Consider the following 143,888-nt stretch of genomic DNA (forward strand, 5'->3'; position numbering starts at 1 on the left):
CGTAAACCCTCTAAGGCTACAGTATGGGTGAGCGGTGGCCCTGGATTGAGAAAGTGAGAATATCCAATTCATTCTGCCCGTAGCTCTCAGTCCCTTTCAGATAAGTAACCGGGCAGCACTCCTGTCCTTCGCCCTTTCCACAGCTAGAAGGGAAAGGGGGTCACGCTCCCTTGGCCCCCGGGACCCCGCCCAGCTCGCTCCCACGGCGCGGGGGAGGCCGCCCAGCCCCTCGGCGTCTGCTGCTCCGCCCCTGCGCGAACTTGGCCGCACCCACTTCCCCCCGGGAGGCGCCCCTGCCGCGGCCAGGCTGACGTCACAAGGCACCCAGCGCCGGCGCCCCGCGGTGCGCGACCCGTGCGGGGACCCGCCGCCCTCTCGGCGCCGACACCCAGGCGCGCCCGCGCGCGTGCCCGTCCCCGCCTGGAAACGCCGCTGAAGATGGCGAGTCCGGCGCCCCTGGAGCACGCCGAGGAAGGATGCCCGGCTCTGGCTGCCGGGGAGCAGGAGCCGCCGCCGCCGCGGGCTCCCGGGGAGGAGCAGGGGGAGGAAGCGCCGGAGGAAGAGGAGGCGGCTGTGGCTGCGGAGCGGCAGGTGGAGGAGGCCGCCGCGGTGACCTGGCTGCTGGGGGAGCCCGTGCTGTGGCTGGGCTGCCGCGCCCACGAGCTCCTGAGCTGGAAAAGGCCGCTGCACACCTTGCTCGGCTTCGTCGGGGCTAATCTGCTGTTCTGGTGAGATCTCGGGGCCAGGGCGGGTGTGTGTGTGGTGGTGGGGGGGGCGCCTCGGAGGACAGGTGACCTTGGGGCGTCCAGGGAGGGGAGAGTGTGCGCTGGACACTGAGAAGTAAGAAGTGTCAGCCCTGCCCTACTTTCTTGGTCACCTTTCTGAACAGGTAGACACCCATTTCAACTTTCCTCCAGATGCACTTTCCTGTAAGCAGTTGTCATCCTCCTTTCGTGTGTTCAGCAGGTGAGGTGGTCGGCTCACCAGCCTGCACCTGGACCTACAGATGTGCCCAGCGTGCTCAGAAACTTGGGCTTTTGCTTTCTAAAACTTGCAGGCTTTGACCTGCTCCCCCAAAGCATGCCCGAGCAATCGTGTTTGAACTCGTACTCGTTCTTGCACCCCCCCAGCAGGCATATCTGGACCAGCTTGGGTACAAGCTCAAGACTGCGCCGCCCTCATCAGCTACCTGAGATGGGCACTGAATGATTTGTTTTTCCCTTCCCTGGAGGGTTGGGTTTACTGTCTTTACTCCCTGATGAGAAAACAGGAGGCAACCAGGTGGACTATGTACCTCATCCCCGCCCAGGTGTGCACAGTGAGGAAAACAGTCATATTTTTAGGTGAAGCACAGAGAGAACACATAGGAATGACTATGACAAGCCTCCAATCAACAGGTTTATCTCTCCTTATAGAGCCCTTCACCATTAAGGACAGGGGAAGTGTCCTGCTGCTTCCTTGAAGGACAGCCCTGTCACCTGCTACCAGTCTGAGGGAGGGCTGAGAAAAGTCTTCTTGGTTTGCAACCCTGTCCTGGTAGCAAGCACGACCCACACGGTGCAGAGGGAGAAGGGCTTTGGCAACAGAGATCTTTTTGTAGGACACAGATTTCTTAACCTTAAAGTTAGGAAATAAATGCAGGAGACGTACACAGCCTGCCATTGTGTAGGTTAATTGAGCAACTCAAAGAGGGTTTGGTTTGTTCCCCCTCCCCCACCCCCGACCTGTGCTAGTCCTGGTTTTCTCTAAAAACTGGCTGTATCTAACCCGGGCCCCTGAATGTGGATTATTTTTACTTTGGGTCTCTTGGCTGTCTGCGTCTCTAGAGCTTCTTCCAGATTTCTCATGCCTATTATGAAATTATGTGAACACTCAAATTAGGAGGCTATGTTGTATTGTGCTAGATGGGGCAACAGTTCAGTCATTCAGGGCTGAGACTCACTCATTTTACCAATATGGGGCATATTTTAAAATTATCTTTATTTTTATTTTTATTTATTAAAAATAGCTAATAGGCCTACAGTTGAAAAGTTTAAAGGTGCAAAAGGGTAACGTTTTGAAAATCGCTTTCCCATGTCTGTGTCTGGCTACCCAGTTTCCTTCCAGAGGCAGCCAACGCTACCAGTTCCTTGTCTCTTTCCAGTTCAGGAAATGCCCAATATATCACCCAAACTGTAGAACGGTGCCTGTGCGCTTCCTCCTCTTAGTGCATCTCGGCGATCACTTCCCTGTTCTTTTTCAGCTGTACAGAATTCCATGGAAAGGATGTCACAAATTACTTTACCTGTGACTAACTGATGGACGAAGGTTGTTTCCAAACTTGCTATCTCAGTGTTCTAGCTGATGGCTTTGTGCATACAAGCGCATCTGTAGGAGGAAATCCTGGAAATGGACTTGTCTGGTCAGGGGGGAGGGTGTGCACTTGTACTTTTGATGGCTATCACATGCCTTCCTTGGGGTTCTACCAATTTAAACTCCAGCAGGCAATGTGTGTGACTGCTTGTTTCTCTCTGCCCTTGCCAGTGGCATTTTATCAGACTTTTTGATCTTGCAAATCAGATAGGTGAAAAGAGTATCTCATTATGGTATTAATCTGTATTTCCCTGAGGTTGAGCATGTTTCCTATGTTCACTCAAGGACCATTAAAATGATCTTTTCTTTCCATTATCTGTTTATTAATAATTTTATCCATATTTCTAGTTGAGCCATTGGGCTTTTTTTCCCCCTGTCAATTTGTAGGAACTTTTTTTATATTAAGAACCTTAGCCTAATTTCTGTAATATGAGTTGCAAACACTTATTCTATGATGTACTCTTAATAGTGTATATTGAAAAAAATGACTTTGACATAAAATAATTGAAGGCATATTTGGTATTATTCAAGAGAGATGCCTTCTATTTTTTTAATGTATTCTATGGCGAGGCAAACGATGACCAGGCCGTTAGTCCATTTATATTTTTCTGTTTATCTGTTTTTCTTTCTTCTCCTATTTGCAGTGTCTATATTCCATGCATGTATTTTCTTTGACAGAAAAATAATAGTACTGCATTTTAAATTCTGAAATATTTGTCAAATGGAATTCTTGACTCACTCATTAATTTTATTAACATTTTGGACTTTTCCCCCTTTGTTGTTTTGGGGTTAAACACTTTTTGAGGACATCATTTTCTTTGTATAGTGTACTTCTTATTAAACGATCTTAATGATGATGTTTTCTCATTGTGTCCCAGTAACTCTAAAGCTCTGTATTTTTTATGAGAAAAACAAGATCAGTGTTAGAAATCTAAGGAACCCAAATCACGTCTTAAGCAATAGTGATGATATTTTCACTTTAATTGGTGTTATTTCCTGTGCGTGGAAATTCACTTTTCAAACATATATTTTTGAATGATTTAGTGCCTCATACCAGCTGTAGCTCTCAGGATTTTGGGATTGAGTTTAAAAGCTCTGACATGTATTACTGGCCCATTATTTGCAATATTTTAGTGCTGCGCAGGACAAGAACCAAGAGATAATAGATGTAGCTGTGACAGACGGTTGTAACTCAAGGCTTCCTGAAGCAGGTGTGGCGGGAGAGTCAGAAAAGGGTAGTTCATTCTCATGCAGTTTCCGGGGAGTGCTTGGCATTGCGGATGGAAGAGACTGTGGGGCTTCATAAGGAGATCATGCTCAGACCAGACCATGATGGACAGGCGTGTTTTGGGAAGATCTAGTCCATGGTCAACAGCCTTCCAGCCCTAAGGAATTGTACCTGATACCTCCATCGGCACGCTGAACTGATGCCCTGGCACATGGATTGGTAGAGAGAAGTGGAGAAGATGAGACCAGCGAGGTGTTTTGGAGGCACATGGGACAGTGGGTGCCTCGAATGTCATATTATGAGTATGAACTTGTTTTTTTCTTTAGGCAATGGGAACAAAAAAAGGCCTCTTTAATGTGCCCATAATATTTTAATGGATAAGTACATTGTGCTCCATTCATTCCTACCATAAGATACTATATAACACTGAAAATAAACCACAGTGATGGGCAATGGCATGGATGAGTTTTACAAATGTAATTTCGGACAGGAAAAGCACACAGTAAAATGTGCAAAATGATTCTGTGTTTTTTTAAAGGTTCAAAATGTGCAAAGTCAACAGTACTGATTCTGCATATACACATAGGAGATAAAGTAAAACATTCTTGTCCCTGAAATGGAGACAGTGGTTGTCCCTGGAAGGAGGGAAAGGTATGATTCCAGGGGGACCCCTGGGGTGCAGGCAGCATCGTATTTTCCGACTTGGGAGCAGGTACATGGTGTTCATGTTAGAATTATTTGAAAACTGTATGTATGCATTCTTCTATTACCTATATATCTTATGGAAAATGCTAAAATACTAAATAATGCTAAAACATAGTATTCACTCAGAGCGCAAAGTAAAATACAGACCGTGTACAGTGTTTGGGTCAAGAACAGGGTTCCCGCCACCTGAACTAGACTGGGTTATACTCGGTGGCCTTTGGGCTGTGTCTCCCTTATTTTACCAGGGAGGGACATGCTTTAAAAATTCTTTCTCTTGATTTTAAATGTCATTTATTTTTAAAAACTAAGTAATACGGCCTCGCAGTTCAAAAGTTTAAAAGTACAAAAGAGTGAACAGTTTTAAGGATCTCTTTCCCACGTCTGTCCCTGGGCACCCAGTTTCATTCCAGAGGCAACCAGTGGCACCCACTGGCACCCACTGGCAAGCACCACACAGAACAGAATGATGCTGCCCCGACTGGTGCGGCTCAGTTGTTTGGGCATCATCCTGCAAACCGGAAGGTCCCTGGTTCAATTCCTGGTCAGGGCACGGGCCTGGGTGGTAGGTTCGGTCTCTGGTGAGGGTGCGTACAAGAGGTAACTAACTGATCAACGCTTCTCTCCCTCTCTTTCTTCCTCCCTTCCCCTCTCTCTAAAAATGAATAAATAGAATCTTAAAAAAATATAGAATGAACCCAGCAAAACAAAATGCCCGTTTGGTTTTGTTTTTCAAGCATTCACTTTTTGCCGTGTACTGTCAATAAAGTGCGCACATTCTAGAATGTCCAGTCAGATGTCACACCTACGTAACCAAAAAGGCCATCAGGAGCTGGGCCACGCATTTCGTCACTCCAGCAGCTTTCTCTGAAACCTTCTCTGTCGGCACTCGCCCCTGGGGCCTCATCTGCTTCCCATCACTACAGATGCTATTTATCTCCCCTAAAATTTCGTGTACATGGCACCACATACCGTGATGTCTTCTGTGTCTGGCTTAGTTTACTCAACGTAAAGTTTGGAGGCTCACCCCGTTGTTTATACTAGTTATTCATTCCTTCTTACTGTTGACCAGCTTGACGCTTTAGGGATGTGCCGCAATTTGTCGATGCATTTGCTAGCTGATGTTCATTTGAGTTGTTTTGGGGGTTGGCTGTTATGAATAAAGTTATTAAAAAACTTTAGGCGGAAATCCTTGGGCAGAACGTTTGTTTTTGGTGAGAGGAGTGGCAGGCTCTGACTCATGTTTTGTGTGGCCACGTGACGGCTGCATTGGACAGGCAAGGGATGGAGCAAAATGCCCCTATTCTCTGTCTCCTGGCTGGTCACAGCACTGAAACTGGGTGCCTTCCAGTGCAGCCTCCCTCGTGGGGCTCGCTGTCTCTGCAGCCTAGAAAGTGCCCCGATGGGAGGCAGCGTGGGACCCACAGTTGGAGGCTGTGGCATATAGAAAAGTCCATGCCTTGGGCTTTTCCTTGGAGCGCCTGGCATCGCATGACATTACCCTCCACTGGTGTGACAGTGCAGCTGCAACCCAGTGCTGTGCTGGCGGTGACCGCACAAGGGCAGGAGACCTTGGGTACTGTGACAGGTTCTGTCACAGGCTGGGCACCCGTGTGGTCCAGAAGGCACAGGACCCCTTGGGAGTCCTTGGGGTGCTGTTCTCTGGAGTTGGTTTGGAAGGTTGCAGGGTCCAAGTCTCACTCGGCATCAAGAACCCCTCTAGACCATCGCCGATGGCTCCTGTGTTCAGGCTTGTGTTAGGGCAGCGACCTCAGAGAGTGCTCTCTCACTGGCAGCTCCTGGGCATTGCCTGGGCACCTGTTAGAGATGCAGATGCTGGGCTCCATCTATGGGACCAGAATCCCTGGACATGGGGATTTTCTCCAACTCCCCAGGTGACCCAATACTCCCACTTGAAAAGGACTGACTGTGTTTAAACACCTGCTGGGGTTCTCAGCTGTCTTCTCCATGAGGCAGCATTTCCACTGTCGGACAGCGCTAGGTAGCAGATCGTTTCCTTACACTGAGTTAAGCCCATCTCTTGATGATCTTGGCAGCAGCCCCTGGTCCAGGCCCCCTTCCCAGCAAGTCCTTTGTCTGTTTCAAGGTTCATTCTGTTTGTTCCTGCTGAGTCTTCTCCCCCAGATGAAAGATCCTGGGCTCCTTCTACTCAATCTTTTCCAGGCTCTTCTGGACATGCTTACGTTTATCTGTATTCCTCCTTGAAGACAGCGTTCCTGAGATGGTCTGACCCGTGTGTGGTCCCTCACCTCCTCCTGGACAGCATCCTTCTAGTCATGCAGCCTGATGTAGAATTTCTTTATTCCAGTTGCTAGTAACTCCACTCCCTCTGACAGCTGCCATTATTGACGGATGTTAGACTCGCATCAGACTAGACTTGTGTATATAACTGCGTAGCTATGTGTACACAGACCTAGGTTGTCAAACTCCAGTTACTAAGGATGTTCACATTTAGCATCTCAAATCTAACAGCAGCCTGATGAGGCAGGTACTGTTCCCTTAGTAGGTAAGAAAATGAGGCCAATGGAAGTTAATTCCGTTATCCCAGATGACTTCGACCTATTCTGTTCAGTCACAAATTTGCAGTGATATAAATATTTTTGTATTTGTACTGCCCAGTACATGGCTATTACTCCCTTTCCAGACCTCCACTCAAAAATTCAACAATTACTTATTGTCTACGACATGCTGACTCTGTTCTAATGCTAGCGATGTAAATAATACTAAGATCCGCTTTCTCTTGGGGAGTATATTCTAGTGGTGGAAATTGTGGAAAAAGACAATGCTAGGAGAATTTGGATGCCATGGAGATAACTAAAGCAGGGGCGGGCCAGGAGGAACAAGGAGGTACTATTTTGCTGGTGTTTGGTGCTGGACTCTCAGTGTTGGCTTTCTGTTGGCCCCTGGGTGAATTAGGGGAGTGAGACCCCTGGGGCTGGAGACCAGTAAGGGGAGGCAGTGGGGATGGGGAAGGGCAAGTGGACTCAGGAGGGGCTCTGGAAGGAAAATCAGGAGGATTTGTGGGTGGGAGAAGGGAGATAGGAAGGAGAATGAGGACTGACTGGAATGAACTGAGAAGAGGCTGCAGCATGTTGGGGTGGTAGGGGAGGAGGGTGACAAGCCCAGTTTTAGGGGTGTGGATTTGATGTGCCCATGGCCATCAAGCGAAGTTATCTAACAAGTCCCCACAGGGCCAGCACGTGGGTGGATGCTCGGGGGCAGGCTGGGTGGGAGTACAGATTTGGGTCTGTTGGGGGTGCAGGCTTGGACAGGTTGTGAAATTTCCTAGGGAGCACCTGTTGGGTAATAGGAGAGAGAGCCTGAGAGAGGGTGTTGAGGAAAATGACATTACCATGACAGGTGACCCCAAAAAGCACCTTTCTCAGGAAACTTAGAGCATGGTGAATCCCAGAGAGCGCAGCCTGGTGAGGTGGCAACTGAAGCCACCAGTTAGCACTGGGCTGGCGAGTGCCCCCTCCTGGCCTTCGTGAGGGCAGTGTGGGCGGGGCATGGCCTTCCCAATCGTACCGGATGCTCCATTCCCTGGAGGACAGGACTCTCTCTCTATCCTGCAGCCTCCTCCCACCCAAGGCCCTCTGGGTTTGATCTTCAGGCCAGCTCCTGACTTGGCAAATGTGAGTTCAAGCAGTTTAGGAAATCTGCTTTCTCTAAGGCCTGGTTTTCGGGCCTGTGGAGATACCCTGTTTTGAATGTCAGAAGCAGCATTGTACCTGTGTTTCTGTTGCACTCCCGTAGAGTCTCACTACCCTCTACCCATGCCCCCTCTACCCTGGTGGTGCTCTGAAGGACACTGGGACTTGTGGGGGTGGAGGTAATGCTATAGACGAGGCAGGACAGAGAGGGCTAGGCTTGGAAGGGCACTTCTTTCTCTAATACCTCACGACCCAGACATGACAGCACAGAGGGATCCCACATCCCCCTCCTGAAGCCCCACCCCACTCCACCTGTAGTGGGTGTGGCCAGGAGTCATGGACCAATGGTGACCCATTTCTCTTTGAAGGAGGAGGTTGTTCTGAGATTGAAGAGGTTGAGAGAGGAGGAGGCTGGCTGTGTCTTTCAAGGGGAAGGATAGCAGGAAATCACAAATAATTGCAGGGGAATACCAAGTGGCATTGTTTTCCTGGCTTTATTTACTTCACTATGGCCATTTCTACAGTGAATACAATTTTATCAGGCCTATATTTTCTTCTTTGTCCTCATAGATCATTTTTTTCCAAAATGAATCTTTTTTCATGGAATAGTGCTAAATTTAGTGTTGTGGTCACCCATATGCTGTATTACATTAGCAGTAAATATTGCACAAGAAATTTCCCGTTTGCTGAAGAAACAAGCTAAAAAATATCAATGGTGTCCACATCTCTTTACAACATGCTTTTAGAAGAATACAACTCTTAAGTGTTTTCAGAGATTTTTCAGAAAGATTTTCTACAGTGCTTTGTTCTCTGCTCACTTCAGTTTATTTGGGAAGGAAATCTTTTTCTCTCAGGGTTGAAGGTACCACTACTCAAGTGACAACACGTTGGGCAAGGTGTGGCCACGTGCATGCTCCAGATGGAGCCACAGACCTGGGAGACGGGGCCGGAGCCACCACGGGCCGGCTGGCTTCCCATCTCTGCCCAGACACTGCGTGAGCCTTTCATTGGAAAGATAAACTCAGAGGATGCCAAGCGCTCACTCAGGCTGTGGCTGCACAGGCCCCCCTGGGTTTCAGGATAAACTGAATTGGCTGCTGTTATAACAAGCTGGTGTTCTTTTGACAAATTTTGGGACACACTTTCGGCGACCTTTCATGATTTCACTTGGTGATACTTGCAGTGATCATTGACTTTAACGATGCCCATTGATTGGGGTCTTGCTTTGGGTCTCTTGGCCTAGTTTTATCTTATTTAATTCTCATACCACCCAGCAGGGGTCATTGCCCATTTTGTAGAGGGGGATGTTGAGGCTCAGAGCATTTAAGTCACGTACCCCAAGATGATAGTATGTGACAGAGCTCAGATTCCAACAAGGCTTCTGTACATCCTTCTCCCATCTACTAGACCCACCTGCAAAGGGGGAGGTTATGGCATAAAATGAATGTGATGTTATATGGGTTATCCCCTCTGTCTCCTCCAGGACAGAGTGAATTTACTTCTCAATCAAAACATGTGCTGCCTCCCATATAGCTGGTTGTCTCTGACCTGCTTTCGGGAAAGAAATCTATGTTTCCAAGTAAAATTTTGTCACCAACCACAGCTCCCCTCCACCACCTCTGTTGTCCATTTCCCAGTGTTAATTACCAAAACCCAAGATGCACCTCTCTCAGCTGTCACGTGGTCCAGCTTTGCCGTATTTCAGTTCCCTTTTGTGCCTGTGCTTTTGGCTGGAGGACGGCTCTTTCTCCTCAGGTGAAAGGTCGTGTGGACTCCTGCATCTCTCAGGGGGCTGCCCCGCATGGTAGTGTAGAGTAGTCCCTACAATATGTGTACTTTGGGGTGTGAGCCCAGGTGCATTTAGTGTTGGGGAGGACAGCTGGTCTTTAAGGAGCGTTTCTGCCTGCCCTGGGGGAGGGGAGCAGGCTGCTGCACTGGCCTTGGTGTTGGCTTTGATGGTGGGTTGAGGGTCGGGAGGATGTCAGGAGAGCTCAGACCATCCTGCTCCTCTTCTGGCTCATCTGCAAAGACTCCCTGCTGTGTGTGCACCTGTCCGGGCCCTGGCCTGCTCCTTCCGCCTCTGAGGCTCTGCCTGTCCCCACCACCTCTTCCACCGCCCCTCTGCTGTCATCGGTCTCCTAGTCACGTCAGTGGGACATCCCTGCCACCCTCTCTGGGTCTTGCCTGTTAATTGCAGTTTTTTAGATCTGCTTGTATCTTTCGTGGCATCTGGTACATTTTGAAGGTGTTTTATTTTTCTGTTGGTTTTTGTTTCTAACTTTGAGGAACTTAGTAAAAGTCTGTTGACTACCGCTTAAGAAAAAAAATCAAAGCTACAATTACAGAATATGTGATAAATGATGTGGAAAGTGCCACATATGAAAGTCAGTCACTCTTTCTCTACACATCCATGCTCTCTCCTCTTTCTCTCTTTCTCAGATTAATTAATCCCACCGGACTTTTAATAAAAACACAGCAAACTCTTGTCCCACCGCTTTCTACTCCCTGGTGCTATTTCTCAGAGCAATTATTGTAAATTTTCTGCTTTTAGCTGTATGTAGGCTTTTCTAAATAATGTCCTTAAAATGCCATTTTTTTTGTTTTACGTTTCTAATTTCTTTAAACATTTTTGAGGTGTAATTAACATATAACATCATATTAGGTATACAGCATAATGCTTTGATATTTATGTACGTACATTGCAAAGCAGTCACCACTGTAAGTCTAGTCAAATGTGTCACTGTATGTAGCTGCATTTTTTTAAATGCCATTTCTTGATTAAGCAGTCTGAGACATTTTTTTCCCTCCCACACCAGTTCACATACACACCCTGCTCCTCCTCCATCTGCTCTAATGAGGTCACAATTTGGGGGTTAATCGTCATGACCATGTAGGCATTGTTTATGCATGAACTAAGGAGAATGCCCCCTTTATAGTACCTTGCTCGTACAGCTTTATTTTGCTGTTGCTGTTAGCATTTTTTTCTATTTGATCTTTTTAACTCTACTATTTCTGGAAAACAACTTGCGATAAAAGTCAGACCTATCCAGCTGACACTTGCGTTTTTCTTTTTTACCCTAATCCTTGGAGCCTTTCCTCTAGGGGTCTTCACCCTCCTGTCCTGGTCCAGTGTGATGCCCCCTCGGCCTGCCGTTCTTTCCCACACCGCGTCCTCGGCCGTCCCGCCCCTCCTGGCCTGTGTGAGAGCCAGCGTTCCGGGGCCTCGCCGGAGCAGGCTCAGGGCGAAGTCTGCAGCCTCCAGGGGGCGGCCCCCTTTCCTTCTCCTTTAGAGTATTTATGACAGTTTACGGGGTTTTTTAATGTTTGTTCTGAGTGTCTCATTTCTGTTTGTTTTTTTACTGGACTCTTGAAAGACTTTCTTTTTGGACTCTCTTCCTGGACGCCTCCTGGGCGAGCCCCTCTGGCAGAGCACGTGCTCCAGCTCTGAGAGCACAGAGGAAATGCATGTTCGGAGAATCCGTGTGCAGAAAATATCTTTATCCCACCCTTCCGGCTGATCGCTAGTGCGGTTGGGTTTAGAATTCTGGGTTGGAAATCATTTTCCCCTAAAATTCTGAGGCGCTGCCCTGCCTGTCTCCTCTCTCGCCCACGGTTGCCTTTGAGCAGTGGGACACCTTTCTGAGGCCTTGCCGATCTCTTGCAGGTGATCGGTAGCTGGTCCAGCTATTGGTTTCTGATTGTTGGTACTTCGGTAAGCTGAGAATTGGCCAGACTGCTGTGTTAGTTACTGCTGCTGCTTCAGCACTTCAGGGCAAGCCGAAAGCGTCTCTCTGTGGCTTTTATACTTCCAGGACTCAGTGTTTGCCATATAAATGCTGCATGTAACTTTTGGTCCTACTGCATATGGTCCATCGTAGGACTGTGGACTTGAACCTGCGGACTTGAATACAGGGCTTCTGTGTGCATCCAAGGGGTACTCACACAGAACACATTCTGAGTGGAGCCCCCTGGAGTTGTGCAGGGAGGCTGCCCTGCCAAGTCATGCTCTGGGGGGTGGGTGTCAGGCCTGGCGCTGTAGGAACACGTGTTGTCCTAGAATAGCCTGCACCTAAATGCTAGATGAACCGAAAGATGGGGTGAATTTGTGCCTTAACCTTGTTTGCATGTGCTCATGACACATATCCTACCTTGTCATAGAGCAGGATGTGACCAAGATGTATGGAGTTGAAAGAGTGTGTCTGTTACTTAAGTTTTAGGTTTGGTTGGGAGCTTACGGCCACATAGGTGCCACTCTCTGCTGGTCAGCTTCCGAAAGCACCCTGGCCCTTCAGCTTGTGTTTTGCTGGTCTGTGTGACACTGAGGGAAATGTGCATCCACAGTAGCAGATTTCAGAAAGAGAATCGTAGAATGAACATACTGAAATCATCTAGGACCCCGAGCTCCGCAGTAGCTTGAAGGTATCGCACTAACCTGTTTTTCCGTATTTCCAGCAGCTGATGGAAGATACTTATTTCTGTGATCAAGTTACACCAGCCCTGACCTAGTAAACCAGGTTATTTGTTTGGTTAACAGCAGAACCCTTTCAAAAGGCAGCCTCTGTGTGATGAAACAGAATGTAGGGACTCTGCTCCAGCTTCCTCATCAGTTTTTAGATGAAGAAACTGAGGCCCAAGTCCTTACAGTGAGCTGGTGACTACGTGACCCATCTCAGAGCCTCCTGACCCCTTTTGTAAAACTGTACGCTTCTGAGTGTTGAGACGAGCATGATGAAACTTAGGTTGGGAAATAAAATAATCGTGTTCCCGGGTGCCAGGCGCCTGGGTCTGATTTGCAGGTCATCGTGGACACTGGACCCTGTTAATCCAACTGTGTCTGGTGGTCTTGAGTCTGGAGCAGGTGTATTGGCAGATCCCCCCATGAGTTGCTGGGACCCCCCCCAAGCTTCCACCTATGAGCTCTCACCTCACCCTCCCTCCACACCCCGTCAACAGAGCTGACATTTGTTTGAAGTCATTTTCGACAAAAGGAGACAGCTGAGAACTTTCTCTTGTTCTCAGTGGCCATGGCTTGGCTTGACCATGTCCACTTGAAACAAGATGTCTAGCATCCAGCTAGTGGTAATACAAACCTTTTTCTCACACGATAAGAGTAACTCCCTCTTGGAAACCTTTCATAGGGTGCAATTCTTGTCACTCGAACATTCACTTACTGTTCAGAGGAAGCATTTTTATACGTTCCTGAAATACAGATTGATACTTGTGTTTCCTAAAACAACTCCAGGACCCCTTAAAAAATGGACACAGCCACTTCAGTAGTTACATTGGGTACCAAATAAAACTTCGGGGCTCTGTTGTTGTTAATAAAGCCGCTCTGAAATAGCTGTTGACCTCTCCCTGCTCCCCTGTAGCTGGTACGCATACTACAGGATGTTTGCAAACAAAAACCAGGCATGCACTCAGTGTTTCAAAAAAGTCAAGGTTTGATGGGGAATAAAATGTGAAAGTCAGGACTAGAGTTGCCCATTAAAACAGCACAGTTTAGGAACCACAGTGCACGAGTCTGCACGTCAGCCACCAGATCCCGGGGAGGGGGTTTCACCACGGTCTGAAGGCGGCCTCGTGGCCTCTGGCCTGGGGCTCAGTTGCTCATGAGTTCCGTGCAGCCCTGGTCCATCTTTGGGTGGGGAAGAAAGCACATAGGAAGGGGAGGAGGGACAGTGTGTGAACCCACCATTTCCTACTGTTTGTTGTTTTCCTGCCCACCGAGTGGGTACATGTTGGGGTATTGACTCTGGAATGGAAACCTCTCTTTCTGTCCATTCACCTTTTTAGGAGTAAGTATATATTTTCGTAGTTTACCTTTTAAATTTAACTTCCAAAGACCTCCTGGGTAAATTCAAAACAACTTGCATTGTTATGTATGTTGTGTGCAATATTAGAAAGTTTTAGACTTTAACCAGTTTATTATCTTAGTTTATGCAAAATGGTACATTAAACTCTTAACCATTTCAAGATAAAAGATATCTAAAATTTAAGGATACTTAACACAATTTTACTTTTGGCTCAAGTTTTAAGTTCATTAGAGTACATTTAAAAATGCTTATCCCCCAAGGACATTTTTTTTTCATTGCTTTTAGAGAGACAGGAATGGAGGGAGGGAGGAAGTGAGGGACGGGGAGAGAGAGAAACCTTGATGTGAGAGAGACATTGAGTGGCTGCTGTCTCGTGTGTGCCCTGACTGGGGATCGAACGGCAGCCTGGATATGCGTCCTGAATGGAAAACCTGCAACCTTTGGGTCTGTAGGACGATGCCCCAACTGAGACAGGGACAAGAATACATTTTTTAAATATAACCCCATGGAAATAGAAAATATGATTTATAAATTGTTTTTCTGCCTTTTAAAAAATTCACTAGTATTAGTGAACAATAACTTTCATTCGTCAAGATGGAAATAGGTACTTTTATTAAAATTTGTACTTTTCATAATGTTATTAAATATAGCTGAACATTCAGCATGTTTAAATATCAGTGCCATGTATGACTAAGACTTTGCATTATGTACGTGCCAATTTTTAGCTCTAATGTTGCCCGTGGGATTTCTGCTATGTATGGAGTTTGCTTGGTGCAAACAGGTGCATGTCTTAAGGCTGAGGAGCCTGTGATTGCCATGGCAATGTGCCATTGCCATGTGGCGTTCAAGAGCTCGGCTGTTAGTAAAAGGACCAGTCTTGGGCTACAGTCACCAGAATGTCAGTGATGATCTTTGGCTTCTAGTTAGAGGGATTCCCGATGTCTAGAAAGAAGACCAGACACGTACTGTGTGTTGGTGTGGCTTTCGCTGTAAGTGTGGCTTCTTAGACTTGACGGGAGGTGTGTCTGCTGCCCCGCCTCCAGAGGTGAGGATGCGTGAGATGGCCTGGGTGCCGTCCTCCTTGACCTGACCAGCCACATCATTGCAACAGGGCTATAGCCCGGTGGCAGGTAAGAGAGCCAGACTAACTCCCGGTGGCCAATGAGAAGCCAGGTCTTCCTTTAAAGAGAAAAATTAATCGAAGCCAAGGTTCAGTGGCCACCCTTGTTCTCAGTTGCTTCCTAGAAGGTCTTCAGAAATTGTACAGAAATTTTTATGCTCCCTCATACCTTTCTCTTCCATTTTGGCAAAATGTTACTGTTATTATAGTGTGCTTTAGGGACTTCATGATGAATGATTATGTTGATTATATGCGTGATTATTTAATTACACTAACTGACTCAGTCATTCAACAAATACTGAATGACCAACAGTACAAAACGTGCCTATTGAACACCTGCTGTTGTCCAGGAGGTGACTTAGTGCTGGGGTGACCCCAGTGAAAAGGTAAGAGTGGGCCCTTCCCTCCTGCACTTTGTGGTGTGGTGTTAATGATAAACAGTGAACAGACAAGTAAATGAGCAAGTAGAAACCAAGATGAGTACTATGAAAGGAAAAAGTGTTACTCTGGGAAAGCAGTGGGTGGTCTAATTCGATCGCAGGCTGCCAGGGAGTCCGGTCTTTAGCCTTTGTCGCCACTGAGTGTGACAGCTGTATGGGATGGTATCTGGACTCACTGTGGTGCCTCTGCCAGGCTTTTGAAAACCAACACCTTTTGCCAAAGAACCCACCTTCTCCTTGATCAGAAAAGTCAGTTCGTTTTGGGGATAGGGGATTTGAAGTTACAATATAGCCAACTGCTTAGTTGGGTTATTTGTGAACGGCTGTTAACAACAGAAGGCATTTCTGTGTCATTTGCGAGCAGAATTTTATCTCTCATTGGCTTCCCTCATCTGATTGCAATGCAAACTTGTGATTGAAATGTGGATCCTACTCAGGCTCATGGTCTTTACTGATTCTGTTTGTGGTTCAACCGAGTGAAGCATTTTCTTTTATTGTTTGTGCTTGATGGCAAATGCTGTAAACACAGAAGCTAAGTCGCTCATTTGAAGAACTTAATGAGAAACTGTAATCTTTCCTTGTTAGGTCTTCTTTTCCTCTTCTCCCCCACATTGTTTTTCACGGGCGTTGTCCATCTTGTTTGGAGAGTTAACATGGGCCTGGAAATATCAGGTGCAATTATCAGCAGAGACATGCGTTTTCCGTTGGAGCTTGGGCAGGGCCGTGCTGAGGGACGGCTGTCTCCCTTGGTTAATTAGACAAAGTCGTTAGGGGTGTTTCCACCCCTGCACACTGCCGGTGTGTGCACACAGAGGGGACGACGGACAGGCCTGCTGGGTAAAGGCTGCATCTCTAGCCCCTGAGGGAGTCTTAGACCCTGTGGGCTAGGGGAGGTGGCTTTGTTCATCCTGGAACACTGCCAGTCGCTGCTTCTTGTCTTCCTGTTTCATAGCTCCTGTTTGGAAAACAATGAAAAGACCGAAAAGCAAACAAACAACCCCATGGAAGTCACTTTCAGCAGGTCAGGGTGGTGTTGTCGGAGATCATTATTGTGGCTGTGGGGCTCTTGGAGGGAGCCTGGGGTGGCCGCGTGGGACATTAGCTTTGTGGCTCGTTTCCCTTTGCTCTGTTCTAGGGATAGTACTTTCCATGTTGAGAAGGTGTGGAAGCGATTTCTGTGTTAGTTCATCTTCTCCTATTGGGGCAAAAAAGGGGATTCCTCATGATGAAGCATCGAATTCTCAGGCCGAAGAGGACGTCTCAGAACCAAAGTTGTGGCTTCTCACATCTCTACCAACGTCTTGAGTTCTTGTGGGTTAACCTCAGAATTGAGCAATCTTTTCTGTTTTGATTTGTTCTCCCTTTGCCAGTTTTTCTTATCTGTTGGTACTTATTCTGTGGGATTGTAGGTATTTAAGCTCTTTCCATGGCTTTTTGGACTGAAGTAGAACGGAAATAAATGCTCACGAAAGTGAGCAAGTGTATGCATGTGTGCATGTGCGTGTGTGTGTGTGTGTGTGTGTGTGTGTGTTGCTGGGAGCAGGGGCTCTGGAGTGAGGTGAGCTAGTGTCCAGCAGGGTGAATGTACAACTGGAAATTGTTACCAGCCAGACCTGATAAGCAGAGACAAGGACTGAGTCTTTATGGGCACCTTATTCCGAGGGCCGGTGGTCTGAGAAGATGGTGGGTTTGTTCCCTGACCGTCTTCCCTTTCAAGCCTTCCCTTTCTTATAAGGGGGCAAAAGTGTAGGTAAAGGGTCTGGAAATCAAGAGAAAAAACTGTAGGTAAGGGATTTGGGACTCAGGAAAGAGGTTAATCAGATAAAAGCAGCAGCCCAGAAATTTTCCTAATGTCCTTGCATCCGCTGACCAGTCATTTTCTTTATCTGTGTCCTGGGCTGTGGACTGCTGTCCCTGGAACACAATGGCTCGGACACCACCCTGACTGCTTAGGGTCTCTCCTGGAGCACAGAGGTCATCCGCTTGTGGCCTCTGGGAGTCTGGGTGGGTGTACCTGCAGTTCCTGAAACGATAGCTTTTTACATGCAGTAACTACTAGGCTTATTAACTATATTACCTGGAGCTAAAATTTTCCCACTCCTGACTCCCCCATCAGACCCAGTTAAGTGACGTAATCTTCCCGAGCTTCAGTTCCCTCATCTGTAAACAGTGGGTGCCTCAGAGAATAACCAGTAAGGATCAGGGAGAAAGCCCCCCTCCAGTCAGCAGCGTGCAGGCTGTGAGTTCACGCAGGCCAGTGCCTTGCCCTGTGGTTCTTTTCCAGAATCACAGTTTCCCACTTAAAAATGTTCCATTAGCTCTGGTGGGTGTGCTTCAGTGGATTGAGTGCTGGCCTGTGAACCAAAAGGTTGCTGGTTGTCGCGGTTTGATTCCCAGTCAGGGCTCATGCCTGGGTTGGGGGCCAGGTCCCCAGTTGGGGGCCTGTGAGAGGCAACTGATCGATGTCTTTTCCTCCTTCACTTCCCCTCTCTCTAGAAATAAATAAAATCTTTAAAAAAGGTCCCATGAAGTTTTGCATTGATATGTGCTTATGCTAGTGACCAAAACATTTTAAAAACCACCAACTATAGAAGAAGACACGAAAATATTCTTTTAAATAAAAATAACCTTATAGCTGGAGGGAGCCTGGTTTGTAAGTCCACTCGCCCTCCAGGGTCCTGAGCAGGTGTGACATGGGAGGACTCTGGGTTGTGGCAGCTCCATGCCCTCGGCTGCCCATGTGCTCTCCCCCTCAGTGTGGACAGGGTCACCACTGGGAGGAGCCGGGACTCTGCGAGAGGCCCCGAGGTCCCACGGTATCAGGGGCTGAAGTTGGGGGACCCCGAAGAATTGACAGCCATCAAGAGAGATCGTTCTCATCCCAGGTTCACTGTCAGTTTGGAATGTTCTAGGGACAGGGTGCAGGGCCTTCTGAAGACTGAGGTCCGTGAGGCAGCCAGCCCTCTCCGGCAAGCACACCGGTCCCCAGGCGCTCCCTGACTCTCCAGCTCCGCCTCCGTCTGCCTCTCCATTTATCTCTTTCTCTGTCTTCTTTTCCGATCAGACCTGTGGGAAAGGACCAGGAAGAGCTTTTCTACCCAGGATGACATGACACAGTGGGCTCCAGGTTGCCGTGTCCATCGAAACCCAGCTGGACAGTGTCTGTTGGTCGTGAGCCCAGAGTGGACATTCCTGGTAGATACGTTGGTGCCCAGACATTTGCAGCCACTTTCTCCTGAGCCTCAGGTCCGTCCACAGAGTGGCAGGGAGTCACAGTTCCCCGAGCACCGGAGTAGCAGCCATGGGTCTGTCCTTCTGTGCCAGCGACTAGAAGGCCATCCCTTGGACTCGCCGCAAACTCCTTTAAAAAAAAAAACCCAAGTTTTTAAAACATTTCCCACCCTGGTTAGCCAGGGCAGTTGCACCAAGTAGGATTGTAACCCCTTGCTTTGAATTCCCTACCCTTCTCTTGCCTTTCATGGGGACAGATGCCCAAGAGTGTCGTCACTGTCCTGTCACTTAAATGTATCTACAGAAACTCTTGTGACAAAAGTCCACACCTAGCTCTGAGTATCATGTGGTTTTTTGAACATATCATCATTGAGTAAGAGATAAACATGGGTGACGTGTTCCTGGGACGGCGACGGGATGTTCCCGATGTTAAAGGCATGTCGTGTGGGGAGGCCGTTCAGCTGTGTTCTTAGACAGGGGCGTGCCCATAAACGGGGGACCCTGGGTCAGCTCTGCGGGGACTGTAGCTTCAGTTACCCATAAGGGACCCCTGAATTTGGCCTTCAGATAAGTAGCCCTCCCAGGCGTGGCAGAATTACTAATTCAGTGCTCAGTCTATTTGATGTGTTGGATATTTGAAACAAATCAGACAGTTGTTTCTGTATGTCATGTGGTCATTTGGATCTTTATTAGGGTGACCATGTAACATTCATGTAATTTATTATCTAACCCTAAGTGCACCAGAACAAGGTATAACTTAGGATATTATGGTTTCTCCGAATGTAAGTAACCTGTTCTAATCCACATAGTTTGCTCAGACACAGTGTTGGTCTCATTGCTCACTGAGTGTAGCAGCCTGAGAAAACGTCTGGCTGTGCAGCAGGGAGTTGGGAGGAGACAGACCTGGTCCTCAGCTCCGTGGAGCTGACAGGGCCAACTGCAGGGCTTGTTAACCTTGACATGGAAGGAGAGACCTTGGAGCTGGCGGTTCCGTCCACACACTCGGCTCAGGTTGTAAAGGCCTCAGTTCTAGTTCTGGAACCTCATGGTCTCAGACAGGGCATGGGAGTTCTGGGCTGTGGGAAATCTTGTTGCCGAACTTAGGATCTTGATGGAATGGTGAGTCCAGGAGGCCCATCTGTGTGTGGATTTTAGACAATGTGTAATTAGGGTCATTCACCTGGAAAAGGATTGGCTGGAGCCAGAGAGGCAGAGCCCTGGCAGGGCTTCCTGTGAAAAGGGGAGCAAAGGGAGAAGGGTGGGGGTGAGCCGGAGAGCCAGCCCAGCAGAACCCCGGTGGGGCCGATGCCAGACAGGGGTGCAGGGGCTGAAGTCGAGTTCCTTATGTCTTGGTCTTTCAGTGTGAACACAGTAGAGGAGCCAGAGGAACTGATGGCCTTTTGCACAGCTGTGGCGATGCCGTCAGTATGGAACTGTGGGGTGGCGGGATTCCTCTTTGGGATCCTGGACCAGGCTGGGTACACTGAGGTCATCAGTGTGTATCTGCCCTTCCCCTGCCCCCAGAGCTGCTTTGAGAAACTCTTCAGCACCCGCCACTGTGTCTTGCACCCGGTATACACACGTGTTTATTTAGGAAGGAAGAGGTCCCGGAGTACAGCTCAATATTTGGGTCAGTTACCTGTGAGCCCGTAGGTTTATGGTGTTTGGACTCAGAGACTGTCAGAGTCTAGTGTTGGTAAAGCTGGCTGTGAGCACAGAGATTCCCGCACCTCAGCCCTGAGGACTCCGATTTCCCAGGTGCAGAGTGAGGCCCAGGGATCTGTGTTTTTGGAAAGTGCCCCAAGTAGTCGTGATGGTCAGCCAGATTGGGGAAGGTCTTACCTACCAGTACCCCCCTTCACAGATGAAGGCACAGAGGCACAGAGAGAAGGGTGTGGATGTCTGTCTCATTGGCCGAGCTGGCCTCTCTGCACAGCTGCGATTTGGTTGAAATTCAAGCTCTGGCAGGTGCCACTGGGCAGATACAGTATATTTCATTGCCATTTGCATAAAAACCCAAATAAACCCATCGGGCTGCTCATGACAACAGCTTCCTGAGCCTTGTGTATTTCCTTCTCCTTTCCTCTCTGCTTCTGGGTTTCACCCTCTTTCTTCCCTTTGTCCCTCTTGCCCTCCTGCTACAGTGCAACGTGTGACTTTGGTCAGATCTCTTCCTCTTTCTTTTTCTAGTTCCTTTCCGTGAGGGCACCTGACCGTTAATATTTAACTTACTGGTAACTCAGCTGGAGTGGGCTGCAGAGGCTGACTCCCACTCCAGGCTCGGAGACCTCTTCTCCTGAGATACAGTGGCCAACGTGGATAGGAGGCCCGAGGGTTTGTGGCTGGGCGAATATTATGCAGTAGGTGGACCCGAGGACCCCATTGCACTGTCCTGCTGCCCCCAACTGGATTTGCCCTTGGCTTTTCTCATAATTCTAATGCAAAGCAAGAGTAGAGCAGGCCGATTTCCTTTTCCCTTGACCTCAGATGGACTTGATTTCGCTCCAGTGGTGCCCTTGGCTTCTCCAGCCCTCTGGGCCCCAGAACGCAGACTCCCCGCGGCTCCTCCCCACTGCCTTGTGGGTTCTCCACTGCGCCCTGCTGAGCTGGGCGCATTCCCCGGATTAACCACGGCTGGTTTCTGCCAGAGCGGTCCTGTCTCGCTCTTCCACCGCTTGCTGGCGGCCACCACCCAGCGTTTGCCTGCCTGTGGGCGTCTCCCAAATTTCTCATCTCCCTGGACAAGCAGGCTCATCCCTTTACTTTTTTCTTTGTATTTCTCTCCTTTTTTGCCTCTAATTCACTTTTTTGGTCATCGTACCTGAGGAGGTACTTCTCTAGGAAAAAAAGCCTTCTGAGTTTTATCTCCCATTTGCAATTCATTGAGCCGTTACTTTTTCTTGCTTCATTTTGATTAACCTCTTCTTTACAAATTACTTAAGACTATATATTTTGTTGGTTTTTAATATAATCCCCCTTTCCCCAATATGCGTGTATGTTTAGACTGATCTCAAATTTGGGTGCATTTTACAATTCAGGGCATCATAGTTTGTTGGGCAGCTCCCCCCCCCCCAAATTATGTACCCACCAAAGGTACATAATTTAGTACACATAGCATCTTTAGACACTGTTTTTGCAGGACCTGTAAAAAGGCTAGGGAAAATGAAAGCCAGCTTTAACGGAGATTCAGAATTTTGCGATAATGAGGGAGATGCCTGCCAGTATGTCTAACTCTCAAGAAGATAACAAGATATTTTCCAGGAAAATGTGCTGATCTGGACTTGGAGAGATGTTGGGTGAATGACCAGGCCTCACGAAGCCCTTCTGTTACGACCAGAGCCGCTGTCACATTAAACAGTGCTGACCCCGTGAAGGGACTCTGCGTAGGGAAAGCCTGTGGTTCGGAACGTTTCAGTGAATGAAAGTGAAACCTCCATTTTTTGTCTCTATTTTGAAAGATTAGAAGCAAATAGTACAGATTAGTTCCCACATCAGAATATGGAGGTTTCCTGTGCCGTTGTCTATAGATTTTCTTTCTGAACACAAAAATGTATGTTTCAGCCATGGATGCCATTCATTTCGTAGCCCTGCGTGGGCTGTGCTGTGCCCAGAAATGAGGTCAGGTTTTTACACCGGGGTAAACTCATTTCCATCCATGACCAAAGCAGGTTTTTGTTTTCTTGCTTTACTTTTGTGAACTCTCCATTTCTTTGCTTTTTAAAAATTGGATCCTGTTGGGCCACTTAGTTATGAAGTCATGAAAAATTTAGGAGGTTTTCCTTGTCAAATGGATACACAATAACCCCCAGAATTTTTTAGACATTTGTATTTAGCCACTGAGTAGTTCCACAGAAGGTCCCTCTGCAGCCTCCCCCTCCCGCTCCACTGTGTACATTGTCCCCACAGCGCAGGGCCTGTCCTGGCACTCTGGCCAGCCTGGCCGCTGTGGGCAACTTCCTCCAGGTGCACACGAAGTGCTTGAAAACCCATAAAGGGACACGGAAGAGCCGTGGCCCTGAATGCTCGTGCAGGGAAAGCTGAGATGACGCGTCACCCGAGAGTAGTAATTTAGTCCCCACCTGCCCCTTTGGAGTGAGTGCCCAGTGTTCATGTATATGGCTCCTGAGCAGCAAATGCAGACTAATTTGATATTACTAGTCAAAGCCCGTGATTTGGTAGGAAAATTTTCTACTTAAAATCATGGTACTTTCAGAAATGGACATAATTTGGGGATTTCTCAGCCTCCTTGTTTTTTTTTTAACCCTAGGAAAGGGTTGACCCTTCCAGTCTTTTAGGCTGTCTCTCTGTCCTCTGGATCTTCACCTGTTTGCTCTCTGCTCTCCTTTGTCCTCGAACATATGGATTGAATCTTAGTTTTCAGCTGACCCAGATAACAGAGTAGAGGCTGGTCCAATAAACCATCCCAACAGTACCAGGCGGGCTGTTAGCAGCCGGCTACTTGAAAGCCAAGTTAAATTCAAAGTGAGGTAGCTGAACCAGAAAACGAAAGAGAAGAAAGTGAGTGAAAAATAAAAGGCAACAGGAAAGAGGCAAACAGACACATGTATCCGATGTACAGGTGAATCAGAGTGATGCTGTCTAGGCGTGGCCAGGGGTCATCTGTGGGCTGTCACAATCACAAGCCACTGATGCAGCCACAGGTCCTGACTGATTTGGTGAACACAGGGGTCAGTGGCCTTTTTTATTGAACTAAAAATTGTTTTAAGGGGAAGAAACTGCCTTTATTGATCACTGACGGGGCTTTCCCTCCAAGATGCACTGAGGGTGGGACCAGGGCAGTGGGTTCACAGAAGGCCCTGCGCTGGGGATTAATTCGCCGAGGTGGCCGTCTGGCAATTCTTAGTACTCTCACCTCTGAATCCATGTTTTTATAAGTGATATCTGATGGGACAGTGGGGCATGTGCTAAGGTTGTGGAGCCTTAGCTCACAGGTGGTCCCACCTCCTCAGGGTGGGGTCCTTGCCACTCCTTCCCTGCCTCTCGGTGGCAGTTCTTCCCAGCTGTCCCCTCCCCACCGTCCCTTGCGTGACTGCCCAGGGCAGTGGCCGAGCTGCATCAGTGCAGGGGGTGGGAGGGGGCCATGTTCCACTGTGGCTGCCTGCCCCTCCCTGGGGCCTGAGCACAGGTGTGAGGAAGGTTTTCCTGGGGCACATGCCCTGTGACTGCAGGATGAGGTGGCTGCGTCCTTCGTTCTGCCTGGCAGCACCTCGGTGCCTGGAGTGGCACCTGCCTGGAACCCACCCTGGATGAGGTCCCAAATGTCCCCAGAAGAGAGGTTCCAGTTATCTTGGGGATCTCCTGTTTGTCTTGTCATGAGCTGGGGCTGTGGACTGGTGGGATGGGGGTGTGAACTTCTCCATCCCCAGCAAGGTCTCTGCATTTTCACTCTGCAGGGGACCGCCCTGAGAGTGGTGCCTCTCCATAGACCCCTCCCTTCAAAGTCTCCCATCACTGCGCTTCTCATGGCTTCTCGGGCATCCTGCAGTTTCACCACAGCTGTCTGTTAATAATTATTCCGCAGCATCCCAGAATCCTCTGACTACCACAGGTGGCCATCTTTTCTCCAAATTCCTCCACGGGTGAAGTGCTCACCACAAATTGCTATGGATTCTGTGGGCAGGTAGCAAGGTCACCCTGGAGTTCAGATCAGGCTCAGGCTGTGCCACGTGACTCTCTTCGGCAGGTTCTGTTGGTGTTTAGTTCCTCTACTGAGAACCGCTCTTCACCTCAAAGTACTTCTCAGCAGTGGCCAGGCAGACCAACACTTACAGACACAGAGACCTTAGGAGTGCAGTCGTTTTCAGCAAGGTGTGAAAGAAAATCTCTTACATCTTTGCAGACGAGATGACGTATAGACAAGGATACAGTGGCAAACTGGATGGTCTGCTATATTCACAAAGTTCCAATTCATGAACCTCGGCCCCTCTGGGAGCAGTTGCTAGTGGGGACTAACGCAACCACAGGACTGATGGATGAAGACTCGTGACATGCAGGTACCAGTGTGTCCGTGTCATGGAGTTGGACAAGACAACAGACGTGGTTGATGCCACCATTAAGGTCTGTAGGTTTGAATGATGGGCCATGTCAAACAAGAACAAATTTAATAGGACATACTGAGATTCAAAAATTACATCTGAAAAATAGAATCCTTGCAGTTTTAAACTTCCTAGAAATTCAGAGTAAGCCAGCATGCTGTTGGAGCTATTGGAAAAAAAAGGTTGTGCTCAAATTATCTGAAAGCGTATGGCCACAAAGTCCTGCACACAAATTTTTAGAGCAGTTTTATTCATAATTGCCAAAAAGAAGCAACCCAGTTGCCCGGTGAATGGACAAACTGTGTACATCATACAGTAGAATACTCTTCAATAATAAAAAGGAATGAGCCATCAAACTATGAAGCAACACGGAGAAAACTTAAATGCTGCCCAGTGACAGAAGCCAGTCTGAAAGGGCTACATACTGTGGGATCCCCAGTGTACGACATTTGGAAAAGGCACAACTTATTTATTTATTTAGAGGCAAGGGAAGGGAGGGAGAAAGAGAGGGAGAGAAACATCAGTGTGTGGCTGCCTCTCACATGGTCCCCACTGGGGGTCTGCAACCCAGGGGATCCCAGACATGTGCCCTGACTGGGAGTTGAAACGGCAACTCTTTGGTTCGCAGCCTGAGCTCAATCCACTGCACTACACCAGCCAGGGAAAAGGCAAAACTTTGGAGAGAGTAAAAACACCAGTGGTCTCTAGGGTTTGGGGGTGAGGAAGAGGGATAAGTAGAGCGCAGGCGGTTTTTAGAGCAATGAAAATACTCAGTTCGATGCTCTGATGGTGGATACATGACCTTATACATTTGTCAAAATGCATAGAATTTACAACAGAAAGAGTCAAGCCCAATGAGAACTGTGGGCTTTAGTTGTATCAGTATGGGTTCATCGTTACAACAGTTCTATCACGGATGAAGATGGGAATACTAAGGGGAAATTTCGAGACTGTCTGCTTAATTTTTTTTATAAACTTGAAACTGCTCTAAAGAAAATAAAGTCTGTTAACTAAAAAATACCTGTATAAGTAGAGTTGTGGAGTCCAGAGCAAAGGGATTTAAGGTTCCTCCTGTTTTCCCTGCTCTGCAGGGACCAGAGGGCCCTGTGGGAGCGTTTGGTGGGAGAGGTCAGCACCTGGACCCCGGCCAGAGGAGGGGTGGGGAGCCGCAGGAAGAGTAAAGGAACCAGCATGTGTGTCTTGAAGACAAAAGTTGAAGAAGTTTTCAAAACCCTGCTGGGGACTGCTTGGCGTCTTTGAGGAGTACCCCTGGAATCTCTGAAGTCAGTTTGGCACACCGAGTAGACACACTCCCACAAACTGGTGAAGCCCTTCCCACTATCTTCATGTGACGACAGGCAGACGGAGGGGCAGGAACAGGCGACTGGGAGAGATGTAGCAGGGTGGTAAGAGAGCTGGCTCAGCGGCATGCCATCCTGGTCGTGGGGCCGTGGACAGGTTTCCTGACCTCTGTTTGCTCGTCTGTAAAATGGGGATAAGGGTAGGTCCCTCCTCATGGGATTGGTATAAGGATTAAATGAAGAGGCACATGTGAAGTCCTTAGAATAGTGCTGGCACCAGATACCAGCTTTATTATTCAGCCACAATTTGGTTCTGGGAGGCAGAACCAGCACCAATAGGCTGAAGGAGGCAAAGTGCCATGGAGAGCTTTCTCACTCTTGTGTTCTAGCCTCCCTGAACTCATGCAGTTCCCTCTGCTTATGCTGTTCCCCAACCCGGAACACATTTGTCTCTTTCCACCTGGCAAAGTCCGGCTTCTCTGGGCAGTCAAAGCTTGAAGACCACCTTCTCTCGAGCATTTTCTCTGACTTCCTTATATGCTTCTCAGCTCTCCTCTCTGCTCCCACAGCGTTTTGAATAGTCCTGAGGTTAACACAGCTGTTACCTGTCTGCGTCTGGCTCGGTGGGGCAGGCTGAGATCCGGTCGTCGGTGCGTTCCCCGCAGCCAGTCCGGCTCTGACTGATCCTCACTGTGGGATGAGAACAGAGTCACCCTTTCCCTCGTAACTGCAGGGAACGGGGTGCTGCGAGGCAGGCCGAGCTTCCTGATGGAAGGTGTATTTCAGGAGAGGCGGGCGATGCTAACTGAGGGGTTCACGGGGCTGCAGCGTCTGTCCGGGTGGCACCACAGAGGGCCAGCGTCAGAGCTCGGAGGGCCGGCAGCCAGGGGCACATTCGATGTCCTATAAGACAGTTTCATATAAAGAAAAGATTGGTTGGGAACAGTTTCACTTTTTTAAAAATAAATTTTGGTTTAGTAAGATCATATATTCAAAACCCATACTTGTCTTTGAGTGTTCCACTTTAGCTAGCATAATCTATTTTGTTTAACAACGATTTCCAAGATAGTCTTTGGTGGGTGATTGGTTTCATTAGAAAGGTTAGTCATACTCCTAAACATTTAAAATAAATTTGTAAAATTTGTATTTTCTCTGTTCGCTTGAAGCATGTCATCTTCAAAGATTACTAAGGGGGTAGGAGCCAACATGAGGACGTTCCACCGGCCGAGACAGGATGCCCGAGGGTCAATAGGGACAAGACTGCAGCCGACTAAAGCACGTCAGACACGTTGATAATGACACTGAAAACCCAAGAGGAATGAATCAAACCAACTTTGTAACCTTTAGGGGACACTAAAGAACCGCTTCATTATATTGAAAGCTGGTCAATGAAGAGAAAGAAGCAACTATTGATCCTGCCTCTCCGGTGAGACCCCTGTCTCCCAGGATCGAACACCCCCGAGGGGAAGTTTCTCTGTGTGGATGTGACTGGCTAACACCTGCAGCATGAAGGAAGGGGGTCGCCTGGGCGCCTCCTGGGAAAGGCGGCTAATGTCACAAAAATATGAACACCAGACAGTAGTGTCCGTATTTGAACACTCCGGGAGGCACGTACCCAGACAGTACGTGCCTCCTGATGGAGACACACACCACCACCTGTCTTGTCGTCGTACAGAAAAGAAAACGTGGGACCTAAATCTGGTCACTTCTCTAGATCCAGCTACCAATTTTTACAGCCTGTAGAAGGGACAGAGGAAATTTTTAAACTCGATCACAAGAACAACAGTGCATGATTCTTAGACAGTGGAAAACTTGACTGGACAAAGGAGTCTGTCTCTTCTGCAAACATAGTCAAGCCTAAAGGAGAGAGAGGGAGGGAGAGCTAGGTAGATAGCAGGAGACCTGCAAGCTACGGGAAACTTAAGGCGCACACCGCACAAATTCAGTGTGTGACTTTCTCGGATCCTGTCTCTGGCAGCGTTGTAGAGTGTGTGCGTGTGCATGCGTGTGTGCATGTGGGCGTGGGGTGGGCGTGGGGTATGCAGAAGGAGATGGGGAGATGAGAGCCTTCACAGGGCACCCGACGACCTTAAAGAGGTAAAACAGTTTTACTGTACAACGGTGGTGGTGTTAGTTTAAGAAGTACTTTGGGGGGAAGATAAATGGCAATATTTGCAAATTCACTTATATGATGTTTGGGATTTGCTTCAAATAATCTTGGGGTGGGGTGAGGGTAGAGCTTAGTGGGTGGGAATCTAGAAAAAGCAAATTATTCGTCAATGGTGAATTGTTGGAGCTTATTAGTTTATTACACCTTGGTCTTTCTTTTTGTGTATGTTTGAAGTTTACCAAAGTAGAAGTTTTTAAATTACGACTTTGTCTAACAACCCAAGCCCTCCCAAGTATTAAGCAGTTTCTATAAAATGAGTAAATTAAACTCAGAGTGTTCCTAAGATTTTAATTTCAAATCATAAGTCTAAATTATATAACTACATATTTTAAATTGGAGCCATAAGGTGAATCGTCTTGGTATCAATCATTAAAACACCAAAGGTGTGCAAGGTTTTCTAAATCCAAATTATTAATATTTGTGTTTCATTTTTTAGAAATTTCTATACTTAATTCTTGGGGTTCAGTTTGGCATTACCATCCCAAGACATTGTTGAAGTTGTCTTCTCATCTGCCTGAGGATTCTTAAGGACCACCGAGACCCTTGGCCAGGCTGCCACCTGGATCCTTGCCCAGGACACCCCAGGGCATCGCATCCCCAGTGCTCTTTGGAGTTACCATGGCCATGTCTTCAAATTAGGTCTTCTGGAAGCCAGGGCTGTGGGTTGAAGTCCTGCCATTACCTAATTTTTCCGTTCCTGGAAGATTGTGACTTCCACGAAGAAAATAAGTAATGACCTTCAGTGCTTCCATTGGTTTTGCATTTCTTTGATTTTTTAGAAAAATATTTACAAGGTTTCCAAGCCAGATCTAAAGACCTTTGCACATTTGGGAAGTTTTTCTTCTAGGGCTTTGCCTGACTCTACAAAGAAGGCCATTCAAATGAAACGCACTGGTCAAACATTTGCAGACCCTCTCTGATACAGAGTGACTCAAACTGTGAGTGACCCCTCATTTGTGGGCCTTGAGTCCATCAGTGAGTCACAGTCAACAATGTAATAGAATTCAGTGGAAAGCATGAGAAGGCATTACAGATTGTAAGGATAAATATTATTTTTTGAAACTATTTTTTGTATATACTTACATGCAAGTGAATTTCTTACTGTAGGTCACCATCAAAAATTTTGAAAGCTGCCACTTCACTATGAGGTGGGGAACCCCCCCAAGAGTCTGTCACATGCATGGTTAGCAAGGATTAATGATAAACCGATAGGGAGGAGTTAGGCTAAAAGAGAAAATAAATACCAAGAAACAACCTCGATTAAAAGGAACATCAGAGTTTTTTAAAAAAGCAAACACAGAGTAAGCAGCAGTTGTTTAGTAGAGGAAAAAATAGCATTACTAAAGACACAGGTATTTGCATTACGGGTTATCTTTTACGCCTGCTCCTTCACTCTGTGCTCTCGTTCACCATTCATTCCAAGTTGGTAGCACAGTGCCTGGCCCAGTAGGCAGTCCATAAATAAATACAAATTGAATATAACTACTAGGAGTTAGTCTGCTTGTTTCAGAGGACCTAGAGGAAGAGCCTGGGGTCTGGAAATCTGTATTTTAAGTAGCTTCCCAGGTGGTCCACCTGGCGGCAGTTGCAGGCCAGTATTTAAGAAGCACTGACCACTCGTTTTCCTGTCCTAGGTCACTCACATGGTTAACATTAGAACCAAAGCTAGAACTTGGCTTGCCCTCCTTCTGGTAAAGGAATCTACCCTCAGCTTCCCCAGCGTCTCACATTGATCCCTTCTTACTAAACATGACCTTGTAGTTAATGCCCAAGACTCCACTCTTCTATATTCACCTCATGCTCTCTGCTGCACTCCCCCCACATTTTCCTAAATCACCCCTGATTTCATTTTCCTGCTCTATATGTTTGGCTTTCTCTCTATTGCTGGTATAAAGACCAAAAGCCCTAACATTTCATTCAAGAGCCTGCCTCAGTCAGCCCCCCACTGTCTCCCTAATCTCCCCACTCCCTCTTTTACCCTTTTACTTCTGATGGGGCCGCCCCAGACACTTGCATGCCCTGGGCGTGCCTCACCCCTCCCTGACTCTGATATTCTGTTCATGTTGCATCCTCCAATAGGAACAGCCTCTCTTTTCCTCTGAATTGCATTTATCCTTCCAAAGTTCAGGTGCCACTTCTAGAAATTTTTTCCTGACTTAATTGTCTCCTCTTTGCTTCCCTCTGCTCTTTGTTCACGTTCAGTGGGCCCAAGACTCACTGCATTGGACTTCGTTAGCTCAGTCCGTATTACTCTCTCAGATGAGGAAGTTACTGTCTAGAAGACAGTATTCATGTGTTCTTTAATTCTCTGTATTCTCTATTATGCCTTGCAATTAGCATTAAATGACATATTTGTTAATTTGTCTATGAATTATGATTACATCAATGTTAATATTATTGGAAGCTTGGGCAATTACCATTGTGAAATGGGCTTTAGCCTCTAAGGGAAACCTTGAAGCTCCTTGTGACTTATTTTTTAAAAGCACTGTAGTGGCCTTATGCTGTTCGTGATAGAAGATTCTTTGTTTCTGGAGAGGAGGTGGGCAGATGGACAAAAGGGCAGTGGTCTTAAAGAGAAGGGGTTAGCAACTTGGGTCCTTAATAACTGTTACTTTTAAGGGCTTGGTGGGCAGGGTGTACTAGTGAAAGAAATGAATATGGTCTAAAAGAAAAACAGGACAGGACAGGGCATCTACTGTAGCTTCTCTGCGTGCATTAGAAGACCCAGCAGCCCTGCCTTCCAGCCTGTTGTAATCCTGTTTCAGGTCAGTCCCATTCTCCGCCTGTTAGCAGAGCGAGATTTGGGCCACGTCCAACAGAGCGGGTCCTCTGCCCAAAGTTAGAGGTGGGAGGAGAAAGCCCGGCACAGAGGTACACACGGCCCAAGCGCTTTTACTTTGTTGACCTGGATACCTATTAAATAACTTCTGTGTGGTGTAGTGGGGTGATTTGAGTAGTGAAATCGTTGTTGAAGGTACTTTTTGTTCCTGTGGCAGAACCTAAACCTAATTTCTTGAAAAAAGAAACAAATCCTGAAGCTGCAATGATTGGTCTGTTTTTGCTCCCATAGGTTCCTTGCATTGACTCCATGGAGAGTGTATTACCTGGTTGCCATGACAATACTTGGGCGTGTTATTATGCAAATCATAAAGGATATGGTTCTGTCCAGAAAGAGAGGTAAGAAAACTCAGAGTTCATTGTTATGGTATTTAATGTTTTTAGAGCCGGAATTTATGATCTTTGTGTAGGCATCTGAACTAACAAGTCCTTCGAAAAGGACCAAGAAGCCAGGTTATACAGGCATTGACTTTGCTATTTTTACTGTTGATTAAATATTTATTTATTCAACATTTATTTAATATTTGCTATTTATTTAATTGATGCTGTCCCTGGTCATAGCTACTGCTCTGGGGCAAAAGGTTTGTATGCATTGGTTTCCCTTTCAGCCTGAGGCACTATTTGGTATTTTAAATTACCATTTTGATATTTAAGTAGGCTGCAGTAAGAATAACAGTTAAATATTTATTACATCGTACAGATAGAAAACGGGCCATTGGAAAATGGACTGGTTTACGTATGTATTTTTCCTCCTTCAAAAACAAAAATAATTCAGTGCTTAAAAACAAGTGCTTAAATTATTTTTAACTAGTCGATGGTTAAGTTGATGACAAAAATGAGTTAATTTTCAACATTAAGTTTAAAAGTGAGAACTTAAATTATTTAACAATTTTTCTGAAGGTGTTTTCTAATTTATGACATAAATCAGAGGCTTTTCCATATTCAGGGTACTTCTCTGCCAAGGTTTGAGGTCGTTTTGGAACTGGGCAAAAATCCGTCCTTGGAATAATTGGGCCCGGTGCACATAACTGTGGTTTGATTTGATTTGATTAAAAGTAGCTAAGAGAAAGTTACAGTGAGGCATTTGATGTCACTGAGCGCAGTGCCAAACGGAGGGGTAATTCCGGTGGGGGTACACGTGGACAGATGTACGTAAGACCGCCCAGGCTTCCAGCGCTGGCAGGAGCACCAAGGCCTCGTTGTGGGGGACACGCTTCTCCTGACGCCAGCGCCAAGGCCAGGGGTAAAAGCTGTGACACATTTACCATCATGATGTCCTGTGGTGGACTTCTAAGTCTTTATGGATCTTAAACAAAATCATTTATATTTCTAAGCGTGTAAATCATTTGTAGAAAGGTTGTTTTATATTGGTATGGTTTGAGGTTTGTAATTTCTCCATTCTAGTGTCCTGGGAATATTTTTGTCCAGTTACATGCTTTTCACGCATCTGTAGATTTAGATGATATTTTTGCACAGGTTCTTCCTTCTCTCCCTTTCTCCTCTCTCCTCCCCTAACCTCCCTTTCTGTGTCGGAGACTGACTCCTAATGTTAAAGCCTAACAGGCCCCTGCCCTGATGCTCCGTCCGCCCCAGGTGTGTGCAGGCCTCCTGCGGGCAGCACCGCAGAGCTGGGGTTTTGTGCCGGGGCCGGTGGGGTCCGTGCATGGCCATTCCTGTGTTTCTGCTTTGACTCCAGACTGGCAGAGGACAGCCTGTTTTTCTCAGACAGACTCCGTAACATTTTTACCCTCTGGAACCTCCCTCATGGAAATCTTTGTAGAAATAGCCACTGACAAATTTTATCCATAGTCATTTTAGCTCAGTACAGGAAGTTGACTCACAGAGCAAGCTGAGCATCTCTGTATTTTCAGGGGTGTATCAGTTTGGTCCCAGCAAAAGTTACAAGGAACAGACCAATGTGGAAGGCCAAGGATGCAGTTAAGAGACCTCACGCCTGTCCTTTTCTCACTCCTGGCCCGTTACACAGAGATTGTTTGCAGCACTGACTTGATGGCTTCATGTTCCGGCAAATAGGGAACTTGCATATTCACAAATTGCAAGGAATGTCGGCCTTGCCGAAGATTGTCCTTTAAAAACAATTAAGGTGGTAGAGTTGGACAGTACTAGCCTAAAGTGTCTAGTTCTTGAGCTCACTGTCTCCATTTCCTACCTGTGCAGAGACCCCATCGCAGGCTGAATTGGTGCCCCACAGCCACTATAAAAATTGTCGCAAATGGGGTGGCTCCAAACAATAGAAACTTCTTCTCTCACGGTTCTGGAGGCCCCTCGTCCAAAATCGGTGTCACTGGGCCAAAGTCAAGGTGTCAGCAGGGCTGTATTCCCTCTGGAGGCTCTGGGGAGGGATCTGACTCCTTCCTTTTCTAGCTGGGATTACTGGTGTCCTTGGCTCATAGCCACATCACTCCCATCCCTGCCTCCACGGCCAGATCACCTACTCCTGTCTGAGTCAACGCTCTCTCTGCCTTCCTCTTACAAGGACACCTGTGATTGCATTCAGGGCCCCTCTGCAAAGGATAATCTCCACCTCAGGACCCTTAGCTTAATCACACCAGGTCAGTCCCTCTTTCCATAAAAGTGACATTTTGGGTCAGTCCCTCTTTCCATAAAAGTGACATTTTACCATTTCCAGGGACTAAAACTTGATGTCTTTGGGAGCCATTATTCAGCCTAGTGCCTAGTCCACTCTGTGAACCTCCTTGTCCTGGGACATGGGAGAAACCGACCCATCCTACAGGGCTGGGTAAGGGTCGAACGAGAGGGTAAAACAGAAGTGCCTTGGGCACAGTAACAGTCTGCTCTGTTCAGCCCTGCCACGTAATGGGAGTGATGTGGGTTCGCTCCTGGTCAGTCAGTCTGTGAACGCCTCTCTGTGCTGGGGCCGGTTGTGGGCACTGGGCTTTTACGGTCATACCCCTGGGCTCTCCATCCAAGTGCAGCTCTCGTGCTTTGCCCCGTAGGACAGACAGACATTTGTCCCTGGCCAGCCTTTCTGTCAGGGTTTTCACTGACATTATTATTCTGAGTACTGCGTTTTTGCTGATTGAAAAGAAAAAAAAGAGGAGAAATGGGATTGATAACTGTGCTTCCCCAGCACCCCAGTCTCAGACTGAAGAAACACTGGTTCCTGCTTCATGCTTTTTGTAAAATCTTTCAGGACAAAGACCCGTCTGGAGCCTGTAAATAGCTGGCAGGAGCCTTACTTCTCAGCCTTTCAGCCCAGTGCCTGGCTGTGATGAATAGTCTCTGGGAGGCACAGAATTGGATTGGCTTCAAATTAGATCCAGATGCAGTTTCTGGTAATGCCATGGCTTCGGTCAAAACTGCCAGCCGCTCTCATTAGGCTCCTTGGCCGACAGCCGCAGCCACGAGGAAAGGACGGCCCAGTCAGCAGGGGTCACGGGGCTCTTTTGTGACCTCCCAACTTTCCCATGCCTCATAATATTTTTGGCTAAACATATTAAACTTCTGTTGTTAAGAATTTAGTTGTAATCTTCCTCTCCCTCTATTGTTATTTTTTAACACCATCTTAGATGCTTTCCATGAAATGGTGAGCAAAGTGTAGAGATCCTTCCTGTGAATGACTCTTCCTGAAACCCACAGGAGCCCACGTCTGTGTTTTGAGTCACCACCGTGGGCAGTCTCCAGCCGCCATGGGTTTCTCTTGCTCTTATAGCGCTGAACCTTTCAATGTGCGCCCCCCCCCCCCCCCACACGCATTCACTGCCTCATCTGGGCTCTAGGGAGCTCTTCTGCAGTGTGGAAAACAGCTTCTGCACCCTTGGACTTTTCCTTGACCACCTCCTTCTCCCTCATTGCAAAGAACCAGAATGTCTGCCCCAGCTCTCTGTTAAGATGCTTTGGGCTCGCCAGGCTCCACATGGCCACCTGTGTAGCATTTTTACCCGCTGTCTCATCGTGCCTTTCTTGCCGTGAAATCTACACTACCCATTTGTGCCACGTGCTGATTGCAACTGCACATGGCCCACCAGGAGTTGTGACCTAGGAATTGTAGTTCTTTGTGCCCCCTCCATTCTCCGTCATTCCAGTTTGTACCCTCATGGCTTGAACAACAACCTATATTCAGTCACCTACTAGTGTGGCCTCATCTTTGACCTTACTTAGCCTTTGGAAATACAGCGTCTCCAACCCCTGCAGAGGCTGCAGGTCAGTTCTCAGCAGACCCCTCTGCCTGGGCTCCCATCCCTTGCTACTGCTAAACCAGCTCTTGGTGCTCAGTTCAAGTGTCTTCCTGCTCAGCCTCTTCCGTTGCACTGTCCCTCAGCCCTGTGCAGCCCCAGCCTGGTCTGTGCCCCGTGATTGCAGTGTGACTGTCCTTATATTCTACATGCCCTGTCCACTCAGCCAGCGACCATGCTCATTCTTTCAATGTTTAGTAACAAAACAACCCCCCAAATGGTTATCTCTTTTCTCCACCCCTGACCCCATGGTTGTCAGAGAAACATCATGGGGCAAGGTGGGTTGGTGTTCTAGGAGGTCGTCTCTCCAGCTTTCCAGCGTTAGCAGAGACCTCACTAATGCTTTTGCATTGTTCACGTGCTTTGTTTTGATATGCCATCTCACTCCACAATGTTTGAGGCAGCTTCCAAGGGACGTGAAGAGTAAGACTGCTTACGAGAGGTCTCGTAGAAAGGCCAGAGTCAACATGGTGACGATAATTGAGCAGCGGATTCCTCCCTGGGCTTGCTGGGAGCCACGCCCAGGAGGAAACCAGGTCAAATGCACAGTTCTACTGATCTGATGAAAGGCTGCAAGCAATTTTGGGAAACTTATTCCTGGGGTTAAATTTTAGGAACTTACCACCTAGATCTGTGATAGGGGATACTGAAGAACAAAAGACGACATCTATTTGATGGGAAATGCAGCCATTTCATTAAACTGCCTTCTAGCCGTTTCATCAAAGCTGGTAGTTGAAAATGTAATAATATGGCATAGTCCAATGAATAAAGTTACTGAGGACAAGAAAGCAAATGAGACCTTGGTATATATTTTTCTGCTGATTTCATTTGAGCCTGTATATAAGCTCAAAACACCTAAGGAATGAATAGGCAAAACTCTCCTTTCTCATATAAGATGTCTTACTTCTCCTCTTGTCAGCACTGTGTCAGAGCTCACATAGGTGCCACCTCTGTGATAGGTGCTTTCTCGGGCAGCCACATTTCTTTCTTCCTGGAATGCTCATGGTTTGTCTTGCACAGTTTCCACCCTGGTTTGTGTTTGCTTGAATGCAGGTTTTGCCTGCCCCACTGGACAGTCAAGTCCTCAAGGCAGGACCACGTGGTATATAGTTTTCCATCTCCCGTGGTACCTATCCAAGTGTTTCACAGGTAGTAGTAGCTCAGTAAATATTTGTGGACTAATTGCCCGAATTAGTTATCATATCAAAGGAATATACAGAGCGTGATGGGATAGTTATAGTTTAAAGACGTAAGCATTGCATTTTAGATAGGTCAGAGTGTTTCTAAGTTGGGAAATGCCTCCAGAAAAAAACACCTCAGTTGAGTTTCACCTTTCACTTCTCCTTATTGCAGGTGCACAGTTGTGGAGGAGCCTCAGTGAAAGGTAGGAAACTTTCTTTCTGGATTGTGGCTAATGGGGGAAAGGTGACCGAGCTGCCAAGATGGATCTCCAAAATAATATTTCAGTGACAGAGACCCAAACCCTAGAGTGATTTATAAGCATGGGAGAATAAAAGAAAATTCCAGCAAATGGAGGGCAAGGGTCCAGTTGGGACTCAGTGAAGAAGTAGCTTCACATCTCGCTGTGATGTTGGGTGACCCGAATGTGTGGCAGTCCCTGTGTGTGAGCCTGGAAGTGAAGAACAGGAGGCGTTTCCACCGGGGGGCTCCTTTCAGACCTTGGTTTGGGGAGTGAGCAGCACTGCTGGGGGAGAACCGGGCACCCCGGGTCCTGAAGCCCTGCTGGAACATTCCAGGGTTGACCATGCTGTTCTTCAGAGGACTTTGGGGTGGGAGGAGCGGGTGCCGGGCTGTTAGGGGTGAGGGTGCAGCAAGTGCTGAGTGACCTTGAGACTCCTTGCCCAGCCCCAGACGAGTCATCTCCCCTTTTCGTGTGGCCTCCCATGAAATGAACGCGCTGCTTCCAAGTGGGAGAGGAAGGAGCTGGGAAGTTGACAAGGGGAACATCATTCCCTTCACCAGCTGTGCTTTGGGAAGTGGGAAAATGAGGAAAATACAATGATAATATACCAGTAAAATGAGAGGCTGTCTCATGCTGGCCACTTATTTTTTTTAATTCTGCCTTTAAAAAATTCTCATATTACTTAGAGAGAGGTGCTTGGGGTGCTCGATTTGTATCAGAGTGGCCAGCATGAGATGGATATACAAAAAGGAAGACTAAATAGTGCCTTTAAATTCCCATGAAAAAAACACAACTTGGCATTTTATATAATGTACCTTGAAAAACTGTGCTCTTGGAAATAATGTTTATTTCAGGTATTAAATGCTCATTAAAGGGTAATTTCATGACCAGCTGGCTTCTGCTTGCTTGCTTGTCCATTTTGGGTCGCAAATTTCCATGGATGGAATGTAAATAGGTAAACTTGCCAGGAGACTGGGACACAGAAGGGGATATTGGCGATGAGAAGGAAAATTGGACCCCCAGTGGTTCTCAGGGAGGTGGGAGGGGCGAGGAACCAGCAAGACTGGTCATTTGTCTCCAGGTCTTTCCTGGGGTCCAGTGTTCCAGTCTGTGTGCACCTAAGGGCGGGGCTGGTTATCAGGGCAGCCGACCGTGTGATTAGAGGGATCGAACTTCCTGTCCCTGCTCCTGATCTCTGGGGAGAGGAGAGGGGCTGGAGATCCAGCCAGTCACTGGTGATCTCATCAACCGCACCTATGTAATGAAGTCTCCGTAAAACCCCAGAAGGACAGGGTTTGGAGGGCTTCTGGGCTGGTGGACATGTGGAGAGACCGCTGTCTCTGTGCCCTCCACCCATACTTTGTCCTGTGCACCTCTTCCCTGTGGCTGTCCCTGAGCTATGACCTTTGTGATAAATTGGTGATCTAGTACGTTTAACGTTTCTCTGCATTCTCTGAGCTGCTGCAGCAAATGAGTGGAACTCGCAGAGGGCATTGTTGGAGCCTCTGCAGTCTGTAGCTGATGAGTCAGAAGCACAGGTGACAGCAGGACTTGGGACTGGTGTCTGAAGTGAAGGGGATACTTTCTGATATTTTTCACTGCAGTTTCCCTTGTATAATTGTATTCCTAATCTAGTCGTCCCACCAAAGATGTGCACTTAAAATATTTATTCCTCACATTCCTTTGATGATAATGACTTGGTATGTTGTTTACAGTGATTCTTGGCCTTTATCTAGTACTGGGTAGTGCTTGTGTTTTTAACACTGAAAACATGTGATAGATAACAGTGGTGGAGAAGAGGTTCTTGGCGGCGGAGGGGGGCACAGTCTTGCTCCTGTGAGGTGTGTGGGGTCAGGGTCGTTCCACTTCCAGGGTCTCAGGCGCTGAGCTCAGAAACCTCCTTCTCACTGGGCCTTAGAAATCAACTCCCATCACCACCTCCGGCCTGCACGGCCCAGATTCCCAGGTCAGCACACTAGGGTTAGTTTGAACTCTAGCACCATGCAGGTAGTTTGTGTTCAGTCTCAGAATGAGCCAGAGCTTCTTTATGTGGGGCTCTCGTTGGCTTATTTAAGGGCTATGAAAGGCACTGTTAAAAAGGTGAATCAAATATCTGGAGCGTTCTCTCTTTATAAAGCCAGTGTGCAGTTTTTACATTAAAAAGGAGCACCTCAAAAAGGGAGCCCTTGTGCACTGTTGGTGGGAATGCAAACTGGCGCCACCACTGTGGAACACAGTATGGAGGTTCCTCAAAAATTAGAAACGGAACTACATACCATACGGTCCGGCCATTCCATTTCTGGGTGTATTATCTAAAGAAAATGAAGCAAGATTGAATGGGAGAGATCTGCACCCTCCCGTTCACTGCGGCATTATTCACGTAGAAAGGACCTAAAGTCTGTCGGCAGATGAAGGAATGAATACTCATCATAATATTCAGTTGGTACATATACACAACGGAATATTATTCAGCTATTGAAAAGGAGGGAAGTATGCCATTGGAGACAGCGTGCATGGACTGTGAGGGCGTCATGCTCAGTGACGTAAGTCAGACAGAGAGAGCCAGAATACAGTGTGATCTCGCATGCGGAGTCTAAAGGAGCCGAACTCATGAGAACAGTAGATGGGAGCTGCCAGGGCCTAAGGGGTGGGAGGTACGCGGAGAGGTTAGTCAAAGGGCACAGGCTTCCATTTAAAGGGGACGCATTTGGGGACCTAATGCACGGCACGGTGACTGTAGCTAACAATACAGTATTATATACTTGTAAGTTGCTAACAGAGTGCATTTTTAATACCCTCACCGTGACAACCAAATGGTAACCATGGGAGGTGAAGGATGTGTTAACTAACCTTATTATGCTAAACATTTTGCAATATATATGTGTGTCAGATCATCACATTGCTCACCTTAAACTTAGACAATGTTTTGCGTAAATTATGTCTCAATAAAGCTGGGGGTGGGGAAAGGAATGCCTTCCTTCTTTATCTCCATCTAGTGGCTTGTTATTTCACAGGCTGTTATTACTCTTTGGGAAAATTTGTCCTTGTCAGCTAAGCTAAGCTTAAAGTATTTCCTTCAAAACTGAGCAGAAGGACAGTGTGTGTGTATGTGGATGTACGTGGAGTGTTTCTGGGTATTCGAAGGGTTTTCGTGGTGTTTGTGCATATTACACACTGTACAACATAACAGCGAGGCCAGCGCCTAATTTTCAGTATTGTCGTCAGCAGTAGAAACTGGGTAATTTTAATCATATGCCATTCACATATTGACTTTTGTACCTGGAAAATTCATTTTTGTGCAAATGTGATTCTCAGTGGATAAATTCTGAGATGTGCTCATGCTTGACGTATATATTTTTTAATAACCAGGAAGCACTCACTCTACAATCTGTGAACAGGATTTATCCAGAGCTGCCTGTCCGCCTAACCAAATTAGCATCTTTTATGACTCATTCCTGGTATTGAAACGAAACCTGATCCACCGTGTAATAGCTCTTTATTTCTGCATGTGACTGGGGCAGAGCACTGAATAAAATCCTCTGTTAACAAAGGAAAAACTGTGCATCTCACCTGTTAAAAACAAAATTGTTTTTCGTGAGGCCAGGTTTTTCTAAGTAAGTGTAAACTAGAAAGAAATGCCTTTACTTACATAGGCACCAATCATTCAAAACTGTGTTACCTAGTTCTTTCATAGTTTTGTACATTATAACCCAGATGAAGGAGCTGTTCTCATCAGAACTCTTGTTTAATTGTTCAGTGTCCATCTACAGAAAATGCCGGGGGTTTTCATGGGAACTAACAATTTTGAAAGTTATGGCTGAGAACTCTGGGATTTTCTAACAGACTTGGCCAGAATCACCCTGCCTCTGGCAGGGTGTCCGTCATAGGAGGTGTGGGTGGCTTCCCAGTGGTGGAGAGAGGGCGTCAGATCTACTTGGCCTTACCGTGAGCTGACGACTCTCCAGGGGCACAGCAGAGGATGAACAGGCAGTCCTCTAGAACTGATGGGGATGAGCTACAGTTGTGAGCTTTTTGCCACTAGCTGAGTCAAGTTGCGGGATGACTCCTCCCAGCCCGATTCCCTCACCCACTCTCAGAACTAGCAGTTAGTTATGCAGCCCCACTCCACGGGATAAATGCCCCTTGCCTTGTCGGCATCCAGACTAACTGCTGAAGTGTTCTAGCTTTTTATCCTCCCCTCTGGGGAAAAGGGGCAAGCATCTTTGTCTGTAAAACCCGAGTCCTGAAATTGCCCCGGCTCATACGCCTAGAATGAATTGGAGCATTTAAGTAAGGAATGGCTAGTTGCATCCTTGAGTCCAATGTTATGTTTCTGCTAAAACTGAAGAGTCATCTAGCATTTGCTAAATTGTCTCCTCTGAGGAATAAAATTTAGTGTGTCAACTGTTTTCTGTATTTGTGAGTCATCACTTACTCATCAAAATCCCATAGACAGGGTGAATTATCAAGTAAAAGGCATTACATAGTCCTGCGTGCTAAATAACAAAAGTTCAACCAAGTGCATTTACAGGTCTAACTGGCTGTGTTGAACAACTTATGAATCCAGCAGCATCCCGTCCATCAAATGGAAAGGAGTTCTGAGACCTGTAGGCAATGGAAAGCCTCTATAGAGAGGAGGGGGGAGGGATCAGAGTGAACTGATTACCTCATCGCCCCGTGGAAAGCCTATGTGGCAGATGACCTCATAGGTGCTCACTGGAAAATTCCAGACCAACTGGTTAAGATTATATTGCTGGGGAAGGTGGAAACTGCAGCTAGGTGAGGCGTGAAGCCTTGGTTTGGTGCTGCGGGCTTGTCACTGGTGACTCCGTTTGGGCTAAGTTTACTTTCTTTGCTGTTGGGCACAGCAATAATTCTGACTCATGCTTTGAAATTGCTAGAATGTATAGTTTCAGATTTTTTAAAATATATTTTATTGATTATGCTATTACAGTTGTCCCATTTCCCCCCCTCATTCCCCTCCACCCTGCACACCCCCACCCACCCACATTTCCCCACTTTAGTTAATGTCCATGTAGCATAAGTTCTTTAGCTTCTACATTTCCCATACTATTCTTGCCCTCCCCCTGTCTATTTTCTACCTACCATCCTGGCTGCTTATTCCCTTCTCCTCCTCCTCCTCCCATTCCCCTGTTGCTAACCCTCCATGTGATCTCCATTTCTATGATTCTGTTCCTGTTCTAGTTGTTTGCTTAGCTGGCTTTTATTTTAGGTGTGGTTGTTAATAACTGTGAGCTTGCTGTCCTTTCACTGTTCATATTTTTTATGTTCTTTTTCTTAGATAAGTCCCTTTAACATTTCATATAATATGGGCTTTGTGATGATGAACTTGAATTTGATCTTATCTGAGAAGCACTGTATCTGCCCTTCCATTCTAAATGAAAGCTTTGCTGGATAGAGCAATCTTGGATGTAGGACCTTGCTTTTCATGATTTGGAATACTTCTTTCCAGCCCCTTCTTTATTGTAAGGTCTCTTTTGAGAAATCTGCTGACAGTCTGATGGGAACTCCTTTGTAGGTGACTGTCCCCTTATCTCTTGCTGCTTCTAGAATTCTCTCCTTCATTTTAATCTTGGCTGATGTAATTATGATGTGCCTTGGTGTGTCCCTCCTTGGGTCCACCTTCTTTGGGACTCTTTGAGCTTCCTGGATTTCCTGGACTTCCTGGAAGTCTATTTCCTTTGCCAGATTGGGGAAGTTCTCCTTTATTATTTGTTCAAATAAGTTTTCCACTTGTTGCTCTTTCTCTTCCCCTTTTGGTACCCTTATAAATTGGCTGTTGGAATGTTTAAAGATGTTCTGGAGGTTCCTAAGCCTTTCCTCATTTTTTTAAAATTCTTATTTCTTCCTTCTTTTCTATTTGGTCATTTTTTTCTTCCTTCTGGTCTACTCCATTGATTTGAGTCCCAGTTTCCTTTCCATCACTATTGGTTCCCTTTGCATTTTCCTTCATTTCACTTAGTGTAGTCTTCATTTGTTCATTTAATTTGTAACCCAAATCAACCAATTCTTTGAGCATCCTGATCACCAGTGCTTTGAATTGTGCATCTGATAGGTTGGCTATCTCTTGGTCACTTAAAAGTATTGGCTCTGGGGCTTTGATCTGTTCTTCTGTTTGAACCTTTGAGTCTTTTTTTTTTTTTTTTGGCCTGGTCATGCCTGTTATGGATGAGGGGAGGAGCCTTAGGTGTTCACCAGGGTGGGGCAACCCAGTTGCTGGGTTGGGGTGCTGTATGGTGGGGGCAGGGTCAGAGAGGGAACAATGGCGCTTGCTCCGCTCTCTCTCAGATTTTGGTCTCCTCTGCTGCTTCCCACAAGAAAATTGGGCCCTTCTGGTGCTGGTTCTCGGGTGGGTGGGCTTGTGTACATTTTAGGACCCTGTGGGTCTCTCCAACGAACTCTCCTGTGAGCCTCCTGTGAGGCTGGGAGTCTCTCCTGGCACCTCAGCCCCCACAAGTGTTTACAATCGGTGCTTTTAAGCTTTATTTCCCGGTGCCGGGGCCCTGGGTTGCACGGTCTGTCTCGCTGCCTGTTTTCACCTGGGGCCACCTTGCACGCTCTCACTGGGTCTGCCTGTGGCCTCCCCACACCTGGGATCTGCCACCTGCCACCTGTGTGCAGGGTCTGCCAGCCACCACTGTTTCCTGCGTCGACCCCTCTCTGCCGGCCTCCCACTCCGCCCCTCTTACCGGTCTGGATGAATGGTTGTCGGACTTCCATACAGTTCAGTTTTCTGTCCGTTCTGATTTTTTTTTGTTTCTAAATTTTTGTTGTCCTTAATTTTGGTTGTGCGAGCAAGTACAGTGTGTCTACCTACACCTCTCTCTTGGCTGGAAGTCCAGTTTTAGCATTTCTGAATGTGTCTAAAAGTCACCTTAGAACCTGTATTTTGAAACCCTGTGCTTGTACCTTTCTAATAAGCCATAATATTCGGAAACTTTTTTTTTTTTAGTTTACTTTCAGCCAGAACTCTAGACAGGGAGCCACAGCTGCATGAGTTTTAAAATAAAATCTTGCTAGGAAGGATGTATCTGATCAGATTAAATGAAAAATATTTTCCTCAAGAAACTAGTTCACCTAAACCCAGAAAATGCTGGATTTAAGCATAAGCACATCTGCGCTGGGGTGGCTTTTTGGCCACAGACGCCTGGGGAGCCCTGGGAGCTCAGCAGCACTGGGAAGTCTCTGCCCTGCCAAAATAAAAATCCGAATAGGCCTTTTATTCCTTTTTTAAAAAAAATAATAATTGAGCACTGTTTTATAGTCATGTATGCACAATGGAGGGTCAAAAAGCCCTTTTCCTCCTCTCCCAGGGAAGAAGAACAGACCCTTTCATTGAGGGAGAGATGGTGCGCTCTTAGCCAGAGCTGCCGAGGTGGGGTCTGAAGGTTTCTCAAAGTTCTCCATCCGGATTCCAGTCTGTTGTGTTCATTTTTAAAGTTGCATGTTGAAAATTACCCCATTTGAAGACAAGTATGGCACTAAGGACTACAAGCCGTTTTTAAAGCAGTTCTGGAAGACAGTGATGCGGAGAATCATGCTTAATTCTTCACTATCAGTGGTGTACCTATGTAAAACGTTATTTATGAGTTTTAGAAATGCCTTGTGCTGGACATTTAGGGAACATTCTTTTCTCTCAGGAGTCCGTCTAATTAAAATGTATACCTGGAATGTAGTTCAAGGGGAAAAACCCTTCCCGAAACTGATGTGGGTCTTCATGACAGCAGCTAATACATCTCCCAGAACATTAAAAATAAAACAAAAGAGGAAGCACAGTACCTTCCATAGCCCACCGATTTCATTGACAAGGGCGGTAAATGGTTAGACCTATTCCTTCATGTGCATTGCTTTCCTGAGGAGCGTATTCTCCTTACGTCCAAGCAGATTTATCGAGTGAAAACGTGGGGAGAAACACAGGGCTCGGGCTGGCTGTGGGTCTGGGAGCAGCAGCCCTTATGTGACCATAAATGACTTAATACTTAGGACTCCTTATGTGAAAAGCTCTCAGTATTATATTTTTACTATAATTTTGGGGTTTGATCATTTTTAACATTTCTTTAAAATGATGTAATTCCATAATAATCTGTTTTAACATTAGTTCTATCATCATTTTCCCCATTATTTTAGAACTGCTTCATCTTTGAATAATTCAAAGTGTGAGTACATTGTCATTCTCTGTGGTGGCCCCTTGGGTCTCTATGGCCACTTGATGACAAATGAAAATTACGACTCTGATCATTTTCATCTCTGTTTGCAGATTCTCTTAACCCCATGCAAACTGGGTTTCATTAGGTAGTAGATCCTGAATTATCAAGGATTCAAAAAATGTAGTTCACGTATAAACATATAAAATAATTAAGCTAAACGAATTGTTAACAAATAGCATTTTTTCTCTGTTTCAGTAAATTTAAATTACCAGAGAAGGAAGATTAGTAGTTAAAATTTCTCTTAACTTGCCTTAGCCTATGTTACAATCATTTGAATATAAAGACTTTACATGTGGTTAAAAATCTTTTCCTTTCCTTCCCTTCCCTCCCCTCCCTCCCTCCCCCCCCACATCCAAACCTGAACAGAGTTTGCGTCAGAGTTCATTTGAGCCAAACTGACTGCAGTGCTGAGAAACAAGATCTAAAATGCTCTGAGGGTGACGTTTCGCAGTTTCTTACGTGTATTTGGAACTAAAGAGGGAACCTAAGGAGGATTATAGGAAGGCAGGAGAAAGCAAGGCAGGGATTGGATTGGAGGATAATTAACTGGGTCATGAGTTCTTTTCAGGGTGGTTACTCTTCCCAGGGGTCTGAGGACAGCATTTCAAAGGTGGTAACCTAGATGTAAAAAGCAATAGGCAGGACCTGCCTAAGGCAAAGATGAACTTTTACTAAGTAAGTTACAGGCCTGGTGGGTGACTACGCCCCACCACCTGGGCAATTCCTGCCCAGTGAGGACTTTATGAACAGGTGACCCTGTGAGGTTACTTTTGGTTAGATTTAATACGGTGCCCTTTTTCGTTCCCTCTTTCTCTGTCTCTACTGTTCCCCAATATTTTTATTTGTATTCATATTTGCTTCACAGCATTTAAAAGGTATTCTTTCTGATTTTAAAAATAACATGTGCTGATTTAGAAAACTGAAAATATAGGACATTTATTAAAAAATGAAAACCCAAATCCCTTATAACCCCATCATCCAGAAACTAAACTCACTTTCAATTTTATTTCCTTCCAGTCTTTTTGTAAAATTACTTGTATATATTCATTCATTTATCTGTCCTTTCAATAAACATTTATTGACTGCCTTCTTGCCAGGCATTTGTGGAAGGGAAAAAAAGCAGCAGTAGACCAACAACTGTGTCTTCTTGGTGTTCTGGTGAGTGAGCCAGAAAAATCAATGTCACCGCAGCACAAAATGTTGGATGGGGTTTAAGAGAAATGGAAGCAGGAGAGGGATTAGAGAGTGTGAGGGTGGGCAGGGAGGGCCAAGCTGAGATAAAGTGTTCAGGAAAGGCCCCCCTGAAATAGATTTTTGAGCAAAGACTTGAAGGTGGTGAGGTTGTGAATCATGTCTGGAGGAAGAGCTTCTAGGCAGATGGAACAGCAGATGCAAAGGCCCTGAGGCAGAAACTGTGTACAAGGGTGATTTTTCCTTTATACTAGTAAGTTTTTCTATTTTAGATGCAGCTATAGTATCTGGAATAAATGGAATATTGTGTACCTCATTCAGATCATGTGTATAAGAATATTTAGGGCTATGAAAGTTTACCCTTTATTGCTAATTATAAAAAAATTATAGATTTACAGCAAGCACAGAGAGGTATAATGGACAAGTACATCAGGTGCTGGTACCTAAATGTGGTGTTTCTGTGTGAAGGTTGTTTTAGTTTTCTTGACTTTGTTTACTCTCATTACCATTTTTCCTGTAATGAACATGCACAGCCTTTATTGTGGGGAGACAAGATATTCAGTGAGGGGGTGGTACCATCAGGCAGGGCCGGGCCTGTGACCACGGGTGCGGGAGGTGGCACGGAACTCCGCAGGCAGCACCGCCTTGGGTATTCAGTCACCTAAGTGCCCAAGAGCCACTGCCCAGAGGCGGGGCTCCAGTTACGAGGAGAGAGATGGCTCGGCTCAGTCACTGGAAACAAAGGTCAGGGCCCACGTCCAGAGAAGCAACTGGGCTCAAAGGAGGGGACGGAGCCTCAGAAATAAGTCCAAGGTCCCTATGTCACTTAACACTAAGCATCGTAGGATAGGGTTACAGAAAATTATTAATGTATTATTAAGTAGTGAGTTGAAATCTTTAATTTCCGACGTCAAGTGGTTTCTGAGGGGTGGGGTAAAAGTTCCAAAATTCTTCCTTTCTGTGGCTTAGCGACAAGCCCAAAGATGAGCCTCCAGACACAGATGAGGGGGCTTAAGTGTCTGTCCTCCAAGGAGGTTGTACTGAAGTAAAACTCGGACACCCTCTGCGCCATCCAGAGTAGGACTGGTATTTCTAGCCTTATTCTCAAACTAGAGTCTTCGGGCCATTGAACGACACCAACCTGAGAAGACTCATGTTCTCTTCCGAACAACTCAGCCCTGGGTTCTGCTGGCCCGTCTGTCTGTCCATCTATCAGATACCAGCTGTCAATCTGCTGCCTACCATTCTCCCTACCTAGCTTTGCATGTTCTTTAATTGTATTTCAGTGATCATGTTTGATACATTGAAACATACGTGAAATATACATGTAAATTGTAAGACATTGTAATGAAACAGACAAACGGGCCTGGAGCTGCTGTGCGTCCCTCCTCCCCGTGGCCGCCTCCCCACGCCAAAGGCGAGCATGGCCTGGAATTTTGTGTTCTTTGTTCCTTTTTGCTTTTCAAAATATATACTTGTGTATGTGGGTGTATACATATAAATATACATATAAGTATGCCCCTATATTTAAATTACATATATGTCTCCCTAAATTAAACTTTTGGTTGGAAGTCTATAAAAATGGTGCTGTTATTTCCCCGGACCAAGGTCTGAGCACAAACAGCTCTCAAGATCCACCCCACGTTACTGCGTGGAGATGCAGTTCATTCATGGTTGCTGCTGTGTCGCAGTTCATCGTGTGACTAAACCACCATTTACTTAGACCTCTGCTTTCACTGGACTGTAGAGTTTTTGTTTTTACCAGGCTGTGCGTTGCTTCTGTGAGTGTGAGTGTGAGTGTGAGTGTGCTCTACGGCCGTTCCACAAACAGGAAATGCCTGGCTCGTAGTGTGAATGGCGTCCTGAACCAGGATACTGTTGTCAGCATAAGAAATGTCCAGACCAGTAAGAATTTTATGAGTTTATTTGAACCAAGCTGACGACAGGTGCCAGGGTACAAAATCTCAATGGATTGAGAAAATACTCCAGAAAATGGCAGTTTGACCCCTTATTTTATGTATCAGAATCGAAGGAGGAGACATAAGGGGTTACATGAAATTCCCTGGTAGTAGATTAGGGAGGTGGGAAAAAGCAAAGGAGGGAAACCACAGGGATTGGATACGGAGTAAAATGAATGGAGACTTCTTTTGCAGGCGGGTCCAGGTTAACAATCAACAGTGAATTTGGTCACGATAACAATGAGGGGTTTGGAGGTCTGCCCTGGTGCACTGAGGGTCCAGATAAAGGAAATTACCCTGACCTTCCAAAGGTGTGTTACCATAAATGCAAAAAGACAAGAGACAGGCTCAGTTAAAGTAAAGACTTGTACTGGCTTAAGACTTGACTACCTTCTATGACTTGCTTTTAGTTAGAAAGTTTGAATTTCATACCATCCTATGAGGTTACTTTAGGTCTCTGAGTTTGTAAGGACGCTATTCAGGCCTCCCCTGAGCTTATTAGGTCTGGTGTGTGGTCCCTTTTTTGTCCACACTGAGTATTTGAAAGCTTGTATAGAATCTGCACCGGTTCTTGCACTCTGACAGCTGTTGTAGAAACATTTCCTCGTGAGACTGTTGTGGTGCTGGCTGCCACTAGAGGGTGCCCAGGAGATGGAACATCAGCGAGTCCGGGAAGCTAAGAATAAGGTGGCTACTGTTGAAACCTAGCTGTGGGTCTGCAAAGTGCTCTTAGTTGTGGCCTATTTCAGCAGGACAAAAAGAGTGTTGCTCTAGTTACAAGAAGACAGTGCAGTTAAAGGGTATTCTGTACCCATACATATGTATGCGTGGGTACAGATATATTGTAATATAGTTAGGGGGAGTGAAGAAAATGAACAGGGAGCAAGACAGGTGACAGAAAGGTGCATCAGTGGACAATGAGACAGACCAGGTGGGGAGGAAGCCCACCAGTCAGTGACAGGTGATTGTGCCTCTTAGTTTAGGAACAAGCCGAGGACTGGTGAGGCTTCTCAGAGCTCTGGGGTGCTTTGAGTGCGTCCTCATTTTATTGCTTATTTCTATCCACTGTCTGATGAAACCTTTTGAATGTTGTTTATTATGTGCTCTCCAAAGCTTGTCGTTCCCTATGTGGGCCCTGACTTAGTACTTTTTTTTCTCTTGGAAACAAACAGAAACATGGATCCCCTCCCCGTACTCTCCCCTGCCCCAGAGCTCTAAATACTCTTGAATCATGCATCCCAGAAAATTGTTCAGTTTGCAGTTGTGTGGAGAGAGGACCTCTTAGTGAGTTGCTGGCCCCTGGGTATGAATTGACCTGTGAGCTACCAAAGGCAAAGGTCCTTGATTGTTAGAAAAGGGTACAAAAGAAAAGACTAAAGAGGCCTTTTCTCAGAACCTTGGAGTGTTTGTAGTGTACCGAGTTGCTCCACACCTGCCCCTACCACGAGAGATGCCTACCTCCTGGTGCCCAGAACTGGTTACTGTGCTCCTTCCCTGGCAAAGGGACTTTGCAGATGTCATTAAGTTAAGGCTCTTAAGACAGGGCCATGATCCTGGATGATCCCATGGCCCCATGTCAGCGTAAGAGGGAGGCAGGCGGTCGGGGGCAGAAGATGCTAAGCTGCTGGCTTTGATGATGGAGCATGTGCCCTTCACTTGTCATTTTAGTCATGTTTCCTTTTTATTTGTGAAAGAGGAGGGTATGTGCGAGAAGGGGAGAAATCTACATGAAAAACATTATTATTGAGAAGTACTTGGTAAAAGGAGGGAAAAATATGTATCATGTTGTACCTTTATTGGGTAGATTGCATGACTTGTGTGCTGTTTGTTAGGTTTTTTTTTTGAAGGCTATTCTTACTTGTACTTGTTTTTAATACCTGAACAACTGGGAGAGAGAACTTATAATCCTGCAGTCATTTGGCTTGTGTTCTTGGAGAGTATTTTTAAACTATAATTTCAGAGCCATCTAATGCCATTAAAGCATCAGAGGTGCCTTCAGTATTCAGTTCTGCTGAACGGCACACTTTAGATTTTGAAGAGTATTATGACTTCCACTGAAAACACATTTTTAAAAGATGTTTTCCTGGATGTCTGCCCTAATTTTGTTTGTTAAAAAGAGTGATGATATTTTCAGTCATGACTCAGGAGTCATCTGCCTGGGAAAGAAAACCATTTGAATTCCAACACTTATCAAGCGAAACATCCTCAAGTCAGAAATGGATATTTATTTTGAAAACACTGCACATTTAAATATTCTCCCTACCCACCTCCCCCCGTCAGGGCCAAGTTGGAATTAAATCATCTGGCTTTAAAGGGCTAATAATGGATGCACCATGCTTGGAATAAATCATGAAGACTCAGTAATCGAGAGAGGTTCAAAATGGAAAAGAAACTTGTATTTTTTTAATTGAGCAATGAATCTGAAACTGACCTGGGATCTGGACTGCACCGTCCTAATCCAAGTCCAAGTCCTCATTAAACTGGGATGGAGAAGACAGCCGTTCTTTGTGTCTCCCTCTTATGCGAGGTGTTCAGTGAATGCGGAGGTGACTGAGTTGGGCCCGTCCTGCTTGCCTCGTGGAGGGAGGAAGTGTTCCTGGGGTGGGGATCTATGTTCTGGGGGTGGGGGTGCAGGGAAAGTTAAAAATCAGCTTAGAAGCTTGTCTTCGGTCCTTGTCCCCCAACAGTGAAAAAATGCATGGCGGGTGATAAATGAATTTTCTTGTGCTGGTTAGAATATGGAATCTGTAATTTAATCAGTGGCGAGAAACAGTCAGCTAAAATCCTAGAGAAAGTTTTCCTCTCGATACCAGTAACTGGTTTCAGACTGGAAAACGAGATTCTCCGCTAAGCAGGTGATTTGGAGAAGTAGAGGGAGGCCAGCGGAAGTGGATGAGGCTGCTGGGACCCCAGTGCTGCATCAGGGACATTGCCTGGACTCACCAACTGCACTCGGCCCGACCTCCTGGCCTGGGGTTCTTTTCCTGCCCATCTCCCCACTTTGGATCTTAATGAGTATAAGTAGAAGAAATTAATTGGTTGATACAAGGCATAGAAATATAGAATTAAAGAGTAGGAGAAAACTACAGGTAATCCGAGCCTCTGAAAAAGATCTTAATGGAACAGATATAATCTGTCCAGCACTCAGGCTCCTGGAGGGAAGGACTGGTTGTCAGTGCCCTTGGCCAAGCAGTTGTAGCATCTCACGACCTGCTTAGATGCAAAGAAGAAATGCTCCCTTTCTCATTCCTTTTGGAAACTCTTTCCTGCCTATTACTGTAGAGCTCTGGGACTCCTGAGTTACAGGAGTTATTTCAAGGGATGTCCTAGATATTTTGGTGCGGACCATTCACATACTACCTTCCCCAGTTTGTATCGGACACCTTTGGTGGATAACTTTACAGCCACAAGCATGGGTCTGACTTTGTAGTCAGGGCTTGGGTGAGTGTGGGTCATGGGGCAAGGTCACCTAACATCAAGACAGGGTCAAGAGCAGAGCTGTTAACCAATCCTGACCACGCTCCCCTCCTCCAGCCCTGGAGTCTGATAGCTTTTGGCCCCTCATTCACGGAGCAGGAGAGAATCTGTACAAGATAGAAAAGTGGCTCCAATATAAATTTTTTTTGCTCCCAAAGGTTGCAATACAGTATTCTCAAGATCCTTTGAAGTTTTTAATCAGCAGTTCACGAGTAGAAACAGGATTGGCGATGAGCACATGACGACTTCCTGGTCTGCCACTCTTTTGTCACTGTGGGGTGGCGCTGCACAGTAGACAAGCGTCTGCCTTGGGCTGCACGAGCGTCCAACTTCTGGGCCTCCTCTAGGTCTGGTCCTCCCTCTTCAGTCTCGCTGGACCCTCGGCCATCGAAGGCATATGGTTATACTGGTTTTTGTTCCATGTTTACATCTTTTGATGTATGCATATAAATGTTTTCATTTATGGGATGGAACCTAACTATGAGTCCAGCCTCCCCATTTATGTTTGAAGATGGCTACTTTACTTTTTCCTTACCCTCAGTATTTTGCAGGTGCTTCTTAAATTTTTGGCCATAATTATCAGTTTTATCCAGTACTGATTTTCAGGAACTTACTCAATACCTTGTTCTTTTGTCGTTCAAAATCAGAACAGCTTTACCCAGTAATAATTTCAGGATTTGAAATTATTGGCAAATTTAACATTATGATGGCATGATTGTATATATCCATACATTCAGAGCTGAAGGGCTTTATGAAACTTGCTGTTACAAGGCCCTGGCTGGTGTGGCTCAGTGGATGGAGTGCCGGCTTGTGAACCAAAGGGTCACTGGTTTGATTCCCAGTCAGGGCACATGCCTGGGATGTGGGCCTGGTGCCCAGTTGGGAGCATGTGAGAAGCAACCACACATTCCTGTTTTTCTCCCTCTGTTTCTCTCCCCCTTTCTCTAAAAATAATAAAATAAAAAATATATACATACTACATACATATTTATAGAAGGGCCTCTTTGTACACTTTGAAAGGGGAACGTAGAAGAACCAAGAAGTATAGGGGTGGGCAAAAGGAGGTTTACAGTTGTGAGTATGTGAAATACAAGAGTTTTAAAGTCATAGTAATAATTAACAAAGCTATTATAATAACCATAACCTGTACCTCTTTTTCCATATCGACAACTGTAGACCTACTTTTACCCACCTTTATATGTGTTCATCTACCTATTTCTGTAGCCTAAATTAATGCTGCTGAAACAAGAGTTAAGTTTTTGTATCATAGATGAAATCCCCATTGTTAGAAACATTCATGGTCATTCAATTCAAGTTAGCAGAGAGCCAGCTCTGAACGAGGCTCTGCAGACTGTGTTGCAAAGTGAATGCAGAATGTTTTTAAAATGTTACTTTTATTCTGAAGAAACCCAATTTTTCCTGTTACCTGTGCAGGACTTCATTAGCCATCTGTTCTTTCCCTCCATAAAGTATCTTTTATCGTGGGCCCGACTCTGGAATTCTGCACTTGAACCTCTTGTGATATTTGTAGAGGGGTGAAGCACTTCACAAATGTGATATTTTGGGGCTGAGAAGAGAGAAAGGGAGGTGACAGTTTCCCTGGGCACCCAGTGGGTCTCTAACAACAGCTGCTATTTCGGATTCCTGTTTGAACTTTGGGGACACTTTTCCTGTTGGCACCTTGAGCTCGGTCAGTGGCTTCGTCCTTCCAACGTTTCATCAGTGCCTGCCACACACCAGGCGCTCTGCTGGGGATCCAGCCGGGTTCCTCCTCTCTTTTCAGGGTTTTGTTGTGTTTTCCTTGATGTGGGAACGAGGGGAGAAGGTCTCAATGTCAGCGAGGTGGTAGGAAGAACAAGAATTGTACCTTGTTCGGCAGAGTCGAAACTGTGTCATTCACTGTTCAAGTGATTCTAAAGAGATGCCGTTGCTATTTGTTCTACATAAAGAGAGGGAGCCTGTGGCCCAGAATAAAAATAGCTCTAAGTATTACATCATCAGGCAAAGTTTTCCTTCGTACAGCAGGCCTTCAGGGAAGGAAGTCCACAGTTGTATGTGGACTGATTCTGTTATGCTTACTGAAATAATTTTAAAACAAAAATAAGAAAAAGGGAAGGAATACTTGAAGAGGGCCACAGAGTTCACTTTGTACATATTGATTAATATTTCAAAATTGGGATTTGGTGTTCATTTTTACGTATATTGAATCAGCACCCTACTGATTCCTGTTTTTCAGTCACTTGTTATAATTGTGTCTTTTATTTAAACTATAAAAACATCTTTGAGGTAACATGTTGCTTCGGACAGTGTACGTCTTTCTAAATGTTGACTGTTTCTTTATCCAGACTGTGAAATTTTAGGATCTGTGCAGTGGAAAAGCAGAGATACCAAAGGAAATTTTCTTTTTGGGGTTTTTTATTTCTCGGGACTTTGGTAACCAAATCTCATAGCTTTACTTGTTAGGACCCGTGAAGACTGGACTTGCTGAGATTCTCCCACTGAGGGATAAAGGTTTCTAACTCACCACCCACACTGTGCATTTTGTCATAACCCTGCGGTGCCTCTGGAGGGACAATGGTGCCCAGACGTCCCAGAGCTACTTGGCGGACAGGGAGCACCGCAGGTCTGGGGGAGCTTCTGTTAGAACAGCAACCAGAACCCCTCAGTTTGGCATCAGTCAAGGAGGAATTGTTATTTGGACTCAGTGTCATATGGAAGCTAAGACCAAGAAATTCAAGGAGCCAGGAACAGAAGCAGCTTGCAATGCCCCCAGGAAGCCGAGGGAGGTGACAGTGAAGGGCAGCTGCAGAACGGGGAGGACCCTGGATGAGGAAGATGGTTAACTGTCCATAAATGTCATCCGTTCGTGCGTACGCTTTGCCAGGCACTGCACTGAATGCTTTCAGCATTACTTAGTTCATCTTCATGACAATTTACAAGGCTGGAAGTATTAGCCTCGTTTAAAAGACCAGGACACCAAAGCTTGGTTAAGTAACTTGACTAAGGGGATTTCAACTCAGGTCCTCCTCTCTCTTCAGAGCCAGTGGGCTGACCTCGATGTTCTGTCTCAGGCCCCACCAAACAGCTTGTACTTCCTTTTCTAGAACATAGCTTCTTAAACAGTATGTAGGCAAATAAAGTATAATATAAATAAAGTTAGAACTTTAAAACAAGAATTTGAAATGTTTTCATCACGTGGCAATTACGGAGGAAGCGAACAGATGGTTGGAGTCGTCAGTGTGCCTGGATTGAGTAGAGGTGACAAAGGCTTTGGTGGGGACCACAGTCGGGTCGAAATGAGGACCCAGGCAGTGCGGTGCTGGGGGTCCTTGAGTTATGTTTTTCTGTGGCTGCAATGTGTTTCTTTGCTATTGCTAAAAGCTTACCTTTAATAGGTTTAAAGCTTGCTTTCCCCACAAAAATACAAGTGCGTATTTAGTAAAAACATGTTGATCTATGACATGTCAACTGACTTTTTTCTTAGCGTAGAGTTTCTCTGTACACATAAGCTATTTAAATCTTGGGACATAATGTGGCACCAATGGAAGAAGGAACTTTGACCTTGCAGCAAAAACCAGTTCAATTCTCAGGCCTCAGTTTTCTTACAAGCTAAATGAAGTGGGCAGGCTTGTTTCAAAGCTGTGGTCATCAAGACAGTATGGTAAACAAATCAGTGGGACCGAGGAGAGTCCAGAAACAGACTCACACGTATATGACAGCTGATATTCAACAAAGGTCTAGAGGCAATTCAGCAGAGAAAGGATGGCTTTTTAACAAATAGTACTGGAAAAGTTGATAACAAGTGCAGAAATATAAACTTCAATCCATACCTTGTTCAGTATACAAAATTTAACTCAAAAGAGCATGAACCTAGGCCTACATCTATAAAACTTCTAGAAGAAAATGTAGGAGAAAGTCACCATTTCCTTAAGAAATCTTAAGGAAAGATTTCTTAGGCACAATGCGACAGGTATGATCATCAAAATTTTAGAAAAATTTGGCAAGTTGAATTTCATCAAGATTGAGCATTTTTGCTTTTAACAGGCACTATCGAGATAATAAAAAGTTAAGGCACAGATTGGGAGAAAATATTTGTAAATATGTAAATATAACTTATAAAAATTTGTATCCAGAGTTTATAAAGAACTCTTAAAATATAATAAAGAAGCAACCCAATAACATAAAGTTGGAATGATTGGGACAAGTACTTCGATAGAGATAAACACAGGGAAATATGCTCACCATCATTAGTCATCAGAATTGCTATTTAAAATCACTTTGAGATACCACTACACCTGTTTTAATGGCCAGTTTTAAAAGACTGGCCATACCAAGTGAAGCAATTGGAACTCTCCTGTTCTGCCTGTGGTCCAACCATTAGTTAAGAGTTGGGCAGGATCTTAAAGAGATAAGCATACCTACCATGTGATTCAGTCAGTCCATTCCTAAGTATTTACCCAAGAGAAATGAAAGCATATATCCACCCAAAGTCTTGTATGTGAATGTTCGTAATAGTGTTATTTGTTATAGCCAAAAACTGTCCATCAACAGGTGAGTAGATAAACTGTGGTATGTTCATGCAGTGGTATATACTGCAATAAAATAAAAGGCATGGATTATCGATACATTGATAAATGAAACAACATGGATGAATCTCAAAATAATTATGCTGAATGAAAGAAGCCAGACAAAAGTAGTATGATTTAATTTAATGCTGTATGATTTAATTTGTATAAAGTTTTTATAATCTTTTTAAAATAAGTTTTTTAGATTTTAGCGAGAGGGGAAAGGAGGGAGAAAGAAAGGGAGAGAAACATTGATGTGTGAGAGATACATCAATTAGTTGCCTCTTGCACTCCCCCAGCTGGGGGTTTGGCCCGTAATCCAGGCACGTGACCTGACTGGGAATCAAACTGGTGAGCTTTTGGCTCGCAGGTTGGCACTCATTCCAGTGAGTCACACCAGCCAGGTCCGTATAAAATTTTAAAGATGCAAACTAATCTATAGTTACAGAAAGCAGATTAACCCTTGCTTTGGAAGGGGAAAGGTAGTGCAGGGAATGGCAAGAGGGATTAAGGGACCAGAAAACTTTGGGAAGGTGATGGAATTGTTCACTGTGTTGATATTGGTGATCGTTTCACGGGTGTATGAATATGTCAAGAGAATAAACATGTCAAATCATGCACTTTAAATATGTGCAGTGTATTCTATGTCAATTACACTGACAAAACTCTTTAAAATTAAGTAGCAGTCAACACAACTACACGAATGAGAACACACACAGAAGTGTGCATGTGGAAGCCAGCAGGAATTTTGTCCCGCTTTTTATGAATGCTCCAGAACTAGTTCTGACACCCCTTTCTATTGCTGAGGTGTCCCTCTCCCGTGCACCGTGTTTTAAAAGGTCCTTTGACTTTTGAGTGTAATGTGTTCCCCACTCGAAAGCAGAAACGTGCTTTACGGCTTTGCCTGGTGCAAAGTCGGACAAGTACAGACCTGGATCTGGAGCCGAGTTTTCCCTGGGGACGGCTTCCCATTGTCTTGTTTGCCTGTTACAAAAAGCAAAACCATGGAGGGCAGAGCCCCTAGTCCCAGGCCTGTCTGCAGTTTTTCAAAAACCCACTCACCTGCTGCTGCTGTTTGTAGATGAGCTAAATGAAACTGACACCTGCTCCGACACCCCCGTACCCCCACGGACAAGCCTTCAGGTGGAAGTCAGGTGGGCGTTTTCTTTTCCGAGTGCCGTCGAAGCGTACTCCTTCCCTGATCCGTAGTGACAGAAAGCAGAGCATTGGTTTTTGGAGGCTGCATTGGGTTTCAAAGGAGTGTGACCCCTGAGGGTGGTGTTTTTCAGGTGGACATTGGAAATGTTCTGTGTTTTGCTTGTGGAGCTGGTTTCATGGATGCAAGCATTTGTCAAAACTCACCAGATTTTATGCTTTAAATGCATGCATTTTAATTTTGTAAATTATACTTCAATAAAGGTGTTATCTTAGAAACTCCACATGGCTCTTTCCTCAGCTCTTGGCTCTCAGCTTTAGAATACAGCGGTCCCTCCGACGGTGTGTCCCCACCTGTACACAACCCCCCTGATTATGCTTTCATGAAATAATCATGTCCTTGTCTCCCTGAGTAGTTTTTCTTAGGAAACGAGAGTAAAACCACCCCTTTAGTTGCTGTTTCAACCATAGGCACATAGATTAGTTTTACTGTTGAACTTGGATATTATTTCTTTACATCTGTGTTTCTGAGGACAAGCCAAGTGTGAAATTGAGACAGTTTTCTCTAATGAAATCTGAAAAATTTGATAATAATTGGTCAAGTCCCTGCTAATGTGTGAGCTCCAGGGCGGGGCAGGGCGCAAAACGATGTCATTCCTGGAGCCTCTCACACACAGTGGTGTCACATGGTACATACGTGTTCGCCTGTCAGTGGATGGAATCTATGCTTGTCTCCTGTGGTGGTTTTGAATCATCCACATGAAGCAGCTGCTTTACTCCCTGGTCTCCCCAAAAGACGCATAGGACGTATTAGCCAAGCACCCCCTTTTATGTGCTCAAAAAAGTCTCTGTTCGGTTGCTCGGAACATGGGTGAGCTGTTGGGGGTGGGGTGCCCAGACAGGCACACTGCTATCCCTCGCCTTTCCGAATTACTCATTAACGAGCCTAAATCTTCCCCGGCTTTGATTTTCCTACACACCCCGGTGAATCATTCACCGGGGTGCGTATGAATTTCCAGAAGGGTTCAGAATCAAAGGGTTTCAGATTCTCCGTTCTTAAGATCCTTTCTGTATCCTTGGACGTCGAGGGAGAGATGAAGCCACCCTTTAGCCCAGGCCTCTGCCCGCAGCGGGGTGCTTCTGTGACCCAGTGGTATAATCCTGGGCTCCCAGTCAAGCCTCGTTAGCGCTGCCCCTTCCTGCTACTTAGCAGGTACACTTTGTCCTCTCAAGTTTCATCAATTATTGACTTTATAAATGACTCTTCTGGATAAACCAGCGTAATAAGGCAATTGGCTTGCTCTTAAGAAGTTGCAAATATTTAAGAAACATCAGTAAGAGAGGTTGCGGCCATTGGAAAGCCGATTGTGTTGGTCATTTTTAGTTGGGGGACCCAGGCTGAAAGGAGAGAGCTGTTCACTTCGATGTCTAGGTCCCCCACTGAAGGGAAGTTGGGTTTTGGTAATTCTGCTCACCGAGCGTCTGTATTTTTTATCAGCAGCCAAATCCTTTGTCCTGATCAGAAACGCAGTCAAGAATATAAATAAGTTAATCATAAGTTTTATATCTAAGAAGTTATTTGAATGTGTACTTCCCTAGGGAAGAATTCTGTTCATTTAAAAGTGCCATTCACGTTTTCTTCTCCCAGCCAATGTTACTTTAAAAAGAGAAGTTATTTTAAAACATGTCATTCAGTATAGGCACATTTGAAAAGTAGAGAATCTGGTACCAGTAATTATTTGACATCTAAATGTCTGGTGAATAAACTGCTCATTACTTTTTGACAGTCACTCAAAACATGTTCAAAGCAAGTCAAGGACTCAGCGAGATGTGCCTTCAGTGACAATGAAGTGACACAGCCGGACATCCGTCCATACTGGGACAGCTGGCTTTCCTGGCGGTGGCCGGGGAGGGACCTGGGGGCTCAGGGACAGGACAGCGAGCAGGGAGCAGCGTGTGGGGCAGGAGGCGGCGAGGCCGGGTGCGGCAGGGCCAGGCGCTGCTGTTGACCTTTCCCATCTGGCTCTCGTAAGTCCCAGGCCTGTGTTACGAAACATGTTCTGGAAATTATATCCAGAGGGCACACGTCCCTTTGGTGACAGCTTATTTCTGGATTCCCAGTGCAAATGCCTGCACTCTGATGACATTCAGAGGTGTGTTTCACAGCCCATCATCTGATTAGTTACTGAATTGTAAGGACTGTCCCGCTGGCTTTGGGTCAGAGCACATGAGTGCAGGAGCAAAATAACTTGTTTATTTCCTCCAGTCTCATTCCGACAGACCATGAAGCCAGGACCTCCCTCCTTCCTCAGGTGTCCCCCCTTTGTGGAAATGAAATGCCTCGGTCTTTCCTTGGGAAGTGGTTTCTAATTCAGAGCTCTTTGAAGGCCCTTACAGTGACAGTTTCAAGAGATAACTACAATCCCCTATGAAAAATCCCAGGACACAGGGTGTCTGTAATAGACTCTGACAAGCAGTCAAGCACTTTTGTCCCTTATGAGTTCTCAGTTGAGGTCCACGAGCCCAGTGGCGGGTGAGGAGGTCAGCGGTTGCATGGAGTCAGCCATTGTGGCTGAGACAGACTTGAGTTCAGTGTCCTCATCTTTAAAATGGGTGTAATAATACAACCTCCTACTGGAGGTTATTATTATTCATCATTATTATTTATCTGCGTTGCATGCGACAAGTAGAAGGGCTCTTGATTTTAAGCCACTTCCATGCTCAGAACGAGAGTCCCAGGGGCACTGAGGGGGCACCTTAGTCCTCCAGCCGCCTGAGCAGTCACCTCACAGGCTCCTGCATCCAGTGTGGTGTCTTCATGTTTCCCTCAAGGTTGGTGGCTTGGTCTTCAGTGTGGAAGCCAGCTTCCGCCCACTCTGAGTTTTGGTTAAGGTGGGTGGAGCCTGGGAGTTAAGTTTCCTCCCAAGGCCGGGGGCTGTGCTGCAGTTCGGAAACCTTTTTGTGAGTTGAGGTCTCGCTCAGATGCAGTGCGTGACCTCATGCACATCAGTAGGCTGATCCCGAATTCCTTCCCTGAATGTCCTTGAGTATCCTGGAGGAATATCAAGTTCTTCTCTACAAGGTTAATAATCTATTATTGTATTATTTTTCGTATAAGTAACTGTAAACCCACTTTCGACTCTGTGTACTGTGTATATACTTGAGGCTGAGAATTCCTGCATTTTGTCTGCCCAGCAGTTGCCCCCAAAGCAGTGGCCCTGCCTGTGGGCTGAGAGCAGGCCTAGGCGGGGCTGGGCCTCCCTCCTTAGCGGATAAAAGGCCCCGTGCGTGTGAAAGCACCTGTCACCCCACGTCCATGCCTTGCACCGTCCTTTTCCTTTTAAAGAACTAAAGCCTGCCTTTGATTTGTGGTCATATCCACACACCACACATGACACACTCCCACACCCCACCCCCACGCCCCACCCTCTGAGCTGCTACAGATGTTGGCAGCTGGCAGCCTCGGAGGCCTGGATGCCGTGCCCTGCAGGCTCAGGCAGGTAGAAGAGCCGTTTACAGAATGTTCCTGCCTCTCTCTCAACAGGTACCTGCAGGTACCTGGCCTGGGCAAGTTCCAAAAGCTCAAAGCCTTGTTTCTCCATTTTTAATATGTAGAAAATGCTATTTAATTCAGTGGTCCTGGTGAGGAATAAAGCACACTGGGGCCTGCAGAGTGCCCAGGCCCTCGGTAAGGGCTCTGTGAACAAGCGGGTCCTTGGTTCACACAGCTGTTTGGGACAGGCGGGTCAGTCCCACTCTCATCTGAAGGGACAAGACAGGCCGAGTGGGGCTGGCGGGGGCTGTCAGGGGAGGGGAGGGAAGAGTCCAGAAGGCAGTAGTTTGCATTTGGCCCTTTGCCATCTTGGGACTCTCCTGGCATGACGTGCAATGAAGGGCCCTTCCTTGGACCAAGCATATGCCCCCCAACCCCCAGTCCAAGAGCTTAACTCGGGGACCTTTAAGCAAATCTGTAATTGAAAGAACATGGTTTTGTCTGCCAGCATGCTCCCCCAAAACACGAGTCTGAGATGAACTGGGAGCTCATTAGTGTGTAAGACATCCGACTCTAATTTCAATTTATAAAAAACCACGATCTTGGGCATCCTTTTGCTGTGGTGCCACCAGCGCTGTGCAGTGATCTGCAGTCTCTCGGCAGCGGCTGGGCCACATCACGGTGACTCATGGCTTTTCCAACCAGCACATCTGACTGGGTGCGCTGGCGTTTCCCCGGAGCGGGCTGAGGGGACATTGAGCTGGGAGACACACGTTTGCCCTGAGACCTGGTGTGTCTCGGTGGCACCTGGGGAGGGAAGTTAAAATGTGTTGAAGTGTTGACATGCCCAGGTCGCAGGGGTGAACCAGGTTGGCAATTTAATGTTTTGCGAGGTGATCCACTTCTGCTGACTCGTAATCCTTGTCAGTCTCCTTGCCACTGTGAGCAATGGGATTCTCCCTCATTGAAGACTTGTGGAGGGACTTTGGGTTTTAATCAACACTGTGCAGCCTCAGGGCATTTTGTGAGAGCCTCTCTCTGGGGTGAAGGAGAAGCCTCCCTGATTGTCACCTCCTTTGTGAAAGCTGGCTTGAAAATTCCCATCCATCCCAGCACTTGGGTGGTCCATTTCAAATAAGAAAAGTGGGATGGGCAGGAGGAGAAGGCGACTCCAAATGAGATAAAGGACTTGGAAACTCTGGCCTTGTTTGCTCCCACGGATTCTAGATTAGGTAGATATAGGCCAGGTAGGTAGATACGTTAGCAGTTAGCTCTCTGTCCACCCGGCACAGCCTGCATCCAAGACCACAGTGCCCATTTTGTATTGGGTGGGCCAAAAAGTTTGTTTGTTTGTTTTTTCTGTACGATGATGGCTCCAGTAACGCTTGTCTTTATCTTCATTCAAAGCAATTTTATTAGATTGTATTGTGACAGCTGTCATATCAGTGCATTTTTAAAAAACATCAAAATAGGCGATTTTGTGTAGCTATTTTAATATGGAAGATGAAAGACAACAAGCAACATTTTTGGCATATTATGCTCTATTATTTCAAGAAAGGTAAAAACGTAACTGAAACGCTAAAAAGATTTGTGCAGGTTAGGAAGAAGGTGCTCGAAGGTGTCACAAGTGGTTTGTGAAGTTTCATGCTGGAGATTTCCTGCTGGATGATGCTCCACGGTCGGGTAGACCAGTTGAAGTTGGTAGTGGTAAAACTGAGTCATGCATTGAGAACAATCAATCTTATGCCATGTGGAAGATAGCCGACACACTCAAAATATCCAAGTCAATAAAGTTATTGGTGAAAATGAAAACTGAGCAGACTTTTGGCCAACCCAATAGATGGTGCTTTCTGCCCTTGGCACCACTGAGAGCCGGTAAGAACACTCAGATCTCTCAAGGACTGAGGCTGGCCGAAAATGTGTTTGTATTTGAGAGGAGGGGTGGGGAATAGAGGGAGAAAGACAACAAAACCAATACAGGTGTCCTGGTTGAAAATTTACCCCATTACAACCCAGCTGCTCATAGCTCTTAACAAAATGCGCCTTTATATGCTTACATCTTCGCTTTTTTAGTATCCAGCATCTCTACCACCCTGGGAGCTCCAGGAAGCAGGGAACATGCCTCCTGTATTCATCCACGTATTGTGAATCTGTGGGACCTAGCACAGTGCCTGGCACTTAGTAAGTGCTCAGTTAAAAATACTTGCTGAATGAATGTGTGATCCTGTGCACATGATTTCCTGAGAAGAAAAAAATGATAGCGGAAGACACTCCCCTTCGGAAGTCTGGATATTTTATCGATGTAGCCACCCCTGGTACAGAGTATACTTTTGAGGGGGCTTCTACTTTTGGCAAATCAGGAAGATGGAGGTTCCGAGTTATGTGAAAAGTGCCCAGTAAAAACTCAGAAAAGGGAAATGAGAGCTGGCTGATATTGAAGTGTGAATGTTGATACGAGTGCAGGAATAACCGGGCTACCCCTTCTGATTCATTCACACATTATCACATGATGGCCTTGGCCTTGATAAGGTTGGCTGAAACAGGCAGGGTAATCTCTCCTTTCCACACGCTCTGTATGTCCTCACAGCCCAGTGGGGCTGGGCAGGTGTGGGGTGCCCTGCACTTCAGATGAGAACCTTAGGGAGCATCTCTTCATGGCTCCAAGCCAGTGGGTCCCCTGCGTCTTGGTTCTCAGCGTGCATGTAGACAGTGTTGTTCTCACACAGAATTAAAGTCTCGGCAACTCCAGCAATACTCCAGTTTTTTGGTTGATAAAATGCTCATTGTTGTAAATCAGTGGGTATAAGTAAAATGTCTCATTGCTTTTGGTTTTCCTGACCTTTTGAAAGGACTCTCCTGTGAAGGAATTTTCTGTCTTATGAGCCTGTGCTTTTCTGATGGAGAAGCCGGCCTTCACTTTCCCAGACTCCCCTGAAGCCAGGGTCACCTGGGCTCCACCAGGCAGATGTGTGGACGTCAGACTTGGAGTTGGAAGCTGGTAATGAAAGAAGCAGGCTTTGAGGCACCCATTCCGGTGAGGGCGGTGGTCTGTACATCTGTTTTCCAAGGTAGCAGTGACGAAGGGTCTCAGTATCCAGCGTTCTGGGAGCTGCCAGAGGATCCCACTGGCATTTCTGCTGGAGCTGTTCTGTGATGAGATTTGGGCTGCATTTTGACCCTTTCAAACCAACCAGAGTAAGCTTATTTTATTTGCCACCAGGAACCCTGGCTGATACTGTGAGTCATTAGGACCCATGTAGGTGTGAAGTATCATCACAATCACCATGTGGATCCTGTTGGATGTCTGCTGGTTACCATGAAAGTTCTCCCGCATTTCCGAGCATCAGTTAAGAAAGGCCTAATCTGGAGATGCCTGCACTGGGCTGCCTTGGACAGGGGTCCCCCTACTTGATATTTGGCATTTGTCCAGAGTTGGTACGGAGGAATGGTATAGTGATTCCAAAGTATCTATCTTCAGAGTTGTCCTCGTTTTAAATTTCACCCCAGTCTTTTCACAGTCACAGTATCAGCTCTGATAGTTTACGTAACAAAGGTGCTAATATGCACTGGGGGAACCTGGCTTGTTCTCTCAAGGCCTACTTAGTTGTTCAAACGATGGCTTTGTGCAGGAGTGCATGCAGTTAGCTCCATGTTCAGGTAATTTGTAAAAGTTTCTTCAGAAAGATGGAGATAATACAGGCCTTCTTTGTAAAAGAATTTTTATTAAAAAAAAATTTAAAGGTCTTATTTATTCTTAGAGAGAGGGGAAGTGAGGGAGAAAGAGAGGGAGAGAAACATCAATGTGTGGTTGCCTCTTGCACACCCCCTACTGGGGACCTGGCCCACAACCCAGGCATATGCCCTGACTGGGAATCGAACCAGGGACCCTTTGGTTCCCAGGCTCACGCTCAATCCATTGAGCCACACCAGCCAGGGCCATAGCGACTGTTTCTAATCATTGCCCTCCTAGTGCCTGGCCTGTGGTTAGCATCAGTGAGCAGCTATTAAATGAATGCTATTTAACAAAACTATTTAGTTAATAAATACCTAGGTGAGTCTGGAGCTGTGCTATGTATGAGCATGGATGATTCAAGAGAGGAAAAACATATCCCTTGCTCAGCCATTTGCAAGCTCCTGTGGCCTTGGGCAAGATACTTTGCCCCTCAGCCTCAGCCCCCTATCTGTGAAATGGGAGAAGAACGCCACCTTCCTCAAGACACTTGAAGCATTACCGGCAACAGTTAACTTAAAGCACTTGACACACGGGAAATACTCCTTAGCTGCTGTATTGTTATCTGTCATCTAGGGCTAACTTGGCAGCGGTAATGAGGGACCAAAAATGAAAGAATAGGGAATGTAAAAAATAGTTTTATTCCATCATTCTTTCCTCATGTTGATATTCTGATGAGAAGGGAAAGATGATTGCAATTGGAGAGAACCACATGGAAAATGTGAGATGGATTTCTTCTCTTGAGAGTTCTTTAAAGCAAACACTTAACTAGGACAGTCCAAATGCCAGCACTGTTCTCAGTAATTTGCATATGTTTACATTGTCATACAGTCTCAGTAATTTGCATATGTTCACACTGTCACTTAACTGAATGTAGTATATATTACAGTGTTTACAAATGCTTTGTCTTCACAACTGCATTTTACAGTTGAGGAAATAAGCACAGAGAGGTTAAGTAACTTGCCTGAGATCACACAGCCATTAGGTAGTAGAGCCAGCATCAGAACCCAGGTAGGCTGTCTCCAGGGGTCACTTGGCAAAATTGCCCCTTGGAGCACATGCTCTGTGCCCAGCGCAATGAGAAGCCTGGACACCAGAGATGTTGCCCTTCAGTGACTTACTGCTCAGGCCAGGAGTAGTAATTCTGTTGAGAAATAGACAAAATTGGGCAACAGAGTTGAGGATTAGAGCCAGGGTGGGTTTCCTGGAAAGGGTCTGTAACATAAAGATGAGCATGCAGCCTGTTGATTAGAATTTGCGCCTGGGAAGGGAAGACCAGGAGGGGTGGGCAGTGGGGGAGGGGCGCTGTCATACCCCTGGCCTCCTGGTGCAGGGAGGATGGGATCAAATGATGGAGAGAGTGCAGGGCACAGCTCTCTAGATGCAGATCAAGCTGCATAAGGCTTCACTTTGACTTGACTCTGATTGAAACGGATTGAAAACGAACCTGACCGTGATGCAGGGTAAATGTGAGTAGTGTCTTGAGGGTTGTGCCCATGCACCCGAAGGACGCCCAAGGTTAATTTCACTCTCTGCCCTGTTCCACATCTGGGTGAACTAACAAAATGCACAGTGATGCAATTAACGACATGAAAAAATGCGCTAAAATAGCTGAGCTAGCGGGGAACTTATCAAGATGTTTGATTTACTCTGAGGTTCAGCTTGCCATTGAACAAGGCTGCAGAATAACCCCGCTGGTGCCTTCGATGGGCTGGTGAAATATTCAATCAGATGGTGATGCATCAAGAGGAGCGTTTCTGGTTTGTTCAGTCACCACATTAACAGCAAGGGCTGCTGGTTTGATTTGCACCAGATATGCTAAGAAGCTAATTATACGACAGGGTGACCCACGTGGCAGGATGTTTCAGTCATAGCAACACAATATTTATCTGGACAGCAAACAGTCAAGCTGCTAATTCAAGATGCAACCTTTTCCAGAGACTCAGCCAATGCAGAAAAAACAACCCACCGTTCTCCACGCCTCACACGGACAGACCCACTCCAGCTCTAAGGGACACCATGAAAGTTATTTTCTTGTCAGCTACCAGTGTAGAATTTATTTCTTGATGACATTTTTGTTAAGTATTTTTATATTAAGTAATCTCCATTCAATGTATGGTCAATTACAGGGCACCAAAACAAAGAGTAACAGACTTGGTTTTTATTTGTGGAATTTTAAAGGTAGAATTCCAGACTTTACATATCTTTTTTTGTAGAGTTTATCTGATAACAAAAGGAATACATATGTGGAGAAATTTTTAAAAACACTGAAAGCACACAAAAGAAAGTAAGAATCATAGAGATAATGACTATCCATATTGGGGTGTATCATTCCTTACTGATGGTTTTCTCTAATCAGTTACAAATGGGCACATTTTTTTTTATAATTTGTGCTGTGTGTGTGTATACACGACAAGATCTGTCCAGAAAAAGTCCAACCATTGTGAACATAATGAGAACGGTTTGCGTGACATGGATATAACCTGACCGCCAAGGACAGTGGACTGGAATGAGCATGTGTGAACAACGACGACTTCACTGTACTGGTCAGTGTCGGTGGTGGATGCCATTGAGTGAGCATGTGTACGGTGTGGCCATGGCATTCAAAATGACTGAGCGAGTAAAGCAACAAATCTGCATCAAATTTTGCCTTAAAGCTCGAACATTCCTCCATGGAAACTATTCAGATGATTCAGAAGGCTGCAGCTCTGGGCAACTGGTGATTGGCAGCTTCACCATGACAACATGCTGGCTCATGCATCATATCTCATGCAGATTTTTTTTTTTTTTGGTGAAACATCAAACCAGGTGACTCAGGAGTCCTACAGCCCAGATTTGGTACCCTCTGACTTCTGGCTTTTCCCACAACTAAAATCACATTTGGAAGGGAAGAGATTTCAGACTGTCGATGAGACTCAGGAAAATATGATGGGGCAGCCGATGGCGACTGGGAGGACTGTGTGAGGTCCCAAGGTGCCTCTTTTGAAGGGGACTGAGGCGTATCTTCTTCAATGAATGTCTCTATTTTTCATATTATATGGCTGGATACCAGACCTCATATTATACAGGGGTTGCTGAGTATGGCTTGAGTTCATTCGTTTACTGTTGAGTAGTTCTGACAGATATTTACTGCCTGGTTATTTACAGAAAAGGTTTCCAACCTGTTTTAATATGGAAAACATCCCATCAGAAATGTGCTTTTAGGGACTCCGTGGTATTCAGTGGGTAGATTGCAGTCATCTTTGATTTCACTGTGTCCCTGTTCTGCATATTTAGCCTCTGGAATGTGTCCTAGATGCCACACTCCATCAGCCCCTGGACCTGGGCCGGGTCTCACCCCCAACTGGCCCCCGCACCTTCTCTGGACCCAAAAGAGCGGCTTCCACACACCAGCCAGCACTATTTCGATAACTTCCCATTCCGCTAGGAATGCAGCGTGTGTCGGACACAAGGGGACCGTGGATGGACAGCAGTGGCCCTCCTTTCCAAGGCTGTGGTCCAGGAAAGGCCTTTTGCCACCTTGGATATATAGGCTTCCTGGACGTAATTTAAAGGGTCAGATTTCCTACTCATGCCAATTGCAACTACTGTAAAAATCACTGTTTGAAATTTAGTTATATTAATATATCATATATAAAACATATCTTATTTGTATAACATATTAGTTTTAAAATGCTGCTTTTCATATTCCCCTCCACGTCAGTTTTATTGAAACGAGGGCCACTTTTTGAGCCAAAAACAATCCCCAGAACAAGTTTTCTTCACTCCTAAGTTGTGATAGGGAACTTTAAAAGAGTGGAGTCACTGGAAATTGTACCAAGCTATCAACAACTATTTCAATCTTTTTTCCTGGTTTTATTTTTTGTTCAGTTGTGCTGAGATATAATTGATGTAAAACATTATATAATTTCAGATGTACAGGGTAACGATTTTATATACATGGATGTTGGAAAGTGGTTACCACAGTAAGTCTAGTTAACATCCCTCACCTCCCGGAGTTACAAAGTTTCCCCCCCTTGACATGAGAACTTTTAAGATCTACTCTCTTAGCAAGTTTCAACTAAACAGTCCAGTGTTGGTAACTGTGGTCATCATGCTTTATACTACATTCCCAGACCTTATTTATCTCGTGACTGCAAGTTGGTATCTTCTGACCACCTTTACCCAATTGTTCACCTCCCGACCACCCTCTGGCAGCCACCAGTTGTTGCTCAGTGTCCATCCCGTGGCCACTCACTGTACCGCTGTCTGAAGAAAGTTTTGAAAAGCTTATTTATAACACTTAGCCCCTTCAGTGATGAGGTGAAATCCCCACAGATAATTATAAAATCTGTGATAAATGTCTTTGTCTTTAATTATACTGTAATTGTTATTAATGTTATTGATATACAAAATAATATTATAATAATGTACCACTTCTATCAGGGAACTTCTGTGACATCTAAAAGCTTCTCAGACTATCATTGATTGATGTCATTTCAGCCATTCTTCCTCCCCCAGTACTTTTCTAGGTAAAGAATTTGAATATACAGCCCTAGTGTATGGTAGATTGGGTAAGATCACATCCTCCTTCTGAGGGATAACTTTAAGTAAAGCAAAGCAAAGCATGCTCTTATTTAATTTTTTCTTTTATGGATTCTGGAGTGAGGGGAAGGGAAGGAGAAAGGGAGGGAGAGAAACATCAATGCGAGAGAGAAGCATCGATTGGTTGCCTCTTGCATGTGCCCCGACGGGAAACTGAACCTGCAGCCCAGGCACGTGCCCTGACTTTGAATGGAACCCACGACCTTTCACTTTGTGGGATGATGTCCAACCAACTGAGCCACACTGGCCAGGGTGCAAAGCATGTTTTTAGAGACAAGTAATGTAGGGACAGTTATTACCCCCATGGACTCTGTGAGGTCCTGCCAAGCCCCGCCTGGGGAAGGAACCCAGGGTCTGCCCTTTCTCCATCCCCTGGCTTTGCCTGGAGGGCTGCCTTGTTCATTTGAGGGCCTGGGAACACAAGGCCCAGAGAGGTACCCTCTTGTTCGCTGAAGCCTGTTTCTCAGCCTGAAGCCCCCACCAGGAGCTTTACTTTGCCTTTAAGGTTTGTAATTCTGTGTTATTTCGAAGCCCTTAGAAACAGCTATTTCTCACTATGGCTGACACCCCCTGTTTATCTCCTCACATAGAAACAGTTGCACTTTCACGGGGGGGAGAAGGGGACCATCATCCTGGAAGACATGTCTGAACACAGTGTCCCCTATTGCACATCCGTCCACAGATGGTGTGGAAACACATGATACCATGTGTCCCTTGCTCTTCACTTATATTTAGGACTGAGGTGATGTTTAAATTTTAACTGGGCACAGAAGCTGGATCAGGAGGAGTCTTAAATAGGTCATTCATTCCCTATCATGGTTTTCAGTACAACTTGTGGTTCTATCATCTAATTAAAAAATGCAAAGTCAAGTTTGACACAGAACATGCACATTGATTATAAATCAGCAGCTGGCGGCATGACTCCGCTGTGAGAGCCAGTGGTGAAGTGTGTGTAGGCATTGCCATGGTTTGATGCTAAAAGTGGGTTCAGGTTAAGAAGCCAAGTCTTGTTTCCATTTTTAACCTGCGGACTTCCTCTTGTACTCAAAATAGGAAAGAAACATGAAAGGCAAGGACGAACAGCACATGTGGAAAGGAAATTTGAACTTGGTTTTAATCTGGGTGTTTTTATCAGAGTGGGGTAAAGTGGCGGGTTGGCACGGCTCTCAGGGGAACGCGCTGGTGTGTAGCTCAGGTGTGCACACAGCTCATCTCTGGGGACACAACTCACAGCGTCGGAAACGCCATGGAGGAGCATGCGCAGTGCCCTGCCTCTCACACGTCCCTGGAGATGGAAGCAAGCCGGTGGAGCACAGGCTTTTGTTCCTCTGTGTCGGGCCACTTCCTCCAACTTCTGGGTTCAGACCTGCTGTTGCCCATTGGCTGGAGCTGATATAGGGTGGGAAGGATGGGAGACAGACAGTCTTCGAGGAGACCGGATGCCCTGTGGGTAACACCCAGCTCGGCTGGAGAATGCCGACTGTCCAGGGTTGGGCCGGTCTGGTGGAGCAGTGTCAGCGGGAGAGAAGTGGTCTCTCCCGGTTTCTTAAGGGGGTAGAGGAGGAGTCATCAGTGTGCTCAGCACCGACAGAGACGGGCTTGTGGCTGGAAAAGTTTGAGTAGCACAATCAGTAACATAGCACTGGATTATAGCCCCAACTGTAAGTTCTTATGAGTCCATTTAAGTCCTTACTGATATAAATGGTTCAGTAAATAAGTAAATGGGGGAGGGGGGAGGGATGAATCCTTCTCACAGAAGAATTCTGAATAATGTATGTGGCTACCCCCCCATTTGGGAGGCGGAGGGGTGTCCACACGTGCCACCTCCCTGCCCCCTGAGGTGGTTGCACTTAGACTTGTTTTCGAAGACTAGACTATGGAAGAGGAAATAATGACTTTGCCACGGAGGAACCTGGCAAATGCTACTTTATGCAAATGATCAACTTGACATGACCAGCAAGAAGTCATGTGGCTATCACGACCCCCCTGACCTGATGGGGTGAGGAGGATCCTTCAGCTCACACCCATGACCTCAGTCTCCTCGGAGAAAAACAAAGTGAATTCACGCCAAGGGACATGCTTAGAATACCTGATATCTACAAAATATGCCTCAAAACTGTCAAGGTCATGAAACCCAGGAAAGACTGAGCAAGCTCTCAAACCACAGTGGACTAAGGAGATGCGGTTACTGATTGCAGTGTGGTGCCCTGCATGGGATTCTGGAAGAGCAAGAGGACATTACTGGAAAAAACTAGTGAAACACCAAGTCTGGAGTTCAGTTCATCCTAACCTACCGATGTTGGTTTTAGTTTTCACACGTGTGGGGGTAATGCGAGATGCTAACCCAGGGGAAACTGGGTGAGGGGTGTACGGGAAGTCCTGTACTACCTTTGTGACTGTTTTATAAATCTAAAATTATTCCAGAACAAAAAGTGTATTAAAAATAAAGCAACTTTGCCCCAGTTGGTGTGGGTCAGTGGATTGAGCGCTGGCCTGTGAACCGAAAGGTTGCAAGTTCAATTCCCAGTCAGGGCACCTGCCTGGGTTGTGGGCCAGGTCCCCAGTGTGGGGCATTGGAGAGGCAACTGACTGGTGTTCTTCTCACACATCAGTGTCTCTCACTCTCTTTCTCTGTCCCTTCCCTACCCCTCTAAAAATAAATAAATAAAATCTTTAAAAATATAAAACAAGTTTGTTACGCTTATAGGAGGAAGATGCTGGATGCTGGAGGAAACTCCTCACGACGAATTATTGTGGAAATTGGGGATTAACCCCGCCTCAGAGTCTCATGGGCCCGGGTTCTTTCCTAAGTCCCTTCAGGCTTCATGTTTTGGATTTGCTTTGTTCTCATTTTAAAGCCATTGCTCTTTGCTGTTCATTGAAGGGGTTTTACCCTGGTGGGAATGAAGTCACTTAGGAAACACCTTTAAGTTGCTATTTGTGTATTACTTGGAACCCTGATGTGGCCCGTAAGAGATACACCACATTTGTGAGAAGCCAGATTTATTATCAGACAGACAGACAGACAGTGGTTGACGCCATAAGGAGTCCCAGCCCATTAGGTTATTGGAGGGATCTGCCCTTCTGCAAGGAGCAGTTATGAGGTCCCTGAAGTCAGGGCCCTCTTCTTTCCCACTTGTCTTGACATCAGCAGGTGCCCTGCTTGTCTTGTAGCAAATGCTTCTAAAGGGGCTGCTGCTTCTTCAAAAGTGCCCGGAGGCTGTAGGATACTGGCCTGGAGCTCATGTCCTCAAACTCCATTCCCGGGGGAGAGGTCCTTTCAGTGTCTGAGGAGATTTCGCATCCCCACCCAAGGCTGGGTCAGCAGGTGGAGCTCAGCCAGCCGAGACCACAGTGGGCTCACGTGGGGCAAAGGAAAAGGCCACCCAACCTGGAACTCAAAATGAATATGGAAATAATGATGAACTATGGAAGGCCTCTTCAGGTGCACAGTCTCCATTTCACTTTGGCTTCTCCACAAAATACTGGGTAAAAGTATAGCTGAGAAGCAATTGTTAGGTGCTATTTAGGAATGAAAAGTAATCTTTAACACTGACCTAAGCAACACATGAAAAAGAAAATCAACATAGAATAAAAGTATTGCGTAATCCATAATTAAATTGAAAGTTACCATTGCCATCTTTCTGTCTTGCATTGTATTTTTCAGCTCAAGAGATAAGATTTATCTTGAGCTGTGTGTCACTCTTAGTCACTCTAGGCTCTTTCCAGGATTTGTGGTCTTAGAAAATTTCCATTTCCTTGTGTTTGTTAAAAGCAGTGAAGTCTGCCAGACTTCTCCTCCTCCTATGGCTATTTGTTCTAAATTTCTTGGAACTGCAGAGTCTCTGTCAGAAGCCTTTACCACTGAACTACACAGAGAGCCTTAGGAGAGAGCTTTATATAAGAAAGCCAACAAGATTTTTCAGAAAGAGGTGTGTTCTGTGGAGGGAAGCTTGAACCAATGGTATAACATTTGGTCCCCTAGGGAATTTGATTTCAATAGAAGTGTCTATACTTCTGCTGGAGTTTTATAGATTTGAGGGGGAGGGGAGGGGTTGAAGGAAGAAGAGAAAGAAATTAGCTTGCTACAAAAGCATATCAACTGTGTTTTAGGGAGAGAAGGAATGATGAAGTAAGGGACGAAATCAGTCACAGGTGACAACAGGGCCAGGGGCAGGGAGGGGGGTGGTCACAGACAAGAGTTTGTAGGGACCACGTTTAGTGCGATGAAATGGGTCTCAATAAATGCTGGATACAATACAAGCAAGCCAGCAACGTGGGGCGGTGCACTGCTCAAAGGCCGAGCACCTGCCTCGTTTCACGTGGTCCTTAAGCGATTGGTACATGCTCCCTTTTCCTCTCCGAGTTTCCCGAGGCTACTCCTGTTCTCTGAATGTCCCTTCCTGCTCTTCTCTGTCACCATTACCCACCCTTCCTGCTGCAAACCTGCTGACCAAGTGGGCAGATGGGTTGTTTGTGGTGTTTGTACTTTGCTTCATGGATTCAAATGGTCATTAATTTCTAAATACCGTAATTTAAAAACTCCCAATGTAGAATGAACTTCTATTAGGAAACATATTTGATCAGAAAGTTAGGATATCAAATAGGCCCCCCCGGGAGATCAGCATGACCGGTGCCCCTGGCACAGGGTACGCCTCAGAGGCGACTGGGTGTTTTATGATGCTCCCTGACAGCCTCTCTCCCACCCAGCTCCTTCCACACCTTCACCCCCTTTCCCCTCCTGTCATTGTCCAACTCTTCGCCCATGTTTCTGCCCTTCCACTCCTGGACTTTTTACCTCCACCAGGCTTGCTGGCTTCTCCAGGGTCCCTTGGGCTGCACTCTGCTCTGTCCAAACCACACTTTAAAAACAGCTTTGCTTCAACAGCTCCCTCTGGGAGGTGGGGTGTGGGTGTAGCATGAACTGGAGGGGAAGGAATGGGAGGCACCCACTGGCCAAACTGAGTAGTCTGGGGCAAAGATTGGGTTCTAGTTGGTGGTCCCCACTGAGATCATTCACAAATTATGTGATAATCAAGACACGGCAGTCTAGGACATATTGACACAATACAAGCTCTGACAAATAGTGGAAAGAAAATAGTGCTCTATATATTGGGTTACCCTACAGTTTGTGAGCCAAACAGGTAGACCGATGAAAGGGATCTATTATTAATTTCACCAGGAGAAGAGGTGCAACTCCCTGGCTGGGAGGTAGGTGACTACAGTGATAAGGAAAAAGGAAGAAAAAGGTCGACCAGACAGTTGAGGGGTGGGGGACTTGCAGAGTCTCTGTGTTGATTTTAGCGTGCCAGCCAGTTTTGGATGGAAAGAAATTCGAGAAAAACATTCCATGTGCAAAGCTTTAAAAAGGCAAAAAGATAAAGTGGGTAACTGAGTTGAGTCTGTTTTAATTATCGTGAGAAGCAGCTGTGAAAAAAGGTCCCCACTTTTTCCTCTGGGCTGTTCAGATGATCAGGGTCACAGTTTTCCAACTGTGTCCTGAGCAACTCTGGATTCCAAGGACCCAGTGCAGGGGCTGCCCCCGTGGGGGAGGAAGGCCATGTTTCAGTGGTGTGCCCCCATTAAAACCGAGGACCTCTTTTTGATTGTTGGCGTCACATAGAATTTGGGGGTTGGGGGAAAGCTTTTATTACCTTGAAAGCCATCAATCTAGGACAAGTCTCAGTAGGATTCCACCCACTAGAAAGAAGAGCAAGGGGACTGTCTCTCAGTAGTGTAGCACATCCTGGTAATTCATTAGACTCGTCATTACCAAACACATCATTCACACCATGTACATACAGTTATTTGATCCTTTGATTTTTTAATTTATCTTTTAAATTTAAAAAATGTTCTTTTTCTATTTTGTTCCAGAAATATACTTCGATACTAGTTCCATACCCTTATTCTACTTTTGCAAAGTGGATAATGCATAATCTGAATTTTTGTGGGAAACACATTCTGTTTTGGCTATACTGGAAGTCATTGATGGGATATGAAAAGGTAGAGAGGATTCTTACATGCCTGAGGCAATGGATGGGGAGGGCTTGCTCTGGTTTTCTTTCTCTCATTCTTTCAGCCACTGCCTGTCTTCTACGGAACAGCCATCTCCCCAAAGGCAGTTCTCCTACTGATCTGGCTTGAGTGAAAAATTAGGAAGCCTGGTGCCCCCGAAGGCCTAGTTTCCCAGGTGAAAGCAGGGATTTTTTTCTTTCTGTAGTGACAGGAAGCCACAGAAAAAAGCTTCCCCTTTCATTTAGAAATAAACCTTATTTAGGCAAAGCAGCAGGATACAAAGTCAATATCCAGAAATCAAAGGGATTTTTTATACCAGCAGTGAAACATCAGAAGCAGAAATCAGGAAAAAAATCCCATTTGATATAGCAAAAAGAAAAATAGAATACCTAGGAATAAACCTAACCAAGGAGGTAAAAGATCTGTACTCAGAAAACTACACAACACTGAAGAAAGAAATCAAGGAAGACACAAACAAATGGAAACATATACTGTGTTCATGGATTGGAAGAATTAACATCATCAAAATGTCCATACTACCCAAAGCAGTTTATAGATTCAGTGGAATACCTATTAAAGTACCAATGGCATATTTCACAGATATAGAACAGGCACTTCAAAAATTTAAATGGAACCATAAATAACCCAGAATGGCTGCTACAATTCTGAGAAAGAAGAACAAAGTAGGAGGAATCACAATACCTGATACAAAACTGTATTATAAGGCCACTATAATCAAAAGAGGCTGGTAGTGGCATAAAAACAGACAGATAGACCAATGGAACAGAACAGAGAGCTCAGAAATAAACCCAAGTCTCTACAGTCAATTAATATTTGACAAAGGGGGCAGCAGCACAAAATGGAGTAAAAATAGCCTCTTCAACAAATGATGTTGGGAGATCTGGACAGCTACGTGCAAAAAAATGAAACTCAAGCACCAACTTACACCATATACAAAAATAAATTCAAGGTGGATAAAAGATTTAAATATAAGTCATGACACCATTAATGTCCTAGAGGAAAACATAGGCAGAAAAATCTCAGATATTTCACGTAGCACTATTTTCACTGATATGTCCCCTAGAGCAAGGGACATAAAGGAAAGGAAAACAAATGGGATCTCATCAAAATAAAAAGCTTCTGCACGGCTAAAGAAAACAGTATTAAAATTAAGAGAACCAACCATATGGGAAAACACATTTGCCAATGATACCTCAGACAAAGGTTTAATCTCCAAAATATATAAAGAACTCACACAACTCCACTCTAAGAAGACAACCAACCCAATTAAAAAATGGGCGAAGGACTTGAACAGGCACTTCCCCAAGGAGGACATACAGAGGATCCAGAGACACATGAAAAGATGTTCAGTATCGTTAGCCATCAGAGAGATGCAAATTAAAACCACAACGAGATACCACCTCACGCCAGTGAGAATGGCCATCATAAACAAAGCAACAAATAACAAGTGTTGGAGAGGTTGTGGAGAAAAGGGAACCCTAGTGCACTGTTGGTGGGATTGCAGACTGGTACAACCACATTGGAAAACAGTACGTAATTTCCTCAGAAAATTAAAAATGGAACTGCCTTTTGACCCAGCAATTCCACTGCTAAGATTATATCCTAAGAACCCTGAAACACCAATCCAAAAGAACCTATGTACCCCAATGTTCATAGCAGCACAATTTACAATAGCCAAGTGCTGGAAGCAACCTAAGTGCCCATCAGTAAATGAGTGGATCCAAAAACTATGGTACATTTACACAATGGAATTCTGTGTAGCAGAAAAAAAGAAAGAGAGAGAGAGAAAGAAAGGAAGGAAGGAAGGAAGGAAGGAAGGAAGGAAGGAAGGAAGGAAGGAAGGAAGGAAGGAAGGAAGGAAGGAAAGGAAAGAGAGAAAGAGAAAGAGAAAGAGAAAGAGAAAGAGAAAGAGAAAGAAAAAGAGCTCCTACCCTTTGTGACAGCATGGATGGAACTGGAGAGCATTATGCTAAGCGAAATAAGCCAGGATGTGCAAGACAGATGCCATATAATCTCACCTTTAACTGGAACCTAATCAACAAAACAAGCAAACAAGCAAAATATAACCAAAGACACTGAAATTGAGAACAGGATGACAGTGACCAGAGGGGAGAGGGGAGGGAATTTTAGGGGAAAAGGGTGAATGTTTGCAGGAGCAATTATAGAGGACACATGGACAGTAACCATGGGGGTGGGGGTGGAAGCAGGAAGGAGGCAGGGAGGGCTGCGGGTTGGGCTGGGGTGAGGGGAAAAGGCAGAAAACTGTACTTGAACAATAATTTTTAAAAAGCCTTTTTAAATTTCTATTTTAAGAAGTTTTTTCTTATCATAAGAACAGTTTGTGTTTGGTGCTCAAAAATAGAAAATACAGTGAGGCAAAAAGAATAAAATGGAAAATATTCATTGTTTCTTTAAGTCGGAGAGGAAGGACGATTAACACCTCAGGCCAGGTCCTTCATGATGCTCTTCTCTTGTCTTCTCTTCCTCCTCTCCCCTCCCTTTGTCCTCCTCTGGTCCTCTCCCCCTCCTAGCTTCCCTTTTTCAACATATCTTTCCAGATTTTTTTTCAATATATAAATATATATCTCTATGACCACGGACCTCTGGTTAGGACCTTTGGTTGTAAAGAAGACAGAGGTTAGGAAGGAGGAGCTGTGCGGTCACTTGTGGGTTTTCTGGGAGAAATATTTGTGGATATATCTGTGGTCTGAGGGGAAAAAGCCAGTAGGATTCCAGAGGGTCGTGACCTGGCAAGAAGAAGGTGGGGTCACTAGTGGTGCAAACTGGAGAAGAGAAGAGGGGAGAGCCTTGGCAAAGTTACTTATGGGGTCTTGCGCTTGTCCTCAGAGAGTGGAGGGAAGGGAGGATGAGAGTGGGTTTTGGGTGGCGCAAAGCAGAGGCCAAGCCATTGAGGGAATACACGTTCAGTGGGCTTTTCTCAGTACTGTCAGGTGGGGTGGCACATGTCACCTTTGACGTGCCACCCTGCAGAAGTGTGGACGTCAGAGGGGCAAAGGCCTCGGCCGTTAAAACCAGTCAGGAGAAGACACGTTTCACTGTTGTTCTAGCCTGTTGTGCAGATGCAACAAAACTACCACCTATGACCATCTGTAGAAGAAAAACGTTTCTGAAAGAAAAGATCCCAAGTGGAGCTACTGTCCACGTGCATGAAAAAGGGTGGATGGGTGAAAAAGGCATGAGAATCTGGTTTAACAATGTCTGGTCATGAAGGCCTGGAAGATTACTTAAAAAAACCCGCTTTGCTCATTTTGATCACTTCAAAGCCCACGTTACACAAAGTACAAAAGCAATCGCAGCAGACAGGAAAACCCAACTTGTTGTGATACCTGGTGAGCTAACCAGCCAGCTGCAACCTCTTCATGTGTCAGTAAACAAGCCCTAATGAAGAAAGGGTGGACATCGTGGATGCGGTCAGGTGGAAATGATAACACCTACTAGCAGGGTCAAGGAAGCGTCCTTCACCCAGGTTTGTGATTGGACCTTAAGACTGTGGACCGGTGTCATGAAGGAAGTGGCCGTGAAATCATTTAAAACACGTGGTTTCAGCAATGCTGTGGATGGAACTGAGGACGATGAAATTTACCAGGATAAGGAGAGTGACTCTTCAGAACACACTGGTAATGTAGAAATTGAAGAAGGTGATACTTCTGATACTGACAGTGACAGAGAGTTCTCAGCCTTCTATGGTGCATAAATATCATAAATTTGTTACTGATACATAAAGTATTGTGTACCTTGTGTTTTGTTCTTGTGTTTTGTAATTATTTGTTACATAAAATTTCATGTGCCATATATTTTCAAAATAAATGCTAAAATTCCTTTATAATACAAAGTGGAAGTATCTAAATATAAGTTAAAAAATTAAAATGAAAGATTTTTTCCCTGAAACTTTGGGCTGAAAACATGGGTGTACATTATACATGGCAAAATATGGTAATATAATTAAAAATTTCCACTAGCCAAGTGAAAAAAGGGGGAAACCAATGAAATTGATTTTAACAACATATTTTATTTAACCAGTATACCCAAACTATTATCATTTCAACATGTCAATATAAAAATGAGTAATGAGATATTTCACATACTTTTTTGAATAAAATGTCTGTTCTTAGGAGGTGACAGAGACTGTTTGGCCAAACTCAAGGCAGGCTCTTCTGAGCTCTTTTTCAACCTTGGGTATGTCCTAAAAAATCCTTCAATAAAATTTTGAAGGACTAGGGATATAAGAGCCTGAGTCTATGGAAGCGTCTGGCCACGTGTGCTTGGCCAGGCTGTGTGGGCTCCACTGTCTCTTTGGCTGGAGGAGTGGAAAGAGCTCTCAGCCCTGGAGGCAGACCCTGGTTTTGACACCAGCGTATCAGCTCACTGTCCGGGGCCTGGGTTTCAGCATCCGTGGCCTTCAGGGTCACTCCCTGTCTCTGTTCTTTAGGATGCCCAGTGGATTTCAGGTCAGCAATGACGAGGGAATCCTTGGTACTCCAATCTCCTGCTGTGCCAGTCCAGTCTGCTGTGTATTTTCCCTTGCTGCCTTGTGAATTTTAGTAATTAACACAAATATACCTAAAGGTGAATTCATGGTGCAAGCAACTTATTTTATTTTATTTTTATTATGTTTATTGGAGTGACATTGGTGCATAAGGTTATGTAGAGTGTACAATTTTCAAGTGTACAATTTTATGATACATCGTCTGTATGGTGTACTGTGTGCCCACCCCCCAAAGTCCAATCATCTTCTGTCACCATATATTTGGCTTCATTTACTCTTCTCCCATCCGTTTTCCTCGGGTAACCCACCATACTGTTGTCCATGTCTATGAGGTTTTGTTTTTTTTTCTTGTTTGAAGCAGTAATTTAAAAATGCTTGAAGGAGCGCTCAAAGGAAATATTTCAGTACATACAGTGTCTGGCACAAATAACGCCCCTTTTTAATTATAAAAGCATAAGTATGTATTTCTGTAACATAACAATATCACACTCAAGTACACCATATGACATTTTAGGTGAAATGTTCAACTTAAAACTATAAATTATTACACCAATATTATTATTCTGCCAGCCATGCTCAAGCAGGCGTTGCTTCTGCCGGACGCTGTATTTCATGGCAGTTAATGGGCAGTTCATCTGTTACAGCACCGACCAGGTAGCTGCCCTTTACAGCTGAGGGGCAGATTTCTGGGATGTATTCTGTTGTGTAGGAACCAGCCAGCAAGTTCAGCAACAGCTACACTCAGAGAATCAAGAAATAGGAAAATAGGAGCTTAGGAGAACAAAAGTTAAAATTAATGGGAAAGAATTGTCAGAAATGAGAGTTAGATCAGAGAATTAGCATTTTTGTTGATAAGAGTAAATAAAAGTACAGCAATATTCTCACTGATAATATTTTCAGTGTTTCAGCTTTTCAGTTCTTTAAACCAGAAATTTGTAACAACACAGCCCATTGCTTCAGGCCCCTGTACAACCTGATCTTCAGAACTCTACTCGTGACTGTTTTCTTTCAAGGTCAATGGTATTTGAGGTATGTGTTTGAGTATTTGGACTGCCTTAACCTTAGACTTCAAGGTTGAAAAGTTTAGATCTGGTATGAAATATTAAAGAAATGTCCCCAATTATGACATGCATGTATCACAAAATAGCTAGTACCATCAAAAGAAAGCAGACTATGTTGTTTCAACTTTTCAATTCTTTAATGCTCTAGAAATCACTTTGACACCTCCATGTAAAATATACATTGGCTATAGACATATTGCTGGGATTAGCTATATGAGAGTAGAGTACAGGCATTTTAAAAAAGAAAGATATATAGTTTCTTAATAACTAGATCTTGCCCTGGCTGGTGTAGCTCAGTGGATTGAGCACGGGCCTGCGAACCAGCCAATTGCGGTTCGATTCCCAGTCAGGGCACATACAGGGGTTGCAGGCCAGTTCCCTGCAGGCCAGTTCCCAGCAGGGGACTCATGAAGGCAACCATACACTGATGTTTCTCTCCCTCTCTCCTTCCCTTCCCCTCTAAAGATAAATAAATAAAAATCTTAAAAAAAAACAACAACAACTAGATCTTGTTTACTGCCTTAGTTAACGTTCCCAGTCAGGAGAACAAAATAGTTTCAAGTTTATATGTAAAGCTTTGAGGATTTATTCGTAAAGGTATCTCAGTAATATTTCTCTAAGCCTTTTTTTTCTTTAAATGAAGAGGGAGCTATATTTTCTACTTTTAAATTGCAGTGTGTTTTACATTGACACGTGACATTATGTTAGTTTTAGGTGCACAACATAATGATTCAATATTTGCAAATATTATGAAATGATCACCACGATGAGCCTCGTTAACATGTCACCACACAGTTAAATTTTTTTTCTGGTGATGAGAACGCTGGTGATGAGATCCATCTGGTGATGAGATCCACTCTCAGCAACTTTCGAATATACAATACAGTGTCGTTCACCGTTTCCATGACTTTTATTTGATAAATGGAAAAAGCCTTTTGGTAAAAGTAGAATTGAAGCGATTTTTGTCCTGCTTTTAGACGTTGCATTCAATGAGGGTACCTGGCGATTGATGACTCCTTCGCAGTGAGAGCCAAACTATGAAAACATCTCAGACTCAGCCCCGCTATGTCCAGCGTCAGGCTGCTCCCTGAGGACAGAGGGAAGTCCTGGGAGAGAGAGCAAGCTGCCCAAAGGAACACAAGGGCTCCTCTTTGTGTGTAACGTATTCTGAGTAGAGAAAGCTACATGACCCAAGGCAAGATTTCCATGCAAAACAGTATTCCTCAAGACACAATAGTTAATTGCTTTTTTTTTTTTTGAGTGAGAGCTCTTTTGCTGAGTGGCTGAGTGTTCTCAGAACAAACAAACCTCTCAGCTCTGGCACGTCCAGCCCACTTCGCTCTCTCTGCTCCAGCTCCCTCCTGTGAGCTAGAGATCCGATAGCCCAGGCTGAAGTTGCAAGCTCCCCGTGGCCACACGCCCACCCTTCAGTGGGGTGGCTGGTCCTGCCAGGAAAGAAAAGGAAAGAGAAAGGGTGGGAAGGCCTAGGCGAAGTCCTCCCAATAAAGGCTAATCACTGGTGGTGACAGCTTCTCACACGACTGGACAGAACACGCTGGGCAACTGGGCCGCGCCTGCTCCCAGCTGCCTGTCACGGTACTGAGAGTAAGAGGTGACCTCTTTATTTTTAGAAGGGCACAGTCATAATAACTCAGCGCTTAGCTTCATTCAAGGCAGGCAGGCGCTTTGGGAGTTTGTAAACACCTACTTTCTGAGTAAGGGAGGAGTGCTTTTTTTTTTTCTGAAAAGGAAAGAACTGGACTCCTGGGTGTTTCCCTCCAGATAGTCATTGCTGGAGTGGAGAGACGGCACTGTGGCACCCACTGCTGCCGCCTCCTCTGGTTTCTGTGTTTTTAAAGGGCAGAGATGCCTGAAGGGGAGGACTTGGGACCAGACAAAAGGTAATTACAATGAACATTTGCTTCCTTTGGAGTCCATTTCATTTTGCTAGTTATCTTTTTAAAAATGCTGTGACTAGTTTAAAGGAAAATTAAGAAAAAAAATAGAATGCAATATCTTAACTCCAGGAAACTGAATGTGTTGTTTTGTTTTGTTTTTGTATCATGGAGAAAGACAAAGTTAACTTAAAATACCCTTAGAAACATGAAAAGAAGTATTTTTCTTTAATGAGGAAATGATGGTGTGAAATTTTAAAAAGTATTTGTCCCTATATCGTGTTAAATCTACTTGAATTTTTTGGTGTTTGATTTTTAAGATGATGTTTGAGATGATAATTGTTAGAAACCTAAGCTAGAGAACATTTTGTAAAGTACTGGCATTTCAAAGACATGTTGAACATTTCTAAAAGTTAAACTGTTAGACCAATGTACCAATTTAGGTATTGGAACACTCTTTTTAACCACAGTTCTTATCCTTGAAGATGTGGTCAGTTTAAATCCTTACGCAGAACATTAATTGTATCAATGTTTTTATTAATATATCGCTCTAAGGAGAGGGCATAGAGATGGGGAAGGAAACAGTCCATTAATTCCTATAATATGATCATAACTTGTGTCCATGTTGAAGGCCTCCATTTCTAGCCCCATTGCTGTATTAAGAAAATTTGTATGAATCAGTTTCATTGGAATTCTAGTTAGGGTCATGGAAATTAAGATAAGTAGAAAGGAAACAAAACAGAAACAAATCTCCATCAGAGATACGGAGATCAAACTGATGGCTGCCAGAGGGGAGGGGGTTGCCCCGTGGATGAAAAAGGCGAAGGGATTAAGAAGTGCAAATTGGCAATTACCAGACAGTCATGGGACAGAAGGCCCAGCGCAGGGAGTGTGGGCAGTGATACTGTGGTGACTGCGTACGGTGCCAGGTGGTGCTGGACTTGTGGGGTGATCACTTCATAAGTTACATAAATGTCTAGCCACTGTGTTGTATGCGTGAAACTAATGTAATATTGACCTGTGGTTGAAAAAAATATTTCTTTTCCTGGTTAAAAGAGGAAAAGGGGCTATTGACAATTTTATTGTCAGAGAAGGTGGAAACTGGTAGGAACTGGAAGCTCTCTAGAAATAGGAGTTCCAGGTGTCGTTTTGTTGTCCGTCCCTTTAAGATGAGATGCCCCTTCTAGCTGGGATTGTATGATGTGTGTTTGTATGTGTGCGTGTTGATTATAATAAGTTGTAATTGGGCCCCTAGAAACTCCTCCTCTCTTCTCCAGTTTTCTCGTTTTCTTTCTGATTTCTCCCCAGTACGTCAAAGGGGGACATTAAGTTGACAATTAATTGAGTAATGAAACAGTTTCCTATATAAAATGAGGCATTAAATCAAGTACTTGAAGAAGGCATCACAGAAGTGCCTAGATTTAGGACATGGACTGACCGACTAGTTAAGAAGACAGTTTCGGAGAAATTTAAAGTCAGTCTTGGTTTTGAGATGATGGGGTTGATCTACCTCATGTATTGTGCGCACCGCTGTTGCCCATCACATTTTAATGTTTCCAACATCAAGTCTTTCTCTTTTTCTCTTAGCATTCTGGCATTCCCTCTGTAGCTCCCTGATAGACATTTGTACAGAATAGGCATTTCAATAAATAATTGTTCAATGAGATTTATGGATAGCTCATTTAATACTTGCAGTGAACGTGTGGGTGGACTGATCATTTGAGACTGAAGGGAAAGATTTGGCAGAAATGTAATAATCATCACAGTTAAGTAATTAATTGTGGATAATTATAAATGTTTTGAACGAACAGTTTGTGATGTACACAAAACGTAAGATGGTTTTCTAAGACTTCTTTACCGGTTGCAAAGGACAAACAGACAAGGAGAATGTGTATATATTGAATAAGAATTATTACTAAGGACCGATGAAGTGATGTACCCCTGCTCCCCTTTTTTATTTTGATGCGACTGCCCACTCTTAACAGTTTGTGGTCTCCTGCACAATAAACTTTGCTTTATAGGTTTTTTTTTTTCTCCCGGTCTGTGCAGAAAGTTAGAAAGGGCATCCTGGTGAACATTTGGGGCTCGGCTGGAAATAAAATACTACGTTTGAGAGGGAATTTTGCTCATGCTAAATCTGAGATGAAATGCCACTGGACGACTCTGTCGGTGCCGCATCTAAAAGAGAAATAACTTAAAAGTGACGGACCTGCTGACGACACTTGCTCTTCTGGCTGCCGTTGAGTCTCACATGCAGACTTTGTGTGACCTCAGTCCCGGTCTGGAGTTTGGTGACCTGAATTGCTCTGTAACGGGCAGTCAGCTAAATCTGAACGAAGTGTTTTAAACCAGTGGGCAGCTTCGTTAGTATGTCGGCATGTGTGCCGCAGGCCCCTGAGCACATTTGCTGTGTGCACGCATGGTCAATGGCTCGGAGGCTGCGTTTTATACTCATCAAATGCACAGGTGTGAACAGAACTGCCTGGGGCGGGAGGGAGCCAGAGGACAGACCCTCTTCCTCGCCATTTATCTCGTTGCTGGTAATAAACACTCTGGTATTAACCTCCAAAGACTCGGTCTGAGTCTGAGTTTCAAGGTCACGAGATGAGGGGAGAGGGTGTGAAGGGATGCCATTCTGAAGGAGGGTAAGGAAGGTGGAAAGCCAAGCAGGAAGCCAAAGAAGAAAAAGAGGTGGGAGAAGTGCCTGGGAAAGCTGGCAGGAGCAAGAAATACAAGGATAGTTAGACCCCAGCCAGAGGCCCAGCTCTGCATGGTCCCTCGTCCCACCTGATTTGGGGCCCCACCATAGAGGTCACCGTGCAGGCCCTCGATGTGGTCCGAGTCTGCGTGGAGGGGTGTGGACAGGTGAAACATTCCCTATCCCAGCAGCCGGCAAGGGGATGGACCTCAGGTTACCAGGACTGAGCTCGGCAGGAGTCTTAGAGAAGCGCCTCCCCACCAGGCCTTCGTGCCCACACATTCGCTGTGTGTGTGTGTTCATCAGCGCAGCCCCGGAGCCAGGAGCTATGCCACGTGGTGGGGTGAGGGGCGAGGCCCCTGCTCTCATGGAGCATGTGGCCCGAATGGGGGAGACAGACCACTTAAGTTAAAAAACAACCTTAGAATATTTCAAATAAGAGCTAAAGATACATTTAACATGGAAATGTGGGGGAGTACCTGGCATGTGTGTGGTAAGAAAGAGGCGTTCAGAAGGCCTCTCCAAGGAGGTGAGTGGAGAGGTGGAGAGGAGCCTGGGCTGCGCCTTCTAGGTGATGCGTGGTGTGCCGGGGGAGGGGAAGCCCTGGTCCTAGCATTTGTTGATGCCTTTTCAAGACGCCCACAGCAGGTCCCTGAAAGTGGAGCTGGGCACGATGCACAGAGTTGGTTCTGGAAAGCCTGTGGGGGTCAGCTCCAGCCCACAGCGACTGTGTGTGGACACAGGGCTGGCGTTTAATGCTGCTGCTGCCCCTTCTTCTTGGATATATCCCCACGCCGTGGGAGCCATACAGTTCTTGAAGGTCTGTTTTTCTTCCACCGTCCAACATAGTCTTGGAACACGTCTCTCCGCCATAGAAAATGTTTACCACTTTTGAAATCCTTTTTTGACCCAGCTGAGCTAATATTTGGAAGCGATTAAGAACTTCAAGAACAATACGGTCTGCCCTTGCTGCCGGAGCGTATTTGTGTGCGGCGTCTCAATCACCACCTACCAAGCCGCCTGCTTCCCAAACCCCCAGGGCTCCCCAAGTCCCTGTTAAAGCTGATGTTTGTTTTATGAACACAGGTGACTAATTTTTTGTTACCCCTCAAATGTGATGAAAGTCTCTTTGGCTTCCTCTACCAAAGGAGGGCGACAGCTGCTGTGTGTTGAGCCGTGGAAGGGGCTGTCCCTGGGCCGTCCCCGACCATCCCCCAGCTTCTATCCACAGAAGCTGACCCTGCAGAGGAAAAGTCACTGTGCGTGCCTGTACTCCCAGACTCGTGTCCCCTCGTGGGCAGCTCTGTGTCTGGATGGATCCGGTCTTGTCTCGTTCTTCTCCTTACTGTGTGCATCTGGGACCTGCAGAAGGTCCCAGAGCTCAAGGGCTTAACCCAGGGGCAGATCTCACACGCAGTATTGTGTTCCCACTGAAAGAAGTTAACGTGGCTCCTTTGGGGAAATAAAAACAGTATAGGGGAAAAATGGATGTAAAGAAGAAATGATCAGCCATTGTCTTACTGCCTCAAAATAATACTGGGATATTTTGCTTTCAAGCATTTCTTAGGTTTTTTTTTGTAAAGTTATAATTATATATGATACATACAATTTTATACACTGTTGCCTTTTTTTCCCCTCATGAGCATTGCTCAATAACCTCTAACATTTGGAAGCCTTTTTTTTTAATGCCTGCAAAACATTCTATCCTTTGGATTTTCCTGCATTTATTATTATTACTAAATTAACTGTTTTGCCATATAAATGAGAGTGGGATACACCACTTCATTGTTCTAATGAGGGGATGATTCAATAGTAGGTGTCAATATGAGCTGCCAGGTTCCTAAGCCATCTGTGGTCTGATCCTTGTGAGCATCCCAAATACGGCCATGACGTACGTGGACAGCACTCAGCGTGTGCCGTCCATCCACTCTCCCTAGGTGGTGGTCTGGACAAGAGTCGATGCGGAATCGCCCAGGGCGTTCCCGGTTGGTGTGGTCTGTGTGGGTTGCATGTTTTTCACGTTGGAGCAGGACCATGAGGGGCACGCGTTTGGTTCACATTATTTTTATCCTTTGTAGGACTGCTCTCACCCAAGTAAGTGTGGGTGTTAGGCCGCAGACCTGTGTTATATGAATTTACCTCTTCTAGCAGGACGCAAGGATGTCTGCCCAGTGCGGCTGACAGTGAGCTGAGTATCCACAGGAGCAAGTTCAAGTTCAGGACAAGTGTGCATCTCTTGTGCAATCGGTTTGTTCTAATTTATGAGTTCTAATTTATGAATCTTCTAAATGATCATATTTCCGTCTCTGATGCAGTCATTGGGAGGTGAAATGACAGCTCACCTCTAGCAGGTATACGGAGCTCTCCGAATGCACCTCTGTGCTCTTCTTCCCCTGGGCCATTTCCTTTCCCACCAGGCCCTTCAGTGGCCTTCCCTTGTAGGGCTACTCCCTTCCCCTCCCCCGCCTCTCAAAGGCTGTGATAGCTACATTCTAAGGCATCCAGCCGAGAGACCCTGTGCGGGGTGACACCCACCCCAGGCTCTGCCTCCAAGCCGTGGGCCCTGGGGGGGGGCGCTGCATCTCCTGGATGGAGGTGCACCATTTCTACAAATGCCTCTTGCAGACCAAGGGCTCTGCTCCCTCTGGTGCTTGTTTTATTCCTTGTTTTCTAAGTACTTTTAGAGGCCCCCTACAGGTCTTTATGGACTGGAGTGAGATAAAATAATTACCAAGAGAATAGCCCTTGTCATGTGCAAATTACATATATATCTCCATGTGAAGAAATAGAACATGAAGACTTCCGTTCGCCTAGTTTTTAACTGGGGACTACGGGACATAAGCAATTCTGTTCCAGAGGCGGTCAGTCCACTGAGGTTGGAGTTGGGGTGAGAGAAGCGCACGGTCTCGATTTTGGGTTTGGGAAGCATCAGCTTGTGATGGCGAAAAAATGTTGGCTGTGAAAATCAGTAGTTTTCTTCAGCAATCTAACTTCTCTTTCAGCTGAAATCTAGTGATGTCACAGTTCATTTCTGCGGCTGACTGGCCATGTTGCAGCCTAGGAAGAACATAAAAGAATCAGCCAAACTCAGAGGAAGGACCTTCAGGCAGAAGCGCGTTAAAGCTCTTGTTTTTGTGTGTGTGTGTGTTTTAGCTATTCTTTGCAATCACTGTAAACTCTCAGTGAAAAAATAAAAATGACCTCCTGTGGGAATATGGGCTTCTGGCTCTTTGGCCAGAGTTAATATGATTTCATCCAGTGCCTTCTGTGAGAATCAGGCAGAATGGTTGTAACCCTGATTTGTTCTTACCTGTATTTTTTTCTCTTTTCCCTCTCAGACTCATTCATCCACTCTCTCTCGGATTCCTTGGCTCCCCCGTGCCTCACACCATGGGGTTGCCTTCTCTCGCCATGGTACCTGTTGTCTGTGATTCCAACTTGGCAAAGATGAGAGGCAAAACATAGGTGGAGCAACATCAGGCAGCCCATCGAAGTCACAGAGTGTCCTGAGGCTGAAGTTGGGAAACAGGGGGAGGGTCCCAGCCGCCCCGGGAGACACGCACAAGTTGAGGTGGTGACCGAGAGGGCAGTGGTGTCATTCATTCTTAAAAGGAGGTTCCTGTCGGTCTTCCAGGCTGGCCACACTCCCCCCCCGCCCACTTCCTCAGATGCAGCCTCATTTTTGCAGGGTTGGGCAGCCCTGGGTGTGATTGTCACCCACAGGCTAAATGCCACCAAAGGCTATTAAAGATGTTGTTCTGTGGGTTTCCCAGAGTTTGGGGGAAATCCAGACTGGGGCTTCTTTGACTTAGACGGGGGGACCACAGTTGTGAGTGCCCCATGTTAGCCAAGGGGAGGGAGAGGCTCAGACCCCCAGAGGCCAGTGCCCTCTCTGTGGTAACTGATTTCTGAAGGCTGCTGTGTGTCAGGGCAGAGAGCTGCTCGGGCACCCACAGGAGGTGTTGCCTAAGGGGGAGTGTCACGCAGTCACTGACATCACCGTGCGGACTCTTCGCTGGCAGTAAACAGAACGGGCAGCCGTGGAGTTCTTTCTACTCTGTGAATCAGAAAGTGACATTTCGTGGTGCTGTTTCAGCTGAGCTCTAGGCAAGTGCTTTCTTCTGAAAAGAAAACAAACCCATCTATCATCTTCAAATGACACCTGTAAAGATTAAACCTACAAATCCTGTCTTTAGACAGTATTCTGGAGTGTCTTGTGATGTGAGGGGCAGAAATCTTTCCTTCCAAAGAGAGTAAACTGAACATGAATTCCAAATAGTCATACTTTCTCATAGTCATCGGTATCTTGAAGGCTTTCTTTTAGGAGTATGTTTGTTTTGTGAAGGAAGGCTTTGAGATGTAGCCTTTGTTATGAAAGGAATATTTATGTAGATTAGTTATAGACCTAGAATGAATCGACTTGCTTGCTGAAACAAGAAGAGGTTTGCTCAGTAGACGAGGGCACAAGCAGCAGCTCTGACGTCAGCGATGGAGGAGGGCGCTGACGACCCCCAATGGGCTTGGCAGAGGGGAGACTGGGAAGCTGTTGTGTTCCGTGGGCAGGGCTGTCGTGCCAGCTCCTGTCAACTGGAAATGGTGCCTGAAGTCCTGATAAGGATTGTGGGGCCTCGTTGGGAAGGTTCTGGAAAGAACTTATGGCAGATTACTGTGATCTGCCGTGCCTGGAGAGGGTGAGTGGGTATGTGAGTGAAGTGCACGGTGCCAGCTTGAGGACAGGGAGGGGTGGGGGGAGCAGTGGGAGAGTAATCTTTATTCATTTGATTTTGAAAGATTCTGAACTTTTCATTGATATTAGTGGCACCTTGACTCCCCCCTCCTCTGATATTCTGAGCTTGAGAGGGTAGAAACTTTACCTAGGAAAAGTCTGAAGTTTAGATGCCTCTTTGCTAAATCCTGGATGAACTCCTAGGGCAGTCTATTTTAAGATGAGAAGGAAACCTTTCTCCTTGTAATACTTTACAAGTCAAATCTGGCATATAACAACTTCACCCATATTACGTCAAGAAATTGTGTGCTTCTCTCTGTTATTAGCAACAGGACTGCTTTTTATCCAGACGCTGTACAACAGCTGAGGAAAGTTGGTGGATTGGAGTTGGAAAGATCTGGAGAGACCTGGTCCTGGTGCTGCCCCTCCTTGGCTGTATCTACAAATCCTGTAAAATGGGGGCATTTACCCACATTGTCAGGTTGTGGTAAGGGTTGCACCATATGATAAAGCTCCTAATGTAGTTCCCAGCACTCGGTACGTACGCAATACCTGGGTGGCGGTGTTATAGCAGAAGCTCCGTGAATGGTTCCTAGTCAGCTTGTTGGGTTAATCAGTGATCTCTGTCACTGCTGAATAGCCACATGTCTGAAGCCTAGGACACCTTGAACCTAGCAGGCCAGTGCAGCCTGGAGGCCAGATCCACCTTGCACCTGTTTTTGTAAATAAAATATTATTGGAACACAACTGTGCTCTTTCTTTCAGATAGCGTCTGTGACTGCCCTCCTCCTGTAATGGCAGAGTTGAGTACAGAGACTGGATGGTCAACAAGGGCTAAGTTATATTCTATCTGGCCCTTTTCAGAAGATGATTGTCTACCCTGACTCTAGTATAGAACTGCTCCCACCGTATGAGTTGTGTGCTTACCTGACTTTGTGTGTTATTCACAGATCTCTTTATGTCAATATTGTTGCTATTCTAATTACATCATTTTCATTATACGTTATGTAAACTGATGAAATAAGAGATCAGAAAGAATGTTGTGGGACATTCTGCTGTTTGTTCCCAAATTCCTAGTTTCTTCCCTTCCTTTGGTAATAGAATCTTAAGTTTCAGCTAGATGATGGCTACCAATGACTTACATTTCTAGGCTCTCTTGCTGCTAGGCATGGCCATGTGACTGTGTTCCAGCCAGTGGGAAGTGGGGGGAAGCTCTGCATGCAAGTCCGGGCCATGCCTCTGAGGGAAACAAAGTGCCCTCTGACTCCTTTTCCCAGCCCTGCTGTCTGCAGTGTGGATGGGGTGGCAGGAGCTGAGTACTTGTCTTGGTGATGTGGAGGGTTTCTGAGCAGCAAGATGGAAAGAGCCTGGTCCTCCAGCCTGTGGAGATCCCATGTAGCCTAGACCCACGCTGCTCTGCTGGACAAGGGAGAAAGATGAAGCGGTCTCTTGTTTAAACCACTGTCAGTGTGACATTTGAAACAATTGGTCAACTTACATCTTAATACGTAACAGCTGTTTACCTCTATGAAACCAAGTTGAATGCACTGGAATCGGTCATGGCAAGTTGCTAATAAACATTGCTTTCTTTAAAAAGTGGACAAAACAACTAAAAAGGTTGGTGGAGGGGTGAGCGTAAGAACGATCCTTTATGTGGGCTGTTTGATTTATAAATTCTTCCTCTTTAAATAAATGAGAAATCAGAGATAGTTCGTGGGACTTTATTTCATGCAAGGAGGCCAGTTTTTTTGGTCCCAGTGGGTAGTTTCGCAACGCTCACCGCCCGGAGACATAAGTGATGTTTTTCGGATTGAGTTGACTGCCCCGAGGGCGCACTGCTCGGTTTTGTTGGACCCGAGTCAGCATTCAGGTTGTTCCCCAAGTATCAGAACATTCATACCGATTCCTTGTTAATATGGTATGGAATCAATGGATAATCTGTACTGCCTTAGATAAAGGAAGAGGGAAGTTATTTGGTACTAAAAAGCAGCTTAAAATTGGCCATTGTTGGCAATCCATAAGGATGCGAAAGCCCTTTTTTAAATGCTGTGATGAAAATCTGAGAAAGGATTTACCTCCTCCCAGGCAGTTAGGCCCAGCGGCAGAGCAGCCCCCTCTGTTTTTTGGTAATTTACCTTTACGTCTAACCCCCATCTCTTTACATTCTAACCTCCAGCTCATGTTACCAGTGAAATCATAAGTCCTGGATTTGAGCAGACAGAGAAGTTCTAGTTTCTGTTTCACGGAAAGGGAGCAGAGCAGTGAAAGTTGTGGCAATGAGGCCACCCTCACAGATGGCAGGACACCTGCTCCGGCCTTGCACTCACCACAGGCCTGGAAGTCAGTGATCCATTGTAAAGAAAAGACGAAATTCCTTACCCAGCTCCGAGTTTCTGTTATGGGACTGCAGACATTGGCATAACCTTCATTTGACATCTTACATTTTCAGCATCCACACAGCCTCTGGAAATGGAAGTACCTGGGTTTTTCACAGCTTATTAGGAGGTCTGTTTGCCAGGAACCTTTTTCAGTCTGAGATCGGATACCTTGCCATTGGTACTCGAAGGGTAGCAAATAGCCACTAAGATTCTCTTTTAAGGGATATTGCCAGCTTTAAATATTTCTCTTTCATATTAACGTTGATTTTGAAATTTCCTCTTTCTATAAGAAAGTAAACGTTGCTTATTTCATTAAAGTGGAGGACGTTACTCAGTGTTTCCCTAAATTCTGCTTCTCAAGCAAAACATGTGCGTGAATAGCCGATTATGAAATCCTTGAGCAGAAGGTGCTGATTACCCCGTCCTCGGCCCACGGGCCCTCTGATTTGCTGAGATATTTCAGAAGTGGTGGGGCATGATCCAAAAAACGTTCAGTATCCAGTCTGGTCTGGCTGCTTATTGGCCAGACCCAGAAACCCAGGTTCCTCCCACGGGTTGGTCCGAGCCCCGAATGGAGTGACGTCTTTGGTCACGGTGCTGCTGACTGGCATATTTTTATAGCCCCACATTCTCTAGTGTAATTTGTTAAAAGAACATTACTTTTATTTGCTCTTCAGATTCCCAAGAGTCAATTTATAACAGATTTCACAGAGTCGATTCATTCCTGGCTTCTTTGGAGATATAATGCAGTGAAAGGGAACTTAATTTTTAAGTGAACCTAATCACACTTAGCCCCTGGGGTGTCTGCCGGCTGTGATGTATACAGGGCTCACTGAAATGCCACGATGGGAGTGAATAGTTTGGTTAAAGATCACGTCACCCAGAAGGTCTAAGGCTTTTTGTTTATGACAAGAGAAGTAATGGCATATATCTGACTTCAAAACAACTGTCTTTTATAGAACCCAACATGTTTTTCATTTCTTGAAAATGCATTGTGGTTAATGAACTAGAGAAAAAGAATATGCATGGTAGATTGAGCTCTGATAAAAATATAACTCAAGCATAGAATGTACTCAGAGGTAACAATTAAAGGGTGCGTAATATGTATAATATGCATAAATATATGTATTTCTATCTCCGTCTTTTCTTTTTTGCCTAAGTTTTTTATTTCCCAGCCACATAATCAGTCTCTCATTGCGTGTTTGTTTAAGATAGTCATTGTCGTCACATGGCTTAATAATAGGTGGATTGCTTTGGCCATCTGGCTCCATTGGTTCCATTTTGGCCGTGGTCAGTTCCCCGAAGGCTCACCTATGCTTGTGAGTGCCCCATGTAGCTCAGGATAAAATGTTTTAGCACCACGTAATCAATCTATTTAGTGGGGTGGACACAACTCTTAGAATATCTAGGCTCATTTCAATGCTATTTCACTGTAGTTCTGTCCTTGTGGTTCTGGATGGTTCTCACTTGGGAAAACTAAGTAACTGAGGTCCATCAAAGAGCTGTTTTATCTCACTAGAGGATCTTACCAAGTCTATTCCATGCAGCTGAATTAGAGTACAAGCAGAAAATGAATCAGTAGTAAACCATGTGTGTCACAAACAAGAAGGCATTTAAAATTTTACCGACTAGACTAGCGAATCCAGTAAACAGGGTCCTAGGTGAAGGGAGCGAGATGTATGGGTTTAATATGGTGCCAGAGGGAAGGGGTAGGTGTGAGCCACACAGCCCTTTCCTCGGTCTCTGGGTTAGGGAAGCTGACGTCCTGGAAGTGGCTAGGGTATTGGGCAAGCAGGTCTCCAATAGGCTTGGCGGTTTTCCACACATAAAGCACACGTGGCAGCTGTCAGATCCTCCTGAATACCACTGACCGGAACTTGAACTCGAGAGGCAGAGATGAATACCTGCGACAGGTTAAAGTGAAGGAGGATGTCGCAGGCGGGCAGACAGCTTTCTCCCTCGGCTGAGGTTCAGCCTGGATCATTCAGATCTCATTTATTTCTACTGAATGACATTTCACAGACGAATACTACCCTAATATTTAAGAATAAGGTTTTTGGAGCAAATGAATAATGTGAATGGAAATGAAATGTTGGAGGAACTTTTTGTTTAAAGATTTTATTTATTTATCTTTAGAGAGGGGAAGGGAAGGGAAAGAGCGGGAGAGAAACATCAATGTGTGAGAGAAACATGGATCGGTTGCCTCTCACACGCCCCCAACCGGGGAGCTAGCCCACAAAGCAAGCATGCGCCCTGACCGGGAATTGAACCAGACAACCTTTCAGTTTGCAGAATGATGCTCAATCCACTGAGCCACCCCACTCAGGGCAGAGAAGCTCTTTAAATATGTGTTTTCAAGAACTCTTTTAATCTTCAGATGTAAAGCACACAATGACTGTTATCATGGTAATTAGAAATGCATCGAAGGCCGACTCATTTCCGGTTCATTATTAGACAGACTCCTTCTTCCTTTCTGTGACTTTGAGAAAGTGGGGGAAATCGTGCCTGTGGAAACTCTCTTTAATCAGACAGACCGAACCGTGTATTAATACATCTGTATGACTTTATTTTCCTAAAGAACCTATTGCTAGGGGAAATAACTGGTTTTGAAATTCATCCTCATGACATAGTATCGAGCTCTGCCCTCCCTCCCTAAGCAAAAAGCTTCTTCGCTGTCACGCATTTCATGTGTCTGTACCCATTTCTCCCTGGACCGTCACTCGGCCCTTTCCAGTTCGTGCCCTGCGCTTTCCCAAGTCCACACCTGTCTCCCCTGCACACCATTATCGAGAGCTGCACTATACTTATTTACCGCTAACACATGCAGTATCCATCAGTAGTAGCTTATTGCTAAAACCCACTTTTGAGGGAGGCTGGTGGCAAGTTTAGCAAGCATTGAGACATCATGATGAGATTCATGTCTTTTCTATGACTGGCAAGGATGATCCTCTCAGGAAGGGTGTGTTCCTGTGCATGGCTGGCTTACAAATGAAAATGAATGAGAGACTCACTGTTACAAGAACTGAAGTGGGGATGCAGCCTATAATTTAACAGTCGAGCATCTTGAATGAACACCTCAGTAGCAGATGGCCACTAACTCCATGTTTGCAGTGTTCCAGGCTACCCCCCCCATCACAGACTGGCAGCCGCCCTGGCTGGGTGGCTCAGTAGGTTGGAGTGTCATCCCATACGCCCGAAGGTTGTGGTTTTGATCCCCAGTCAGGGCACATGTCTAAGTCCCAGTCTGACCCCCAGTCAGGGTGCTTCCGAGAAGCAGCAGGTCGATGTTTCTCTCTTACATCAGTGTTTCTCTCTCTCTCTCTCCCTCCCTCCCTTTCTCTCTAAAATCAATAAACATGTCCTTGGTCAAGGATTAAAAAATAAATAAAATAAAATAAAATAAATGATGTGTGTTAAGACAAGACTGATAACAGAGTCTTCAGACAAGATTGATTTTAATAGGCCTTAATAATAAAACACTTCGGAGGAACTTGATCATTCACTGTTCGGGTTGTTCAGGCCCAGTGAAATGGGTAAGGCCTCTGAGAAACAAAATTAGGAATTACGTTGTTGGTGAAATTTGTTCTGAAAGAAACATATCCTTGAGTGTTGTCACAGAAGTGTAAGTTTCATAAAACCAGGCCAAAGGGTAAAAAAGCGGGGAGGGGACACTCACTTTTGAGTCCAACTGCTGTTAAACCCTGGACTGTACTCTGTTGGAAATTGTGGGTCTCGAGGAGAATGCAAGGAAATGCTTATGTCCCAATGAGCCAGCTTGCTTCATGATAACAATTTCTGTTTTCCTTGAGAAATGTTCGATATTGTCCCTGACTCTCGATATGGTCCCTCCTTGAGGGACCAAGTAGAAAGCTTTTCTTCCCTCAGGGACAGTGGTTGAAGCAAATCTGGGCATTCACAAGTGGAAGGGTGTTTAATCTCCCGCAGGCCTCAAGTAGGTGCTTGTTCTGAGCTAGTAATGGAATTTAAATGGTTTGTGCCCTGAGTCACTGAAGTCTAGATGCTGAAAAGTTAACAAAATTGAAAACTCTAGACGAAAACTTCTAACCGGCACCTGTTCCTAGAAACTAGAGTAACATAAGGAGTAAGGTGATGGTGTCAGCTGAACGCCAGCCTCTCCCGTTCTCTTGACAGGTAAGTGATGGTCCGTGTGCCTGGGCAAGGGGCAGTGCAGAGGCTGAGATGAGGGCACGGAGGGGCAGCTTCACCGAGTGACTGGTCTCCGATTTGCTTAAAACGGCATAAAAAGAGAGAGCGAGCCCCACACAGAACCCCAAGTCACCCCGAGGGAGGTGGGTTCGGTTTCTGGGGGCAGAAGAAGCCGGCACTTAGCTGGCGCCTCCTGGTCCCTGGCGGCGGGTGGAGTTGCTCGCGTGGCTCATTGGTCTGAGGAAGCGAAAGCTGCCAGTGGAGAGCTATGTAACTTCTTAATCTTGGGTTTGCTTTTTTTAATCCTCCAGTTGACACATCTTATTTGCTTTGTCACGGTTCTAAGGCTGTGTTTGTGCAGAGACACATCCCTGTGTTTTCACTTTGTTTCTCTGCCCGCACACACATGCACAGGTACACACGGAGGAACACGTTATGTGTCCACAGGATTAAAAAAAATTCTAACACGTTGCACTAAGAAATGTTAAAATCTGTAACTGGATACAGACTGACCTTTCTAAGAAAAGTTCAGCAGGACTCAGCATCAGCAGAGGTCCGCCACCAGCGCGGAGCATGAGACCTTTAGTCACCGGTGGAGAACGCATGGGCCGCGGGCCCCGGGCCAGGCATATTTATAGGTGTGGGAGTCGAAGCAGCTGCTGGCCGCGGTTGCTGGGTGACCACTGAGGTTAGAACAAACCCCCCTTTTAAAAACTTTGTCCCTATGGGATGTTGGCATCATTCACTCACTGAAAAATACTGTTTGGCTTCCATTTCCAATCCCTGTCCATTAAAAATAAAATCAAGTAGTATAAAATGATGTACATTTTCTAGAGGCAGTTATAACAAAATCCTTTTAAACATCTTTGGAAATGATTATTGCAATATGAGTTCTTAGGGAGATGGAAGACCTAAAAAGTGACTAGAAATGGGTGTTTGTATATGTGTGTGTGTGTGTGTGTTTAAGAGGAGACCACAGTGTCTGAAAATGCTTTGCAGTGGATCAAGGTCGCCCAACAGAAACAAAAAAGGGCCTCCTTTTCCCCGTCTCACAGGAAGGTTGGGTCCTGGCTGATTTTCCCGATTGGGCCGACTCAGCCGCAGCCTCGGGCCTGCCCTCCGGGGCACCACGGAGACTTGGGGGTGCTGTGGGTTCCCATGGAGAAGTCAAGCACTGGGGCCCGCGTTTTGCCAGAAGGAATTTCACACGAACTATTCATTTCTAGTTAAGGAAACTTTTGGAATAAATGAGGGATAGTTTCTAGTTACCTAATTTTGAAAGCAGTTTAACTCTTCATTTCTAGGGGAAATTTTTTAAAAAACCTATTTTCTGTACATGAAAGTGAGTTTCCAAAATTTTCTGGAGCTTTTGTCCATTATTTTATACATATGTGTATTTATAGATATAAAGGAATTGCATAGTAATTATTGCCAATATTTGATGTATAGAAACATTCAGATTAGTGAATAAAAGTCATACATAATGTCATTAAATAACCACTGTTAGTTACTGATATTTTCTTCTTTGATATTTGTTCATTGTTTACATTCATTGTTATTATTCATTCATCTATTTATTATTTCATGTGCTTCGTACATGTCAAGCTCTGTTTGCTGCTGAAGCCAGAGCCATGGCTATGAACGCCTTCATGGAATTTAAATTCCGATAGGGGGTCAGCCTTACAAAGGTGCGCGGACCGCAGTTAGTAACTAGCCCAGAAGAGAGCGCTCTACTGATGGGGCGGAGGCAGCTCAGGTGGAGAGTCGGTGCGAAAGGCATGCACAGTGCTCACTTCGCTCAGTGCCGGCCCCTGTGGAGAGCCCGGTCTGTGGCAGTAGTGACCGTGGCTGCGGTTCGTGGTGTGGGGTCCTTTTGTGGGTGCTGACTCGGAAGCAGCAGAAGTGGTGGAGAGAGAAAATGGAAATCTCAGCTCCTGAGTTTCACCTGAGAACCGAAGCTGCATTTCAGGTAGTTCTGTTTCCATGGCTTGGCCTTCAAGGATTCTGTCTCTGTTCCCCTGTTACGGCTCCAATGCGCTTTCCTGTGCATCTTCGCAGTGATTCCCATGTTCCAGTGCAGAGAGGTCTCCCTGGCCCTGGTGTTCACTGTGGTGCTTACTTCTTGCTGCCTGAAACCTCCTTAACTTGAATTGTTAACCAACTGCCTTGACTTGAATTATTCACCCTACTTCCATTCTACTAAAAATTGTCACTTCGCTAAAACTGATACAAGTCCCTGTGTAATCTTATTCCATGACTCTTTAATAACAATTATTCCTACCTCCTGCTTTATGTTATACAACTAACTCTTCGTTGATTCCCACTGAAAGCACAGCACTTTATTTTGAGCTGCAAATGCCAGAAGCCAAACTGAAACGAACTCAAGGCCAGGAGGGGGAATTGGCTCCAGCAAAGGGGATGTCTGTGGCTGGCTTTGCCTCTTGGGGCTGGCAGGACCCAAGAACTGAAACCAGATGTCAGGATTCATTCGTAGTCTCCCCCCCCCCCCCTCACTGCTCCTATTCCCTCTTTCTCCATCAACCGACCACTGGTTACCTGTCTCTTGTTGGCAATTATCTCCTCAAATCTAAAGCTCAAGAAGTATGTGAAAGCATTTGAGCTTTTATACACTAAAAAAAAAAATCTGGTTGTGCTTTAAAAATAACTTTCCATTATAAAAATGCTTTTTGAATTTTAGGTTCGCTAGTATATTATGAAAAGATTTATTATCCTGTGTAGTGAACAGTAATGAAAAGGTTTCCCCCCCCCATATCCAATCCCCAACTTAGTTTTTAATTTTTTTCTCCCATAGCCCTAATTAAATGTCATTTTATAGAAGTGAGCTCCATGTATAATGAAGGACAGAAGAGAGGGAGGAAGAGATCAGTCAGCTGGGGTCCTGTGCAAACTTTCACTGACTGGCGGGATGGTGCCCCAGTCATCTCCAAATCCCGGAGCCGGGAATGATGAATGACAGTCACAGACTGCCCTCAAGGCGTTTGTCAAAATGAACGGAAGGGAAGTGGTCCTGAGGGACATGGTTTGTTCTGTGCGAAGATTCGTTTGTTTCAGCATTATTTCTGGTGGATCTGAAAGACACTGGGAGCAAAAGGGATGAAACTGGCTGCCAACCCATGTTCTCTTACAGAATTAGTTTATTTTTAATGAGCAGTGTCAGACTCATTAGTCTTACAGCACCCCCTAATGGAAGGTACTGTGTACTGCAGTCTGAAACTAAAGTGCATTCCTGGATGTAAGCCATTAAACAATAGAGACGAACTTGTCTTTTAATGTAAAATGTAAACAGTGCTTTTGTTAAGTATCTTTTATAAAGAAAAAACGTACACAGTAATTTAAAAGGAAGCAGGAAAGAAAATAAAATCATTCGGATTCCAGTTGGACCCATGAGTTATTTGGTTCATTCCAAAACTTACCTTTTCTTATTTCTACATCTGCCACAGTTAAATGACTTTAAATCTGATTCTCTCAGAGCTTGCGTTGAGGACTTGTTAGGACCAGAGCAGCATTTAGTCTAGGATTCAGTTACTTTGTAAATGAAGCAAAACCCTTCTGAGTACCCGATGTCCTTGAATTTGAGGTTTTCCAGTCTGGTCCGTAGGACCAGCTGTCACACTGTCCTGGTGTGAGCACAGGGCTCTATTCCCTCTTGTCCTTCCTGTGGCTTGTTCCTGCCCCAGGTTCCTCACACAGGCACTGGTCAGGCGGAGACCCCAGGGGTCCCCTCTGGTGGTCAGCATCCTCTCTGCAGGCTCCCGTGCCCAGCACACTCAGTCCTGCCAACTCGGGCCTCCTTGGTCCTCTCTTTGGACTCGGAGTTCCAGCTGCTCCTCCCAGGTGGTCACCACGATGCATCCTTCCTGCTCCGCCGCTGGAAACCCACAGCAGTGAGTGCTCACTCCTCTCGGGATCGCCGGCCTGCCCTGCATAGCACCAGGGTCTTGAAAACCAGTGTTTCGTATATTTTGCGTTTTCTTTTTCTCCCCTCCCCTCCCCTCCCCTCCCTCCCCTCCCCTCCCCTCCCCTCCCCTCCCCTCCCCTCCCCTCCCCTCCCCTCCCCTCCCCTCCCCTCCCCTCCCCTCCCCTCCCCTCCCCTCCCCTCCCCTCCCCTCCCCTCCCCTCCCCTCCCCTCCCCTCCCCTCCCCTCCCCTCCCCTCCCCTCAGTTGTTTCAGATGGGAGGGCAAGTTGGGTCCCTGATAGACTATCTTGCCCCCAACCAATTCTCCTTTTGTCTTTATTTTTGAAGTGGGGAATTCTCCATAACTTTCTCACAGGGTGTTTCTTGAGGTCACTCAGCGTAAGAAACACCTGCCTCAGAAACGCGTGGGACACTTATTAAAAATGCAGATTTCTGAGCTGCCCCTCAGCTCTGCTCCACCGGACTCTCTGGAGTGAGGCCCAGATGGCTGCTGTTGAAACAGTGCCCACGGTTAACTCGAGGATTTTCTAGAACAGCAGCTTTGAATCCGTGTGGCCCGGCACCCTGATGCACCACTAGAATTTTGAAAACATGCAGTACCTGACTGTTTAGTCAAGGGCACTGACCTCTTTCCCCTTAGATTGTCAAATTAAAAAATGACCGCAGCCAACTCAACAACAGCCATCCAGTGTGAATGAGTCAAAATTATACCTATTTTTTTTGGTCAGATTGGCAAAAAATGTATTTTTGGGTGTGTCACAGAATTTTAGTAATTACTTTGTGTGTGCCATGAGGTGAAACAGGTTGAAAATTGCTCCCCTAGAAGGTTTGGGGCCAGGCCACCTAATGTGTGTACCTAAGTGTATTCATTCTAATAGGAACACCACGGAGGCAGAAAGCAGGGGCGTGGGGACCAAGTTCTGCTGGGAGGCCAGAGCGCCCTTCTGCGGGGCGCGGTGGGGCTGCTCGTCCCCGGCGTCTTCCTAATCTGTATTCCCTTAGGCAGGACTGTTTAACCCGCGGTCCAGGGTGGCTGTGAGTGCGTCCAACCCAAAATTGTAAATTTACTTTAAACCTTTTTTTAGCTCATCAGTTCTAATTAGTGTTTGTGTATTTAATGTGTGGCCCAAGAAAACCCTACTTCTTCCAGTGCGGCCCAGAGACACCAAAAGGTTGGACACCCCTGTGTGGAGTTTCTCAGGCAGGTGAAACCCTAAATTGGTTCTTTGGTAAATAAATGTGTATCTTGATCATGCAGAATGTCTTTTGTAACACATCTGTCCTTCAGGGTCTCTTTCCCTTCCTTCCTTCCTTCCTTCCTTCCTTCCTTCCTTCCTTCCTTCCTTCCTTCCTTCCTTCCTTCCTTCCTTCCTTCTCTTTCTTTCTTTCTTTCTTTCTTTCTTTCTTTCTTTCTTTCTTTCTCCTTCCTCCCTTCCTCCCTTCCTCCCTTCCTTTTTAAAGAAGGATAACATAACTAAACGAATCTGTCAGGGCCATAGTTTTGGTGCCTTATTTTTGAAAGTACCACACAGCTGCAAATGCTTGGGCAAAGCCCATTTGAAAGATAGCGTGACCATGAGGGACTTGCGTCTTCCTGCTCGGGGCCACTTCAGCTGGATTCATCACGGGCGCCGGGGGTGATGATCACAAGGTGGGGACTCCAGGGGGTCCTTTTCTTGGCTGGAGTGTGCAGCAGTTTCACTCTGTAGTGAAGATGTGAGTGAAAGAGAAAGGTGAAGGGAGGAAGAAAGCAAACAGATGGGGAAGGAAAGAAGGATGGATAGTAAGAAGGACAGACAGATGAACCAAAGAATTTTACTTCTCCTTACCTGGCAAATGCATGTTCTCTCTGCTGCTAAGGAGGGAAAAAATGAACTGTGGACTATTAACACTAAAGCCACCATAACCACTTTTCTAGTAACCACTGGATGACCTTCAGTCATACAAGAGTTGTATACTGTTTGGTTAAGGACTTGGTAAAGCTTCCCACTGTTTTTAAGTCCCCTTTTATGTTCATTGGACCTCATGGTGCAGGTTGATCAGCGTCAAGGATGGTGGGAAGACAGCCGCACACCATGTAAAAGATATCTTGTCCCAGCATCGCCCGGGATTCACAGGAGAGCCTTTCTGAAAGCTGTCTAGGAAAGCCTAGAATTGCATTCTGGAACAACTCAGTGTGTGTGTGTGTGTGTGTGTGTGTGTGTGTGTGTGTAGATGTCACCTGTATGAAACGTCAGCCAGCCACCGAGCATGACTCTCAGTTTCCACTGAGCGTTTGGATCCCGTGCACACGGGGCTCCTTTTTGCCCAGAGAGGCACGTCCTACAAGAGGCTGAGTGGATATGGGTCAGCCACACCTTATTCCTTCTGATTCTGGAAAGGAGCAGGGAGGCACGTGGAGTGCTCTTTCTCATGCTAAATTACAATATTGGGTCTCTTCAAAGACTGTCCTTGAATTTATTCATCCTTTAGAGGGCTCATGTTTAAAGGAAAAAGAACTGCTTCGGAAATTACAAGTCTTGCCTCAGGTCATGGCTCTGCCTCAAATTAGCTGAGGAAAGTTGGGTGTCACTTTCCTCGTCTGTAATAATGAGGGAATTTGAAAAGATGGCATCACCTGCTCTATCTCATTCTATATTAAATCGCTATATTAATTATAGTATGCATTACATACCTTTCCTACCTGATTGAATTGTGGCGTCATAAGCTCATGGCAGACTGTATATAATGGAGGATGATAGAAATGTACACTCCAGCGGAACTCGGGGTTAATCACTGGTCGGTGTAAAGCTATTATGAGCCCCCCAGAGAGTGTGACTCGTCAGGGTCCAGGGTTCGTGTGAAGGAGTGTAGAGTGATATCTCTTCTTTGCCCCTCGAGTTCAGATTTTCTTTTTAAATCATACGTATTTCTATTAAGTTTTATTCAGCACCATCTATATATTTATTGTTAATCACCTACTACTCTTTCAAAGTCTATTTGGTTAGAAAATACCTTCAATTTGTACACAATGAATTTCTCATTTCTGCTGCTGATTGTAATAATAATCCAAATACCCATTAGAATTATTCCTAGTTCTTATGTTAATATAAATGTTAGTAACAATGGAATTTATTGTCCCAAAATACTTTCACAGGAAGCTTTTTCTAAAGGGGAGAGGTTTAATATAAATGAAAGTGTCTTCTTATGGCTGTGGAAATTACTCACACATTGAATATTGTCTTGTCTCTTTTTCCCCACCACGTGATGGTACCTGTAGACACAGGAAGGCTACAGGTATTCAGTTTTTGCTGGTTTGAAACAGGAATCCTAACACACTGAGTAGAATGTAGGACACAATGGGGGGACTTGGTAACTTTTTATTGAATAGAGGAGTAAGGTAATGGATGGATACTGAGGTTTTTTTCATATTCATTTGAAGTTCACTGTGAACATAGGTATGGTCCTTACGTACAAAACAAATTTTAGTTATTTTATTGTATTAAATGCCTTCAGTTGTATGTCGACGTTGCCATAGACATTATCTCCATGCAGATAAGTTAGGTGATGTTAGGGGTTTAGTAATAGACTAGGCTCCTTTTCAATTTTAGGGCATTTCCTTATTGGAGTGTGCAAATGTGGTGTTACTTCTGAGACGTACATCCTGAAACCAGTATTAGCAGGGCCCTGAGAAATGCGGGCTTGAACTGACATATTCTCATGATGAGTTAGGATGGCAAGAATGGGAGTTGAACTTCATGTCATTGTTATTGTAAGCAATGCCCTCTATTTGCTTGTGCCTTCCTCCTGCGATGACCATCACTAGTTTTTAGCTCACCGAGCGTCCTGGGGGGGGAAATGAGGGCTGGGACACAGTATGTGCTTGGGACGTGCATCGCACTCAAAAAATGTTGTGACGAGGACTGGGAAAATACGAGGTATTGTGAGATCCTGGTGAATTTAACAATTTTCTGTAGAGTTGACCAATCGTAGTATATATTGAAAATTCACTGTTGGTATTGATGATGATGATAATGATGATAAGGTTAATGCCAAGGTTTCTTCTAAAACAGCGTGGCCTCCCCAGTGTTAAGGTTCAAAGTGTTTCTAACGAGTCCCACAGAGCCTCGTCCGACCTAGTCCACTCGCTACTTCCCCAGCTTTGTGTGATGACGCTCCTCAGGTTCACGTTGCTGCAGTCGCACCAGCGGTTCAGAACACTGCTGCCAGCTCCTTCACACTGTGGAGCCTTTGTGTGCGTCGTATGTTGTTCTTTCAGGAACTCTCTGAGCCCTTACGATAAACCCCTGCTTATCCAGATTTTAGCTTCAAGTGACTTTTTCAGAGATGTCCAAACCCGATACCTCTCCCTCAGCCCGTCCCTTGTTGTGCCCTGGTGATTGTGTAGCTGGCCGTTGGGCCTGTGTCTCTGCTCTTGGCATTTGAGCTTTGTGGGGCAGGTGCCGGCTTGCTTACCCCTGCGCAGGCTGTACCAGAGAGCGTGGCCTAAGGATGTGCTCGGTAACTATCTGCTGAAGCAAATGAGCGTCAGATCATCCGAAATTCAACTAAATTTTTTTGTTTTCTGTTTCTCTCTCTTTAGCTGGGAAGTTATCAATTCCAAACCAGATGAAAGACCCAGGCTCAGCCACTGTATTGCAGAATCATGGATGAATTTCAGCATATTTCTTCAAGAAATGTCTCTTTTCAAACAGCAGAGCCCCGGCAAGGCAAGTGCTGCCCTATAGGAGAATTACTGTGCACTTTAAAACGTGTAGTAAACTTAGAAACAAATGAATTAACTTATTGTATCAGCTTGTGAGTGTTTTCCAATTCAGCTTATAATTTTCTGCAACACATGCCACAGCAGTTGGCATTAGCAAGGTTCAGAAATAGTAGGGCATCAGCATGAGGAAAACATCAACCTCATATTTTGAAATTGGATTTGGTTTTCTATTTTTTTACATATTTTTCTAGCTCCTTAACTAAATTGAGTAGCGACTGGTCTTGTCATCCAGACCGAGAAGAAAAAACATCCTACGAAGAATTTCAGTTTCTGGTATTTAGCCTGGTCCCGAAGTTGAAGGGTGAGGAAATGAACACATAGTCCTAGGGGGGGGCTTTCGGAGACAACTGAGTCTCACTTTTAATCTAAAAAGTAGAGTTTCTTACATTGCTTGTGTAAGAAATAAACTTTGACAAAAAATTGCAGTGATTATATAAATGGAATGAGTAGTTTTCCAAGTAGGATGAACCCCCAGGGAGAGAGGAGTCCTAAGTGGTTTGAAAGGGAGCCCACTGAGAAGCACGCACACTTGTGTTACCTTCGTGCACAGAGGCAGCTTCCGCTGCGACCTGAGAGCAGGGGGAGGTGCGGAGCCATCGGCGGGCGGGCCCTGGCCTCCCTGTGTCCTGTGTGAGTGTCTCGACCACCCACCTGTAGTTGCAAAGGAGAGCCTAGGAGTATCGGCGTTTGTGGTCCCTCTCGTTGTACCAACTGCAGGCACACTCTCAACTTCAGTACTGGTGCTAAGTAGTAGAACTATCCTTGGACACATTTTGAATATATTAAAGTAGCAAGGTTGTGTATGGATAGGTTTTTTTAGAGCAGATATCCTTTGGGGGGAGTGCGTTTTTTGCCCACTTTATCAAAATGATTGAACATTTTTAGGAGGTTCTGACCTTAAAGCTTCATTGGATTGCCTTAATAGGCTCCAAGTTAATTAGCTTGAGAGGATGATGCTACAGATTCAGAGGATAATATGAAATCTCTTTGCAAGACTGAATTCTGAGTACATTAATGTTTTTGTAGACTTACTTGTTCTTTCAAGTTTTAAAATCTTTTCTCCTCCATTTTACTAGTAGAATGCCATATTCTTCAAGGGCTCCTGCTACTTCAGAAATAGCTGTTAATTTAGTTTCTCAAGTTCATCTTTTTGACCCATTAGTTAATAAACTAATTCTCCTTTTGATGAGTTAGTTTATTAACTCCATGCCAAAGAATGAAACATCAAAGTTCATCTGAATTGCAGACCTTCTTGCTCTTCCTCTTATCAGTTATTGATCCGTTACAAACCCCTTATTTGTGTGGTCTTCCTCAGATTTCCTTATTTTCTTGCTCACCAGTTTAAATGTAATACTATAATTAAAGCAAAAGAAGATAGTTTATTTTTATGACTAGAGTGTGGAAAATACATGAAGACTTTATGAGAGAATTTTGCTATCTTCATGTTTAAAAATTTTTAAACAATCTAGAATTTTGGGGGGGTTGTGACTGACAGGAGAAACATAATCGCATTTCACTGTAGGAATTTCATTTCATTGGCAGTTGGTTTCTAGGTGACGTAGCCGGGAGTAGATCTCCTACAGTTACCAGGGAGATAGTGATGGCCAGAAGGGTGATCCCCAGCAGCCCATCTGCTGTGCAAATTACCGTTAACATTTGCAGGAATGCCTCTAATTTCTGTAATGTGTTTTGCTGTGTTTATGAATTTCGGTGGGCTCACAGAAGTAAATAGTTTGAACCCGCAGATGTAGCTACCAGGCTGCTTTATATTCAGTGAGTGATCCTGAATAAAGGAAGTTTCCGGGGGCACGTAAATCTTCAGTCTCCTGCATCTGGCAGTAATGCAGCCCCAGACATGATTAATGGAAGACAGTGTGCTCTGTGCCAAAATGAGCTTCTGGAACGTCAAAATGATTATTGCCAAGTGTGAAAATGGACCACGGCTGGTTGAGCACTGCAGTCGTTAGTCAGAACTAAGAGCAAGAGAACACCGAAAACCACTGGGCATGATGTAACAGATCGCATACAGATGAGTACCTGGGTGTGCACCCTGTGCTCTGGACTGTCTTGGTGTTATGCATAACTGTCTCGTATTATTTCTCTGGTTTCTAGTTTTGTCTCCTGGTCTGCAGTGTGTGCACCTTTTTCATGATCTTGGGAAGTTACATTCCTGGGGTTATACTCAGCTATCTCCTCCGTAAGTATGGAACGTCTGGCTACTTTGTGTGGTGCATGTGGTATCATTTAATGGTCAACGAGACCTTCCACAGTTTGGGAGATGAGGGATGAGTACTTAATTACAAACAAAGTTGATTATTCTTTCATTTCCCTATGTACACATTTTCTCCTTTTCCTAGAGATCTGTTTATATTTTAAAATCAGAGGGATACTTGCCAAAAGGCAGGATTATAAAGTGGTTGACTATATTTTAAATTACGTTTTAAAATGATAAGTAAGCTATACTCCCCACTCCCACAGATGCACAAATAGTTTTGCCCTTGTGCATGTTCTGTGGCTCAAAAAAATCATTAAAACCACAACGAGATGCCATTAACCAGAATAGTTAAAATTAAAAAGACCGATCACATCATGCTCATTAGCAAGGCTGTGGAGCGACTGGGATTCTCATACTGTGGGTGGGCGTGTAGCATGCATGGTACAGCCACTCTGGACATCAGCTTGGCAGTGTCTTAAAAACGACTGTATGTCCCAGCCATTCCACAGTGAAGTGTGTACCCAGGAACAGTGAAAGCATTGGTCTCAAAAGACTCATACACAGATGTTCACAGCAGCTTTCTCTGTAGTAGCCCCAAACAGAACACAGTCCATATATCTATCAACAGATACATGGATAAAGAAACCGTGGTCTATCCATTCAATGGATTGCTACTCAGCACTAAAAAATTAATACATGCAGCAATATGGATAAATGTCAGAATAATTAGATTGAGTGGGAGAGGCCAGATTTTTTAAAAGTATATGAGGTCTGTCCAGAAAAAATCCAGCCACTGTTAATATAACAAGAACAGTTTGTGAGACATTGATGTAGCCAGGCAGCCGAGGAATGTGGACTGGAATGTGCATGTGTGAACAATGGTGACTTCACTGTTTTAGCTGGTGGGGGTGGTAGACAGCATTCAGTGAGCATGTGTACTCTGTGGCTGTCACATTTAAAATGACCAAGCAAGTAGAGCAATGAATCGGTACCATATTTTGCATTAAGCTTGAACATTCCTCCGTGGAAAGTATTTGGATGGTTCAGAAGGCTGCAGCTATGGGCAACTGGTGGTCAACACATATCAAATTGTACACTTTATATATGTGCATTTATTGCACATCAACTGTAACTCCAAAATGCTGCAAAAAAGTGTAGATTTCCTGCTTCTCCTGAAAAATACGATTTAGGGCTGCCACCTTTGGATGGTGTGTACGTGCCCCATTTCACGAACCCTCCTATTTTCCTGTTTTTCTCACACCAGCGTTTAAAGTTTACATATACCACCTTGGCTTCTAGAGGTATTTGAGTTTGCAGCTCCTGATTAAAAGGTAACTAGACACGTTTCCTAACCACAACAAAGAAGTAAATACGAGGAAGACAATACAAGCTTCATTTCTTTCTGTATTGCTGATGCATGACAGATGGCAAACGGTCCGAGCTCACATCTGTTCTCCCCAGTAGAACCCATGTAGCATATCAGCCTCTGGATCTGCCTTGCTCCGCAGGCAAAGGGGAAGAGAGCCCGAGAAGGAGAGTGTAATGTGGGCAAGGTGTGATTCAGGTGGCTTGCGTCATCTCATCTGTCCTTCACAACGGTCCTGAAATTGTTATTATCCCAATATATCCCGAAGTGAGAGGCAAATAAATAGTAACTTTCCCACAATGCAGTGGCATTTAACAGATAAGTTAGACAGTCCCTCTAGGGCTGTTTGGAAATCGTGGAATCTTTGTGTACATTGTGAGGGCCAAAGGATTAAAGGGAGGGAGTTGATCTGATTGCAAGTCTTTGAAAACAATGACTATAAACATGGGGGGGGGTGGGTATGCAAGTATGCCCGATTAAATGTGTTTATTACAGGGGGAAGAATTGAAATTATGAGCGTATTTTATAGAAGCATTTCCCTAAGAAAAATCCTATTTGTCAGTAAAAGAACTGAAATATTTTAACAGCATACAAAGATGTAGCCTTTTGAAGTAAAGATCATCTTACCCAAACTCTCTTCCTCCTTGTATTTCAGTACTGTGTGCCTTTTTGTGTCCCTTGTTTAAGTGTAATGATATGGGACAAAAGATGTACAGCAAAATCAAGTCAGTTCTGCTGAAACTGGATTTTGGAATTGGAGAATATATTAACCAGAAGAAACGTGAGAGATCTGGTAGGTAAAGTTCGACTTCTAGATTCCACCTGGGAAATGAGACATCAACAAGCTATTATTATGAAATCACCTTCAGTACATTTCAGGGCGTTAAAACGCCTTTTTACAGCACATTACTACTGAAGTTAGTCCCCCCCCCCCCCAAGTAACATAGTCTTTTCCTGTTTAGATTTTTATTCTTTTCTGAGACTTACAGTGAATTGACTTTTTAATTAAATTGTCAGGGGAGGGAGAAAAAGATTCAACCATTCTGTACATGCTACTCATGATTTACTCACTTCAATTTGCTTTATTTGGGGCTGGGCTATTGCAAAATAAAAATGACACAGGTAAGGACTGAGAGTATGGGCACTATCGGAGAAGAATCAAAAGAATGGAAAGGAGAAGAAAACACATAGAGGAAGAACCCATGTGATCAACTTTCACTTTTTCACTTGTCCTGACCTTATAGATTCTCAGACTACAGCAAGCAACCCAGTGGCTAGGAAGGCTTATTACAGCATAGATTGCCGGGCCCTGCTCTGAGCTTCTGGTTCAGCTGGTCTAGGGTAGGGCTTGAGAATGTGCATTTCCAACAAGTTCCCAGGGGGGCAGAAGCTGCTGGTTCAGGGACCGCACTGTGAGAACCACTGATGTGGACCATTTCCCTTGGAAATCAGACCCTTGCCAATATGTGAAGCTTGAACCTTTAATTCCATGGAAGCTCTGGAGGAAATGAGGAATGTGGGTAAGGGTATGTAATGGATAAAATACACTCTGTCTAAGCTGGCTGGGAAACTGAAAGCTTCCAAATTTTTTCTCAACAGAAGCAGACAAAGAAAAAAGTCACAAAGATGACAGTGAATTAGACTTTTCAGCTCTTTGTCCTAAGGTATTTTTTTTGTTGTTTAGTTTTCAATTTGTTCCTGTGTAGTTTGACTGTAAATTTATTTACATGCACTAAAGCGGAATGATTTTCCTAATAGACTCCTCCTATTTCTCTAAGATGATCAAACAGTTCTGAAAGGAAAATACTCATATGGTTTTTATTATTCTGACATTTTTGGTGTTAGTAGGGAGTTTTCAGAGTATTTGCCACAGGAGTTTACAGCACGCTGCTGGCCTTTATGTTGACACAGATTAGCCTGAGGGCGGCCGCCAAGGAGTTGTCCGTGTCTGACACAGATGTGTCCGAGGTCTCCTGGACTGACAACGGGACCTTCAACCTTTCAGAAGGGTACACACCGCAGACAGACACTTCCGATGGTGGGTTCACATTTCTCCTTTTCCTGTTGTTCTGAGTGCATGCCGAAATGTTTAACTCTGTCCACTGCTGGGTGGGTAAACAAAGTGGGGTGTGTTTGCAGTGGACTACACTTGGCTATCAATATGAGGTTCTGACACTTGCTACAATGTAGATGAGCCTTGAACACTAAGGCGAAATGAAAGAAGCCAGACACACAAGTCTGTGTGAGTCTGTTTATGTGACATGTGCAGAATAGGCAAGGCCACACAGATGGAAAGTGGCCATGTGGCTGCCGTGGGGCCTGGGGTGAAGGGAAAGGTAGCTGGTAATTACTGTGGGTTCCCCCTTCCTCCCTCCCTTCCTTCCAGTTTCTGTTTGGAATGATGAAGATGTTCTAGAATTAGATACAGGCGATGATTGTACAGCTTTGTAAATATGTATATTACAAACCACTGAATTGTACACTTTAAAGGAGTAAATTTTACAGCGTATGAATTATACCTCAAAAGCCACAACTTTTTGATGAGAAAAAAATCTAAGCAAGTCCATATCCAAAATCTGCCTTTATTTTGAAAACAATAAATATCGACAGTGAACAAAATGAACGTCTTGATATATCTAGTGACATACAGCAAGCTTATATCAACTGTGGGAAGAGGGGAAGAGAGAAGCTAATCAGAAATATCCAGGGCTGGTTCTTGCTAACAGAGATGGAATCATGGAGCGCAGACTCCCTGAGTCCAAAGCTGACTCCAGGTTTCTCATGTTTTTCTTCAAAGTTAGTTTAAAATTAAAAAAAAAACAACTTATTTTTAATAATAAGGTTAAATGCAAGAACATTTTTCTAGAGGAAGGAGGGAAGTGGTGCGGGGTTTGAAAGGAGACAGGTCGGGGGACTAGGAGACCCTAGTGTTAGCTCCCTTTGTAATTAGCTAACTGTATGTCCTTAAGCAGGTGACAGAATTTGTGTGGACCTCAGTTTCTTCATCTTTAAAGTGCATTGGAACACGAGGATCTTTGAGATCCATGGAAGCTCTATAAACTCTCAATATCCACAAGACCTGGAGAACAAAACACTTTGTTTTTAAGCATCTCATCCCAGACTTACACAATGAAAGGGCAATAATAACCCAGCCCACAGATGAGACTTCCATAATTAGATTGAATATTTCAGATCACTGTTGTAAGGAGTTAACCATTATACTGAAAGATTTTCTATGAAAAGTGAAAAACAATAAAATCACTGTTTGCCTATGGAGCAGGCATTGCTTTCAAATGTCCTGAATCTTAAAAGTGTCTCTATGTATATATATTCAGGACATGAGTTTGGTTAAAATGATGTGGTCAATTTCAGCTATATTTATGGGAAGTCAGATGTTTCCATATGTTCTGAGGTTGGACATGGGAGAGAAGGAGCAATAGCTTCTTCTAACTCATCGCTTTGAACAAACACAGGTTACAGACACATAGATGGATCTTGATGGATGAAAATGCTAAGATTGGGGAATATTCCACACCTGCTGTTGCAGATACCACGAAACCTCCAGTTGAAATATTTTTTATTTTGTGCTCATACGTATCTACATTGGCTTAAGCTAATTTCCTCCCCCGGAAACAGGATGAAATTTTTGTTTATGGTGAATGTTTAAACTTCAGTCAAAAAGCTTCAAGCTAACATTAGGTTAAATGTTGTCATTGCGTACACTGCTTTGTGCTTCCAAGGAAAGTTAAAGATGGGGGGGCACGTGGTGTTTGTGTGCTTATGGATAGGCAGTGTCCCAGATTCGGGAGGGGTCCAGCGTGTGTGGTTGAGTTGATTTCAACTTTTACTTCAGCTCTTGCATTTCAAATTCATGCACGTGCTTAAACATGAACTTCTGTTACGCATTTCACAGATCTTGACCGACCGAGCGAGGAAGTCTTCTCTCGAGGCCTTTCAGATTTTCCATCTCTAGAAAATGGCATGGGAACAAACGATGAAGAGGAACTAAGCTTCGGCTTGCCCACGGAGCTCCAGAGAAAGAAGGAACAGTTGGGCAGCGGTCCCAGACCCAGCAGAGAGAGGCAGTCAGCAGCTGGTCTCACTCTTGCTCTGAGCAGTGACCAAACCTTTCAACTGATGAGCAACCTGGCGGGGGATGTCATCACAGCGGCAGTGTCTGCCGCTATCAAAGACCAGATGGAGGGCGTGCAGCAAGCCCTTTCTCAGCCTGCGCCCAGCCCAGGGGAGGATGCAGACACTGAAGAAGGGGATGACTTTGAACTCCTCGACCAGTCAGAGCTTGATCAGATCGAGAGTGAATTGGGACTTTCACAAGACCAGGAAGAAGCGCAGCAAACTAAGAAGTCTTCAGGCTTCCTTTCGAATCTACTCGGGGGCCATTAGTCTGGAATCGGCTTGTACGACAGAGCACAGATAAACTACCCAAAAATTTCAAACAAGGAAAAAAAAAAGGAAAATATGTTTTTGAACTGTGAGCTTTACTGATTACTTTAGATTATTTTGTCTTATTTTCCCTTCTGCAGTGAATTAATTGGATATGTATCAGCTGACACTGATGGATTGATATCTCTGGTAGTTATTTTTATGTAATGAGCATGGAAATGAAAAAATATATATACATACATATATATATATATACACACACATATATATATATACATGTATATATACAGTTGACCCTTGAACAAACGGGTTTGAACTGTACAGGTCCACTTTTTTGTGGATTATTTTCAATAAATACTATAAATGTATTTTCTCTTATAATTTTCTTAGACATTTTTGTTTTTTTTAGCTTTCTTTTAAGAATATAGTATATAATACATATACAGTATGTGTTGATCAACTGTTTATGTTATCAGTAAGGCTTCTGATCAATGGTAGGCTATTAGTAGTTAAGTTTTGGGGGGAGACAAAGATATATGTGGAGTTTTGACTATGCCCCTGACCCCCGCATTGTTCAAGGGTCAATTGTGTGTGTATATATACACACATGCAAACATATACATACATCTATAAACATATACATACATATTATGCTTTCAGAGATGACTATTAGGGGGTGTTTTTAAAGCAAAACGAAAGCACCAAATTATTGACATCCTTCCATAAAACTACTCCTTATGTTTTCTTCACAATTACTTTTTCAAGCATGCAAAAACAGTTTATTGTAACGCACTGAAATATTAATAATTAATCGTGAATACATGCTGTATCAGCTCCTTTGTTCCTAATACTTAGAAACAGATAAACCTTTTTGATATTTTGTTGTAAAAAGACAAAAAATATCAGACAGGGCATTTTTAGTTGAAGGACTTGGGAAAGAATATCAAAATTAATTTCCTAGGAAAAATTCTTAAAATGTATTCAACTCCTTGGGATAAGCTGGTACATTTCCATGTTATTTCGGTAGTTGTAGACTTAGGCTTCCTTCTCCATGACGTGCTGTATACACTGCCAGCTGTGGTCCTGCCGTGGGTGATAGTAACCCATCAAGAGCAGTTAATTATGTATCACGTAGACAGTGGTTTTGATGTAAACAGATTGGGCTATGTTTTTGTGGTTAAATTGTTTAGCATTTGTAATAGGGTTCTTGTGAGTGCAGATCTGTTCTGTCTGCTCAGATGTAGGTTAAGCCCTCGTGTTTGATATAGTGTCATGGAAAATGTCTCTTAAAATCCTGAAACTAGTTCCCAGCCTGTTCTGTGAGTGATGTGGTCAGCAGCAGTAGAGCAGCAATAACTGCTTTTGTAGTTTGTCTAGGCTCTCCTACAGGAGAAAAATTAGCTTGGCTTTAAGGTGTATTTATTTACTATTGAAGTCTAAATATTTAATCTATTTCTCATTGGGAAGCTAGAATATATTTTTCCATTCTTTTTAGATCACCTTTAAATAACCAGATTTGACTTCGGTTTTTTAACAAAGGACTAAAGAGCAGAAATCGAGCTAATTTTGTTTTTGTGATCCAACTTTTACTGATGTCGAGGGACCATGCCAGCAATAGCAACCAACAATCTCTTCAATCTTCAGGTTCAGCTGGCATTTCTACAGATGCCTACAGACATCTGAGACCCTCAGAAAGGAAGGATAATCCAAGAATCTAGGAAATCTGTGGTCCCCTCTGTTTGTTTTATCCCTTTCCTTATATTTCTAAAGACTACTTGTAGGTAATCTGACATTTTATTGTAGCGTATCTTATTTATTTTTTCTTTCTGAGGTATTAAAATATCTAGACTGAATTTTGCCAAATGTTAAAGGGGGAGAGGTTACTGAAGACTTTGAACACCTGCTTTTCGTGATTGACTGTGCTATGTCATTGGTGCCTCATGACTGTGTTTGATGTCCTTTACTGACACAAAGTGAGCCTGTGCCTTCATTATCTTGCCCATTTTGGAACAAATGAAAACTTGGTGTTAGATCTATGAACTGTGTGCTTTTGGGAAGAACATACCTGAATTCTATCCAATAAGTTTCTGGACATGAAGAAAAATACAGTCACATATTTATAAAATAGTTGTGACCAGGGTTCTTTTTTTTTTTATGTGTTTGCTTCTTTTTTAAAAAAAATTTTAATTTATTTATCTTTAGAGGGGAAGGGAAGGAGAGAGGGAGGGAAATATCAATGTATGGTTGCCTCTTGTGCATCCCTGCTGGGAACTGGCCTGCAACTCAGGCATGTGCATTGACTGGAAATCGAACCACAATCCTCTGGTTCACAGGCCTGCACTCAATCCACTGAGCTACACCAGCCAGGGCTATGTGTATGCTTGTTCGTTTAAAAAACATTTTTGGCCATGAAGTAAAAAAGCTTAAAGGTCATTTCAGTTTCTTTACTGAAGGGAAAACAAGAACTTAATCCAGGTAATTAAAGGATGTGTTACAAGTCAGTGGACAAGCTTACAAGAGAAGATAAACTCAAGAGCTGAGAGTGTGAACAATGTACTAGAATCAGTTGTTATTAACTACATATTAGAAGGGACCTGGGGAGGGGGAGGGCATGAGGATAGGGGAGGGAAGAAAAATGTGTTATACTAGCAGAATGGGGGAGACACACTAGCTCGCTAGGACAGCAGCATTATAACCATATACGCATTCAGTTTTATTGGTTCAAGATACAATTACAAATTTACACAACGCAGTAATGGTATTCTTAATTCAAACAATTGGGGATGGCGAGGGTTTTTGTTTTGTGTGTGTCTATGCCTGTTGTTTGTTTGTTTTGGTGGGGGACCATTATATATAACCTTGCTTCTGATTTTAAGATTTAGTAACAATAAACCCTGTGATTGATCCCATATAATAGGGGACTGTATATCCCTTACCATGAGGACTTACGCAGTCATTAAAATTTGAAGCATGGATTTTTTAAAAATTGTAGAGCTGTAGAGAAATGGTTTTGCTCATTTCTGGTAGAAGATGCTCAGCAGAACCATACGATGGGAATAGCAAACATTGATCATGCATTTTGATCCAAAACAGTAGAGCAGGGCCCAAGAAGGTCATGCCGGCTCTGGAAGATCAACTCAGGGTTAAAGCAGTGTGCATATTCTTATTCTGAAACATCTTTGCTTTTTTCTGACCCCCAAAATCTTCAAAAGTGATTTTTTAAAAAACCGATCTCCCCAGTTTAGTATTCTCTTAGGAAAAGACATTTGTACAAGGTGTTGCAACTGGCAAACATCCTCAACACATTTAGGCATCTCTCTCCAACATCTGACATAAGTGCAACTTTCTTCCTTTTAAAAAGGTGCATGCCAGCATCCTGATTTTAGGCAGGAAGCAAATCTACATTTAAGAAAAAGTGATTGAAATGTTTTCCTTTTCTGTTTATAACTTAGGTTGATGTAGTCTTTACACTGCTCCAACTATATTAGTTATAAGATAGAATTATTCTGAAAACCATCTCTAAACTGTTGTCAGAGGTCATTTGTTACCATGATGAAGTTAGTCCCAGGACTATATTTTGTGTGTTATCTCCCTATTTCCACCAAAACATTTCGGTTGGTATGGAATGTCAGAAGGACACGTTCTGGTTCTGATGTTAATAGTACGACCCTAAGGCACAATGTCAAAGTCACCTCACATCCCCAGACCACCACCTTATTTTCTCTAAGCATACAATTGGAAAGCTAATTCTTATCTTTTCACACAGGGGTGTTTTGAGAGTGAATAGGAGGAAAAAACATTTGAAACACCTTCAGGGGATGAAAAAAGCTATAGAAAACATAAAACCAAGATAGTGATTTTTTTTCCTGCCTGTGTTTCAACTAAGCCATCGACAGGTGCCTAACACAGGAAAACTCTTAGTTTTTCTTAGTGGGCTTCCCACTTTCTTGGCCTCAACCCAGTAAGCGCTGTGGAATGAAGGGTGAACAGTTTTGCAAAAATGCCTATTTCAGTTGAGACTGGACCATGGGTAAGATTCTACACAAGTTATTTTAAGTGGTTCTAACACTTACTGCTTGTGACTCTACATCACCTAACATCTCTGAACCTATTTGCTTGATCTGTAAAATTAGGGTATAACACCTACCTCACAGTATGCTATGAGAATTCAGTTTGTAAGGCAGATTGGCAAACTACGGGCCTGCCACCTGTTTTTGTGTGAAGTACCAATGAAGGTGATTTTTTTACACTTTTAAATAGTTGGAAAAATCAGAAGAATATTTCATGACATGAAAAATACATAAACTCAAAATGCAGCATTCATAAATAAAGTTTCATTAGAATAGGCTACATTCATTTCTGTACGCCTGTGACTGCGTTCATGCTATAATAAACTGAATAGTTTGACAGAGAACACAGGCCTACAAAGCCTAAAATACTTACTGTCTGGTCTATTATAGGAGAAGTTTGCCAACCCTTGGTTTAATACATAGAAAACACTCAATTCCAGTTAGGATTGTGTGTAATCTTCATGACTACCGTTACGTGCGACTAAGAGCATTTTTATTGTAGAAGGATGGGTTTAAATTGCCCAAGGCCACAGAGCTAGTAAGTGGAAAAGCCAGTTTGACCCCAATGCCTATTCTCTTTCTAATGTCATATTATCAAATGTTTAACAATATAAGTGATCATAATTTCAAATAGTTTAACAAAATTTTACTAAACATGAATTATTTTAATTTTTTCTTTTTTTAAAGAATCCAGAAACCACCTGATTAATATATTTTAAATGCTGTAATAACCAGGTTTTTCTGCACATTCCAGTTCCTCATTAATTTAAAAACAAAACTTTGCATTTCTAGAAACCTAAGACTAAGAAGTAGTAAAATGTCTTCAAATTTTTTATTGGAAAAATCACAGTACTTACCGTTTTTTATGAACACAGAATTCACAGTAACTGTAAACCACTTATTCAATGCATGTCAGTTTTATATTCTGTATTTGTCACCCCCGGAAGGTAACCTCAGCCACCCTCCCTCCTTTACAGTGTTCCTTTTAAAAACCAAGTTGCTGCTACAATACAGGAAGTGAAGAGTAGTAGACCTGAGACAAGCAAATATTGTGATCACTCTATTAACTGACTTGAAGGTGACCTTGCTAACTTTCCAAAATGTTGCGATAATCAAAAATCCACACCCCAACGCCTCCCGAGACTGAAAAGGAACCAGCCACATCGTCACGGGCGCTGTCACGACTACAGCACACACCGTAACCTCAGCAGTTTGTAATGAGTCACCTAAAGTGAACTGACGGTGTCTGGGAGGAATTTGACTTTTCAATATTTTCAAATTAATTTCTCCATGGGTGGTCTCAGTTTAAATTATTCAGTAGGGTGATAAATTGGTAATAAGTATTCTTGATAATACTGTGAGCAGAGATGAGACACAGTACTCTACTACTCAGGACGTGTTGTGGAAAATTTAACTCAAAGATCCCTCACTGATTGGCTTGCGTTTGCCAGACAGCTGTTCCGGGATTTTTTTTGTCCCCCCCTTGTGTGTATTGCTCTAGCACTGCTCTAGTATACGGCAGTGAAAGGCATCCCTGCTCTCACCTGGCTTATAGTCCAGATGTGGGTGATGAACATATAATGTGACTAAATCATTCTTGTTTTCCCAGGTGGAGGGGTTTCCTGGGACACAAGATGTTCAGTGCTAACACTGGGAGATCAGTCACAAATAGCAAGTGCTAGTGGTGGCCAGTTTCCCAAAATGGTCCCCAAAGACAATCTACTCGTGCCCCTATTGGACCCCTCCCACACTGAATATGGCCGACCTTTGTTAGTCATGTACTGAATAATGTTTTGCTAAAAAATGGACCACATATATGAGGGTGGTCACATAAGATAATAATGGAGTTGAAAAATTTTACAGCCTAATGACATCGCAACACATTACATGTTTGTGGTGAGGCTGGTGTGAACCTGTGCTGCCAGTCATGTAAAAGTATAGCACGTACAGTTATGTACAGTACAATACATAATACTTGATAATAATAAGACACGGTCACTGGTTTACTTTTTGTGAGAGTGTTCACTTTCCAATGATAAAAAGTTTGCTGTAAAACATTATCCCGTGTTCTGCCAGCAGCATCCTCATACATCTCCTCTTTACCACACCTTGACTGCATCATTTTTCTCATACTTGATTTAGTCTCACATTGTTTTGTGTATTAACCTGCTGTACTGGCTTGTAGCCTAGGAGCAGTGGGCTCTACCCTATAGTTTGGTTGTGTGGTAGGCCAGGCCATGCAGGTTTGTGTAAGTGCATCTATGATGTTCACATAACAAGACCGCCTATGTATGTTTCAGGATTTTCCCTGCACGTAAGCAGCACATGCCTGTGATAGCCATTGTGAGAACAACTGTGTGACTTCCCAGGCCAGGTCATAACAGACACTATGGCTTCCACTTTGCTCTTTTGGGAGGAAGCCAATTGTCACGAGGACACTGAAGCAGCCCTGTGGAGCAGTCAGCTCTGTGAGGAACGGAAACTTCTGGCCGTCAGCCTGTAAATGAGCCATCTTCCATGGAGACCCTTCAGCCACAGTCAAACCTTCACATGCCTTCGGCCCTGGACCACATGTTCACAATAATGCCCTGGTATCATGAGATACCCATATTCCTAATTTACAGAAGCTCAGATCATCAAAGTTTGTTCCTTTAAGCTGCTAAATTTGGGCTAATTTGATAGAGTAGTAAATAATATAGTGCTATAGAGAAAAGTTACGCTTAGTAAAAACAAGAATTGGGTGGGGGGTAGGCACTATATTTGACAAGAGGGTATGGATAGGACTTTCTTATAAAGGCATTTGGGCAGAAAACTTGAAGGAAGCAATCCAGCAAAAGAAGGTTCCAAACAGAGCTTAAAGGGTCTCTGAGACTCAGTACCAGCAAAAGATGTTGGCTTATCCATGTCAGAGCAACAACAGTTTCAATGTGACCGAAGTGGAGTGAGCAGAGTGGGGAAGAGGCTGTAGCAGGAGGGCAGAAGTAGGGGAAACAGTGGTGGCAAATCACATGGGACCTCCTGGAATAAAGTTGCTCATTCCAAACAAGCTGGTATAACAAAATACCATAGACTGGGTGGCTTATAAGCAACAAGTTTATTTCTAATAGTTCTGGAGGCTGGAAGTTTATGGTCAGGGTGCCAGCATGATCTGGTGAGGGCCCTCTTTCTGGTCACAGACTATTGTATTCTCTCCTGGGTATCTTAGGAAAAAAGCACTAATCCTATCATGAAGGCTCTGCCCTTATCACCTAATCACCTCCCAAGCCCGAACACCCTGAAACACCACCCCCTTGGGCATTAGGTTTTCTTTCGACATAGGCATTTGGAGATGGAGGGAGGCACAAACATTCAGATCGTAGTGGTAAGATGCTTCAATTTTATTGTGTCAAGGGAAGAAGACACTGGAATGTTTTGAGTAAGAAGGGCAACATTGCCTTGACCTTGATTTTTGAAAACATCTCTATCTTCTTTGGTGTTAAGGGCCACTTGGATTTTGCACATGTGATCTTCAGCCTGTAACTGTGATGGCTGGTTCAGTTAGGCTGTGCAGATGAGTCCAAGCACCCCTTAAACCCTTAACATTCATGTTTCCTACAGGACTGCGCTGCTACATCCAAGGGCAGAGTTAAGTGAGCACGTGAAATGAGGCTAGTTCGAATGGAGAGGAGCTGCTAATTGTAACATACAGGCGGGAGTTCCAAGGTTTAGTACCAACAAACGAATGCAAAATTTCACTACATCTTTTGGATAATGACATGTTGAAATAACATTTTGGATATACTGGGTTAAATAAAACATGTCGACCTTACCTCCTTTTTTTTTCTTTTTAAAATCGTGGCTACTATTCGATTTAATATGGCATATGTGGCTTGGCTTAGATTTCTGTTGGGCAGCGATTTGGTTGGCTCTTTACTCCTAGTTGGCATTTTTTCATTTGTGCCTTTTCCCTTGAAGGGCCTGGGCTTTCACTCCTGCGCTTTTCCCTTGAAGGCCCTCCTGAGAAGGGCTGGGCTTAGGCCTGGGTTCTAGGTTTTCCTGTGCATTCCCTCAGCCTCAGGCTTGAGTGTCCCGGGTCTCCGGACTCTAGCCGGCCGGCGAAGGCTCGGGTGGGCAGATCTGAGGGCTTGCAACCCTCGCTTTCGTGACACCAGTTCACGGGGAGGCAGAGGCGCAGGGGGTGGTCCTCGGGTTGCGGGGACCTCAGAACCACTCTCAGGGGAGCCGCCTGGGCCGCCTTCTCCTTCTGTCGCAGTGATCATATAAACCATCTCACGTCGCTCTCAAAATCAAGAAGGAAAGTAAAGTCCCTGAAGCCTTGGATCATCAGTCAAATTTCAGCTCTGAGCACACAATCAATACCCAGGTTGATCCAATCAACACCCGCCTTAGGACGGGTAGGCGGGGCATGGTTGGCCAATAGCATCTCTTGCCTCTCCCGGCTTCTCATTGGAAGAGATGCAGGTCGAGAGGAGGGACTTCCTATCCAGCCGAAAATGACTTCCCACGTGTACGGTCTCCGCCCTCGGGTTCGCTGCGGAAGTCGGCGTCAAGTCTACCTCTTGGCCCCAGTGAAGGGAGTTAAGGTTTGAGCGTCTCCTGGGGTCAGGACGCTGATCACTAGATTTCTGCCTCTGTCGCCACTTATTTCCTGCCCGAGCATGGCGACGTACACCTGTATCACCTGCCGGGTGGCGTTCGAAGACCCGGAGATTCAGCGGGCTCACTACAAAACGGATTGGCACCGCTACAACTTGAAGCGAAAAGTGGCCGACATGGCCCCGGTCACTGCTGAGGGCTTCCAGGAGCGCGTGCGGGCCCAGCGGGCCGTGGCAGAGCAGGAGAGCAAGGGCACGGCCACCTACTGCACCGTCTGCAGTAAGAAGTTCGCCTGTTTGAACGCCTACGAAAACCACCTCAAGTCCCGGCGGCATGTGGAGCTGGAGAGGAAGGCGGTGAATCGCAAGGTGGAGATGATGAATGAGAAGAACTTGGAGAAAGGGTTGGGCTTGGACAGTATGGACAAGGATGCCATGAACGCGGCCATCCAGCAGGTCATTAAGGCTCAGCCATCTCCCAAGAAGGGCCCCATAGCACCTAATAAAGAGTCCGGGAGTCCCGGGAGTCCCGTGGCGGCGGCCGATGGAGGACGTGTGAGTAACGACCGAGACCCGGCGGAGAAACCTCCCCGGTTGCAGTGGTTTGAACGGCAAGCGAAGAAGTTGGCGAAGCAGCAGGGGGAGGAAGGGAGTGAGGAGGAAGACCTGGATGGAGACGGTAAGGGCCCTGGGGCGGGTGCGTGGGGGAGGGATGTAGGAAATTGGTCGCCTTTGGTATCCACAAGGTTACTCAAGGTTGAATTCCGATTTTAAGGGGAGGTTTCGCTGGTTTATGAGGTCGCTTGTCTGTCCAGCATCTCTGCGGGAATATTGTCTGTTTCCTTCACTGTCGGAGATTCAGGGCCTGAAACCTTCCTTGGAGGAAAATAGGTCTTTAATAAACACTTGTAGGATGAGTTGATGCCTTCTCTGTTTTGAATTAGGAGGCTTTAAAAAAAATATGCCTAGAAGGGCATGCTGTAATTCTCTTGGGTTTCTACTTATGGATTCACACTTAATTTAGTTGACCGAAACAATCAAATGAGGGGTTCAGAATCAGGGAGCTAACCTGAAATGAGCTGGAGCCAGCATTCTGGCCTTCTTGACTTAGAGTTATTTATTCCTTCTTTCCTTCATCACACATCCTATTGACACTGATGGTATGTGTACATACAGACACAGGAAGGAGACAAAGACCCCTTCAGGAGCTTACTGTGGCCTGGAGGAGAAGGTTTAAGGTCTTCCTCGGCCATACAGATTGGTCTGTGGCAGAGGAATAATTAAAATTGAGATCTTGAAAGAGGGCTTGTCCTGGGAGGTAAATCAGCACCCTCCCCTCCACCCCAACACTGGACACTACCACCTCCTGTTTGTGGATCTGTGTGGGTTCTAGATTGTGATGACCACTTTACTTAAACTAACTTTATGTTTCAAATCTCTGGCTTGAAGATTGGGAAGATCTTGATTCTGATGAAGAACTGGAAGGTGAGGATGCTGAATCCATGGATGAGTTGGAGGAGCAGGATGCAGAGGAGAAAGAGGCCAGAGGAAGTGCCCCGCTTGGTGCCATCTCTATAAAGGACTGCTTATTTTGTCCCCATCATTCAAGCTCTCTTATGAAGAATGTGGCTCATATGACTAAAATCCATAGCTTCTTTATTCCTGATATAGAATACCTTTCGGATCTGAAGGGACTGATTCAGTATTTGGGTAAGTACAGTAGCTTTTCTATGAGGAAAGAGCATATTATTGGGGGGCAGGTCTTAAGGAAACCTTAGTTTTATGTTTCTTATCCGTCTGATTTAATTACATGTTTATTTTGTGAAGAGAGAAACTTGATGCATCTTTTTTGAATCGTGCAGATAGATGGTGAGATTTAATCTGGCTACAAAAGCTTTCTTCATACCTTTTTTCCTCAAATTATTTTTTCAGGAGAGAAGGTTGGTGTGGGGAAGATTTGCTTGTGGTGCAACGAAAAAGGAAAGTCCTTCTACTCCACAGAAGCTGTACAAGCGCATATGAATGACAAAAGCCACTGTAAGCTCTTCACAGATGGTGATGCTGTTTTGGAATTTGCAGACTTCTATGACTTTAGGTAAGTCTGCGGTTTGTAATGTGAAGCAGAGCGAAGGCATCCTCTTTGATGTGACATTAGATGTGCCAGTGCCTGACGTGTCTGGCACCGTATAGTAAGTATATTCTTTGTAACTCTTACAGCACTTCCATATGGGTGGTTATTCCCTCTCGTTTTGTAGATAAGAACCTGAGTGTAACAGTTACACACACACACACACACACACACACACACACACGATAAAGAAGTCTGATAAGAAGATCTCAGACCCCACACTGAAATTTTTCTGACTTGAAAACTTGGGGGCTTTTTGGTGGTTTAATGGCCGAGAGTTCAGTTTTGCCCGTTAACCTTAAGAACAGAGGCAGGAATTAGGTTTTGGTTTCCCTAGAACAGTGTCCTTGAAGCACAAGCTGTCTCCTGGGGGGATTGAGGTGGTTGCCGAACTAGACCGGTCCTAGGCATTTGATGGTGAGATTATCCCAAAGGGGTTCACTCTTTACTAGAAACTTGTATAATTGATATATTATGCACCGAATCTATGCTTGGAACTCTTGAACAGCTAATTGCTAGTGTCAGGATGCCTGTGACCTAGCACAGGTATGCTACACAGGTGCGTGTAATTACCATGCCACGTGTTCATAATCCATGTGATACGAGTGTTTAGAAAACTCATCTTTTCAGTTGTCCTTTTTCATTTTCTTCCTCATTTCTCTTAGAGTGAGGATTTTTCATTTTTGTTACTTTGGTGGCGGTGTAGTCGCATCTTACTGTGGTTTTAGTTTGCATTTTCCTAATGATGACCACTGTAGATGAGAACCTTTCATGTATTAATTAGCCGTTTAGACGTCTCTTGCGAAGTGTTTTATCAAGTCTTTTGTCCGTTTTTCTTTTGAGTTATCTGTCTACTGTTAACATTTTATGTGTATCTGTCCAGTTATTTTTTATATATTTAATGTGGACATTTCCAGGAACACTGACATTCTTCCAGACCTACACTGTCTGATATGGCAATTACTGGGTGCTCATGTGGCTATTTAAGTTAATTAGAAATTAAGATATAAATTTTAAAATGTAGTTTTTCACTTGCACAGCTACATGTCAAAGCTCATTGCTTAAAAGCACATAGATTAGTAGCTGCCATTTCAGACACACAAACAATCACAGTATTCTATTGGACAACACTGTTCTAGACCATTAATTTTTTAAAAAATTTTTAGTTACTGTTGATGTATAATACTATGTTTTAGCTGTATAGGATAGTGATTAGACATATGTATAACTTACCAGGTGATCACCCTGAGAAGTTCCGCACTCATCGGACACCATGCGTAGTTATTGCAGTGTTATTGACTATATTCCCTGTGCTGTACCTTATGTCTCCATTACGGTTCCTCCCCACCCCCCACTGCCCCCTTCTGCTCAGCCCTGCTCCCATCTGGCAACCATCGGTTTACAGAACTTTTTATTGTAATGGGCAAATTGATGAGAACTGTATTGCCAGCTCTGCCTTTTCTTCCTTTCTGACTTCTTTCCTAGAGAGAAACAAATAGGTTAAAAAATTCAATATTGGGTCATTCGTTCATTCTTTTTTAGTATAATTTTAGGTTCATAGCAAATTGAGCTGCAGAGACAGAGATTTTTCCATATACCCCCTGCCCCCACACACTTGCATGGCCTCCCCGTTATCAGCATCTTCCACTAGATGTTCATTTGCTACAGTTGATGAACCTACACTGACTCATTATTATCCAACTCCACAGTTTGCATTAGAGTTCACTCTTGGTGGTGTTCGCTGGACAGATGTGTAATGACATGGATCCACCACTATAATGTCATGCAGAGTAGTTTCACTGCCTTAAAAATCCTGTGTGTTCCCTCCCTCCACTGTAAACCCTGAAAACCAGCGGTCTTTATGTTCTCTGTAGATTTGCTTTTTCCATAACTTCAAGTAATTTGAATTACCTGAAGACTGGCTTCTTTCACTTAGTAATATGCATTTAAGGTTCCTCCACGTCTTTATGGCTTGACAGCTCCTTTCTTTTTGGTCTGAATAGTATTCCACTGTCTGTGTATATCACCATTTATCCATTCACCTAGTGAAGAACATGTTGGTTACTTCCAAGTTTCAGCAATTATGGATAAAGCTGCCATAAACATCTATGTGCAGGGTTTTGTGTTCACTATAGTTCTTAGCTCCTTTGGGAGTATACCAAGCAGCAAGATTTCTGGACCATATGGTAGCAGAATGACCATATATCCTTAGCTTTGTAAAAAAGTGCCACACTGTCATTCAGAGTGGATTTACCATAACACTTTTCATTCTTACCAGCAAGGAATGAGACTTTCTGTCAGGCCACATTCTCATGAGCATTGGTGTTAGTGTTCTGGATTTTGGCCAGATTTAAACATTTCGTTGTTTTAATCTGCATTTCCCTGATAATATGATGTGGAGCAGTGAAGTGTCTGTAGGTCTTTGGTCCATTTTTTACTTGGATATTTGTTTTCTTACTGAATTTTAAAAAATATTTTTGATAACAGTATTTTATCAGATGTGTCTTCTGAAAATATTTTCTTTTTTAAAATTTATTTATTTATCTTTAGAAGGGAAGGGAAGGAGAGAGTAGAGAAATATCAATGTATGGTTGCTTCTGGTGCATCCCCTGCTGGGAACTGGCCCCTGCTGGGAACTGGCCTGCAACCCAGGCATGTGCCCTGACTGGGAATTGAACCGCGGTCTTTTGGTTCACAGGCCCGTGCTCAATCCACTGAGATATACCAGTCAGGGCCTGAAAATATTTTCTTTTGTCTGTGGCTTGTATTTTAATAATCTTGACATTATTTTCTGCAGAGGAGACATTTTTAACTTGAACATAGTCCAGTTTATCCATTGTTTTCTTTCATGGATATCATGCCTTTGTTGTGGAACCTATAAAGTCATCCCCACACCCCAGATCATCTGGGTTTTTCTTGTGTTATCTTCTAGGTGTTTTTATAGTTTCATGTTTGTCATTTAGTTCTGTGACCTATTTTGAGTTCACAAGTCATTTGCACACTTTTACTTCAGAGAAAATGCTAAAAAAAAGTTGGTTGCCCTCAAACCTCTCAGTTCGCAGGCCCTGCACTCTGCTTCTCCCCTGTGGGTACCTAGTGGGTTTGCCACGTTCACAAATACAGTTTATGTCTTTAGTTAAATTCGAGGTATCAGTCTGTTTATTAATGCCTTTCACTGGGTTCCAGGAGTAGCTACCCGGATCGTAAGGAAGGGGAGGACCCTGAGGAGGCCGAGCTGTTGCCCTCAGAAAAGACCTTGGATTATGATGATGAAACCATGGAGCTCATTCTACCTTCTGGTACGTGCATTTGTCAAAAATAAATAGCTTAATGCCTGTGAGACTGTCGGAGAGGCATGTTTCCATCCATTCTTTTCCATATTGAGGGGGAAAGAACATAAAACTTAAAATGTGTTTGTTTCCGGTATGCGATACCCTCTGAAGGTGGCCTCTTAGCTCTGTGTTGGCTGTTTTGTTTAAATTGCATCACTGTTTTTGTTTGCAAATACGTAGACCTGTTCTATTTCATTTATCAGTTTTTTGTGCCACATTAACATTTTTCTTGTTAATCTTGGCATTGCTTTTATTTTTTGAACTGATTCCCGGTTCCTTATATTGCTGAGACTTCCAAACTGATGGTCAGACATGGGGTGTCTCTGATTAACAGCACCCAGATTGTCTGTTTCTAATTCTAGGGGGCGGGTTAGAGTTTGAGTTCTGTCTTGTTCTGTGGGAACAGTATTCACAGTGGTGGGAATTTAACCGAGGTATGTTAAAGGTGGCGGAAAGGCCTGAATACGAGAGGCACCGCTATTCACAGTGTGACCATTAGCTGATGAGAGTAGGAGAAGCTACTGGAGAAACGTGAGAAAAAGAAGGGAATGGTAGAGATAATAAGATGCTGAAAATACCTGGCATTTCCTGAGAGGTTAGCATGGTCAGGCCGATATATTATTTTATTTTTACAACAAGCCTGAGGGACTTGGACTGTATTTACCTGCAGTACAGGGAACAGGTTGCTTTGCCTCTGTATCATTAGGTAGTGAAAGAGAGGGGCAGGAGGTGAGCTGAAAGTCCAATATCCCTGGTTTTTAAAGCCTGGGTTTTCTTGCTCACAGCTGCAGGTCACCTGCAGCCATGTTATTTGAAAGTATTGGCTATTAAACCTCAAGACGGCTACATGACTTAGGCTTAGAAGTGGTGACATCACTGATTTTTTTGATGTTAAGAGTGCTGCAAAATATACTTTTAGACAGACTTAGGAAAGACCTATCTATTAGCCAGGTACTACCTTATCCCAGAGATTCCTGACTAGGCCATACATGTGTTTTTTTTATTTTCCCCCCCGTGGATGTTAGAATGAAGCTAATTTGAGAGGGAGTCTAATGTGTAGAGCTTAGTGCTATTTTATCCCCACAGTTCATAGATTTGGCTTTAATTTGTCTTCAAAAACAGTGGTTGTGATACGGTAAATCTAGGCCTTCAGATCCCAAAACCAGTGACAAAAAGCATCCAGTAGAGGGCACTGTGAGCATTATTTTGGAAACTGGTCTGGCTCAGTTGCTTCAAGTCTTTGCTCTTCAGTTCCTTTGGAGTGAGTAGGTTTGAAAAACACACATACTGAGCTGCTGACTAGCCAGGTGAAACTGTTGGTGGATCCACAAGAGATAACGTAGGCAACCCTAGGAAAATCACAGCTGGAGATATTTTTCTTTTCTACTGTCCAGTGTCATTGATTGTGAAGCTGTTTGTTAAGTAGGCGTGGGCAGTTCTGTGAGTGGTTATTGCTGTGGCGACAGATAGATGGACCAGTTGTGACTTCACCATAACTCACCATATACTCACTGACAGTATAACCCATCTGTTACATATTGGGCAGGCACAGTGTGTTCTCAAGATGATTTTCCTCGAGGAGCCTCCAAGTTGAGCTGTTCTCAGCACATTACACTCGGTGCTTTAGTGTCATGTGCTCACTGTCCTTGACACAGGGCAGGTGAACTGGAAGGTAAACTCTAAACACTGTGGGTTTTCATTTCTCCTGCTGGCTGTTGGACACCTTGGCATGGAGTAATGAATGCCAAACACCCTTTTCAAGGGTGTTTTAAAAAGTCACACTTCAATAAATACGTTTCCAAATGCTGCTTAAGAATATAAGTATATCGATGCATTATGTACTAGTGACCAGCATTGTCATTTAATGATTCTGAGGTAGTCATTGTTACAAATCATGGAGCATTCGGACTCAACATTACACACAGAAAATCACGGGGAACAGTCCCGGGGATTCCTGCCGCAGTCTGCATGTACGTTGGGTCCATACCCCTCCGCTGTGTCTCACTTATTCTTTGGGTCTCGGAGGTGTGGCAGCTGTTAAGCTGCCAGAACAGTCAGGTTCAGGGAAACTGTTTTCATCCATGTTGGTATTCAAAGACCATGTTCTCTGGTTTGGATGTTTCTTTTTGTCATCCCTTGAGTCTGATGACAATTAGTCGGAAGTAACTGCTTTTCCATACCTGTGTAGCAAGTAAACTGCTTTCAGGTAGCTAGCCAGGTAGATGGACTTAAAACAAAATGGCCTACCTGACAGAATGTTTTTTCCTGTACATTAAAGATCTAGATCCTAGAAGCAAATACAGCCATTGCCATATTTATAGTATCCTGTTCATGGTCTTTCTACACAGAAGACTCTGAAAGAAATGGTTTTATATGTGTGAATTTCAGACTTTTATGTATAAAAATGTCAGACTTTCCTAGAAGCTGTCCACCTGTGGCTAGGTTATCTGGCCATATTTCCTTTATTTATTTTCAGTGGAAATAGCTGTTTTATGCCTTGTGTATATGCTGTTGTTAAATTCTACATGTGTATGTCTGTCTGGAAAGGTGTTTGATTGCTTATTTCCTGATTAATACTCTTTGGAAACACAACTTGTATTGAGCAACGCCCAGGTGATGCTGACACCATTGGCCCAGAACCATGGTTTGTGAGCCGCTGCTCTGATGGAGCCTGGCGTTAGTCCTCACAGAGGCCTACCCCGTTCCCATGAAGAATCAGGTAGTCAGTAGGAATTCACCTCTGAAAGCGTGGTTGACTCGCATAGTTTTATCAGGGCCTTCTAAATAAGCAAAAGCTGTAGAGAGAATACAACTTAATCTATCTTTTAAAATCCTAGTTTACCTGGTAACTAGGTGAACTAGGCTTTTCTCATTATTTAGGAAGCAGTAGGGCATTGTTTCTCAACCCAGGCATTACTGACAGTTTGGGCCAGGTAACTCTTTGACGTGGAGGGTTATTCAGTGCATTGCAGGATGTGTAACTATGTCCCTGACCTCTATCCACTAAAGGCCGTGTCCGCCCTCTAGCTCTGGGCCTTGCCAAGTGCCCTCAGGGTAAAATCACCCTGTTTCAGAACCAGTGTTACAGAGGATTTAAGTGAAGGGAAGGTGGGCTGATTTCTGTTCTAGACTCAGACTGTGGCTTGTAAGCCTAAACAGCAAGACTGTCTGTCCTCTGTACTTAATCTTCTTTCTATTAAAATAAAAAAATAGGACCCTTACCCTCCAGGGTCCTGTGATCCGTGTTAGTAGCTGTTGCTGTGTGAGTTCTAGGGAGGCATATTGTATGAAAGTACAAGATGCACAGTTTTTCACTTAAAGGTGACTTACCATTCTCTTTTTAAAAATCTTATTTTGTTTTTTTCATTTTTTAATAAGCTGCTTCATCTTTTTTCAGCAGATAGAGCAAATTTTAGTCTGGCATATCCATTTTCCAGCTCGATACCTGTAAAGTCTGATGGGGAAAGCTCTTGCTTTATTGCTCTGTCTTAGAAAACTATCTAACTCAGTGATTGAATATTGGTTGTTTTTTCTTTTTGGAAAAACAGGCGCCAGAGTGGGCCATCGCTCCTTGATGAGATACTACAAACAGCGATTTGGCTTGTCAAGAACTGTGGCAGTTGCCAAGAATCAAAAGGCCGTGGGCCGGGTCCTGCAGCAGTACAGAGCCCTGGGGTGGAACGGCAGCACAGGTGTGTCGGCGTGGACGGCCCCGGACCGGCCCACGAACTCGTTGTACAGTGAGGGGCTGGCGCGAAGTCGCTTCCATCTATGCTGTCTTCGTGGAGTGTCACTTCTTGGCGCTTTGGCTTCCTTTACCACTTGATATGTTTATGGCAGTTCGCCCAAAGTTCTCTGACTTAAAAAGTTTGTATTCCTGTCACAGTAACTTCCTAAAACTGTATATACACCATTAACTTTTTCAGAAGATAACAATTCCCAGAAAAAGTATTTAGTAATCATCAAAGTTTGAAATTGTTCTGAGGTTACACAGAAGAATTAAATAGTATCCTTGTGGCAAATAGCCTGAGCTGTGGAGTGAAATGTAACCTATCTGCTAAACTTGTGAGTTCTTGAATGATGAGCGTAATTTAAGTCACTCACACCTCTTTGTCCTCATTTGTAAAATGGTGATAATAATAAGAGGACCTACCTCATAGAGTTGGGCAGATTGAACATCCTAGTGCATGTGTGATACAGTGCGTGCACACGATCAGGGCTAGCTGTCACTCCTTTTTGTAACTTTCCCACAGAAAATTTAGTGAGAGCCAGAGGAATGAAGCAGGCCGCTGAAACTGTCAGTCTTTGACACATCATCATTGTGCAATTATTTAAAGCCATTCTGATGTGTCTGCTGTGTACGAAGCTCTGTCCTTAGCTCTTCTGGGAAAGCATCAGTCCATTAGAGGACCGTGGAGACGATAAGAGAGCTCTTTTTTAATAACCTGGAAAGCCGTGTCCAACTAAAATCCATTTTCAGTGCCACTGTGTTTAAACACACTTCATTTCCTTTACTGTGGCTGCTGGCGAGCTTTACTGTTAGGTCAGAACAGATGAAGTACAGGGAGAACTAGCAGCAAAAAGGCTCTGTCACGTAATCTGGCTTCCCCTGGCCCTCAGGCAAGGAGGGCGCCGGTGCTGGAGACGATGACTCGATCAGCTGCAGACCCTTAGAACATCAGTCGGGCCCTAAAGTGCATCTGCTTGGTGGCATTGTGACCTGCGGCCACTTAAATCTAGCAGACAGTGACTTTAATCTTACATGTCTGAAGATTGTGTAACTCAGTTTATAGTCTGCTTTTTCTCTGTCCCCTTAGATGAATAGGACTTTACCTTTGGGCTTATAGACCCTTTCCAGATGATGAAAAATGAAGGTTATCCCAGAGGGAAGTATATATAGAGAGAAGTTCTGGTATGCAATTCCAGGTCCACATAAACCCCACGGAGATCCTAAGTTAGTAGCTTTCCTTTAAATACGAGAGCCCTCAGCTGAGTTTGAGAGTCTCCACAAAGGTTGGGTTTTCTCTGATCACAAATAACAGACATTTGCCTCATTTCTTACCTCCTTTCCAACCACAGGAGCAGCTCTTATGAACAAGCGAGACATGCAGTATGTTCAAAGGATGAAGTCCAAATGGTTGCTGAAGACGGCCATGAAGAACAATGCCACCAAGCAGATGCACTTTAGGCCCCAAGTGGTGTTCTAAGGGTCTCCTGCCGGTCGAGTCATCGTCTCCTGCACGGGTACCGGCCTTGCCTGGGGACCAGCGGAAGCCGCACTGTGTGACGGAGCCCATATGCTGCTACACTTCACCCTGCACTTCATCTGTTCTGACCCAATAATAAAAGGCAGAATCATATTGGCTTTCAAATGTCATTTCTATACAGGGTTTAAAGGTTATATTTTCACAGAGTGAGTGGTGTGTCTACTGAACTCAGCTTGCATTACTACTAGGTGGTATCTTTATTGTCTCAGCTTTTATCTGACTTATGGCTGTCAGAATAATATGGGAACTCAAGAGTGACTTGTTCATCCCAAAGTTTAACTTTCAGAAGAATAACTTCCAGAGCCTGGCACCGGAACCTCTCTCTGTAAGGGGACTCATTTCAGTGTCACTCATTTCAATGTATAGCGGCTCATGCAGCAGTGAGAGTCTCTGGGCACGCTCGTTAAATCCCAGCAGATCAGGAGCATGTCAGCGGCTTGCTGTAAGGCTGCTCATTTCTAAACGTGGACACGTAAGAATGATCATGCGGTGCAGTCCGCTCCCCGTGCTGCTGTTTCCTGAGCAGCTAGTTTGGGGAGGAAATAATGTAAAAGGTTTAGATCCCATTTTAAAAACAAATTACCTCAGGGTGAAATCTGTGGAGAGATTCTCAGTTTAGCTGGTTGAGAGGAAACAGTGTTACATTGGAAATGAAACATGAAGTTCAAATCCATTGAGCTAGCTTTGTGACTGCAAAACTGACTTGGTTTTTTTCAGTCTAAGACGAGGTGTTTACTACCTCACAGGTTGCTGGGGTTGAAATCTACTAGAGGACCCACTACTCACTGAGGCCCTTGCGTACGGTAAGTTCTCACTAAGTTCTCACGTTCTCCTTGGCTGATCGCCCCAGTGCCACGCTGGGTGGCCTGTGTGCTGGTCAGCCGTGTTCCGTCTGAGTGCTGGGTGTGAGGGTGCCAGGGGACCACGCTGGGCCTTGGCATGTGTTCGCCGGCTCTCGTTGGCTAGGTGACACGCCTTTTCTTTCAGTGAGGATGCAGAGTTGAGTTGATTTCATTTCCTCTGGACACCAGCCCATTATCGTCCACAGGGGAGGGTCCCCTCCCCTGGCTTGCATTTTGCTCTGTCGTCCTGTTTTCAGGCATCCTCCTTGCACAAGTGCCTGGTCTCTTGTGTTTGACACATTTTCACTCTGCATCCTGGGAAAATGATGTAGTGCTTCGCACAAGGTAGGTTTTCCTTTTACAGTTCACTGAAAGTTCACCACACACTGCGCTGGGACCTTCGTCAGGCCGCCTTTCCATTCACTCAGCGTGGTCAGCCTAGTTCATTGCTCCTGGCTGCTGCGAGGTGTCCACAGAACGTGTCCCTACATGGCACTCGCCTCTCCCTGGAGCTGACCTGCTTGTCTCTTCCCCGCCGTTAACCACACCAGCCCAGCGCTGGGTGCACCTTGTTTGTATCCGTACCCTTTTCATTGTGAGCTTGTTCACCTGTGCGGCCCAGTGAGGATAGTGTGCTTGCTGATCTATAGAAGACTCCATTTACTTAATTTCTTCTACTTCCAGGCTTCAGGAGGAGATACCTTAGTTGATTCTGGGATTGTGAAACAATATCTCACCTCTATCTACATCACAATTTTATAAAATTTAGTCCTATTGGGAAGGTAAAAGATTTAAATATCTAGTTGAGTGAACAAATCAAGAAGTGTGACAAATGTAGTATTTTGGCTTCTGTGCGGCATAGGGATGAATGGGGATTTCTGATAGTTCATTTCCTGGTGGTCTTGAATATTTGTTATCCTCAGTGCACTGTTTCCCATTCTGTCTTATGTACTTGGGGTCCCTTGGGCTTCCGGGCCCATTCCCACCCAGTGATTTGCCACCAGCTCACCTCACTGTGTTCCTTTCATAGCCGCATGTTCTTTTCCTGATGTCTCTTGCTTACCGCTTTGGAGAAGCGGCTGGAACCTGCCCAGCAAAGATACATTCCTTCAGGCCTAGGGAATGCTGGTGTCCTTAACTTCACGCTTGGTTTCTTTAAATTTCCCTACTTACAATATATTTTTTCAGATGTTTATTGTTCATAACTTTTTATTATATCTAAAGTTAGTCCAAATTAACCCAAAAGTAATTGTTTTTGCCAGATATAAATTTGTAATCCCATCCCTGTGGGTATTTCCACCCGTTGCCTGTGGTCTCTTGAGACAGCTGGTTGTCTGCCTTTCCAGTGGGGACCAGAGTAGTGGCACGAGAGGCTGTTCATCAGCACCGAGTTGGCGCTGGCTGCCCCGCTGGCTGGCCATGACTTCGTGGACTTGGCTCCTGGGAGTAAGGTCAGGACCCCGTGGCCCTTGCTCGTGCATGTGTCTTCAGCTTCAGACATCCACACTGGGACCAAAACTGGTTCTGGTGATGGTAGCACAGCCGCGGATCTAAGAGCCAGTGAGTTGTGCACTGGAAAGCTGTGAAGTGTATGGTATGTGAATTATGTCACAATACAGGGTTTTTGTTTCTTTATTTAAAAACGGTCTAAAAGTGAGAGAACATAATCTATTTCCTCGTCATGCATGGGACTGATGCCCCGGCAGCTGTGCTGGTGGTTGGCACCGAGTGTCTACAGACTGAATGCGGGCTTGGTTTATTCCTCCTGTGGTGCTGGGTGTGCACCTGTGTTTCAGTGAGGGTCAGGGGCTTTCACGCACCTTTTTTTCCTCCACTGTGAGGTGTAGGGAACATTCTGATTTTACAGATGAGGAAGTAGATTTTTGAAGTCTTGAAACCAGAGATGGTGATTTCTGGTCCAATGTTCAAAATACTGGAACACACTTGAACAGAACCCTGGGCATCATCTCCTCCTAAAGCATGTACTCAGTGGGCTGTAAAGATTTACTCAACTCCATGAAATTTACAGCATTTCTGAAAGAATCTTGTTCTAAATCTAGAAATACACGGGCTCTAGTGTTTACATTAATGTTACATACATGATACACATGAGTAACATGTTATACACATGAAAGGAGATAGCACCTTTTCTTGCCTGGAATGTGGATGAATTTTGCCCCCTGCCAACTTTGGTTATTTGTGGATTCACAATTGCTAAGCTGCCCTCCTCCACCTCAGTTATTTATAAACTCTTTTAAGATCTCATTGGACAATCTTAATTTGGATTAAGATTGGATAATCTATATTGGATCATGTAGATTATCTCATTGGATAATCTCTAATTTTATAATTCATATGCAGGAGCCCTGCTGTGTTGCCAACTCAGTGTGCAAACTTTTTTGCAAGATCATTTTTGTAAGTCTAGAGAAATTTGTAAGTGCTTTGAGAAATATGCATTTCATTTAGCCTCATTTGTAATCACTACGTTATGACATCAAAGTTGATGGAGATTGAGAAGATTTGGTTAGGCTGTTACTACTGCTGCAAGTTGAATGTTCAAATAATAATTTCTTGATCATTTGTGGGCAGGACCTGGTGCTCAGGGTGATATGATGTGAATCCTCTGTGGTATACATCAATAACCGAGAGGCAAGGAAAAACCTTTCTCCTAGGAGTACATGCTGGTCACAACTATGCTGCAAAGTCAAACTTTCAACTTCAAAAAACCTTCTAGTATAAACTATTTGCTGAGTAAACATGATACGTTTCTTTTGAAGAAAGAATCCCTTTATATTTAGCATATGCCTAAAACTATAGGAAGAGCATTCAAGCTACTTAACATTAAATCTGTTTCCTAAATGTTTAATGTTGATTTCATTGAATATGATCTTTAAATCCTGAATTCAAGACATTTGTTATATTGCTCCTTTATCTTTTATTATTGACCACATCTGGTGTTCCATCCTCAAGTACCGTTTTCACCTGGGGAAAGGTATCTCAGATATGTTGCCCTACCCAGGCTTACCTGTCTTCTAAAACAGCAACTGTAAATGTGGAAAATAAGACTCTATAAAGGTGAGGGATTTGAGGTTTTTTTTTTTTTTAAATCTCAGCTGAGGATATGAACATTGATTTTAGAGGGAAAGAGAATGTTGATGTAAGAGAAACATCAATCAGTTGCCTCCCACACGTCTCCCGACAGGGGATCCAGCCTGCAACCCAGGCATGTGCCCCGACAGGGGATGGAACCCGCCACCTTCTGGTGTACAGGACGATGACGTTCCAAGCCACTGAGCCACCCAGCCAGCGCTTGAATTTTTTCTGAAGAGATTTTTATAATGCTTAGTGCCAGACTAACAGAATATTAAATTGACAGTAAATGGAAACTGCAGTGAGAAGAATGAGTTGATTTTACAGTTTTGTGATTATCTTTCATATCCAGCTTCACAAAAGATGACTGGGTTGTCATTCTCTGCCTCAGATATGACACGGGTCATGCAGGTACCAGAAACACCACTGACACTTAATGGGAGGGAGAGCAAGGCTGAAAAGTGTAGACACCACTATAATATTATCATAAAAATAGCTTTGACTTGGCAACCCCCCTGCAGGGGTCTCTGGACACCCAGGGGTTCCCAGATCACACCTTGAGAACTAGTGCATTACCGTCCCTCAGTACCCAGGGTTTAAGTGTCTTGGCTGAATACTGAGTGCTCCTTAAAAAATAGTGTTTGCTCAAGGAAACCCAGCCTGGTGTGTAGAAGGAGCAGCGACTGTGTGGTCAGAGACTGGGGTACCCTTTTGCTTCCACTCTGGTAGTAGTTCTTCACCTTTGCCAAGTTTGTTTTTCTCAAGTTCCTCACCTATAATAGGGCTAGTTACAAATCCCTTGCAGAGACATTGTAGGAACTGCACAAAATATGAGACAGGGTGCTGAACAGATGCCGACGCCCAGAAGATAGGACACCTGATCAAGGGTATCGGTTAGTCTGGGTTGGCCAGTGACGGCCAGGGACGGAAGGAGAGGGGCCATGAAAAGGGAAGGAAAAGAGAGCCAACAGGGCCAATCCACAAACACTGATCTGAGAGCTAGATAGATGTTGAAAGGCAGATGTGTTCAGAGGTACATAAACTTGGGGTTTTAAAATGTCAATACTGCGCCTGTACTGTACATGACACTAGACCTCCATGGGTCCTAGAGAGCCACCTGACAATCATATTACTCTTTCTGGGGAGGAACATACTCCACTCACACCCAGGCCTAGAAATAGCCTTGGGTCTGTTTGGGCCAGGTTTGGGTACCACATGATTTACAATCTTTCAGTGTTCAGAGCTCTGGCGATTTTTGGACAGTGGTGGGTAAGGGATTGTAGGTCTTATCAGACACTACTGTGACAACACCAAGCGAGAAATGTCCCCATGCAACTCCATGAGCAAAAAGCAGGCATCACAGGATCCAGAAACATCTTGGCTAGCTTCGGCCTTTCGGCCAGCTTTATAGGATCTCAGGGTTAGAACAGGGTTAGAACAGTGTCCCCACCCACGTATGTGGAGCGTGTGTGTGTTTCAAAGTGAATCCAATGACAAATTTCCTTTTTACTTTCTTTTTAAGCAGATGTTATACTGAATGCACAGGATGTTTGTCTTCAGTTCTTTGAAAGCCCATCCAGACAGCAGTCTACCTTTCTGAGGGATTAAGATAGGTGAGATGATATGTTTTAGATACGAATGAAATCAATTACCCGCCACATTCACAGGGATAGAAATGGAACGCATTTAACAGTGTGTAAACAAGAGCCCACATTCATTGTTTCATGCTTATAATCTCCATTTTACAGAATTTCGCAGAGAAATAAACCCTGAATTGGTTTGAAGACAAAAGTCTTGCAATAAATTAATGTTAGTAATGTGAAAGGCTCGCAGGCCACACAGTAAACTTATGAAGAATTCATCAGAATTGGAAATGACTCAACATTATGACAAAGCTTGTGGATCTTGAGAAACCACTTCAGCTACTGGTTTTTGTGGGATTTAAAATTATTTGCAGCTACAAAGATAAAATAATTTTAAATGATCTTTTCTGCCTCTACCTACACTATTAATAGAGGAGCACAAGTTACATTTATTTGGACACCTATATGTGCTACATACATTACTAGGCACTTTATTTTGTTGATTCCAACTTAAATACCTGTGTATTTTTAATTTTAGTAGGCCCCTTTAATTCAGCATCATGGTATTAAAAATGTCCCTTCTCAGCCATGGCCAAAAGCAACAAATGTTTGTTAAAAGGCAGGGAAGTAGGAAGAGGAACTTTTTATGATACAAATCTTAAGTTAAATAGAAATGGCTACTTCAGTGGGTTGGGATTAAGCCAAGTCTTCCCAACCCTTCCTTTTTCCTTTTCTCCCTTTCTTCCTATCTCTTCCTACTTCCCTCTTTTACATGTTCTTTTTCTTGCTCTTCTTCCTTTCTTCCTTGCGTCCCTCTTTTATCTCTTCCTCTTTTTCCCTCCCTCCCTCCCTCCCTCCCTCCCTCCCTCCCCCCTCCATCCCTCCTTTCTTTCTTTCTTTCTTTCTTTCTTTCTTTCTTTCTTTCTTTCTTTCTTTCTTTCTTTCTTTCTTTCTTTCTTTCTTTCTCTCTCTCTCTCTCTCTCTCTTTCTTTCTTTCTTTCTTTCTTTCTTTCTTTCTTTCTTTCTTTCTTTCTTTCTTTCTTTCTTTCTTTCTTTCTTTCTTTCCTTCTTTCTTTCTCCTTCCCTCCCTCCTTCCCTCCCTCCCTCCCTTCCTCCTTCCTTTTTCCCTTTCCCTTTCCTTCCTTCCTTCCTTCCTTCCTTCCTTCCTTCCTTCCTTCCTTCCTTCCTTCCTTCCTTCCTTCCTTCCTTCCTTCCTTCCATTTTACCTGTGGAAAGTAGATTTTAATGTTTCTATAGACAATAAATCACTGCTACATTAGTGCCTTCATTATCTGGAATTCCTCTGGAAACAACATTATTGTACAATCACAATCAGCTGAACCCAGGGCATTTACTGAGATCCCTAGTAACTAGGGTAGGACAGTTAAAAGCAGACTCGTGGATACCTATTTGATCTCCTTACTGTGGATACACAAATTCCACAACTCAATAGGTACATGCATCTCCCCTCCAGGACTGAGGCCCTCATTCCCCCAGCTGCCAGGAGTGCTGGCTTTTGGTGTCTCACACATGAGTCCCTTGCTAGGAATGGCCCTCAGCCGAAGGAAGCCCCTCTGCCCAAGGTCTAGCCACACGCTGCAGGGACAGCCTGCATCCAGTGGTTGCCCCCTCACCTTGATTAAGTTAACTATGAAGGCTTTTCCAGGTCCAGAACTCTCGATGGGATTGTCTAAGGCCTTTATTGCCACTGTATCCTTATACAACTCCCAGTGTAGAATCATTTTTTCTTTTACTTCTTTTAGTCCTACAAATCCTGTGTATAGATCTCCACCTCAGTTTTTCTGGGGTGCAGAACTACAACCATTGGTACCCGAAATGGTCCAAGGAAGGAGGCTTTTACAAGACCTCTGGAACTGGGTCACCAGCTGGCCTGTGGCCAATGAGGACACCGTCACGCAGGGTGGGTAGAATACCAGTGGCCTTGGGCAGGCTGTAGCCCTGCAATTGTCAAAACCTTCACCTTGGTGAGACACCTGGGAGGGAGTGCACTGGTGGGTGCAGATTCTGGCTCTTTGAGAGGTTCAAGGAAAGTGGTAAATTCAAGTAGAGTAAGTCCTCAATGTCATCAATAGTTTCTTGGAAACTGCAATTTTTAGCAAAACAACATATAACAAAACTGATTTTTATCATAGGCTAGTTGACGTAAACTAGAGTTAAGTTCCTGTGTCCTCTTATGGTCACATAAACCACCAAAATCCCAAATACAGACCCCAAACCCTTCTAATATTAAACATCGAAATAAATATGAGCTAGATGTACATTTAAGAAAGATTAATAGAAGCAAGATAATGACTTTCCAGCCTGCTGATTCCAGCTCAGGTCCACCACCTTTAACACACTCAGTACTGCAAGGTGGGGGTCCCCATCATGTTCCCATTCAGTTTACTGTTCTGCCCCCGCGAAAACCAGGGGGTCCCGATCACTGAGAGCAGACTGCCATAAAGTCAACCCATTGCCTAATGTATCTGTCGCCGCTACCGAATAGCCAACCTGCCAGCAGCAGGAACCAACACTGAGGCCCCACAGCATCCTTCCCTGAGACCAACCAGTCACTTGTTAGCAGCTTAATTACATTAGACCCCTTTCAGTCTGGAAGTGGCATTGATGCATCTTGACTGGAATTGGCACATATTTGAGAAGTGGCTTTGCTTTTTCGGCCCACAGGGACTTAGCCGCTGCCATCAACTATGAGCTTATATGTAGTTTATAAAGTGACATGAGATTCTACATGATGTAGCCCTGGACTGAAGAACCCATTATAAATAGCAAAGGAAGAGCAACAATGGGCATTCATGTCCAGGGACCCACTGGATTCCACCCACCCTCGCCACACACCCAGAAGCTGCCTGCCCAGTAGAGCCTTTTGAAAAACAGCTCAGGTGACAGCCAGGCGATGACACCCTTGAGGATGAGGCGGCATTAAATCAGTGTCCATTATATAATGCTGTGCTCCCAGGAGATGCGGCTGATGGGTCCATTCAACAAGAATTGGAAGTGATTAAGAGTGAGTGATTTTTTCCTCACAAATTGAGAATTAAAATATTCAGTAGCTTCATTCAGCAGAAGACATTTTGCTGAACACAGAGGGCTTTGTTTCTCGGGGAAGGTGTCTCTACCCAGCATCTTTTTTAGTGAGCTTTTTTGATGTCTCAATTATTTATTTTTCAACCGAGGTCTAATCCATTGTTTACATAGATGTTTCTGAAGTGTTTGGAAAATGTGGTGTGTTTTTAAAATTAGATCACCAGCTGTCATTATACGGAATGTGTGTGGGCAGGTGGTGAATGAACTTATTTTTAACCCCCGGACACTGTTGGCTTCACCAATAGCCCTGGAAAAGCTGAGCTGTTCTTCTCCTCACCCTGCTCACTCACAACCGTGTTTCCCTTTGTTATCCATAGCACCTTAACTTCTTTAAAGATCACAGACAATTGATCTGCAGAATTTATGCTCTCTTTCCATCCCCAAATTACTTCTTTGTGACAAGAAAGACATATTCATTGAGCGTATCCTAGATCTTTTAATTCACTGAAGTTGTTTCTTAAATGGATAGTTTTCATGCTCTTTCTGTTTAAATTAGCGGTAGTGTTGGGTACCAAAGGAACACAGAAGATGATTTATCTTTTTTTTTTTTGAATCATCAATTTCAAAACTAGTCAGATAATATGTGCAGTGTTCCATTTCAAATACAGATAAGAAATCAGCAAAAAGCATACAGAGCAGCCTTTTCTGACATTTTTCTCATATTATTTATGAAATATTCTCAAACCACAAAGGCAGACAGACTGTTATAATGAACCTTCATATATCCACCCCTCAGCTTCAACAGTTCCCAACACTTTGCAAATCTTTTTTCACTTACCCATCTCCATGTCCCGTCACTTCCCATGACACACACGCGCACACATGTGGGGGTGACTTTGCCAGCAAGTCTCCCCATCTGCCACGGATGAAAGTAACACTACCAAAACATGATCTGCTTGGGGAGGAGAGGTGGCCAGTCTCTTAGAGGAGAAGGACCGGGAGCCCCTTCCCCAACGTCTTTTATTGGGTTGTAATACACAGGAATACAGGCGGCAAGGATCAAACAGTAGATAACATTTCAAAGAAATCTGAGGGCTTAGTCTGAGTCAGTGTCTGTCAGGAAAGGGGGTTGCAGAAACTTTGGGAGACATACTCATTTCTTGCTTGGTCCCTTATCGTATGAATGAAAACACTCTTGGCAAAGCAGGCTTCACAGGACTTTTAGGAACTCTTTCTCATGCCCGATCACCCCAGATCCCACTGTAGCTAGCAAGGGGTTGTACCGCCTTCTCCATCATAGGTTTTCAAACTTAAGTGGATTAGAGGCTCTTCTCTCAGACAGAAATGGGGACTCAGGCTATGTCAGAATAGCCAGGGTGCAGGAGTCCATCACTCCCTTTTGCTGCAGCCTCCCCAAGTCCTTCCTTGAGGGCCTCCCAAGTGATCATGTCTGGCTTAGGTTGTCCCTTCTCTAAGGGTTCTTACCTGTCACTGACTAACCTACCAAGCACTGGGGGCTGGGGAGAAGCAGAAGCAGCACTTGCTGCCAGAGACAAGCTTTGTCTCCTTTGTGGCTCACATTCCAGAGGTCGCTCACTCAGTCTTAGCCATGGGGGGCAGTTAGAACTCCTGAAACCAGGCAGAGCAGTTTCCAACACACACACATACACACACACTGGAATATTAGAATGCCTGGCATCATGTTGTTTTTTTCATAAAGTACTTTATATGCATTTAAGCCGTAGGACTTTAAAAAAATAACCACCTAGGTATTATCATACCCAACAAATTATCTTAAAATTCTAATACCCAATACATACTCAAATGTCCCCAGTTGTCTCCAATTTGGTCTTTACTGTTGATTATTCAATTAGCAATAATAGCGCCTTAAATAAACCTCATTGGCTACGATACTGCCACTGCGCAAAGCTCCGTTGGTTATTCAAATAGTAAGAACCAGTGAAGTCCATAAGCAGCATGGCCACCACATCTCTTCAGAATTGTAGTCTGCTCAGTTCCTCCTCCCTCTCATGCTGTTGACTTTGTGGGAGAAATCGGATTATTTATCCTTTATGTCCCTTATTGTAGAATTACATCATGTTCTCTGTATTTCCTGTAAACATGGCTAGATCTGAGGATTGATTCAATTGAAGTTCAAATGTTTTTTGATGTCATAATGTGTCTTATCCTGTGAACTTTCAGTTCAACCATATCAGGAGGTCCTGCTGTCTGGTTGCTCACTTTCAGTGAGTCAGAAGTAGTCCAGGTGACATCAGAGTGCTCTACCCTCCAGGAGCTTCTTGTAAACATTTCACTGACAGCCATGGCCTCGACTCAGTGTCTCATTAAGGACCGACATGGCAATTTCCTTCTTGTCATCATCCCTTCTACCTTAGTCAGCTGTCACTCTTCCATAAGGAAGAATTTATCCTCGCCAATTGTTAGGCTGCTCGGCAGTACAATTTGAATAGCAAAGGCAGGAAAAATTCTTGATTCTTTCTATATATTTGTCAATTTTCAGAATAATGAGTTGGTGGCCTAACAACCTAAAAAGTTTTTTAAAAGTATCATTATGAACTCATGAATTTGTACCTATTTAACAGTTTAATTGAATCTGATTATTATTCTTTTTGATAGCCATACTGTGCCATTTTAACTGATGGGATATATCTTTTGAGTTGGTTGTTTGTGGCATGATCTATTTAGTTTTTAATTTTTCTTGATTTTCTGCATTTCAAAATATCCCAGACTTTTTATGTACACTTCAAATTTCATATAGATTCCCAAAAGTTATTTACTGAGTCAAAAAGAATGACTCTTTTAAAGGTGGTTGG

General features: G+C 44.6%; 2 protein-coding genes and 1 pseudogene across 4 annotated transcripts; 2 read left to right on the top strand and 1 right to left on the bottom strand.

The window, feature by feature from the left end:
* The first annotated feature begins 318 nt into the window (after nucleotides 1-318).
* RETREG1 (reticulophagy regulator 1) lies at nucleotides 319-115,241 on the top strand. 3 transcript variants are annotated; one of them, XM_037154568.2, is made up of 9 exons: nucleotides 319-728; nucleotides 31,158-31,264; nucleotides 36,496-36,526; nucleotides 104,935-105,061; nucleotides 107,230-107,314; nucleotides 109,354-109,491; nucleotides 110,298-110,362; nucleotides 110,610-110,736; nucleotides 112,612-115,241. In XM_037154568.2, the coding sequence occupies exons 1-9, from the start codon at nucleotides 439-441 to the stop codon at nucleotides 113,100-113,102; spliced, it is 1,461 nt and encodes a 486-aa protein (XP_037010463.2). In that variant the 5' UTR covers nucleotides 319-438; the 3' UTR covers nucleotides 113,103-115,241. The 3 variants fall into 3 exon arrangements, with proteins under 3 accessions (XP_037010463.2, XP_037010464.1, XP_053513198.1); XM_053657223.1 differs by lacking the exons at nucleotides 319-728; nucleotides 31,158-31,264; nucleotides 36,496-36,526 and adding exons at nucleotides 100,267-100,319; nucleotides 101,503-101,553; XM_037154569.2 differs by lacking the exons at nucleotides 319-728; nucleotides 31,158-31,264; nucleotides 36,496-36,526 and adding an exon at nucleotides 82,204-82,451.
* A 6,424-nt stretch (nucleotides 115,242-121,665) lies between these two features.
* ZNF622 (zinc finger protein 622) lies at nucleotides 121,666-132,587 on the top strand. The gene is made up of 6 exons (XM_037154566.2): nucleotides 121,666-122,446; nucleotides 123,217-123,477; nucleotides 123,700-123,862; nucleotides 127,082-127,194; nucleotides 130,776-130,919; nucleotides 132,307-132,587. Exons 1-6 carry the CDS (start codon nucleotides 121,831-121,833, stop codon nucleotides 132,432-132,434), a joined length of 1,425 nt encoding a protein of 474 aa, XP_037010461.2. The 5' UTR covers nucleotides 121,666-121,830; the 3' UTR covers nucleotides 132,435-132,587.
* Nucleotides 132,588-142,836: 10,249 nt separating this feature from the next.
* LOC128626194 (uncharacterized) lies at nucleotides 142,837-142,985 on the bottom strand (annotated as a pseudogene).
* Between the last annotated feature and the right edge of the window lie 903 nt (nucleotides 142,986-143,888).

The sequence above is a fragment of the Artibeus jamaicensis genome, unplaced genomic scaffold, assembly GCF_021234435.1.
Source record: "Artibeus jamaicensis isolate MK-2021 breed Jamaican fruit bat unplaced genomic scaffold, CSHL_Jam_final scaffold_369, whole genome shotgun sequence".
NCBI lineage: Eukaryota > Metazoa > Chordata > Mammalia > Chiroptera > Phyllostomidae > Artibeus > Artibeus jamaicensis.

Coding starts and splice junctions, on each gene's coding strand:
- RETREG1 (XM_037154568.2), top strand. CDS start 439: ATGGCGAGTCCGGCGCCCCTGGAGCACGCCGAGGAAGGATGCCCGGCT. Junction 105,062..107,229: donor AACAGCAGAGCCCCGGCAAG/GCAAGTGCTGCC, acceptor TCTGGTTTCTAG/TTTTGTCTCCTGGTCTGCAG. Junction 107,315..109,353: donor TATACTCAGCTATCTCCTCC/GTAAGTATGGAA, acceptor CTTGTATTTCAG/TACTGTGTGCCTTTTTGTGT.
- ZNF622 (XM_037154566.2), top strand. CDS start 121,831: ATGGCGACGTACACCTGTATCACCTGCCGGGTGGCGTTCGAAGACCCG. Junction 122,447..123,216: donor GGAAGACCTGGATGGAGACG/GTAAGGGCCCTG, acceptor TCTGGCTTGAAG/ATTGGGAAGATCTTGATTCT. Junction 123,478..123,699: donor GGGACTGATTCAGTATTTGG/GTAAGTACAGTA, acceptor TTATTTTTTCAG/GAGAGAAGGTTGGTGTGGGG.